At 38.6% G+C, this 144179-nt stretch overlaps 3 protein-coding genes across 6 annotated transcripts; 2 read left to right on the forward strand and 1 right to left on the reverse strand.

Moving 5' to 3' along the window:
• The first annotated feature begins 27870 nt into the window (after positions 1 to 27870).
• On the forward strand, positions 27871 to 50158 carry LOC5574902 (ras-like GTP-binding protein RhoL). 3 transcript variants are annotated; one of them, XM_021841339.1, is made up of 5 exons: positions 27871 to 28153; positions 28425 to 28574; positions 28902 to 29016; positions 47922 to 48036; positions 49587 to 50158. In XM_021841339.1, exons 2-5 carry the CDS (start codon positions 28462 to 28464, stop codon positions 49805 to 49807), a joined length of 564 nt encoding a protein of 187 aa, XP_021697031.1. In that variant the 5' UTR covers positions 27871 to 28153; positions 28425 to 28461; the 3' UTR covers positions 49808 to 50158. The 3 variants fall into 3 exon arrangements, with proteins under 3 accessions (XP_021697031.1, XP_001655406.1, XP_001655408.1); XM_001655356.2 differs by lacking the exon at positions 49587 to 50158 and adding an exon at positions 48110 to 48522 and having other exon boundaries at positions 27878 to 28153; XM_001655358.2 differs by lacking the exons at positions 27871 to 28153; positions 49587 to 50158 and adding exons at positions 28170 to 28350; positions 48110 to 48522.
• A 501-nt stretch (positions 50159 to 50659) lies between these two features.
• LOC5574897 (nuclear pore membrane glycoprotein 210) lies at positions 50660 to 115746 on the reverse strand. Its single transcript, XM_021841337.1, has 9 exons — positions 115439 to 115746; positions 98638 to 99751; positions 88501 to 90392; positions 88342 to 88438; positions 75302 to 77350; positions 75095 to 75233; positions 74969 to 75022; positions 74743 to 74895; positions 50660 to 51146 (listed from the first exon to the last, which is right to left on the reverse strand). The coding sequence occupies exons 1-9, from the start codon at positions 115588 to 115590 to the stop codon at positions 51007 to 51009; spliced, it is 5790 nt and encodes a 1929-aa protein (XP_021697029.1). The 5' UTR covers positions 115591 to 115746; the 3' UTR covers positions 50660 to 51006.
• Positions 115747 to 122946: 7200 nt separating this feature from the next.
• Positions 122947 to 139355, forward strand: LOC5574900 (angiogenic factor with G patch and FHA domains 1). 2 transcript variants are annotated; one of them, XM_021841341.1, is made up of 7 exons: positions 122947 to 123245; positions 123300 to 123572; positions 123631 to 123765; positions 123827 to 123920; positions 124536 to 124696; positions 138212 to 138551; positions 138608 to 139355. In XM_021841341.1, the coding sequence occupies exons 1-7, from the start codon at positions 123090 to 123092 to the stop codon at positions 139264 to 139266; spliced, it is 1818 nt and encodes a 605-aa protein (XP_021697033.1). In that variant the 5' UTR covers positions 122947 to 123089; the 3' UTR covers positions 139267 to 139355. The 2 variants fall into 2 exon arrangements, with proteins under 2 accessions (XP_021697033.1, XP_021697032.1); XM_021841340.1 differs by lacking the exon at positions 123827 to 123920 and adding an exon at positions 123992 to 124421 and having other exon boundaries at positions 122948 to 123245.
• The last annotated feature ends 4824 nt before the right edge of the window (positions 139356 to 144179 follow it).

Below are 144179 nucleotides of genomic sequence, written 5' to 3' on the forward strand. Positions count from 1 at the left end.
ATGCCATTTCCCCGAAGCCCATCACCCCGAATTCCATTACCCCGAATGCACCATAACCCCAAATTCCATCACCCCGAATGCTATTTCCCCGAATTCACAATTATCTTCACATGATGATATTGATGACATTTCCCAATGATTTTGAAATTCGGGGTAATGTCATTCGGGGTGATGGGTCGTTCGGGGTTTTGGAATTCGGGGTAATGGCGTTCGGGTTAATGGCATTCGGGGTAATGGGATTCGGGGTAATGGGGTAGAATCATGCTATCGATTTTATGTTGCAATTGTACCTAAACATTACCAGAAAAGTTTTGCGCTAATTGGCTAATTGCCCAAGAGCAGTCGCGCTCCAAGCCAGCAGCACCCAGCCACGCTCGTGCTGTGCACTTCAAGCGTGCTTTTGTTGGGCTGCCTATACTCAGTACACCATGCAACCAGCAGAGTGTTAGCTTGACTTTGCAAGAAGAAGTAACCTTGCAATGAATCACGAGAATGAACAGCGCGTGGATAAATGAATCCTACGAGTGGAAAGGCTTCGCGAGCCACTTATCGGTGTGTTCATTTTGCTTCTTCGGCGATGCATACGTTCGCTTTTTGCGATGCTCTTCGTGACGCAAAAATGAAAAATGAATTATGGCGAATGTTGGATCGCGAAGATGCGTCGATCATCATTCATGAAGAAGATCCATCGCAACACTGCCATGAATATATTTTTGTAATGAAAAGCATCCACATAAGAAGTTCTAGAATCTAGACTTATCGTCTTCAAGATTTACTTGAAGAACCCAAAGAAAAAGAATCATTGGAATCTTTCTTTAGAGATTCGTGATGGAATCAATGAAAGATTTCATTTCACATAGAATCCTTGAAGAACCTAAAGTAGTACATAGAATAATTTCTGCATAAATTTTTGTAGAAAAGTTCTGCAAAAAATCATAATAAAATTGCTGGAGAAACGGCAAAAAAATTGTTTTTCAGGTTTTGGGACGAATACCTGTACGGTTTTTTGAAATAATTTATAGAGCATTCCAAGAATTATAACTGGATTGTTCTCTAAAAGGGCCACTGGAAAAATTCATGAAAAAATGCTGAAATGATTTATAAATTTCTAGACTCCGGAAAAATATAAGGTATCATATGCGGAATTGTTTGAAGAATTCATAGTTCAATTCATTTTGTATCCTGGAGAAATTACTTGGTAAAATGTTTGCATATTCACAGTAGAATTCATAGATATATAAAAAAAACTTTTGGAGAAATTCAAAATAGTTGAGTTTAAAATTTCTAGAATACAAAATTCCTTAGAAACAGTTCTTGGAGATATTCTGGAGAAATTCCTGAAGGAATATTTGAACCATTTCTTGGTGGAATTGAATGCGAACTTTCTGATGAAATTCCTCAAGGAATTCATAAGACGGAATTAACGGATTCCCGGAATATGATGAAATGTTCCTAGAAACTCTCAGAGAAATCTCTGAAATTGCTTAAAAAAATCTGGTGGAATCCCAGGCAGCATTTCTGAAGAACATCTTAGAAGTTTTAAACATGAGTATCAGGAGGGTTAGCTAGTAGAATTTCTGGAATATCCATGTCGGAATTATTTTAAGAATATGTTTTAAGTTTTATAGTAGTGATAGTAAACGCTTGAATTGCTTTAATTTAGTATACATTGGTGTTTGAATCTTGAAAAATGTTTATAGCAGTTCATAAACCATGTTTTAATAATAATTGGAAGAATAAATGGGAGCCAAAAAAAAAATTAAGTTATATCGAGGTAAAAATGACTTTACATCGAGTTACGTTATAAAGAGCTTACGTTATATCGAGGTATGACTGTATAATCAAAATTCCCCAATTAATTAATTTGATTAACATTTGGAGGACATTTCAAAAATTTTAGGAAAATATCTAGTTAGAGAGGTATACTTGCATAGGAATCTGAATCAGATTCAATCGAGTTAGGGAACATCGAATTAGCGAGGTATCAACTTATGGAGGGATCAAAGTATGCTAGATTGAATGGACCGCGCGTTCCATCGAGTTAGGGGAAATCGAGATACAGAATATCGAGTAAGGGAGCTTAAAGTCATGACATGATGTGTTGAGTTCACAATTTCGTCCTGAATCAATAAGTCAAAGTATCATTCTCATATTCATTCCGTTACATAATATTTTTCTTATATTTATTCCGTTACATAATAAACATCAACTGATTAATAAGTTGATCATTTATTGGGCCGCACTTTTAAAGTGTATGATTCATCAGCGTTGTAGTCATTTGATTATGTTTTGTTTGAAATTCAGGCAAACGACCCGTTCGGCCAGATGGCATTCGGCCTAATGGCCGGACACCAAATTAAGGCTGGTATCCAGGTTACAAGTGTCCCACAGTGCGTTGAATGTATGGAGATGCTGGACAAAACTCAAAACTGTAAGATAAAGCCGCAAACAGACGTTCAAGTTGGACTCATTTGACTTGTGTAAAAACATGGTCGCCATAAATTGCTCAGTAGCAATAAGCTAACAGGCTAATCTGTAATCGAATACGACATTTCAAAGAAAAAAAATAAGCTAACAGATGGCGTTAGTGGCGTCTGCGACCCGCCATCACCCCGAACACACTTCGTTGACAGCATGACATGCAACCGCTCCCACAGCCGAGGTGCTCAACGCTAAAAACGATGCACATTTTTTGCGCTGGATAAGTGATATTCCCTTTTGGATCTAATTTCTCATGTAAAAAGTTAATAAAATCCATTGTAATGTTAACAACATGCCATTTAATTTACTCACAGATTCATGCTAGTACAAACGCCCTTGAGTAATCGTTACTCATTTAACTAAGATTGTTTTGATATTTTTGTTTAGTGGGTGGTGGACTGGGTGGTAAGCGAGCAGTCGAAGCCACGTGGTTTTATGAACTGTGGCCATTTGTTCCATAGATGGCACCACGGTATAATTTACTCAAGAAGTTTTAATAAATTTGTTCTTGCTTAAACGTCTGTCTGTGATAAAGCCATTTCAGCACCTTGGAATGGAAGGGAAAGTTGTTCTTGGTCAGAAGAGCTGTAATTTTTATAAACCTTTATGCATAAAAATCGCATTTAAATTAAATTTTAAGAACTGCATTTCAAATTGTTTTTTTTTATACATATACTTGTTCTGGTCGTTACAAGATTTTCTGATATTTTATCATAAACAACTAATTTTCATACATTTTCTGATTAAGGAGTGTACTCTGAGATAATCAACAATCTCGAAGATTTGCAGGTAGTTGCAGCTTCATTTTTCAGACCACTTAGATGACACTCCAGAGAACAAGTCTGTGCAAGATTTAGAGTGGAACTCAGTGGAACTTTTTTGGATCGATTGTCAAAGTAAAATGTTAGTACATATTTCATAAGATTAACCTCCCTCAAAGTGGGGGCTGGTTGGTTTTCATCTCTCGCAGTACTGACGAATGAATCTCCTCAGTTGTCTCGACCTTCTTTGCCTGCAGTCTCAGCGCCATTCAGGTGTTCGTCGAAGTGCTGCTTCCACCTTTCTTTCACCTCACGCTCGTCCGTCAAAATGCTCCCATCCTTATCCCTGCACATCTCGGCTCGCGGCACGAAGCCGTTGCGGGATGCGTTTAGCTTCTGATAGAACTTATGTACTAATTGAAACCAAATTCAATTTTAAGATATTTCGACACTGTCACTTTCGTGGCTTGTTGTAATAGTTGTGATGCTTTGTATACAGTGAGAGGCAAAATAAAGTGCCCACCTTACCAGTTTTCGAATTTCTCTCATTGATTTGGTTCAAATTAAAGTTAACACACCTAAATCTTTTGTGATATTTTATTTTTGATGTTCTTTTAAAGTTGCACTTACGAAATTTTGATAAAAAAAAGAATTTTACTTAAAGAAAAAGAAAATCAATTTGTATTGAAAAAAAAGTAGTGACAAAAATAAGTGCCCACTTCCTTCTTGGCCCCAGAAAAGATGATTTAAGAAAAATAAAAAGCAATTTAATAGTTAATGTGTCCTCCTTTGGCCTTAAGGACTTGCTGGAGGCTCTTCGGCATGCTTTTCACCAGGTTTTGTAGGTGTTGTGGATCTAGTTCTTCCCAGGCGCGCTCCAAGGCTTCAAAATAATTATTTTTGTTGGTAACACCAGTTTTTTCAACCCTGGCATCGAGAATCGCCCACAAATTCTCGATGGGGTTGAGGTCTGGGCTTTGTAGAGGCCATTCCAGCGGTTTAATCCGACAAGACCGGAAAAAAGACTTGGTCTTCTTTCCAGTATGCTTCGGGTCGTTGTTCTAGAGAAATATGAATTTCTCTTCAAGGCCCGTCTGGATCAGCGAAACCTCCAGATTTTCCAGCAAGATGTTAATGTAGGAATCTGCCATCATTATTCCGTCGATTTTCACGAGGTTTTCTACTCCACTCCATGAAAAACACCCCCAGACCATCACATTTCCTCCTCCATGCTTCACCGTTCCTTGGATGTGGTGCTCTGCATCACACACGAGCCCGCCGCTCTCGGTTAGACAGCTCGAGCTTCAGGAGCGCCACATCCAAGGAACGGTGACGCATGGAAGTGTGATGTGATGAAATGTGATGGTCTGGGGGTGTTTTTCATGGAGTGGAGTAGGAAGTGTCGTGAAAATCGACGGAATAATGACGGCAGATTCCTACATTAACATCTTGCTGGAAAATCTGGAGGTTTCGCTGATCCAGACGGGCCTTGAAGAGAAATTCATATTTCTCTAGAACAACGACCCGAAGCATACTGGAAAGAAGACCAAGTCTTTCTTCCGGTCTTGTCGGATTAAACCGCTGGAATGGCCTCCACAAAGCCCAGACCTCAACCCCATCGAGAATTTGTGGGCGATTCTCGATGCTAGGGTTGAAAAAACTGGTGTTACCAACAAAAATAATTATTTTGAAGCCTTGGAGCGCGCCTGGGAAGAACTAGATCCACAACACCTACAAAACCTGGTGAAAAGCATGCCGAAGAGCCTCCAGCAAGTCCTTAAGGCCAAAGGAGGACACATTAACTATTAAATTGCTTTTTATTTTTCTTAAATCATCTTTTCTGGGGCCAAGAAGGAAGTGGGCACTTATTTTTGTCACTACTTTTTTTTTCAATACAAATTGATTTTCTTTTTCTTTAAGTAAAATTCTTTTTTTAATCAAAATTTCGTAAGTGCAACTTTAAAAGAACATCAAAAATAAAATATCACAAAAGATTTAGGTGTGTTAACTTTAATTTGAACCAAATCAATGAGAGAAATTCGAAAACTGGTAAGGTGGGCACTTTATTTTGCCTCTCACTGTAGCTTACCAATACTTGTAGATGATATTTATGAAAACTTATGGATACTTATTATCGCCGAACAAAATAACTTGAAATTTGATGTTTGTCTATGGAGCAACGCACTGTGCCTCCAGCCAATTCGAATGAACACGATATATGCGTTCTTTCAGGGATTCTTCCAAGTATTTTTCTATGATTATCCAATAAATTCCTCTAAGGAATGATCCTAGAAATCATCCGACGATTCCTTCAGTAATACCTCAAGTGACGCTCGCAAAAGTTTTCCTATGGGATTTCCAACAGTTTCTCTAGTGAGTTTTCTAGAAACTTGTGTGGGTATTCTTCAATTTAAATGGTTAATGTTGGTTGATGGTTAATGTTGAAGAATAATTTTCGACCGTTTTTGGCAACATGAAATTTTTGGACATGCTACCAAAATCTAACGGATACTGTAAACCATTCTTGTTAAGTTCCATTACAGTGCTGAACACATGATTCACTGCATAGTTTAAATGCCATTATAAATATACAACAGAAAACCTAAGAATTTTCCTTTCTTTTTGTATGAGTAGGGTGCAGAACCACTTGCAATTAGAAGCTCATCAATACGACGCACATTGTGCTCAAATATAAGCTCTCAAAAACCCCACTGCCGAAGTGAATCAAAAGTGACAAGAATAGGATCCAGGGAATATAGGGTCCCTAACTTCGAAAGTTGTTAGATAATTTTCAAATTATATCAACAGCATATTCACTTGATTGTGTCTATTATGATACATTAAACAAATGTTATCGTTTCCACACGCTTCATTTGAAATTGAATGAACGAAGAACTACAAAATGCCATAATATTGATAATTACTTTCCCAACTCAATATAATTAGGAACACTGAAGTTTAATATTGAAACTTTTTAATTAAAATGCTACTCATTAAGCAGGAATCAATTTGTGTAGCCATTTCTATTCTCGCAGACCGCTGTTTAATAAAGCAGTTTCACCAACTTGCCAACCAGTGGACACCATTTACCAACCAAAAATCAATAACTAGTTCAAAAAAAAAAACTTTTCCATTTGCACACCAACCGAACCCTATTCGAATGAAGCCGGTTATTCGGTGATGCCGGTGCCATCGAACCAAACTCCACATTCAATGGCGTCCTAGAACTGCATTTATAGCGAAACTTTCGGACCGTTTCGTTATTCATTTCGGAGCTCAATTTATGCAATTTAATGATGCAACACAGCATTCCTGACCGTATCGCGCTACCGCGAGCGAAAAAAAATCGAATCAAGAAGAATATAATCACGATAGCGGACCCACTTTATGGAACGAATCGGCAAAGTGCCCTCCTAACTGCTTCCGAAAGGAAATTGACTGTTTGCTAAATACGATTGCGATTCGGAGATGCTGCAATGCGGAGGAGCACAGCCCTGGGAAACGATGCACAGTGGTTCCATTTGTTCTACGAAGCGGTCATGAATCATTTTACAAAATGTCCGATGAAAATTACCATCAAATATTATCAAATCGATTACCAGGAAAAGGAAAAAGAGTGAAATCGAAAAAAATCTTAATATTTAATTTTTGACTTATGGGTGGTAGCACCGTGCGTTGGGTGATAGAGCGTTAAACTTTGCATCAAGTAGGTACCGCCACCCGAATAGTTGTTTATTTTGAATAGCAGCCAACCGACAACAAGTAAGACTCCAATGGCACCATCCAGTTCAGAAAGCGGGCCTTCCACCGCCACGTCCTTAACCCAGCCACGGAAGAGAATAAGTAGTTTTTTCATATTTGCGCGTCCCATTTGTTGTTTTCGAAAGTTTCTTCAACGAGGTGCAACGTTCTTTCGGCGTAAACGAGTGGAGTGCGCTCACTGACGTGTTACTGTTCCCAGAACATTACCAGGTTCCATGCTTTTGTTGGAAAGGGTACTTTTTTCCTTACATTTAGCACAAAAAAAAACAATGTCTTGTTTGAACTTTTAGCACTTGTTTTCAACCATGAGCCCAGCCATCTATGCTCGAGGATGGTTAAATGATGGAAGTTAAATAATTGTCTCAGCGATACATTTTCAACTCTGAGGTAGGGAACCGAAATTTAGGTCGATGTTAACGGATAAATTATAGAATGTGATATTATAATCAGATGGATTTGGATTGGATTGTGGATTGGATTTTGGATTGGATTGATGGATTTGGATTTTGGAATTGGATTTGATTGGGATTGGATTGGATTTGGATTGGATTTGGATTGGATTTGGATTGGATTTGATTGATTTGGATTGGATTTGGATTGGATTTGGATTGGATTGGATGGATTGGATTTGGATTTGGATTTGGATTGGATTTGGATTGGATTTTGGATTGGATTTGGATTGGATTTGGATTGGATTTGGATTGGATTTGGATTGGATTTGGATTGGATTTGGATTGGATTTGGATTGGATTTGGATTGGATTTGGATTGGATTGATTGGATTGGATTTGGATTGGATTTGGATTGGATTTGGATTGGATTTGGATTGGATTTGGATTGGATTTGGATTGGATTTGGATTGGATTTGGATTGGATTTGGATTGATTTGGATTGGATTTGGATTGGATTTGGATTGGATTTGGATTGGATTTGGATTGGATTTGGATTGGATTTGGATTGGATTTGGATTGGATTTGGATTGGATTTGGATTGGATTTGGATTGGATTTTGGATTGGATTTGGATTGGATTTGGATTGGATTTGATTGGATTGGGATTTGGATTGGATTGGATTGGATTTGGATTGGATTGGATTTGGATTGGATTTGGATTGGATTTGGATTGGATTTGGATTGGATTGGATGATTTGGATTTGGATTGGATTGGATGGATTGGATTGGATTTGGATTGGATTTGGATTGGATTTGGATTTGGATTGGATTTGGATTGGATTTGGATTGGATTTGGATTGGATTTGGATTGGATTTGGATTGGATTTGGATTGGATTGGATTGGATTTGGATTGGATTTGGATTGGATTTGGATTGGATTTGGATTGGATTTGGATTGGATTTGGATTGGATTGATGGATTGATTGGATTTGGATTGGATTTGGATTGGATTTGGATTGGATTTGGATTGGATTTGGATTGGATTTGGATTGGATTGGATTGGGATTTGGATTGGATTTGGATTGGATTTGGATTGGATTTGGATTGGATTTGGATTGGATTTGGATTGGATTTGGATTGGATTTGGATTGGATTTGGATTGGATTTGGATTGGATTTGGATTGGATTTGGATTGGATTTGGATTGGATTTGGATTGGATTGGATTGGATTGGATTTGGATTGGATTTGGATTGGATTTGGATTGGATTTGATTGGATTGGATGATTTGGATTGGATTTGGATTTGGATGGATTTGGATTGGTTGGATTTGGATTGGATTGGATTGGATTGTTGGATTGGATTTTGGATTGGATTTGGATTGGATTTGGATTGGATTTGGATTGGATTTGGATTGGATTTGGATTGGATTTGGATTGGATTTGGATTGGATTTGGATTGGATTTTGGATTGGATTTGGATTGGATTTGGATTGGATTTGGATTGGATTGGATTTGGATTGGATTGGATTGGATTTGGATTGGATTTGGATTGGATTTGGATTGGATTGGATTGGATTTGGATTGGATTTGGATTGGATTTGGATTGGATTTGGATTGGATTTGGATTGGATTTGGATTGGATTTGGATTGGATTTGGATTGGATTTGGATTGGATTTGGATTGGATTTGGATGGATTTGATTGGATTGATTGGATTTGGATTGGATTTGATGGATTTGGATTGGATTGGATTGGATTTGGATTGGATTTGGATTGGATTTGGATTGGATTTGGATTGGATTTGGATTGGATTTGATTGGATTTGGATTGGATTTGGATTGGATTTGGATTGGATTTGGATTGGATTTGGATTGGATTTGGATTGGATTTGGATTGGATTGGATTTGGATTGGATTTGGATTGGATTTGGATTGGATTTGGATTGGATTGGATTGGATGTGGATTGGATTTGGATTGGATTTGGATTGGATTTGGATTGGATTGATTGGATTGGATTTGGATTGGATTTGGATTGGATTTGGATTGGATTTGTGATTTGGATTTGGATTGGATTTGGATTGGATTTGGATTGGATTTGGATTTGGATTGGATTGGATTGGATTTGGATTGGATTTGGATTGGATTTGGCATTGGATTTGGATTGGATTTGGAATTGGATTTTGGATTGGATTGGATTGGATTTGGATTGGATTTGGATTGGATTTGGATTGGATTTGGATTGGATTTGGATTGGATTTGGATTGGATTTGGATTGGATTTGGATTGGATTTGGATTGGATTTGGATTGGATTTGGATTGGATTTGGATTGGATTTGGATTGGATTTGGATTGGATTTGGATTCGGATTTGGATTGGATTTGGATTGGATTTGGATTGGATTTGGATTGGATTTGGATTGGATTTGATTGGATTGGATTGGATTTGGATTGGATTTGGATTGGATTTGGATTGGATTTGGATTGGATTTGATGGATTTGGATTGGGATTTGGATTGGATTTGGATGGATTTGATTGGATTTGGATTGGATTTGGATTGGATTTGGATTGGATTTGGATTGATTGGATTGGATTTGGGATTGGATTTGGATTGGATTTGGATTGGATTTGGATGGATTGGATTGGATTGATTGGATTTGGATTGGATTTGGATTGGATTTGGATTGGATTTGGATTTGGATTGGATTTGGATTGGATTTGGATTGGATTTGGATTGGATTTGGATTGGATTTGGATTGGATTTGGATTGGATTTGGATTGGATTTGGATGGATTTGGATTGGATTTGGATTGGATTTGGATTGGCATTTGGATTTGGATTTGGATTGGATTTGGATTGGATTTGGATTGGATTTGGATTGGATTTGGATTGGATTTGGATTGGATTTGGATTGGATTTGGATTGGATTTGGATTGGATTTGGATTGGATTTGGATTGGATTGGATTGGATTTGGATTGGATTTGGATTGGATTTGGATTGGATTTGGATTGGATTTGGATTGGATTGGATTGGATTGGATTGGATTTGGATTGGATTTGGATTGGATTGGATTGGATTTGGATTGGATTTGGATTGGATTTGGATTGGATTTGGATTGGATTTGGATTGGATTTGGATTGGATTTGGATTGGATTGGATTGGATTTGGATTGGATTGTTGGATTGGGATTTGGATTGGATTTGGATTGGATTTGGATTGGATTTGGATTGGATTTTGGATTGGATTTGGATTGGATTTGGATTGGATTTGGATTGGATTTGGATTGGATTTGGATTTGGATTGGATTTGGATTGGATTTGGATTGGATTTGGATTGGATTTGGATTGGATTTGGATTGGATTTGGATTGGATTGGATTTGGATTGGATTTGGATTGGATTTGGATTGGATTTGGTTGGATTGGATTTGGATTGGATTTGGATTGGATTTGGATTGGATTTGGATTGGATTTGGATTGGATTTGGATTGGATTTGGATTGGATTTGGATTGGATTTGGATTGGATTTGGATTGGATTTGGATTGGATTTTGGATTGGATTTGGATTGGATTTGGATTGGATTTGGATTGGATTTGGATTGGATTTGGATTGGATTTGGATTGGATTTGGATTGGATTTGGATTGGATTTGGATTGGATTTGGATTGGATTTGGATGGATTGGATTTGGATTGGATTTGGATTGGATTTGGATTGGATTGGATTGGATTTGGATTGGATTTGGATTGGATTTGGATTGGATTTGGATTGGATTTGGATGATTGGATTGGATTGGATTGGATTGGATTTGGATTGGATTTGGATTGGATTTGGATTGGATTTGGATTGGATTTGGATTGGATTTGGATTTGGATTGGATTTGGATTGGATTTGGATTGGATTTGGATTGGATTTGGATTGGATTTGGATTGGATTTGGATTGGATTTGGATTGGATTTGGATTGGATTTGGATTGGATTTGGATTGGATTGGATTGGATTGGATTGGATTGGATTGGATTTGGATTGGATTTGGATTGGATTTGGATTTGGATTGGATTTGGATTGGATTTGGATTGGATTTGGATTGGATTTGGATTGGATTTGGATTGGATTTGGATTGGATTTGGATTGGATTTGGATTGGATTTGGATTGGATTTGGATTGGATTTGGATTGGATTTGGATTGGATTTGGATTGGATTTGGATTGGATTTGGATTGGATTTGGATTGGATTTGGATTGGATTTGGATTGGATTGGATTGGATTTGGATTGGATTTGGATTGGATTTGGATTGGATTTGGATTGGATTTGGATTGGATTTGGATTGGATTTGGATTGGATTGGATTTGGATTGGATTTGGATTGGATTTGGATTGGATTTGGATTGGATTTGGATTGGATTTGGATTGGATTTGGATTGGATTTGGGATTGGATTTGGATTGGATTTGGATTGGATTTGGATTGGATTTGGATTGGATTTTGGATTGGATTGGATTTGGATTGGATTTGGATTGGATTTGGATTGGATTTGGATTGGATTTGGATTGGATTTGGATTGGATTTGGATTGGATTTGGATTGGATTTGGATTGGATTTGGATTGGATTTGGATTGGATTTGGATTGGATTTGGATTGGATTTGGATTGGATTTGGATTGGATTTGGATTGGATTTGGATTGGATTTGGATTGGATTTGGATTGGATTTGGATTGGATTTGGATTGGATTTGGATTGGATTTGGATTGGATTTGGATTGGATTTGGATTGGATTTGGATTGGATTTGGATTGGATTTGGATTGGATTGGATTTGGATTGGATTTGGATTGGATTTGGATTGGATTTGGATTGGATTGGATTGGATTGGATTTGGATTGGATTTTGGATTGGATTGGATTGGATTTGGATTGGATTTGGATGGATTTGGATGATTTGGATTGGATTGTGGATTTGATTTGGATTGGATTTGGATTGGATTTTGGATTGGATTTGGATTGGATTTGGATTGGATTTGGATTGGATTTGGATTTGGATTTGGATTGGATTTGGATTGGATTTGGATTGGATTTGGATTGGATTTGGATTGGATTTGGATTGGATTTGGATTGGATTTGGATTGGAATTTGGATTGGATTGGATTGGATTTGGATTGGATTTGGATTGGATTTGGATTGGATTTGGATTGGATTTTGATTGGATTTGGATTGGATTTGGATTGGGATTGATTGGATTTGGATTGGATTTGGATTGGATTTGGATTGGATTTGGATTGGGATTTGGATTGATTTGGATTGGATTTGGATTGGATTGGATTGGATTTGGATTTGGATTTGGATTTGGATTGGATTTGGATTGGATTTGGATTGGATTTGGATTGGATTTGGATTGGATTTGGATTGGATTTGGATTGGATTTGGATTGGATTTGGATTGGATTTGGATTGGGATTTGGATTGGATTTGGATTGGATTTGGATTGGATTTGGATTGGATTTGGATTGGATTTGGATTGGATTTGGATTGGATTTTGGATTGGATTGGATTTGGATTGGATTGATTGGATTGGATTGGATTTGGATTGGATTTGGATTGGATTTGGATTGGATTTGGATTGGATTTGGATTGGATTGGATTTGGATTGGATTTGGATTGGATTTGGATTGGATTGGATTTGGATTGGATTTGGATTGGATTTGGATTGGATTTGGATTGGATTTGGATTGGATTTGGATTGGATTTGGATTGGATTTGGATTGGATTTGGATTGGATTTGGATTGGATTTGGATTGGATTTGGATTGGATTTGGATTGGATTTGGATTGGATTTGGATTGGATTTGGATTGGATTTGGATTGGATTGGATTGGATTGGATTTGGATTGGATTTGGATTGGAATTTGGAATTGGATTGGATTGGATTTGGATGGATTTGGATTGATTTGGATTGGATTTGGATTGGATTGGATTGGATTGGATTGGATTTGGATTGGATTTGGATTGGATTTGGATTGGATTTGGATGGATTTGGATTGGATTTTGGATTGGTTTATTGGATTTGGATTGGATTGGATTGGATTTGGATTGGATTTGATTGGATTTGGATTGGATTTGGATTGGATTTGGATTGGATTTGGATTGGATTTGGATTGGATTTGGATTGGATTTGGATTGGATTTGGATGGATTTGGATTGGATTTGGATTGGATTTGGATTGGATTTTGGATTGGATGGTTGGATTGGATTTGGATTGGATTTGGATTGGATTTGGATTGGATTGGATTGGATTTGGATTGGATTTGGATTGGATTGGATTGGATTGGGATTTGGATTTGGATTTGGATTTGGATTGGATTTGGATTGGATTTGGATTGGATTGATTGGATTTGGATTGGATTTGGATTGGATTTGGATTGGATTTGGATTGGATTTGGATTGGATTTGGATTGGATTTGGATTGGATTGGATTTGGATTGGATTTGGATTGGATTTGGATTGGATTTGGATTGGATTTGGATTGGATTTGGATTGGATTTGGATTGGATTTGGATTGGATTTGGATTGGATTTGGATTGGATTTGGATTGGATTTGGATTGGATTTGGATTGGATTTGGATTGGATTTGGATTGGATTTGGATTGGATTGGATTGGATTTGGATTGGATTTGGATTGGATTTGGATTGGATTTGGATTGGATTTGGATTGGATTTGGATTGGATTTGGATTGATGATTTGGATTGGATTTGGATTGGATTTGGATTGGATTTGGATTGGATTTGGATTGGATTTGGATTGGATTTGGATTGGATTTGGATTGGATTTGGATTGGATTTGGATTGGATTTGGATTGGATTTGGATTGGATTTGGATGGATTTGGATTGGATTTGGATTGGATTTGGATTGGATTTGGATTGGATTTGGATTGGATTTGGATTGGATTTGGATTGGATTTGGATTGGATTTGGATTGGATTTGGATTGGATTGGATTTGGATTGGATTTGGATTGGATTTGGGATTGGATTGGATTGGATTTGGATTGGATTTGGATTGGATTTGGATTGGATTGGATTGGATTTGGATTGGATTTGGATTGGATTTGGATTGGATTTGGATTGGATTTGGATTGGATTTGGATTGGATTTGGATTGGATTTGGATTGGATTTGGATTGGATTTGGATTGGATTTGGATTGGATTTGGATTGATTTGGATTGGATTGGATTGGATTGGATTTGGATTGGATTTGGATTGGATTGGATTGGATTTGGATTGGATTTTGGATTGGATTTGGATTGGATTTGGATTGGATTTGGATTTGGATTGGATTTTTGGATTTGGATTGGATTTTGGATTTGGATTTGGATTGGATTTGGATTGGATTTGGATTGGATTTGGATTGGATTTGGATTGGGATTTGGATTGGATTTGGATTGGATTTGGATGGATTTGGATTGATTTGGATTGGATTTGGATTGGATTTGGATTGGATTTGGATTGGATTTGGATTGGATTGGTTGGATTGGATTTGGATTGGATTTGGATTGGATTTGGATTGGATTTGGATTGGATTTGGATTGATTTGATTGGATTTGGATTTGGATTTGGATTGGTTTGGATTTTTGGATTGGATTTGGATTGGATTTGGATTGGATTTGGATTGGATTTGGATTGGATTTGGATTGGATTTGGATTGGATTTGGATTGGATTTGGATTGGATTTGGATTGGATTTGGATTGGATTTGGATTGGATTTGGATTGGATTTGGATTGGATTTGGATTGGATTTGGATTGGATTTGGATTGGATTTGGATTGGATTTGGATTGGATTTGGATTTGGATTGGATTTGGATTGGATTTGGATTGGATGTGGATTGGATTTGGATTGGATTTGGATTGGATGTGGATTGGATTTGGATTGGGATTTGGATTGGATTTGGATTGGATTTGGATTTGGATTTGTATTGGATTTGGATTGGATTTGGATTGGATTGGATTGGATTGGATTGGATTTGGATTGGATTTGGAATGGATTTGGATTGGATTTGGATTGGATTTGGATTGGATGATGGATTGGATTTGGATTGGATTGGATTTGGATTGGATTGGATTTGGATTGGATTTTGGATTGATTTGGATTGGATTTGGATTGGATTTGGATTGGATTTGGATTTGGATTGGATTTGGATTGGATTTGGATTGGATTTGGATTGGATTTGGATTGGATTTGGATGGATTTGGATTGGATTTGGATTGGATTTTGGATTGGATTTGGATTGGATTTGATTGGATTGGATTGGATTTGGATTGGATTTGGATTGGATTTGGATTGGATTTGGATTGGATTTGGATTGGATTTGGATTGGATTTGGGATTGGATTTGGATTGGATTTGGATTGGATTTGGATTGGATTTGGATTGGATTTGGATTGGATTTGGATTGGATTTTGGATTGGATTTGGATTGGATTTGGATTGGATTTGGATTGGATTGGATTGGATTTGGATTGGATTTTGGATTGGATTTGGTTTGGATTTGGATTGGATTTTGGATTGGATTTGGATTGGATTTGGATTGGATTTGGATTGGATTTGGATTGGATTTGGATTGGATTTGGATTGATTGGATTTGGATTGGATTTGGATTGGATTTGGATTGGTTTGGATTGGATTGGATTGGATTTGGATGGATTGGATTGGATTGGGATTTGGATTTGGATGATTTGGATTTGGATTTGGATTGGATTTGGATTGGATTTGGATTGGATTTGGATTGGGATTTGGATTGGATTTGGATTGGATTTGGATTGGATTGGATTGGATTGGATTGGATTTGGATTGGATTTGGATTGGATTTGGATTGGATTGGATTGGATTGGATTGGATTTGGATTGGATTTGGAATGGATTTGGATTGGATTTGGATTGGATTTGGATTGGATTTGGATTGGATTTGGATTGGATTTGGATTGGATTTGGATTGGATTTGGATTGGATTTGGATTGGATTTGGATTGGATTTGGATGGATTTGGATTGGATTTGGATTGGATTTGGATTGGATTTGGATTGGATTTGGATTGGATTTGGATTGGATTTGGATTTTGGATTGGATTTGGATTGGATTTGGATTGGATTTGGATTGGATTTGGATTGGATTTGGATTTGGATTGGATTTGATTTGGATTGGATTTGGATTGGATTTGGATTGGATTTGGATTGGATTTGATTTGGATTGGATTTGGATTTTCTTGAAATAACTACTTTAGCAATATTTGTAGGATCTGTTAGAGTAACTAGAGAAATTGGTATGAGAAATGAAAAATCTTCAAAAGAAATCCTAGGCTAGTCTCTGGAATTTTTTTCATGGTTATCTATGAGAAAATTACTAAAGGTAGTTGGTAGGATTTCCTGGAGCAAATTCTGTATAAGTTACTCTAAAATTACTCAAAAGTTACTCTAAAACTTCGCTTGAAAAATCTCAGTAGGAATTTCTGAACAAATTTTTGACAGCATTGATAGGTAATCTCGAGAGAACTATCTGAAGGGATGCCAGGAAGAGTCCCCTAAAGTATTGCAGAAGAATTTTCGAGACAAATTCCAGAAGGTTTTCCTCAAGAATTCTGAGAATAAATTTCTGAAGAAGTTGTAAAATAAATGCGTGAGAGTCACTCAAAGTTCCTCTTAAACTGTTTCAATTGGATTCGATTTGGATTTGCACAATCTAACAAGAGTAAGCTTATTTAGCACTTAAGACTTTTAACCATTAGCTTAGCTTAGCTTAGACTGACTACACATATCAATGGTTGCTATTCCGTGATTGACCGAAGTCAGTGAAAATGCACAAAGAATCAACTAGAAGTTCGGCTGGGATTGGCCATAATCTTCTTCAGTGTGCATAATTCAGTGCCTCTATTTATACAGGATCAATAACGGCGCCGGCCACGTCCTTGCAGTCAGGTGGGATTGGGAGAAGGAATGTTAGTGTGTAACCTTTGCTTTTTGGAGACCGTGTTTGCCTCTGCATCTCCACAAAGGTTACTGGGAGGGATGTTTTTTAATGGGGAGGATCGTTGGGTCATAGGATTCACTTTGATAAGCGATTAGACCATGATAAACAATGATTTGTGAGATATATACATGCTTATACGTAAATATAATATTTTCATTTGATATGAACAATTTCTATGTAGAGGAAAATTATGCCGACACTGGTGACGAACCATTCAAAGTTTGTTGAACAAATACCTAAATGTAACATTCCTACAGCTGTCAGGACGAAAGCATGTGTTATTATATTTTACTCATTTGAAAAGAAACAAAAACTCGATTGGTAGGGACATCATAGAACACTCTTATTCTTATGCCGACACTTACAGTGGCGAACCATCCAAAGTTTGTTGAATAAAGTGAACCTTTCGCAAGTCTACACTTGTAGTGTCGAACCATTCAAAGTTTTTTTAATTACAAAAATAAAGGTATATAAGAGGTGTTCTGAAAAAAAAAATGTTAAACATAAATAAATCATGAATCAGAGTTTGTGTCGACACTCACAGTGACGAACCATCCATAGTTTGTTGAAAAATCATATTTACATCCCACCATTGTAACGATTGAATGTGCAGTCATACATATTTTATAGATTAGAAATAGTAGCATGAAACGAGCTCACCAATTGATCCGTTATCCTTGACTGAGCAGCCACAATCGATTGTGCGATATTTGCCAGAAAACCATTCGCCAGAAAACTATTCGCCAGAATGACATTCGCCAGAAAGTACCATTCGCCAGAAAACCATTCGCCAGAATGTACCATTCCCCAGAATTGACCATCCCCTAGATTTTTTTTTTAGGTGAATCAAGTTTGCAATTGTAGAGCATTAAAAAAATGTGTGAGATTATTTTGGTAAATATACTCAAAAAAGTACAGGGTCTCTTGGACACAACCTACCGTTGACTTAGTGAGCCAGCTTCGAATATCCATATTCTAATTGTTGGACTAGGAACATATAATACAAATATCGATTTCTCGAGCATTCAACGATCAACAGCAATATTTGAAGTTTTATGAATGTGAATTGAAAAAGTAACACTTAATACTGGGGGACCGTGGAACTAGAAAGAAAAAAATATCAGTAGAATAACGATTGCATTCATTAAAAGCTGCTTCACTATGTATGAAAGATACTGCTTACTGATGTAAAGAATGGATATTTAGCATGACGGATAGTAAAGTAAGTTTTTTTTAATACATGTTGTCCCAGTAAAATGGTATTATGGTTTGAAAGGCTTCACAAGCGGTTCGCCCTTCCTTTTAGCATAAGCTGTTCTTCAAAGTTTTGTTGCTTCTTTTCAATATACGTTGCAATTATCATTCTACAGATGTTATAGTATGAGATTATGCTATTTTATAATTATTAAATTCTATCTTTCTATTTTTTCAGTTTCAATTAAATTATTTTTTTAGATTATTAAGTTTTACAGGGAATTATGTTTAGGAATATTTCAAATGTGGTGCTCCCTTCTTTTCATCATAAGCTGTTCTTAAAAGTTTTGTTGCTTCTTAAGAGCTAGTTTATTTGATATTTACAAGATTTCGATATACGTTGCAACTATTTGTGCCGTCCATTCGATGAAGTAATGAATGCCTCCATTCGCAAACCAAAGTTACATTTACTATAACAACTTTCAGGAGCTTTTAGACAAATAAGACAGTTGTAAATTCAAGAAGAACATCCTATATATGGGGAATGAAGAATTCTTGTTTGCCAAAAAACATGTCAAGCAAATACTCTTTTTTGAATAATTTTTCATGTACTGATATTTAGGTGACCATTTAATAAAAACCTGTTGGTCTATTTTTACCCTAATGTTGTTCCCACGAATATCATTTCCCCGAACGCCAGATACCCGAATGACAATTTTTCCTGCAATCCATTCTCCCGAATGACCCAAAATTTGTATGGATCGTGGTATTATGATAGAACCACCCACTTCTACTCCCTCTTGAACGACCACGTGGTTCATGGACGGCCCCAAAATAGATGCAGTTCAAAATGGATAAGAAACAATCTTCAGAGACAGAATGGTGAACTAGAAGAACGATAAAGAAAACAAGAAAAAATGCTGAGTTCGGAGAAACTTTAAAGAACCGCTTATCAAGAAAGAAGGGTGCATTTCATATGAACCGTTCATCAGCCTGAAATAATCAATAAGTTCTGATAATTATGAGTGCCAAAACATTTTCGAGGAACCTATTTCCTTGAGAAAACGGGGTATTCAGGGAAGTGGTTTTCAAGGAAACGACATTCGAGGTATCGATAATCGGGACAAACCCAACCGCAATAAACTGTCCATTGAAAAGCAAAAACTATCTGGTAGTTGTACGAGAAATTCCTTACAATACAATATTCTGATAAAGAACAGCTCGCGGAGACAGGAAAATAAATTTTCTTAAAACTAGGTAAAACAGCTTAGAATATTGTATCAAAACCTCATAGTTAAAAAATCTCGCAAGAGATGTAGAATAACAGTGTTATATTGTCTTCGCTCTATGCACTAGCAGAAATTTTAAAATGAGAAGAACGAGATAGTTACCGTACTATTTGTTCAATTTAGTGCTTTTGAACATGTGAAAAGTGGCACAAGTCGAATATTGTGACGGCAATCCTTGGATTCCGAGATATTTCATGATCAAAATCGACAAGAAAAATAATTCTGGGGAATGGTACTTTCTGGCGAATGGTACATTCTGGCAAATGGTTTTCTGGTAAATGGTACATTCTGGCGAATGGTTTTCTGGCAGATATCATTCTGGCGAATAGTTTTCTGGCGAATGGTTTTCTGGCAAATATCGCACAATCGCCACAATCCACTTTCGGCTTCACTCGTTTGCTCGGCTATAAAAAAGCACTCAGGAAAAAAAAAAATAAGCGCGCGACCCAAAAAGAATAAAAAAAACTGTTCGGGCTTTCTTGACGCACTGCCCAGGAGCAAGCGTCGAAGGATCAAACAGAACTAACCGATAGCGGCACTTTTTCAGTTACTCCAACCGAACTCACCGATCACGCCACTTTTTCACTTACTAGACCAACGCGCGACATGTTTGATCCTATAGCACTTAAGACTTTTAACCATTAACAAACAAACTTGTTTCACACAGATTTTCCGCTCTTAACAATGAAAAGTTATATAATGAGGTCACATCTGGTGAACCACAGACCATTTGAGTAGCACAAAAATAAAATTTCGTGTTTATTCACACAATTCCAGTTGCTGGGTTTCGTCCTAAAACCCGCAACTAACATTATGCGATCTACAGTCTATGTTAAAGCGCAATCTTTTATGCACTGCAAAAAATAAGTCCCAACTGCATCATCATAGTGTAGGTCATAATCAGCGACAAAATGTGCACAAAGAATTTCGCCAACGTACGCTGGAACGCTTTCTTTCCAGTGTTTAGCATCAAGACCCGGTCAGCATTCAGTCTGGAGTGCAGTATACAACACACAGTATATATTCTTATTTGCATTTTTCCTCATCGTTAGAGAAACAATGCATTTTTCATACTCACAGGAAGGACTTTCTTGCAGTGCACTCCCCGGCTGTACCGTAAAACGGGGTAGCATTGCTCAACTGAGTACCACTGATCAAAATTACCCTTTCAAAAAAAGTTCGTATCAATTTTTTTCGTTGAAATATTTATTTTTTATAGTTGTGCTTCTCTTCATACTCATGAACTTGAAAAAAAAAGTTTTTGCGACAACTGAGTTGTCGAAACTTTTCGAAACAATAATTCCCATGTTTTTGGATGACCCTACAAATACTCATGCTTCACATGAGTTCTGCAAATGATGTAAGCAAGTAAAATGTTATTTTAGCTAAAAATGACATCGCTGAGAAAAATTCCGCTGTCAAACTTTTAATAAGTATGCTCAATTTAGCAAAATCAACGAATTGCAATAAATTAAACATAATCTATGTCATAATAAATGCACAGTTTTCTTATGAAACTGCCTAGTTGTTTTTAATTTTAAAATAACTCAAAAAGCAAGCATTTTCAATTTCAAATGAAATTTTAAAGAAATATAAAAAAACTGATCAATGTCACCTCGGATTACGGTACTTGCTATTTGTTGCACCAAGTCTCTTTGTACTGAGAGTAGTACACTTTATTTGTCTTAACACTCGCTGTACTCCGAGTTTGCAAGGAAAAGCATTACAGAAAATAAAAAAACACATAATGATGGAGTTTTGTTTTTGCAACGCGGTTTAGTCAGAATATATGGACACGCCGAACAACAGTCATGCTACACATATTATGTGCCACACAAAATGGAGCGCTTCAAACTGTGAAATCACAGCTTCACATCATGATTAGGCGACTTTTGCCAAGCGAAACCACGTGTTCATATAATTTAACCATCTGTAGCATCTAGTGGTTCAAACTTGTATGAAAATAACCTGCACATTGAAATGCGAGGTTAATAACGAATGAGTATCTTAAAAAAAGAACTTTAGATACATTATGCTTGAAAAAAAAACAACCTAAAAGAAAAACAAAAGTAATCCATAAGAGACCAGTTGAGAGGCAGGAAATACTCCTAAAGTGTAACAAATTTCCAATGGCCCCACTAAATACTTTGCATTTGACTAGAAATATAATACTCAAATTCGGTTTGATTGAGATCATTTAACCAAAGCATAAGAGAAGTTGCATTTACCCAAATTTGGCTTATTGAGCCCAAATACCCCTTTTGGGTAGATACAGCTCTCTATACTTTTGAAAACATCCGTGATGAAGCAAGAGAATACCGAGAGATTTTGGGTCCAGTAAACTCAAAATTTAGATAAAGTTTCAATTGAACATGAAAATAAAGACTTCTTAGAGACTTGCATGCAAATAGAGACCAAGTATCCAAAAAGAGACCTGCTACCAGCCTTGTTATCGTCATGAATGAATGCAGCTCGTAGTACTTCGGAGAAACTTATTGAGGGTAGATAAAAAGTATTGCCATTTAATGATCATAAAAAAAAACATTCGCTTAATTCGTCGCTTATCTCCCAGAATGCACGTAAATCTGGTTCACCATTAGTTCAAGTTTAACGTTTCCCTGAAGTCTATCGATTGATATCACCAATTCAAACACACTAGAGCGGCCCACTTTAGAAGTTTACAGTAGTTTCTCGAATTTATCACTGCTCGTTTTCGAACCGCTTCATTACATCACTCCCGATTTTAGCACGGTTTTCTGTTCGATTTCATCACGCCACAATTATTGTACGAAGTTTATACATTTTGCATTGAAAAATAACCCTATACAATTTCCATACATCAATTACGTGCTTTTCATTTCATTAGCTCCATGTCTGCAACATCAATCTCAAATTTTGATAAAATAACAGAAAAATAAATTTTCAATTTATCACGCTTCGGTATATCACGCCAACAAATTTTGGATCCGTGATTTAATCGATAAAATTCTGTATTTTGCTTTTCATATAAAAATGGGCCACCTCAATACATAACTTTCGGTTGCGGTCACATGAACCTACAATGGAAATACTCTCTACTACGACCATGGGTATAGCCAGGGAGCGAGCTTCCTTCCCCCTACTGGCTGACGAAAAAAAAATACTTTGCTACAAAGGTGAACATAGTATTTAAATTTTCAAAAGATGGTCTTCAGCCTTTATGTTTATGTTGAACTGCATCATGATAAATTTTGGAGTCCAGCTAAAAATCAAACTTCTGCTAAAGATTTACAACAAAGGTTTAATCAACAATCCGCAATGAATCTCCCGAGGAATCTACCAAAGGCTGCTCGCCAGGAATTCCTTCTGGGATTTCTCTTTATTTCCCATTATATGTTTTTTTAATATTCTTCAAGAAATATCTCCAGCTTCTAATATCTTCAGTAGTCGCTCAAGATATTATTTTGAAAATTAATACCGATAATTGATGTTTCCTTCAAAAATCCTTTTTCTTAAATTTTTTTTCGTAAAATGCAACTTACGACTAATCAAAAACTTTGTCCATATAAACCTCTAACAACTCCTGTTATAACGATTTCTGCAAGAATCTCTCCAGACATTTCTCTAGGATTGATAGTGTGGGACGAAATCATATAATATCATTAAATAAGTTAAGCAAAAATAATCCAAAACTAAAGAATACTAGTATGACACTTCATGTCAGAGCTATTTTCATTAAAATCGAAAACATTTGAGCGATTATTGAAATTTGATCCAATTTTAGCATCCGTGAAACGTTTACAAACAATCTGTTCTTCGATCTCTATTTGATGAAGTATTACACGGTAAAAAATAAGCACCATGCTATCAATAGTTCTGCACTTGGTTTCGCACTACTGTTGAATCTTGACAAAATCAAGGTAACAGCACTTGAATTAAACGTTGCATGTTTTGATTTGAAATAAAAAAAAAAGGTTAAATTAACATTTCCGCCTGACTAAGATTTGAACCACTAATATTCGGAGTGCAATTCTAGTGTCTTACCTCGACACCAACTCGCATCTGTTGAAAGGGGTTGAGTTGATCTCAATCAGTTTCTACAACGAGCTGTCAATAATTGCTTTCATACAAAAGACATGATGTTCAAAATCAACGACTTTTCACTTCAGAGTCTAGTTTTAGAGACAGTAGAGCAAATCCAAAGTTAGAACCCTTCAAATCATGGTGATTGGTGTTTTGAATTGAGTCAAGTGATCAATCTATTCAATCGAACGTGCTGATTTTTTACCGTGTAAACAGTTCGTCACTTATCCCTGATATCCTAGTTATCTTAGAACTCAAATTTGGTTCCACATCTATTAATTAAAAGCAGTTTTTCGAATTGGGGGCATTTTTGTAATCAAAGTCAGACATTTCCATATAACATTAAACGCTTAAATGTATGCAACGCCCTGTATACGCCATGTAACACATATGATTTTGTTCAAAATATATTTATTTATATTCCTAAAACGAATAATTCGGAAATATAATCATATATAGTGAGGAAACAAAAAAAAATATCGATTTCCATACAAAACGGTTATGAAATTTTACCAGAAAAAAAGAATTTTTAATTTCATATGGCATTATGAACAAATGGCCTTGTGGTGTAGTATAAGTTTTGCAGTATAGTCGTATAGATTTTATAAATGTGTCGTATGAAATTTATGAATATTTGTTACGAACTTCAAATTGTACTTGTATGAGTCTCAGTATATTTGAGTATGTACGAAAATGAATGTAATTTATTCTATATTATTATGCCTTTTGCTGAAATACTGCAAAAGGTAACAAGACGTTTCTCGTAGTTTTCTTAATATGTCGAGTAGAATATCACTTTTCTCACTTCAACATTATACAACTATACTCTATTAATGAAAATAAAAATCAATAAGATAACAGTATTCACTGAAAAGTATACATTTTGCTTTTTTGTTTTTGTTTTTGAGTTTGTTGCTAATTGTTTTCGGAAGCTTCTTATTTTAATAAACGATGTAAAATGTTATAGGGCCTCGTATGAATCTTGAATTTGATTCGTATGCTCTTCATAAGCGAATTATGGGCATCATACGAATCGTATGAAATGTTTTTCAGCTAGCAAAATACTGTTTCATACTAAAGGTGCTATGAATAACATAACATCAGTTTCCTCAGTGTACCAATTCTTATTGACTTATAATGACATTCACCTTGTTTGTTTCAACTTCAAACACTTATGTAGGTGATTTTTCGATAAATTGAATGAAAAATATCTAATCTACATTTTGTTCAAGCATTCCCCATTCCATTTCCAACAACAATAACTTGAAACAGTAGATTGGTTGTGTATTTCAGTGATTACATACCTACTATCAAAGTTTCCCCAAAGCTAAAATTCAACATTTGATTGTATGAAAATTTACAGGTGAATTTGAAATGAATCGTTTCGTTATGCAATCTTTCAACTACAATCGATAACTGAAATACCAGCACTTGTTTTAAAAATATAAGATAAGAATCATTCAAACATAATGCAGATATAATCAAATTTTCTTAGCTTTGCTTAGCTTATAATGACTACACATATCAATGGTTGCTATTCCGTGATTGAACGAAGTCAGTCAACATGTACAAAGAATCAACTAGAAGTTCAGCTGGGTTTGTCCATAATCTTCTTCAGTGTGCATAATTCAGAGCCTCTATTTATACAGGGTCAATAACGGCGCCGGCCACGTCCTTGCAGTCAGGTGGGATTGGGAATCTACACTCATAGCGTTATTCAAAGTATTTCCTCAATTACAAAAACAAAGGAAAAAATATGTAAAACATAAACAATTTATAAATAAGATTTTTTATCGATACTCACAGTGACGAACCATTCAAAATCATATTTACGTCTCACCGCTGAACGATTAATTGTGCAGTCATATAAATTTTAAGGATTCTAATGCATCTTAACCTTCAAATATCCCTTTTTCTGAAGAAAAACAACGAAACATTTATATAATTGATTTGTTATATTCTTTTAAAACTAATATGACACTTCCAGAAGCTCCACAAGGATTTATTCAAGAACAGCAACTAGTGATACCTCAGGAAATTCTCCAATCAGATTCAAAGACAATTGCTCAAACAACACTTTGAATTCTTGAAAGCTTTCTAGAAACATTCATCCATGTATCCCTTATTGGTTATTGGATCTCCAGGAAGCCCTCTAAGCATTTTTCAAACATTTTCCTTCAAATTCTGTCAAAAACTCGTCTTGTGGGTTTCTTGGAAGAATTAAACATGTTTTTATCTGAAGTGATAAATGTATTGTAAATTCTTGTAGGATTCCTGATAGAATGACTTAAGATTTTTTCAGATCATCTTCACGAAGTTCTTCGAAAGGTTAATGACTAAATCCCCAAGAAATTTTCCTTTAATACAGCTTGAGTTTCATTTTGACATGCCTCCATAATTTTTAGCCACGAATAATACGATAATATAAGAATCAATCAATTGCTCTAGGTAGTATTCCGAGCAAGAACAAGTTTTTTTTGTCCAAATATGTATTCCTTTAGGTACGATTCCGAGGCTTATTTTACTTGTTTTTTAATTTCTCAACACTCAGATGTTGGTTATTTATTGGAATGTAACTGAGTTTAGTGATTCGTTTACAGGAATCTGACTAATTGTACTTTGTGAATTTCTTCAGTTTTCGGGAAATTCATCAGAATCTGTAAAAAATGAGTTTAGGGTGCATATTAAAGACATCTTTTCCATCATTATCCATCATGAAATTTGCTCAGGTTCACTTGAATGATTTGTCAAAGTATGTTTAAATTGCTCCTTTTTGATATAATTACTCATTTTTGAATAGCTCCTCATGAAATTCTTTCACAGTTTACTGCACGGATCTTTTAAGTTATTTTGGCAGATACTCTTACAAGAATCAATCCTTGGATTTATTTAGAAATTTCTTCAAATACTCGTCCCGGATGTTCCGAGTTGATTATGGAACCATGTTCGGCTACATAATTTAAACATATTAATCTGACGATTCGTAACACAAAAATGATTCATATTTCCGCAAGTCATACATCATATGAAACTCAGATTGATTTCCTGAAGTCCTAAAAAATATGCCAGAATAAAATCCTGAATAACATAAAACATATTTTTTTAATATATCTGGAAGAACTTTGGAGCAATCCTTAGATGTATTTGATTAAGAATCACTAAAGAAAGTCTTCCAAAGAGATGGATGGAAGAATTCTTTTTAAAAACATATATGGCAGAGTCACAGATAAATATAACAGGAGTATCAGAAACAGAAAGAGATGAAATTTAGAAAAAAAAAATCTTGAAATAAGTTTAAAATTGATTCTTGAACTAAACATTAACAGTATCCCGAAACAAGAAAAATCCGTGGAAAATTTTACAAAAGAATTTTTGCAACAAATATTACTATAAAATTCATGAACTTTCGTGTTGTGTTAAGTCTTACATTTGATAGAATACATAACAGGAAGAAAAACTAAAACAAATCCTGGAGAAATCTCTAGTGGAATACACAGACATTTTCTGGTGGAACTTTGAAATACTATTTTAGGCATGCCTACAGAAAATCTGGAAATACATATTCGTGGAAGACATGAAAGTGAAATGAGTTACTTGTGGAAGAAAAATGTTGGTGAAATCTAACTAAGAAATCAATGAATGAACTGCATGAACTTGTTATGTCCAGTATCAATAACTGGCCAGGGCTGGTCATTAGGTTCTTTACCAATCGAATTTTCGAACTTTTTTCCAATATGAAAATTTTCCAAAGCGTTAATTGACCTGTTACTCAGAAAACAATTTGAACCAAGACACGTCTGGACTTCACTTTGGTCAGTTTTACTTGAAATTCGTGAATGAACTTTATATTCGGTTAACCCCCCTGACGGTAATCCTGCCTACGCCCATGATCACGACAATAAATAACGATTAGATAAGATAGGCTAAAATCACACTTGCCTTCCATTCAGCAGCAGTGGTTGCAAGATACGTATGAACAGAAACGCATTTCGATACAGAACACAGTGCACTAAGTTGCTATTCCCGGTTGCTGAACCCTGAACCTGGTGCAAGCCATTTTCCGAGCATCATTGTAGGTCAGCCACGATAGAGATCCAGCGGATGTGGAGGTTCTGCTCCATCCCCCGTGTGTGTGCCTACGTAGGGCAAAAGTGGTGATTAAGTGCCTACCGCAGCGCAACTGTAGGTGTTTCGGTTAACTAGCGTTTGTTATCAAGGTAAGTGAATAGTTTCGGTTTCATACGGGTGGTCACCGCTTCTGTGAGGCCAGTGTTAGCGTCCTGGTCAGATTGATTGACTCAGCACTATGCGGTTAGGAAGTGATTTGATGTGTGTTGAGTGTCAATATTAGGAAACCACGTGCATGCATATGCATACTAGTCAGCGTTCAGTTCAGTGAACTTATACTTTCTCTGTAAGGCGAATCCCAATCCTAAGCTTACTGAAGTCACAAGTTTCACCTAGCTAAATTCTATCATACAATTCCAGATTCTCTGTGCACCAACTGTGAGAAAAGGTACACACAATGTATCACGATATGCTCAACATCGTTGTGGTAGGAGATGGCACAGTCGGAAAGACTTGTCTGCTGCATGCCTACACAGATGAATCGTTCAAGGACTTTTATCAACCGACCATGTAAGTAAAGAGTATCCGGATTCTCGTTTTACAGCGAGTTGAAGTGCGAATTGATTGATTCAATTCGTTTCGTTTGAAACCGGACACCGTGGTGTAGGTGTGAAGTTCCCATAAGCTTTGGATGCAAGTATGCGTCATATAACGTCTTATCAGGCGATTAAATTTCTCAGCGCAAACTTATTGGAGATTGCAGATTGTGCTCATAAACTGCCCCTACTCCCATAACAGTCTCATATTCTATGGGATTTGCTATATAAATGGGACTGTTATGCGAGTATGGGCAGAAAACTAAGTTTACTAACGACTGTTTTCTATTATCAACCTCAGATATGACAAAGCGTCGATAGATATGACCTTGGATGGGCATCGGCATACAATTCAGCTACACGACACTGCGGGCCAGGAAGATTATGATCGTATACGAAAACAATTCTACAAGAAGGTAAGCATAAAGGCTGTCTGACATCTGTCGCATATCACAGGCCTGATAGATGGTTTCTATTTAGAGATTTGGTTCCTATTTCAATGTTATCAGATGCTGACCATTTCTTCTCAGATTCCTCGAGACTAGCTTCAGGCATTCTGTTGGTGATTTCTTCTGCCATACTTTCAGGGACTAATTCAGAAATCTCTCCTGAAATTCATCAAGTGATTCCTCCATCGATTAATCCAGCGGTGTTTCAAGGGACATTCAAAGGAAATTCTTTAGAATTTGCTCCAAATAGTTTTCAAGCAGTAATTTTCCAGGAACTATATCAAGATTTCCTCCTACTTACCTTACCAGTCAGGCTAAGGCCTGGGTGGCCTCTACTGTACGTAGGAGATGGCTCGATTCGACTCGGTCCATGACTGCCCGTCGCCAGCCACGCATTCTGCGAAGAATCCGCAGAACGTCCTCAACTTGATCGACCCATCTTGCACGTAGGGTCCATGGTTCGTGCCCACAAAGGAGTACCGGTCTAATCAGCGTCTTGTAGATGGTTAACTTCGTGCGATGGCGAACTTTGCAACGATGCGTCTCTTGATTTCTCTGCTGGTGTCGTTATCGGCGGTCACTAGTGAGCCTAAGTACACTACTTCTTCGACAACCTCGATTTCATCACTGTCAATATGAACTAGAGGAGGGAAGGGGCGTGCCGTGTCCTCTCTTGAGCCTCTCGCTAATATGTACTTTGTCTTCAGCACATTGATGTTCAGTCCGATTCGCCTAGCTGCAGCCCTTAGTCGGATGAACGTATCCGCCATCGCATCTAAGTTGCGTTAACTCACTCAGTTAATGCGTTTCCCTCACTCGCTTCCACGCACAGTCGGGAGCGAGAAAGTTGTTTCTTTAATCGAGTCGAACGTTTCAATTTGCAATGCCCATTCTGCCTCTTCGGCGAACACTAAACAAAACAAAAAACGGCAACTGATTGAGTCGCTACCGATTCTGAAAGCCGAATGCAATACCGAATGATTGTTTACATTTTGATTCCGTTCGAGTGGCATTCGGGTTTGAGTGCCGATGAGCGATCACTGACTGGCAATCCACATCGCGGAATGTAAGTGGGAATCCACTCAGTCAGTACAATGTATTCTGCAAATGGATGCTAACTGCGTTCACTAGTGCCGCAGATACAAATGTATTGTGGTATTCACTTCTGTTCATGTTCCTTCCGATTCTCGCTTTTACACAATTGGTTTCGACGCTTTCAAGCTACACTCCACCCAGTACGGTTCAGCTATCACTGAATATTCGGTAGCAGCAGATTTTTTGCTGTTCTTCTTGGCATTAACGTCCCCACTGGGACAGAGCCGTCTACTCAGCGTAGTGTTCTAAGAGCACTTCCACAGTTATTAACTGAGAGCTTTCTTTGCCTAAATTGCCTTTTTCCATTCGTATATCGTGTGGCAGGTACGATGATACTCTATGCCCAGGGAAGTCAAGGAAAATTCCATTACGAAAAGATCCTGGACCGACCGGGAATCGAACCCAGACACCTTCAGCATGGCTTTGCTTTGTAGCCGCGGACGCTAACCACTCGGCTAAGGAAGGCCCCTTTTTTTTTGCTGTTATTTTATACTTGTTTTAATTATGAATCGTGGTTTACGGCCAACCAGCCGAGTGGAAGTTTAACAACTACCGAAAAGCTAAACATTACATATAATTTGCAATTGGATTAGATGGACAAATTGATGTGAAGATTTGCGAAAAAGTTACACGTCTTCTCAGTGAGAATCGAACTCACGACTCCCCGATCTCTAGTTGGGGCGCGTTAACCACTACGCCATGAGAGGACTCATGAACGCAGAAGTTAACCTGAATTCGATTTCAGCTCAATAATCACGTGGTCCTCTTTCGCAAAGTGCACCTCTTTCGGAAGAATTAGATGCCCATCCAAACACAACGCTTTCTATATATATCCAATGCCTAGCCCGAGAGCGCATTGTTTTTTAGGTATAGGAATAGCACACTACACTAGCCAGCAACTGCGCTGGCTGAGGTTTCTATTGTGTGGGCTTCCAATGGGTCGCGACGTTCTCAAACGACCGGTTACGGAACATGAGTCCGTTGCTCGATAAATACTTGTTTTAATTATGAATCGTGGTTTACGGCCAACCAGCCGAGTGGAAGTTTAACAACTACCGAAAAGCTAAACATTACATATAATTTGCAATTGGATTAGATGGACAAATTGATGTGAAGATTTGCGAAAAAGTTACACGTCTTCTCAGTGAGAATCGAACTCACGACTCCCCGATCTCTAGTTGGGGCGCGTTAACCACTACGCCATGAGAGGACTCATGAACGCAGAAGTTAACCTGAATTCGATTTCAGCTCAATAATCACGTGGTCCTCTTTCGCAAAGTGCACCTCTTTCGGAAGAATTAGATGCCCATCCAAACACAACGCTTTCTATATATATCCAATGCCTAGCCCGAGAGCGCATTGTTTTTTAGGTATAGGAATAGCACACTACACTAGCCAGCAACTGCGCTGGCTGAGGTTTCTATTGTGTGGGCTTCCAATGGGTCGCGACGTTCTCAAACGACCGGTTAGGCATTGGATATATATAGAAAGCGTTGTGTTTGGATGGGCATCTAATTCTTCCGAAAGAGGTGCACTTTGCGAAAGAGGACCACGTGATTATTGAGCTGAAATCGAATTCAGGTTAACTTCTGCGTTCATGAGTCCTCTCATGGCGTAGTGGTTAACGCGCCCCAACTAGAGATCGGGGAGTCGTGAGTTCGATTCTCACTGAGAAGACGTGTAACTTTTTCGCAAATCTTCACATCAATTTGTCCATCTAATCCAATTGCAAATTATATGTAATGTTTAGCTTTTCGGTAGTTGTTAAACTTCCACTCGGCTGGTTGGCCGTAAACCACGATTCATAATTAAAACAAGTATTTATCGAGCAACGGACTCATGTTCCGTAACCGGTCGTTTGAGAACGTCGCGACCCATTGGAAGCCCACACAATAGAAACCTCAGCCAGCGCAGTTGCTGGCTAGTGTAGTGTGCTATTCCTATACCTAAAAAACAATGCGCTCTCGGGCTAGGCATTGGATATATATAGAAAGCGTTGTGTTTGGATGGGCATCTAATTCTTCCGAAAGAGGTGCACTTTGCGAAAGAGGACCACGTGATTATTGAGCTGAAATCGAATTCAGGTTAACTTCTGCGTTCATGAGTCCTCTCATGGCGTAGTGGTTAACGCGCCCCAACTAGAGATCGGGGAGTCGTGAGTTCGATTCTCACTGAGAAGACGTGTAACTTTTTCGCAAATCTTCACATCAATTTGTCCATCTAATCCAATTGCAAATTATATGTAATGTTTAGCTTTTCGGTAGTTGTTAAACTTCCACTCGGCTGGTTGGCCGTAAACCACGATTCATAATTAAAACAAGTATTTATCGAGCAACGGACTCATGTTCCGTAACCGGTCGTTTGAGAACGTCGCGACCCATTGGAAGCCCACACAATAGAAACCTCAGCCAGCGCAGTTGCTGGCTAGTGTAGTGTGCTATTCCTATACCTAAAAAACAATGCGCTCTCGGGCTAGGCATTGGATATATATAGAAAGCGTTGTGTTTGGATGGGCATCTAATTCTTCCGAAAGAGGTGCACTTTGCGAAAGAGGACCACGTGATTATTGAGCTGAAATCGAATTCAGGTTAACTTCTGCGTTCATGAGTCCTCTCATGGCGTAGTGGTTAACGCGCCCCAACTAGAGATCGGGGAGTCGTGAGTTCGATTCTCACTGAGAAGACGTGTAACTTTTTCGCAAATCTTCACATCAATTTGTCCATCTAATCCAATTGCAAATTATATGTAATGTTTAGCTTTTCGGTAGTTGTTAAACTTCCACTCGGCTGGTTGGCCGTAAACCACGATTCATAATTAAAACAAGTATTTATCGAGCAACGGACTCATGTTCCGTAACCGGTCGTTTGAGAACGTCGCGACCCATTGGAAGCCCACACAATAGAAACCTCAGCCAGCGCAGTTGCTGGCTAGTGTAGTGTGCTATTCCTATACCTAAAAAACAATGCGCTCTCGGGCTAGGCATTGGATATATATAGAAAGCGTTGTGTTTGGATGGGCATCTAATTCTTCCGAAAGAGGTGCACTTTGCGAAAGAGGACCACGTGATTATTGAGCTGAAATCGAATTCAGGTTAACTTCTGCGTTCATGAGTCCTCTCATGGCGTAGTGGTTAACGCGCCCCAACTAGAGATCGGGGAGTCGTGAGTTCGATTCTCACTGAGAAGACGTGTAACTTTTTCGCAAATCTTCACATCAATTTGTCCATCTAATCCAATTGCAAATTATATGTAATGTTTAGCTTTTCGGTAGTTGTTAAACTTCCACTCGGCTGGTTGGCCGTAAACCACGATTCATAATTAAAACAAGTATTTATCGAGCAACGGACTCATGTTCCGTAACCGGTCGTTTGAGAACGTCGCGACCCATTGGAAGCCCACACAATAGAAACCTCAGCCAGCGCAGTTGCTGGCTAGTGTAGTGTGCTATTCCTATACCTAAAAAACAATGCGCTCTCGGGCTAGGCATTGGATATATATAGAAAGCGTTGTGTTTGGATGGGCATCTAATTCTTCCGAAAGAGGTGCACTTTGCGAAAGAGGACCACGTGATTATTGAGCTGAAATCGAATTCAGGTTAACTTCTGCGTTCATGAGTCCTCTCATGGCGTAGTGGTTAACGCGCCCCAACTAGAGATCGGGGAGTCGTGAGTTCGATTCTCACTGAGAAGACGTGTAACTTTTTCGCAAATCTTCACATCAATTTGTCCATCTAATCCAATTGCAAATTATATGTAATGTTTAGCTTTTCGGTAGTTGTTATTTTATGTTTTTAACAGTAAACACGAAAGGCCATCACCTTGTCGTAACCCTCTGCGAGATTGGAAGGGACTCGAAAGTGTCCATGATACTCAAGAGTGTCCCTTATACTCAAAATCCTATCGTTCTTTTTAAAGTTTTTTTCCCTTCATGTACCTTGATGGCTACAGCGTTGGCCGGGCGTATTTTAGAACTCCATCTTCGTCGGTCTTGAGCGAGTCTTCTCCAGTTGCCCCGAACGTTTAGGGTCGCCAATTCCTCTTCCACTGCGTAGCGTACAGCCAGCGTATTCGTGGTCTCCTACACTCAGAAATAAAAATAGTCACAGAATTACTATAGTTTATGCATTAATGACTATTTTCTATTTATCTCTCTTTTATTCTGCTGTGAATTTCTACACTAAATGTTATTTCGCCTGGGTTGAAGCTTAGCGATGCTTCAACCCAGGCGAATTGACAAACAGGAATAAAATTCCCTGCAGAATGAAAGAGAGGCAGATAGAAAATAGTCATAAATTACTAAAATTTAGTCATTCTGTGACTACCCGTGTTTCTAAGTGTACGGAATGCCTTCTTCTTTTTTTTTAGCCGGAAAAAGTGTATTCTCTGTTCTCGTCGATTTTAGACTTTCGATGTCTTCAGAGAAGTTATTCGTAATTGAGTTTCGCATCTTTTAAGAAAAAAGTTGAATAGGATAGCCCTTATATAAGTTAAACTTTTGACTCAAACTTTTTTGTTTGATGACATTTGTGGCTGCGCTCTTCTGTAAACTTTTAGAAAATGTTATTTTGAACAACTTTTGATCTAACTCTTCATTTGAGCTAAGTAAATTGAGTTTGAAAGTTTTAACTTTAGGTGGACCCAAGAAATCAATTATTTTGATCTAACTTTTTTATTTTCAGTTTTTCGTGAATGTGGTCTTTAAAAGAGTTTCTTTCTAATGTATGTATGTATGTATGTAGGTAGCCACCATCCTTGCTTGAGTCTTGCTCTGCTTGCGGTTCCACTCAACAGTAAGGTCAAATTTCACTACCAACCTGATTTCAACATACTGCTGTATGAAGGGCCAAAAGGGGGGTGGCGGACCCGTAAGCAGAGACACTTACGCGAAACCCGCGGGAAGTAGAGAATCTCCTTCCAACAGTATGATCCAGCAGATTGTGTATTGGAATTTGCAGTACTTGTCGAGCTTTCCACGGGATGGTTTGTTAGAAGAAGGGCGCGTCAAATCGATTACAACTGTTGGAGAGAAAAGTATTCGTCGCGAGCGATTAACATTTTTCCTCCTGACTCCGATTGGCACTCCACTTCATTGTCCAGTTGTAACTTCAATGATGCCCTGATGCTCCCTCCCTTCCCAGTATATTGCCAATGGTATATAGTTTAATATGTAATATAATATGTAGCATAAAATGTAATATAATATAATGTTATGTAATTTAATGAAACATAATATAATGTAATATAATATAGTGTTTATAATCTCCCGACTTAGTATCTTGAAAACGGTGAGTACCGTAACATTGTACAGCGCAAATAGTGATAATTCCATATAACAATCCTGTATAAACAAAATTTGTGTCACGTACAGTACATCATTGTCCAGTTATAACTTCAATGATGCTTTGATGTTCCTTCCGCTTTCCAGTATATTGTCAATATAGTACATATGTAAATGACATAAAATATTAAAATACTAAATAAGTTAATAAAATTGTTGTGATGTAATGTGATATAGAAAATATAATATATTATAATAAAACATAATATAATGTTATACAATACGCCAACCCAGTTTCCTGAAAATGACTAAAGCTAGATGTGTACGCTGGACAGGGCTGATAGTATTAATTCTAAATAACAATCTTGTAAAAACGAAGTTCGCGTCTCGTTCAGGTATTCCAATTCATTGTAAATTTGCAACTTTAATCTTCCCCTGATGCTCCTTCTTTTCCTAGACTCCGGCTGGCAGTCCACTCCATTGTCCAGCTGCAACTTCAATGATGCCTTGATGTACCCTCCCAATACCCAAATATAAAAATGGGAATGATAGCTATATATGAAATAGATGAAGATGTTCAATTTAAGGGGACACGGGAGACCGTGTTATTTGCCCTATCTTTTGTCTCACTCTAACAATTATCATCAAAACTTTGCAAAAGCAAATCTCGAGTTTTAGTGAACCGATGAAGCTGAAAATGTATTAGGTTGTGCACTACATATATAGAATCATAGTGATACATTTTTCGCATCGATATATGGAGTGGTTCTTGAGATTTGCTTCTTCAAATGGATAGGGTGATTATGATGACGTCCCGTGCGGCCTTAATTTGAATCTTTAGATGTAATGAATCCAACCTCAGTAAGTAATCTCCAAACTAAGGATAAATTATAATTTATATAGTAGAATGACATGCTTAAATATAAAGAGCAGTTAAAGTTAGTATCTCAGATATGCAGACTCCATGATGCTTCTGGAAGTTAAACCAATTAATTAGGATAATAAACCAAATATATGTGCGCCACAGGTGGTCTGGTAGCTATAAGGAATAAAAATTTTCAAGTAAATTTATTGGAGAAGGGTATTATCTGGATACCTTTGTATTACATATAAAAGCTAAATTACAACGCATTAAAATACCTGAATGAAAAACATGAAAACACAATACCTGCAAAAAAGCAAAACCTAAGCCACAAAAAACTTTTATCTTTTCCATTCAGTAAACAATGTATGCTGAAAAAGATTCATATAAGGTTACGAACCATTATGGTATTTTCAACACGCTGAAGTAGGACATAGCAAACCAGAATAGAAACTGTACTGAAATCGAAAGTGATTTAATTGAGCTGTGCATCCATAAATTACATCACGCGAGATTTGGCCCTTTTTAGCTCTTCCCCATATGTTACATTTTATGCATGAAGATTTTTAAAACATTGTAGGAATCCTCTTCCTGAAAATATTCTTAAAATATATATAGCAACTAGTTACTTAAGCTGAAATAGTCAAAAGTCTCAATAACACAATCATTTAACGAGGGGGAAATGCCGCTCCCCTGTTGCAAACCATGCTCGATAGCAACACATCCATGTGCGACTCAGATTGCAGCTTCAAATAGAGCACACAACGATGTACGTTCTTTCGCTAAGGGGTCGTTCAAATATTACGTAACGCAAAATTTGCCCATTTAAGACCCCCTCCCTCCCCCACGTAACAGCTTTTGTATGGACAGTTTTAAGTTTTTGTATAGACCGTAACACTGTGTAAGACCCCCTCCCGCCCCCTGTTGCGTTACGTAATATTTGGACAATCCCTAACACTACAAAATAGGTACCACTCTGCACATTGCCATACATCAGTAAATCGCTCTCGTTCTCTCCTTTTCGAATGCTGAAAACAAGGGTGTCAGTACCTATCAATGAGAATATATGGAATATATACCGGAAGACATTAAGTGTGCGTGACATCCGTGTACAGTGCATGCAAATGTTTTTAAAAGAGTTTCTTTCAAATGCCACTAAAATAAAAAAAAAAATCGAACCAACTCCATGAGTTAAGGGCATCATAAGATTTCAAAGTTTTCACTTAAATTTTCTTATAACTTCAAAATCACAAGAATTACAAACTTGCAATGTTCAGCAAAAATGTGTATCTTTACTTCCTCTGCAACTCTTCTGAAGACCATATGCACATAAAACTGAAAATAAAAGAGTTTGATCAAAATAACTGATTTTTGGGTCCAACCTAAGTTAAAACTTTCAACATCAATTTACTTAGCTAAAATGAGGAGTTCGATCAAAAGTGTCTCCGACAAAGTTTTTCCAGATAACATTTTCTAAAAGTTTGCAGAAGAGTACAGCCACAAATTTCATCAAATAAAAAAGTTTGAGTCAAAATTTTAATTTAAATAAGGGCCACCCCATTCAACTTTTTTCTTAAAAGATGCAAAACTCAATTACAAATAACTTCTCTGAAGACATCGAACGTCTAAAGTCGACGAGAACAGAGAAAACACCTTTTTCCGGCTCAATTGTCGATTCGGACCATTGTGCAATGTTGCCATTTTCGCCTTTTCTACTTGGTTTAGAAAATGTTATTTTGAACAACTTTTGATCTAACTCTTCATTTGAGCTAAGTCAATTGATTTTGAAAGTTTTAACTTTAGGTGGACCCAAGAATAACTGATTTCTTGATCTAACTTTTTTGATTTCAGTTTTTCGTGAATGTGGTCTTCAAAAGAGTTGCTTTCTAATGCCACTAAAATAAAAAAAAATATCGAACCAACTCCATGAGTTAAGGGCATCATAAGATTTAAAAGTTTTCACTTAAATTTTCTTATAACTTCAAAATCACAAGAATTACAAACTTGCAATGTTCAGCAAAAATGTGTATCTTTACTTCCTCTGCAACTCTTCTGAAGACCATATGCACATAAAACTGAAAATAAAAGAGTTTGATCAAAATAACTGATTTTTGGGTCCAACCTATGTTAAAACTTTCAACATCAATTTACTTAGCTAAAATGAAGAGTTAGATCAAAAGTGTCTCCGACATAGTTTTTTCAGATAACATTTTCTAAAAGTTTGCAGAAGAGTACAGCCACAAATTTCATCAAACAAAAAAGTTTGAGTCAAAATTTTAATTTAAATAAGGGCCACCCTATTCAACTGTTTTCTTGTGAGATGCAAAACTCAATTACAAATAACTTCTCTGAAGACATCGAACGTCTAAAGTCGACGAGAACAGAGAAAACACCTTTTTCCGGCTAAATTGTCGATTCGGACCATTGTGCAATGTTGCCATTTTTGCATTCGTATATCGTGTGGCAGGTACGATGATACTCTATTCCCAGGGAAGTCAAGGAAATTTCCATTACGAAAAGAAACTGGACTGATCGGGAATCGAACCCGGACACCTTCAGCATGGCTTTGCTTTGTAGCCGCGGACTCTAACCACTCGCCTAAGGAAGGCTCCTACCTTTGTCGAATGTTATAAATATGCAGTATAACACAAATATTTGAGTCTAATGTTCTACTTGATATTTTAAGAAGTAGCTATGAAATTTAAGAAAAAATAAGGCACTAAGTAACGGCGCGAGAAGTGTTTAGAACTGGTCAGCGGCGAAAACGAAACGACTGGTTCGATGAAGAGTGCCAGACGATGACAGACATGAAAAATGTCACAGGAAGCCGATTGTGGCCGGTACCCGACAGAAAAGAGAGCGGTACAGAGCAGCGAGAGCCGAAGAAAAGCGAATCTACCGCAAAAGAAAAGGCAGCACGAAGAAAGTCTGGTAGCTGAAGCTCAATATAGCATGAACTGGAACGATATGCGGAGATTTTATGCAACGATCAACGGCGCGCGGCACAATACTGTATCAGTGTCTGCCATGTGCAATGATCGAGAAGGGATTTTGCTGCCAACTACAGAGGGATTATCTTACTTAAAGCATTCATGACAACAAAATACTTTCATTATTTATAAACATCTGTATCAAATTGGGCTGCAAAATGGACGGAGTCCTCACAAGTTCCTACCTCATGCTTCCACGGGTCGACGGATGACAAATGACCGCCAGCTAAGAGTTGCGTGCTTAGCTGGTAGTGCAGCCTGGGTACTGTAGTCCTTCTGACTTCAGCTAGATTGAGGAGGTAGGTCCACCGAGCACCGAGTCTGTCTGGCATCCAGCGGCTGAATAAGAAATGCTCTTCCCCAGAAGCTACACCTAAAATGGCAGCCCCATCACGGCGGATAGGGAACCTTAGGCTAACAACCTACTGTCCCTGAAACATCAAAAAATGTTCGAGAAACCGATAGAGAAAGACTACGAACTGATTTAACGGCAACGACCTTTAGCGCGAAACAACGGACACGAATTGGAACATGGAACGTGGTAACCTTAGCCCAGCAGGGTAAACTGGCACTACTCGCCAATGAGGCGTGTCGCATGAAGCTGGAGATTCTAGGACTGAGCGAAGTCCGTTGGCCAAACTTTGGAGAACACAGAATACCATCGGGACAGATTCTGCTATATTCTGGCCTGCGAGGTTAACACGCTCCTTTGCACCGAGGAGTTGGCTTTCTGCTCAGCGCCCAAGCTTACGCCGCGCCTATGAAGTGGGAGCCTATAAATGAGAGAATAATCGTCGCCAGATTTCAGGGCTGGTAGCAAGTCACTTTTTAGTGACTTGGTCACTTTTTTCGACCTGGTCACATAAAAATCACTATTCCCAACAAAAAGTCACTAAAGTCACTTTTTTCAGAAAAAATGGTCACTAAAGTCACTATTTTCGTGATCTGCTGAAAACTAAATTTAAGGCTGGTTGAGCTTTTCAAACTCCATCAAAAAGAAATTGATATTTGTAATATATAAAGACAAATATAGTGTGATTGGGAAACGAAAGTGTCAAGAAAATAGGGAATCCTGGCTAGCTTTATGGAAGAATTCAGGTGATTATTTCGTAAACATTTCCCATAAAAAATGGCAATTTTTTTCTGAGAAAATTTTTTGTAGGAGATTCTGGCAAAACTTAGGGCAACTTCACCGGTGGACCAAATCACAGGTTTGGTTCAAATTTTTGGACCATAGTAAAGAATTGAGCTTGAACCGATGTTGCAAATGAAGTTCCAATTTTATTTTATACCAGTTTTCAGGTCTATTTTATGGAACAGACTAGCAGCCTGGTATATTTTTGGTCGGATTTGAACCAAGATTTGAGCTGTTTGATTTAAAAAGGAAAGCAAACATCAGGCTATTTTTCCGGGGAATCAAAGAATTTCTACGACAATACATCTAAAGATTCTTCAACGAAGTTCTCCAACAGAGTACTCCAGGAGCTCTTCCAGAAATTCTATCGAAGTTGTTCCGATGCGTCTAACACAACTTCCACCAGGAACTAATCCATGGATTCCCACCAGTAGTTTTTTCTTGGATTTATTACGGGCACTTCTTTCAAGAATTCATCCGCGGATTTGCTACAGCAAAACCTCCGGAGGTTTCCTCCAGGAATCTTTTTTTTTGGAAATACATCAAAAATTTCTTCGTAGATTTCGTCCAGAAATTCTTCCAGGAATTTCCTTGAGAAAATCTTTTAAGGATTTCCGCCAGGAATTCTAAGAAATCCTTCGGGAATTTTCTCCAAAAGTTTCTCAGAGGCATTCCAATAGCAATTCAACCGGAGATTTCGTCCAGGAATTCTTCTACAAATTGCTTCGGGGATTTATTCAGTTAATTTATCCGAGGATTTTCCCAGGAGGAGGATTTTGTCCAGAAATTTCTCTGGAGATTTCCTCCAGAAGAAAGCAAATTTAAACCGTTTATAGTGATATCAGTGGCGATTCCCAAGCGTCAAATATACTGTTAACAAATTTTAGCAACACATATGCGGTTTCAATCGTTTACTGTTTGTTTACAATGTAAGTACTAGATACCCCCATTGATTTGACCGCTTTCATTCTAAATTAATGATTAAACAGTCATTTAGCTCAAGGAATGCAATAAAGTCAAATGGAACGTTGTGAAACGAAACGCTGAATCAAAACAAAACAGCCAGAAGACTAAACAGAAACACGGTTTTAAGTATTCAATTTCACATGGTTTGCATGAGGTACCGTCCAAATTAGTGGGGGTGCACGGTATGCAAAATTAGTCATTTTTAGGGTCGTAGAACATATAAATCCTGTAATCTCTCGAGTTTTACGATATGATTGTTTTCAGAAATTATTTTATTGGAACGTTCATTTTAATTGTAGGTATTAGTGTTAGAAGTGTTAACTTAGAAGAAAGGGTTTTAATTTTACAGAAATTCTGCCACAAATTTTACCATTGTTTCAGTTTTTCTGCTTGTTTTAAATATTTGATAGGCAAGGATTTTTTTTCAGAATGTTCTGAAATTCATCCACTTTTTATGAATCTTAAATGTACCATCTTTCAGAGCAATCAAGGCTTATCCTGGACAGACAAATTTTAAGAAATATTCCAGCCATTGCTGCTGTTCTTTACATTCTAAAATTACCCAATATGTGCATTCGTAAATATAGAACGTATTTTCGTTTCTGGCTTATTTTATGACTAATACTTTTGGTTTTGAAGTCACTTTAAGGTCACTTTTTGGTCACTATTTTGATCATTTTGGTCACTAAAGTCACTATTATTTTGGTCTTTGATTGCTACCAGCCCTGAGATTTGGAACACGGGTCCGAAACCTTACCATAGTCCAATGTTATGCGCCAACCGATGCTGCCGAATTGCAGGACAAAATTTTAAAAAATGCCTGGAAATCTACCGGTCAAGCAATATTCGGAATTCTCATGCCAACAACAATGTCTGGTTAAATCAGCTCATTTGATAAAGATTTCAGTATGCTTCAAGTTAAAAATGTGTTTTTTGGCTTATTTCAAGGTTTGAAAAATCATAACTAGCATGTGGAAAATCAAAACCACTTGCTATTGCCACTATTTGAAAGCTAATTCTATTTTGATAAAGTTTCTCGAACACGCTAATAAGATTAAATTGAGTTTTAACATTGTTTGATCCAAATTTGTACTTCGCAGTACACAGAAATTACAGTTTTCTCAATATACATGGTAGATAAAACACCCATTGGCATTATTTTTTCAGGCCCTAGTCAACGGGAATCAAACAAAATACATTTAAGAATTCATTGACCATCAAAAGACTACATGTTGTTTAAGGCGAAGTAGGCCGTCATTGAAATTTGTACGCGTCGTTGATGATTGTTGCAAATTCATCTCACGATTTAGAATCAAAGAAAATCAGTTGGTTTTGCACTGACACAGCTGAAAAAGTATCAGCATACTTTATGCATGTTAGCGCGTACAGTGATACTTTTTAAAGTCAATATAAACTATTGTGAAAAGTGCTGAAAAGTCATCGTTGTTGTCAAAACGAATGACGGGCTACTTAGCCTTAAGGCAATAAATTACAATAAATGCCCAAAGATCGAGCACCGCGTCGCAACCTGATGATAGTTAAATCATTCATGACACATGTACCGAAAACGAATGAATTGAACAAGTTAGCATTGCTTTTTCTTTCCGTGTGATGATTGTTTTGATCGCATTTCACTGATCATTTAGAACGATTTGAAAACAATCATCATCATCGACTGAGCAAAGGCAGTGCTAACGTGTTCATTTTTTGTATTGCTTGAAGCTCACGGTGGTGCTCTTGGCTCACTCACAGTGGATTTACAAATGCGCTTTATAATTACAGTGACCCCACGCAGTTGAATCACCCACAATTTATGAATCAGCTGATTTCAAAAGACAAAATTATAATCAAACTTGTCATAAAACATCACAGAATTATTTTCACACATAGTTTCTTATCAGTAAAAATAATTCTGTGATGTTTTGTGACAAGTTTGATAATAATTTTGTCTTTTGAAGTCAGCTGATTCATAAATTGTGGGTGATTCAACTGCGTGGGGTGACTATACCTATTTTTTACAATTTATTTTCGTAAGATAAATGGTAACTTTGAACGGGATTGACTTTAAGATATGCATTGTCATCATGTCTGGAAATAAAAAATACGAAATTTTCATGCAGGTATGTTTTTTAGGGAGAAAACCCCCCAAAAATAGTGATTTTCAAGAACCTCGAGATACAAACCTCAACCAAACTATGTTAAAACTTGCTCCAATCATAAAATCGTGTTCGGCAAAAGTTCGTAGAATTGGATAAACTACTATGCAGAGGTATTTCCGATAAATTTTGATGTTTCGTTCGGTAGTTATGATTTTTTAAAGCTTGAAAATAGCTCAAAAACACATAATTGATTTGAAGCACAACTAAATATACTCAAAATTGAATGAAATGTTGGCCAGAAGTTCATTTCGCAATGAAAAATCAAAGTATTGATTGACTGGGGAGTTTCCAGACATTTTTGAAAATATGATTAGGTCTAGTGGATAAGATTCCGAAGGGTGATATCAAGATCTACATGGGCGACTTCAATGCGAAGATCGGATCCGACAACTCGAGCTATGAGCCCGTCATGGGACGCCATGGTCTTGGAGAAACGAGCGAAAACGGAGAGCTGTTGGCAGAGTATTGTGGCAATAACGACATGGTGATCGAGGGATCGCTCTTCCCCCATCGTCCGGTTCACAAGGTCACGTGGGTGTCCCGTGACGGCTTTACCGAAAATCAAATTGCCCACATCTGTATCAGCCGAAAGTGGAAACGGAGCCTTCTTGAAGTGCGGAATAAACGTAGCGCTGACATCGCATCCGACCATCACCTTCTCATCGGCGAGGTGCGTCTGCGCATTGCGCGGATTCGTCGACAGGAGGAAAGAGTCGGACGTCGATTTAACACACGCCGACTGGAAGATGCCACAGTGAAAAGGTCCTTCGTCGAAGAACTGGAGACTCGTGCTGCTAATATTTCGGAAGCTGGCAGCGTAGAAGAGCAATGGATCGCCATCAAGAATGCCTTCATCACTACCAGCGAAAATAATCTGGGTGAGCTACGCACTCGGAGAAAACAGTGGATTACCGATGAAACCTGGAGGAAGATAGAGGAGCGGTGAGAAGCCAAAGCCGCGATAGAGCGGGCGAAAACCAGAGGAGCCAAGGCACTTTCCCGTCAACGATACTCGGCTCTAGGAAGGGAAGTTAAGCGCTCATGTAGGCGGGACAAACGAGCGTGGGCGGACTCCCTTGCTGATGAAGGTGAGAAAGCCGCAGCAATCGGCGACATTCGTCTTCTCTACGGTATCTCACGACGCCTTAGCGGGGCAAAGATGAATACGATGATGCCCGTGAAAGACACGACTGGACAACTGTTAACCGACCCCACTGACCAGCTAAAACGCTGGTTTGAGCACTTCGAACAACTTTTCAAAGTTTCAACCCGGCCGCCAACTCCTCAGCATGATCCGCCTAGGGTTCGGCGTATTAGTCGCGTTAACACCGAAGCTCCATCACTGCATGAGATAGAAACAGCCATCCAAAGTATGAAATCCAACAAAGCCCCTGGGGTCGATCGCATATCAGCCAAGATGCTCAAAGCAGACCCCGCAATATCCGCTCAACTGTTGCATCAACTATTCCGCAATATCTGGAACACCGCGACTTTTCCGGCCGACTGGATGCAAGGCGTGTTGGTGAAGGTACCCAAAAAGGGTGACCTCATTGTATGCGATAATTGGCGGGGCATCATGTTGCTATGTATTGTTCTCAAAGTTCTATACAAAGTGATCCTAAACCGGATCCAGGAGAAGATCGATGCGACTCTCCGTCGGCAGCAAGCGGGATTCCGTGCCGGACGATCCTGTGCGGACCATATTGTCACGCTCCGTATCATCTTGGAACAAGTCAATGAATTCCAAGAATCCCTGTATACGGTATTCATTGACTACGAAAAAGCTTTCGACCGACTCACGAAAATATGTGGGGTGCCCTGAGACGCAAGGGTGTTCCTGAGAAAATCATCGGCCTCATCGAAGCGCAGTACGAGGCCTTTACGTGCAGAGTATTGCACAACGGGGTCTTGTCCGAACCCATCCGGGTTGTAGCTGGAGTGAGGCAAGGATGTATACTATCACCACTACTGTTCCTCATCGTAATTGAAGAGATCCTGATAGGCGCCATTGACCAAAACCGTGGGCAGCCTATTACTATGAAGCACTTAAATGATCTCGATTTGGCTGATGATATTGCTATATTAGCTCAACGGCGCTCTGATATGCAGAGTAAGATAGACGATCTTGCCGAACGATCCTCAGCGGCAGGTCTCAACATCAATGTCAACAAGACCAAATCGTTGGATGTAAACACGGCCGGCCCTTCCAGCTTTACAGTAGCCGGGCAAACAGTGGAGAACGTCGAAAACTTCCAATATCTTGGTAGCCAACTGGCGTCTGACGGCGGTACCAAGATCGACATAGGTGCACGGATTAAGAAGGCGAGGGCTGCTTTTGCGAGCTTAAGAAATATTTGGAAGAACAGTCAGATTAGTCAACGCACCAAAATTCGAATATTCAATTCCAATGTCAAATCTGTGCTGTTATACGCCAGTGAAACATGGTGTGTATCAGCGGAAAACACTCAACGGCTGCAAGTGTTCATCAACAGATACCTGCGGTATATGATTCGGGCATGGTGGCTACACAACTGGATTTCTAATGCTGACCTCCATAGTCGGTGCCACCAGCAACCGAAACAAACCGAAATTCGACAACGAAAGAGGGGGTGAGAGGATCATGGCGGCGCAGCCTCAACAAAGAAATAAAAAAAAGTCGACGGCAATTTGACCTGGCCGCAGGTCAAGGCGATAGTTGGTAATCGCCTAGGATGGAAATCTTTCACGTCGGCCCTATGCACCACAATGGGTGCCCAGGACCCATAAGTAAAAAGTGTATCAAATTAGCATCGACATGATCATAGTTGATGGAGTCTTTGACTTACCTGTGCAAAGCTCAAACAACTCTAGTCTGTCTGAACACTGGCTATATAGGGTGCAGAGCTACTTGGGCACTTCCGTGAATCACTTTGGCCCCGATAGCCGTAGCGGTAAACGCGCAGCTATTCAGCAGGACCAAGCTCAGGGTCGTGGGTTCGAATCCCACCGGTCGAGGATCTTTTCGGGTTGGAAATTTTCTCGACTTCCCAGGGCATAAAGTATCATCGTACCTGCCTAACGAAATACGCATGCAAAAATGGTCATTGGCATAGTAAGCTCTCAGTTAATAACTGTGGAAGTGCTCATAAGAACACTAAGCTGAGAAGCAGGATCTGTCCCGGTGAGGACTAGTGATCCTTAGAGAGATAAGCGGAAGTAAAATGGAATGATTTGGCAACAGACCAGCCGTGCTGATTTTGCTCGGCATCGAGAATAATATTGTAACACGGACATGACTTCCTCATTGCTAAAAAGTGTATTTTGTTTCGTTATAGATCTTAAAGCTACAAATCCAAATTAATAAACAGTCAAAAAAATCAACAACTAAAAATCGCATTGACAAAAATTTAAAAAAGAAAAATATTTCATTTTTTTGCTTCATGCAAAATTACTTTTACCGAAATAATTTCAAGCGCATTACATTACTCTTCAAGAAAAGTTCAAAACAAACATAACGCATGTTTGTTTGGCTCACACTTTGACAGTTCTCGCTACTCGATTGGCTTACACTTTGACAGGAATGTCAGCTTCCGCGAATCTCTCTTATAAAGGATTACTAGTGAGGACGTAACGCCAGAAAGAAGAAGTTGAATCACTTTGGCATTGAATTTTTTCTCGGCCGAATTGTTTGAAACTTTGCAACAAGAAGCACTGTAATACAATGCATGTTGTGGCCAAATATGAAGTCTGTAGCTTTCAAAAAACCTCACTGCCGAAGTGAATGAAAATTGCCAAGAATAGGATCCGGCTCTCTATGCTTCAAAATAAAAAAAAATGATTAACATTTTCTTCACTAATTAGGTACTCGACTAGTAAACTTGATAGTTTGATCAATTTTTGGTACACTCATGATAAGATGTTGATCAGAATCTCAAGCTCAATATAGAAGAGTGGCTAAATAAACCATAAATATTAATTACATATCAGGGGGCGATTCTAAAATACAGTCATCCCTCCATGAGTCGATGTTCCATGACTCGATATCGACTCATGGAACCATACTAAAAACATAAAATCATGGTTACTATGATGGTCCCATCAAACAGCTTTCCAAAGAACAGCTGTTCCATGACTCGATATTTCCATGAATCGATGGTCCCTTCAATATCGACTCATGGAGGTTTGACTGTATATCGACCTCAAGGGGGCGAAAGTCAAAAAAGTTTGGAAAACAGTGTTCTATAGCAATATCACAGATTTTATTAAGTTGATCGAAAGTATTTATGATTTAACGACGTTTAACGGTGTTAACTCGAAATTGTCAAACAGATCGATGGGCAGCATAGAGACCAATGAATCTAATTTATTATAACATATTACAACATTAAATAAATTTTGTTACAATTTCAGGCCGACTGCTTTCTTCTTTGCTACAGTATCGAAAATCCGGTTTCATTTAGCAATATCACTGATAAATGGATTTCAGAACTAACTGAAGAAAGACGCATTCCCATCGTTCTAATCGGTAGTATTCCATAACCTGCCATTAATGCGCCTTTGAAGCCGAGGAGGTAAAACAACGTTCTCTTTTTTTGCAGCCACTAAATTGGATCTTCGCATGAAAGTCAACACCGTGGTCAGCACGGAGGAAGGAGAGAAATTGAAGCGTAAGATCAACGCCAACTCGTTCGTGGAATGTTCGGCAAAAGATAATATAAATGTGCAGCTTGCCGTGGAGGAAGCAGTCCGAGCGTGCTTGAGAGGAGTTCCAGAACCGGAACCGGAGCCTGGTTGCTGCGGTATTTGTTCCATATCTTAGGATCCGGAGTTCTTTTTTTTGTTCTAAGAATGACCTGAGAAGCGATCGTGATTTTTGTTTTCATGTTTTATAGTTATTGTTTTATTTACAAACATTTTTTTGCTTGTTCAGCTATCTTACCCGATTTCATAGTTTATAAGGACAGAAAACTAAGAACACATTCGATAGAAAATAAAAATAAACTAAGACGAACGCACAAAAGAAAAACTTAATTACCACTGTCATGCAGCTCCAGCTGAGTACACCATAAAAAAAATGTCAATTGTCGTCAAGTCTTAACAAAATTAGGCTGTTTAGTAGTAGTTCTAGTTAATTTCATTTTTTGTTGTTAAAAGTATTTATTGGTCATTACGTTCATGTCTGTTCACTTTCCTTGTCTGTTCAACAATTTCTCGAAACTAGCATGTGTTCCCTAATGATCGATCTCAGCGTCTCACGTTCCATAGTCATTTTTATAGTGAATATTTAAGAGTAAAGTTACCTTAGGCTTCTATTACAGTCTCCTACAAGATTCACTTTTCGGTGGCAAATGCAATGCTTCACAACGCCTACTTTCTACTTGTAAATTTTGCAAAAATGAAGCTGGAATTAGATTATTTTGTTACAAAAGAGGTATTTCTTATTATGGCAATGTAAAAACCGTATTAAAATAAGATTGTCGCCACTTATTTCTACTCAGTGAATCTACTAGTCATTTTCCTCAGAGCAATAGTCCCTACGTCGTACATGATAACGGTGTGTCTAGCTAATAGTAAGAGTGGCTACGGATCATTCTGGTTAGCAAAAGGCTAACTGATCGTCACCAATAGTATTAATGTCCACTTCGAACAGATTAATTATTTGAAATGGGCACCAATTCCATCCGAGATATTATTGCGTCTATGCCATATGAATTATGACGCGGCTTTAAGCAAAAAGTGCCAAAATGTGATACCACCACAGGTTACGCCTTTGGTTTCCATCATATGGGCTAATGGCCCTCCCATCGCGGCAAGGTCGCATAACCAAGGGGAGGGAATTTATTTTTATAACATATTATAACAATAAATAAACTTTGTTCCCATTCCAGGCCGATTGCTTCCTTCTTTGCTATAGTATCGCTAATCCGAGTTCATTTGAAAGTATCACTAAGAATTGGATTCCAGAAATAACTGGAAAGAAACGAATCCCAATCGATCTACTCGGTAGTATTCAATAATCTACAACCAATGCGCCTTTAGAGCCAATGAGGTAAAACAACGTTCTCATTCTTGCAGCCACTAAATTGGATCTTCGCATGAAAGCCAGAACCGCGGTCAGCACGGAAGAAGTAGAGGAATTGAAGCGTAAGATCAACGCCACCTCGTTCGTGGAGTGTTCGGTAGAAGATAATATTAATGTGCAGCTTGCATTCGAGGAAGCAGTTCGAGCGTGCTTGAGGGGAGTCCCAGAACCGGAACCAGAGAAAGGTTGCTGCGGTATTTGTTCCATATCTTAGGATCCGGAGTTCTTTTCTTGTTCCAATGAATGACCTGAGAAGCGATCCTGATTTTTTTGTTCATGTTTTATAGTTATTGTTTTATTTACAAACCTTTTTAGTCTTGTTCAGCTACCTCACCCGATTTCATAGTTTATACAGAACAGAAAACTAAGAACACATTCGATGGAAAAGAAAAATAAACTAAGACAAACGCACACAAGAAAAACTTAATTAGTAAGAAAAACATCTACGCCTCGTTGCAACTTAATCTCCATTAAATTCACCCTAAAACTTCCTCCGAGTGCTATCTTTCTCATCGGAGTGGCCGACCCGACCACTGATCACAACTGAGAGAGCCAAGATGGGAACTAACAAACTAAAATAATAAAAGATTGACAGAGCGATCCAATTTGCCTGCGGTTGTGAAATCTAAAACTTGCATCTCGGCGGCCTTTGCACAAGCATCATAGCGACAGAAAAAAAATGAAAGGGCAAAAAACGACTAAGAGAAAACCACTTCGTAGCCATTTCCTGCGCTGGTTGATTTGATGGAGGCAGTGGCAGAAAATGGACACGCGAATTCAACACTGAAAAGGCATACTAGTTCTCCGGAAGAAAATATGAATTAAGTAAAGAGTGTAATTTACATACAGCACTCGAACCGCCCTTTTAGTATGCAGTTTGCGTTCCTGAGTAAACGGAGGACGGACGATGGCAAATGAAATGAAAGTAATTTGAATGCAAAATGGAGCCACGTGGTGGCTTACACATTGTGCGCATTTCAACATTCAGCGCCTTTGTTTTGGGTACAATAATCCGATTTGAAATGCTTATGATAATTGCTGGGAAGGCTAATATAAGTACTTGATAGTAGCTGGGCGTAGAGTTATTTCTATTTCGACCGCTTTTCTTGCTTCTCCCTAACTCAGAACTATCAATAATGACAATGGAAGTTAATTATCTATTCTTGGTAATGAACTTAAAAACTATACGACTATATGCATTCACTCATACTTTTCGTCTCGTCTTCGATTATTTCGATCATAAGAATAGGCAATATCAGTAGTGTTCATTTAGCATAAAAAGGCAAATCAATCGCGCATATCCTTACACACACTCGTCAAGAAAATCATACAACGTCGAACTCAGAACGCACGGCCGCAATCAATTTCCCTGGAACTTACCCGAATAAATGTAAATCACTTCCGCCCGATGACTTACAACTGTCGCCGATGGATCCGTTTCTGCGGGGACATTAGCGTACTGTCACCGTAGATAGGCGATCCTGGCGAGCTACCGCTGGCACTGTTGTTGAAATCCGATGACGATAGAGGAGTTGTACTGTGACTTAGATTGCCTGTGAAGAAACAAAACAAGAAAACATATTTTAGTCATGATCATGCCTGTATTCTGGAGTCAATATTCGCCATATTACTTTGAAGAGCTTTAACTTTGTTGTTAATAAACCGATTTGCAAAAAAGTGAGTTTTTTTTTGTTTTGTGCGTGTTTTTATGTTCCCTTTACCGAAAAAATATTATCTTATATAGGGTCGATGTACCAATAGCCGCATAGCTAAGAACGAAAATTCGTATAAAATTTAAAAATAACGCTAGCGTCATTATTTTGACATCATCTGAAAGCTTTTTATCTTGGTTTCGTGAGAAAAATATAAAACTACCAAAACTCAAATGTTTGTATTTATTATCGCGTGTGCCACTATAGGAATACATGGGCCTATAGTAGCACAATTTCAAAACCAAAACCGTAATCAAATTACCAAACCGTAACCAAATCAAAACCGTATTTTTACAAAACTTTTATATTTTTCCTACAAAGTGTGGATCAAAAGCTTTCGTTTGTTGTAATAAAGTTCTGAATTCATCAATTATTTCGTATAATAAATAATAGTTTCTCCCAGTAGTGCTACTATAGGAACAATAGGTTTAGTATAGGCGCAAGGGAGCTCAAATTTTAAGCAAAACTTATTATTTCGATCATATTTTGAACAAAATCAAGCTGTGTATCAATGGTACTTAGATAAATAGCTCCTGACCATCATGTCAAAAAATGTTTTGAAAAGATCTATAGCAAAACGGCCGTAGTAGCTAGTGGCTTTTACTAGTGCCACTATAGGGGACTGTCCACTAAGGGAACACCGACCATACCTAAAACTGTTTCAGAGATAAAGTTTCTAAATTTCGCTTCTTTTGAACCTTTTATCATAATAAATGTTCCCCTCATTGAGCCTTAATCGTTTTAAATTTTCTTATATTTTAAGTCGAGCTTTATTGAATTATCTTAACAAAAAAGGTGTGGGCTTCGTGGCCGTGCGGTTAGTGTTACCAAGCATTTAGCCGCATCGAGACAAGGGGTGTGGGTTCGATTCCCGCTTCAGTTGCATACTAGTCCGTTGTCTAGTGTGGTGCTTACTTCAAAGAGCAAATCGTCCACTGGAAGCATCAACGTGTCGGTGTCTTTTAAAAATTCACGTTATCACGATTTGAATTGGGGATCAATATAACCCCAAGGCACAGACGAAGTAACTTTTTTGGCACAAACAGAATTTGGCTGCTGTAATTGCAAAGCAACGGAGACGCATGGTTAACCATATGCTTTTTATTTCTATAAAACATAGACCTCGACAACTCGCTTCAATAACAAAAATTCGATGGTTACAAATTGCCTACGTTCCCATGAGACACTGATTGACTTCCCCCCTGAGAATAAAGCCGGTGAAAAATAATAGGCTCTCCAACCCACACTGGAGGGACCCCAATTTCCAATCATTTTTCACTAATCACAAAGGTTGAAACATCGTAGCTCCTGCCCCTGATGCACCCATCAATAAACTTCATTGGAATAAATTTCGATGGTTGAACTCGAGGGAGAACAATACCGCCCCCCAGAAAGCAGTTTAAATGGAAAACAGTGAAACACGTCGAGAGGGCGGGTACATTCTGTAAATGCCCCTTTTGATGGGATGCAAATTTGTTACCCATCCGTAAATCATCAATCACCGTGAGACGAATTCGTAATGAACTGCACAGATGGGAGTTGCTGCTGGTTGAACGGATGACACGAAGGGTAGTGAAAGGAAACAAGAAATATTGTAATCAACCGTGACGGATGATGACGGTGGAGTGCATTGCGGCGGAATCACCGTCAATTCAATGCACTAGTTGATGTACAGTTAGGTCGAGGTATTCAGAAAACCTAATGTGCATTAGAAATATACAATTCTTTTAGACCCTCGCTTCTGATAGATTTTTCCCACATACAAATCTTGACTCATAATCGCATTTATTGCATGGTGCAAGTAGAAGCATGAAGTGGTAATTTTTACTTGAAAAATAACTCCTGGGAGTCAATATTTTAGTACACCACACGGAACTACAACTATTTCTTTCTCTCAATTTTCCTCTGTTTAATATGATATTGCATTTATATTATTAGTGAATTATATTGTTCGTTTGTGGGCTTTATGGCCGAGTGGTTAGTGTCGCCAGGCAGTAATCGCTTCGTGTCATGGGGTGTGGGTTCGATTCCCGCTTCAGCCGTCGAAACTTTTCATCAGGAATGTTTCTCAGCTGTGCCACTGGAGCATGCTTGTCCGTTGTCTAGTGTTAAGTTACAGTCTGTGCAGCTAAATGTCTGAAGACGGTGTCCGTGTCTTTTTTTGTTTTTTTAGTAACCCAGTGTTTTGTTAAAGCAGCAATAACAAATTAGATTCCTATGAGCAGATTCAATGGATTTCACTGCCGCTGGATTTTGAACTCTTAATCGGCACTCTGTTAGACATACGAACCCGCTGAGCAGAATCTCTAATAAAAAGAATTGAAAACGAAGATTTTAATATAGTACACTTTAATTCCATCCTAATTGCTAATCTTCTGAAATATATGTGTATTCAGACTGAAGAAGACTGACAGTGGTTAATCCACAATTGGTTTTGTTAAAAAGTAACGAAATTCGATTGATACATATATCGAGCTTACTTACTTTACTTTTGCTGACTCTACGTCCTTCAAGACATGACCTGCGCCACAGTGTTACGCCAACTAACTCGGTCCATGGTTGCTAACCTTCAGTTTCTCGATCGCCCCACACTTCCAAGATCCTGCTCCACTTGGTCATACCTCCTAGCTCGTTGCGCTCCCATTCATCTTGTACCGGCCGGATTTGAGATGAAAACCATTTTTGCGGGATTGTTGTCCGGCATTCTCACAACGTGTCCCGCCCATCATACCCTTCCAGCTTTGGCGACTTTCTGAATACTAGGTTCAGCCTAGAGTTGCGCAAGCTCGTGGTTCATTCTTCTCCTCCATACGCCGTTCTCACATACTCCGCCGAAGATCGTCCTAAGTACACGTCTCCTAGCGCTTGAAGGTCGTCTTCGAGCATTGTCCACGTCTCATGCCCGTAGAGGACTACCGGTCTTATCAGCGTCTTGTACATGGTACACTTAGTACGGAAGTGAAGTTTACCAGACCGCAAGGTCTTGTGGAGTCCGTAGTAAGCACGACTTCCGGCAATGATACGTCTTCGAATTTCTCTGCTGCAGTTGTTATCCGACGTTATCAATGATCCGAGGTATACAAACAACCTCGAACTCATCCCCGTCGATCATCACGCGTCTGCCAATGCGAGCTCTATCGCGCTCGGTTCCTCCAGACAGCAGATATTTCGCTTTCGACGTATTTACCTTCAATCCAATACGATCTGGTTCACGTTTCAGTCTGGTATACTGTTCAGAAACTACCTGGAACTTTCCACGTAGTCAATAAAGCAGATGAACTGGCTGGATTTATTGAAGATCGTGCCCCGCATGTTGAAGCCCACCCGTTACATAACACCTTCTAGCGCAATATTGAACAGGAGGCAATGCGTGTTTCGAACGGGTCCGATAATGCACCCGATATCTTCACACAGCACTGTACACTATCCATCGTTGCTTTGATCAGTCTAGTCAGTTTCCCGGGAAAACCATTCTCGTCCATAATCTTCCATAACTCTTCGCGGTCGATGGTATCATATGCCGCTTTGAAATCGATGAATAGGTGGTGCGTAGGGAGTTGATATTCGCGACCCTTTTGGAGGATCTGCCGCAACATTAAGATTTGGACTGTCGTCGATCGCCCGTCCACAAAACCGGCTTGATAACTTCCCACAAATCTGCTTGCCAGTGGCGATAGACGGCGGAAGATAATCTTGAGCTGTTTGATAGCATCCTAACTTCACCTATTGTGGGAGTTGGCACGTCTCCCTCATCCGCCGTACTGATGAAGCCATTCCTCCTGCTGTCTTGATCTTCCTCCTCTGCGCCGTTTAGATGTTCATCGTAGTACTGCTTCCACTTTTCAATCATCTCACGTTCGTCCGTCAAGATACCTCCATCCTTATCCCGGCACATTTCGGCTCGCGGCACAAAGCCTTTGCGGGATGCATCGACTTTCTTGTAGAACTTACGTGTTTCTTGAGAACGATACAGCTGCTCCATCTCTTCGCACTCCAACTCTTCCAGGCGGCGCTTTTTATCCCGGGTTGATGGGTTAGCTGTCTGTTTGTATCGTTCCACGTTTTGACGGGTGCCTTGCTGCAGCATCATCGCCCGCGTTGCATTCTTCTCGTCCAAAACCGTCTGACACTCCTCGTCGAACCAACCGTTCCGTCGATTTCCTTCCACGAACCCAATGGCACCTTCCGCTGCGTTGGTAATGGCTGCTTTGACACTACTCCAGCAGTCCTCAAGAGGAGCTTCGGTGAGCTCTCCCTCTTCCGGCAACGCTGTTTCAAGGCTTTGCGCGTAATCAGTTGAGACTTCGGGTAGCTTGAGTCGTTCCAGATTGTACCGTGGCGGGCGTCGGTACCGAATGATGTTCACAACGGAGAGTCGTTGGCGCACTTTAACCGCCACTAGGTAGTGGTCCGAATCGATGTTGACGCCGCGGTAGATTCTGACGTCTATAATGTCCGAGAAGTGTCTTCCGTCAATCAAAACGTGGTCGATTTGCGATTCAGCCTGTTGGGGTGATCTCCAGGTGTACCGATACAGAAGGCTGTGCTGGAAGTAGATACTACGTATGGCCATGTTTTTGGAGGCGGCGAAATCAATTAGTCTAAGGCCGTTTTCGTTCGTAAGCTGGTGAGCGCTGAACTTCCCTATAATCGGTTTAAATTCCTCCTCCTGGCCAACCTGAGCATTGAGATCTCCGATAACGATTTTGACATCATGGCTTGGGCAGCTGTCTTATTCACGTTCCAGCTGCGCGGGGAAAGCGTCCTTATCGTCATCGTCACTTGCTAGGTGAGGGCTGTGCACGTTGATTATGCTGATATTGAAGAAACGGCCTTTGATCCTCAACTTGTACATTATGTTGCCGATTGGCCACCACCCAATCACGCGCCTCTGCATTTTGCCCATCACGATAAAAGCTGTGCCCAGCTCATGTCTGTTACCGCAGCTCTGGTAGATGGTATAACCATCCCTATACGTATGTACCGTCGACCCTTTCCAGCAAACCTCCTGCAGCGCTACGATGTCGAACTTGTGGACTATTGGACTATATATCTATTGAGAATCGAGTTGCGACGAAACGACGTTGGTCAAAAATCAAGCTTTGCACCTTGGTTAACCCATTTTCTAACACGAAGCAGTATACAACATTTTGCACTTTGAACGCAATTTTCTCGAATGCAAGTTTTGTAACGTTCATCGGCAGTGTGGTAAGAAAAAGTTAGGAAAATCATGCTCAACTAAAACCAAGCTTAACCATAAAAAAAACCCTGGAAGTTAGGAATCCAAAATTCCCAAAATAATTCTAAATCCCATGTGGTAAACATTTTACTGGGATAATAATCCTGGGCGAGAATGAGATACATATTATAACTAAAATAGTGACTAACTCGCCAAGGACGAAAAGCCACTCTAATAAAGATAAACTAACTCATAATCATAATTCTGACAACGTGCAACTTGAGTTTTCTAGTAAGATAATTTTATGTTGAAGAATGTAAAAAAATAACATTTTTGCGTATCTCAACATTTATCTCACATTATTCATATCAAGGTATCTCGTAATTTATCAAACTTTTTAGTGATCAACCATGCAAAATAGGACTCCAACTTTTATTTCACATAGGATTTGGTTAAAATTGCACGATTGAATTTAAACTAATTCGACTTTCATTGACCTTGTAAAAAGTTTAAAAACTAATAGGTTATCGTCACAAATAAATAAACATACATACATACTTTTTCAACATGCTTGCAATCTCCATACACAATTCTTAGTTTCTCGTATATGGCAGAATGCAATTTTACATGTAATTTACAAATCATCAAAAAATAACTTTTGAGCATCAACATTATTATGAACTTCGTTGATAAGCATTGTTTAACACATGAAGTTTGGATTCTGAAGCAAAATTAGTGAATTATTTGCCATACAAGCTGCTAAACTTGCATGCAAGTTGGCTTAAATCGTCAATTTCTGCATTTTCAACAGCCAATATCTCAAAAAGTAGACATGCTGTGATATTTTTGATAACGAAAATGAATTCAGCAATCCTAAATTGAGTAAATAGTGTCATTTTGGAGCTTGAGACAAAAATGTGTTTCGCAGTGTTACTAATCCATTCTTAAATTAGGGCAGTTTTTCGAAAATTTTCTCAACGCCTGCGATTTTTATGTGGAAGCATTTCACTTTTTGGGTTTTGTATGTTGCTTCTGGAATATTTGCAAGAATATCTCCAATTAATCGTCCAAAAATCCCACCAGATGCTTTTTTTTAACAAATTCTTCCAGGAGTTTCAACAAAACTGGAAAGAGGGATTTCCTTCCAAGGGCTTTTTTTTTCAAAGTTTCCTAGAGCAATTTTCTCAGAAAGTACTCTGCAGATTTCGCAAGAATAAAAAAAAAAAATTTAAGAGTGTTTCTCCAGGGATTTCTACAATAAATTTTTCATGGATTGCTCCCAAAAAGTTGTCAACCATTCGTCTAGGTCTAGGGCTTCCTACAGGTGTTCAGAATTTCAGGAACTGATTCAATGCACTAGATTCTGAATTTTTTTTTTTTTTTTTTGGATTTCTCCAGCCATTTGCAATTTAATTCTTTTCAAGATACTACTTGTAAATTCTCTGAGATTCTGTCAGAAAATTTGTCAAACGATTTTTTCGGAATTATTCTTATGATTCTTCATCAAATTATTCCTAGGACATCTAGAGTAAGGTGGGGCAAAAATTCGACCTTAGTGGTACAATGAAAGTTTCCAGAAAAACAATACCAGTTGAAACAAAACAAATACCATACAGTGAACCTTCGACATATTGGCTATAATTTTGCTGAACAAACTTGTGTCAAAATATTTACCCATTTTTAGTTATAACAGTTGCAAAATTGATTGTCTTAAACGAACTTTTGCCCCACCGGTGGGGCAAGAGTTCGAATCAAGTGTGGGGCAAAAGTTCGCTGGCTAAAACACAAAATATCGATATTTTCATGACAGACATACTTTACACCAGCCGTCAATTTAAGTTTGACGAAAAATACACACTAAATTTTCATCAAAAAATTGCCCAAAACAGGGTTAATTGAAATCTACTCGAAAATAGCAGTTTTTCGCAAAACTAAGTGGAAATGTAGAATTTTGGTGACATTTTTCGCATTTTAGGCAATTTTCACATTTTTCCGTGAGTTTATACATGGGTCGAACTTTTGTCCCGCTGATTCGAACTTTTGCCCCACTATGGGCCAAAAATTGTTTCCAAGCATTTATGCAAAAACTAATACACCTCAAAGCATCCTTATGATAGGCCTAGAAACGCCCTTACATAAAATATTGAAAAACATTTTATCTTTAATTGGTTCCATGTAACGAAAGTTTGTCCAAAAATAGGGTCCTAAAGCCCTGTCCCAATTTTAGTGCCAAACGCTCAAGTTTAGGCCAAAAACACATGTTTACTCAATTTTCTAATGTTTTCCGTTGGTTTAAAAACATTTTTTTTAGATTTTGTCACATCCTTTGGCTTAAACTCAAATTTTGGGTGTATTTTGTTTTCCGTGTCCCTTACGAAATGACCCCAGTGGTCAAACTAAAACCCCTGTGGTGTTTTTGTCGACTAAGCGAACGTCAAACATGATCAAAAGTGTCAAGGTTCATTTATGAACCAAATTTTTAAATTAAAGTTTAAACATGTTATAGCCATTATTTGAGCGGGAAAAATTACTAAAGTAGTTACAATAACATGCTTTTTCGTGTTATTAAATAAAAACAAGATTTCATTAAAAATTTTAGGACCCAATTACAATATTCACGTCGAAAAACAACAAATATTTTTTCCAAATCTCAATCGAATTTTATGATATTTGGAATGAAAGTCTCTTACTTGAATAGCATTTGAACCACCACGACATTTATAAATTTTGTTTTGAATTGAGCTAGAAATCTTAAAAAGAAACTCTTGCCCCACTCGAACTTTTGCCCCACTTTACTCTATGTAAAGAGCTAAACTTAAGTGTAAAAAAAAGCGTCAAAAAAGTCGTTTGACATCTTTAGTTTCGGCATTGATTTCGCCAGATATCGATTATATATTTTTTCAAAGCATTCCTTCAGGAATTGTTGAAGGAATTCCTTTGAAGATTCATGCAGAAATGTCTAACAAATCTTTCTTTAAGATTCGTCAAGAATTTATATGAATACTCTCAGATTATACTCCAAGTATTCTTCAGGGTACTCTTTAAGAATTTATCCAAGAATAACTACAGAATTTGCTTTGGATTCCGTCACAATTCTTTTGAAGGTTAATCCAGGATTTTTTTCAGAGACAGTTTCATGCATTCCTCTTGGGATTCCACCAGTAATTTCTACGTGGAATTTTTCTTGTATCGATCCTAAAACTTCTTCATGAAAATGAAATTCTTCCCATTTTAAATGATTTCTTCTTTAATTCTTACAAGTTTTTTCAGATTTGTACAGGACATCGTGTGAATTTTTCCAAGTTTCATTTCTAAACTATTCTAAACTATTTCCATGGGGTCACGTCCTAACCTTTATCAGAGATTCTTTCAAAAATTCTTTAAAGTCTTCTGTACAGGGTTAACTACGAATTCATTGCTTCCTAGCCGAGAGCGCATTATTTAGTAGTCGTGACCCATTAGGAACTCGTACTATACAAATCTCGTCCGCTCGTTGTGTAGGGATAACACGCCCTATCTAGTAAACAGGAAGTCGTGAGTTCGAGTCTCACCGAGAAGTCGTGTAACTTTGTATATTTAATCCAATTGCAAAGTAAATGTAATGTTTCGCAGTGTTGATAGACTCACACTCAAAATCTCAATCAATACGCTCTCCCGTGAGAGCAAACTCATTAGAGATCCGCTTCGCAAATCTCACGCTCGAAATTTTGATGCAAAATCAACTCAATCAACTCAAACCGTAAAAAAAAATTCAGTCGCAAAACCCGGCAAAAACTCGTGAAATCCGAATGTTGTTGTTTACGTTAGAAAGGATTACTATAATTTAACCAGACTAACAAGAAATTATTGTCGTGTGTGAGTAAACTGTGGAAATACGAGACAATGAGTCAAAAAGGTGAGCCAACTCATCCATGATTTTTTGACTGCTGAGTTGCATGATTGACAACTCACGCCTGAAAAATATCAAGCGTGAGTTGTGAGAAATTGAGTTTTTCACAACACTGATGTTTCGTTTTACTATAGTTGTTCAAACTTCCACTAGGCTGGTAAGCGTAAGCCGTAGAACGTTGAAATCATAATTAAAAAGTATTTCCTGTTGGCTAAAAAATCTGTTGGAACACTTGTTGAGCTTTGCTTGTGTATCCTTCAGTTGTACCTCCATTCGTCGTCCTTTTGAACTAATTACATCGTAGAAATGATGGTCAAAGCATTATTACATTTGAAAACTGAATTGGAATTTTCTTCAGATAAACAATTCACACAGTGAGTAATTAGGCAATGTAGAATCAAGAAAAATAAAACATCCACCATCTCCTTGCATCAAATCAGATCTCTTTCATGAGTTATCAATTTTTCTCCCATACACGCAAATCAATGCCAAGCTTCAAAAATAAATATCAACGATGAACATGTGAACTAGTATATTGGATTCCACTATCAATCACGCAATCAACTCCAATAACCAAAAAAGATTTGTCATCAATATCATTCTCATACGAACAGTAAAGGGATCAGCTTAAAACATATTGAGTTGATCAAATATTTCTTGACATATACTTCTAGAATCTAGATATATTTTATAAAATTAAAATATGTTTGTCCTTCCCTAACTTAATGAATTTCAATGTTTCATGAAAACGAACATTACAGAGACGAACAGATGAACGTTACTGTAAAAACGAGATTCATTGTGCCTACCTAGAGGACGAATCCCTCCAAACAGCTTGATGTATGAAGGCAATAGACATGCAAAGTGGCATCGACCATCAATTGTTGGTGGAAGTAATAGCTTTCTGCTTTCTGCCAGTGCGCTATGCTTACCAGGCTACAGCACGATGGGAAGTGATCTCGCGCGTTACAAAACGTGACTTCCATCATATATCGCTTTCCAGAACTAGTTCGCATGTTTGCGTCGCCAGACGAGGCGAGACGATAGCTTGCTGAAGCTTTCAGTTGTAGGACCATTGGAGGAATGCCCAGGAGGCGTCACTCGTCCAATTTCTTCCAACGTGCCAACAGACGTCATCGGTGGTTTTGAAAGCGTCGATGTGTGTAGGCACCCTGCTTAGACCTGTGCGCCGCCGACGCCGAGCTATAAGTGGATGAAGACTTGCAAAACGTTCACTTTATTCAACAAACTCGAAGGCTTTTTCAGCTATTACTTACAGAATTTATCACAAAATACTCCTCTACTTGCCAAGTTTTTTTTTTCACTCATTCATTTTTTTTACGAATTTCTTTGAGAACTTCTATAAATTCATACCTATATTGAAACCAATCAAGAAATTACTCCAAGATTGTTTATCAGAGTGATGCAGTTATTCGTTAAAGTTTGTTTTCAATGATCCCATATTTTGTTGAGGAATTCTTACACGCAGATTCAAACAACGCTTCGAACGATTGAACATATTTCGGCACCTGGTGCAGTGGTTAGAACACTCGCCTCTCACGCCGAGGACCTGGGATCGAATCCCATCCCCGACATAGTCACTTATGACGTAAAAAGTTATAGTGACGACTTCCTTCGGAAGGGAAGTAAAGCCGTTGGTCCCGAGATGAACTAGCCCAGGGCTAAAAATCTCGTTAATAAAGCCAAATCAATCAATCAATATTTCGGCACACTGCTCTAATCCAGTTCCCACATCCGGACGGGATATGATGGAAAATCGCTGTTTCTGGACTGTTGGGAAATTCCGATGCGAAGAATAAGCCGAGAAAAATTTTCGTTCTCCTTGGAGGAGCGCGCGTTCCTAGCCAAAAGGCACTTCGTGGATAGCCTTAATTTACAAATCCGTTCAGCATCGAAGATGATGACGACCACGAGGCTCGTTGGGATTTGATTGATTGAATTCTGATGAGGACCATCGGTTTTCGGTTGTACGCTAGGGTTACCAGCAGCATACCGACATTGGCCTATCTTGTGCTTAAATACCATTAGCGCGAGTAGTAAATGATATCCCTCGCAATAAAAAAATCGCACCCCGTCAGATTTATCTCCCAGCAAAAGACATAAAATTCCACTTCCCTTCTGGCCGCACCAAGTTCGGGCAAGGATGAGAAAATGCAAATAAATCACCGGCCTTTGTCGTCGTCGTCGTCATCCCTGTTGAAACAATCAATTCAACGCTTTTTCAGGATAATTTCTCAAAGCGCTGTGGTTGGATTGTTTCATCGCCACTTTGCTCTCTCCTTCTATTGTGTCTTCTCCCGGCATTTAGATTTGGTCCCTGTTTATGGTTGGATTTGGCCGCTGTTGGGTATTTTCCCGCTTTTTCGATTCATCCGCTTTCGGCTCTTAGGGGACGACTCCTTTCCGTTTCAAGTGCTCAGCCAGGGCACTTTCCGGTCGGTCCCAAGACCGATTTAATGAAACCCTTCTCGATAAGCGGAATTTATGCGAATGCAAGCAGAAAAGGGTTGCCACCAGGGTTTTGCTAGTTTTTTTTTTTTGTGAATCCTTGTGGTTTATCCGTGTTTTTTTTTGTTTCTTTTGAGAATTATTTACTCACCTGTAGGGATTTGAAACGGCGAAAATGAATATTCCAGCGAATTTTTATCTCCAATTTTTTTTCCATTGTTGCACATAGCAATAAATTGAATGTATTTTATCGCCTCATTGTGCATCATTCTATTAAATAGTTAGCTACGATAAAGAAACCTACGACATAGTCCGTCGAATATATAGATGAGTTCGAAAAGTCATGGTGCTCAACCCTTGAATGGAATATATGCTTATTTGAAGCATTTTTGAAGAACAAATCAACTTTCTAAAGAAAGTTTAGAGGTTCCTTAAAATGTATTTGAGTGTCCTAAATGCAGTGTATGTGACATTTTGGTCGATTTTAAGTTAAGCATACCAGAAAATTCTACTATTATCAAGCTTTCCAACGTTGTGTTTAGTTGGTTTTTCCGACAAACTGAAAAAATAACATAATTCGAATTGGCATGTATTTTGGCTCCATAACTTTTTCCATAGGATTTGGCAGTTCTTGACTACCACTATTCCACGGGACAGCCTTCAAAAAATCCCCTTCCAAGAGCTGCTGAGATTTAAAATCACCAGAGCAAGATTTGTTTCGCGCGCATTTTTGGTTCAAATCTAGGCATGCAATGAATCATGCCACGTGTATGGGAGGATTGAATCCTAGGATTCAATCCTTGATCACTTGTTTGATACTAAACTAAATCGAGTCAGCATTGATACTTCTGGCAATGGTAGCTGAGAACTACATACATATTAAATTTCATTATTTAAAAAAATACACTACCGGTTAAAAAGTTAAGGTGAAGCCAAACCACAAATTTCAATCAAGGGCACAAATCTGGAAAACCGAACACTTGTTTGAGTTGAAAATTTAATCGAAAGCAAAATGGTCGGACTCCATATGAATGGGCGGCCAAAACTACCAAAAACTTTCTTGAGATTTTTATGTTTTATATCATTTTAAAATATATCTCATGTATTATAGTATTATGATCCTTGATTGAAATTGTAATTGTAATTGCTCAATCCACACCCTGGCAGACAATTATCCGCCCATCTAGACACGGGCTGGGTGAGGACCTACCAAGCCTCCCCCGTTAACATGTCCTATACCGTTTAGCACACCGGGATCTTCCACAAGCAGGCGCCGGAATTAAAGCGGTCCCACAAGCTTCAGATACATTAAATAGATTTAGTCCCTCTGGCACTAAACCGAATGGCGCCCTCCGCTTCACCACTAGTACTGCTTCCCCACACGCCAAGCACAATATCGAAAGTAGTGCGTTGTATAGCAAATACAGTACACCACCTCCGACACTATGCCAAATGTACAGGAAAAACAGCACCAGTAAGAAAGCGGAAGGCGCACCACTCGGTTCAGTGCCAGAAGGACTATAAGTATAACGAAGAAGAAACGAAAAGATAGTAGAGTTGGTTCGGTTATTTGATTGCTGAAACGAAAAAAAACAGAAAAAACAGAAACAAAGTGTTAACATTAAAACGGGGTTTTATAATTGATAAATGTATCGATAGTTTCTCATCTGTTACGTTTCCTTATCGTAGCGCTGTCGATTTTTCCATCTCCAGGGTGTTCGTCTCCGCTCGAGCAATGAGGACCATGATGAAATGAGAATATAAAAATGTGAGCATTAGTGTTGATCTAGTAATAGATTAATTTAAACTGCTTTTCATGTGCTAAGTAACTTGTAAACTCCTACTCAATTATGTTTTGTTGGCCTACACGTTTTATTTAGATACAATTTTTATTTAGAAAACTATTTGGATCCGAGATTTTAGGTGCAGATTGAGCATGTTTGATAAAACAAGCATCCTGTTTTCAGTTGAAGAATGTTCAAGAAGTTGATGATTCTGTTATTTATACTGGCTACATACAAGAATTCACTATTGATGTAATATATGGATATTGAAAGTTCCAACGCGCGATTATAATACTTCAGTTTTCGTGCTGTTGTATTGGTGTAAGTAGTGGGAAACCAATCAGTTTGGTGATTCTAACGGTAACAAATAGCAAGACGAAAGGAAAGTTGATAATCTATCATCATTATGATTTCAGTCCTAATTTCATGATCCGTTTAATAAATTCCGCGTATGATTCGGCAATTTTAACAATTTATACATGTGTATTCGAATAAAACAGACTACGGGCATTTATTACCTGTTGCAAGGTTCCTAAGTGATCAGATATTTATCATTTTCTACAGCCTAATTTAATAATACCTACATTGGGTTGTAACAAAAATTTGATCTTGGGATGTTGATTTGCCTCCTAATCATAGTTTCGACAATAGTCACATGCTTACTATCCCTTATGGCAGTGTTGTTGATTCTATTGTCTATCGCTCATCAGTTTCGCGCCACCCGGCAGGGACTTGGTCCTATGTACCCAATACTCTGCTGTGTCTTAACTTCACGCAATACATTCTGTAGATGTGTGATACAGTTTGCGGAATATTATGATTTATCACTTCGTTCAGATGGAAAATTCTGTTATGGTACCATATTCACATATCAGATAACTCCCACCTGGAACGATGTAATACATCGGAGACATGTAGATTCAGATGTATGTAGACGATCTATGCCTAGTTCGGCTCTGATCGACAGGCAATCAGTGTATTCAGTTTTTCAACTAGCTTGAAGCGATGAACGTATCAAGACAAGCTCTCCACTATATCTGCTAGCAATCACCGGTCGTCGATAGACATTTCGGTTCTTTTCTGCTAAAGAAAGACCCGATTGTATGCCAAAGACTATGGCTCATGCTTTTCAATACAGCTGGAAAAACAAGAACTACACCCAGCACCAAATAGTACGTAACTATGAGGCGGACCGGAAGGTTTGATAAGCAATCCCCACCATTATGATCCTTGATTGAAATTAAACAAAAATTTAAATTTGGATGGATTTTATGACGGCAAATTGGCCAAAGTCAAAAAATTGAAAAATGTAACAATAAAATAAAGTACAAAATTTATAATTTAGGAATGCAATATGTCTCCAAAGTTACGCACTATCTGAAAGCTTATTGTTCAACACTTTTATCGAGCATGAGGATGTAACAAAATATTTGGTTGAAGTTTTGATACTGTTCAATATTTCACTTTAGTAATTTTGATGATTTTGAACATGAAAAGCAACTCTTGTCGCGTCATGTCGCCTCCATTTCGAATATTGCACATTAAAAAGCATCCTTAGATCTTACAAAAAACGTTTAATTTATTTGCAGAAATTTGCTGATTTGCAAGTTAAAGCTTTTTGAATAATTCAATATTTTACATATATTTTGACGATATTTTTCATACAAAGTTTATTTAAAACATATTTAACCACTATTCATACACATTTTGAACAAACTTGATCAAATATAACCAAATTTTGTGCTTTCAATAAAGTTTGATAGCATTGCTTATAAAAAAAAACTTTTTTTAAAAAAGAGGTTACGTAATATGTGAATACCCTTTCTGAAACAATAAAAACGCCAAATAACATATTCATATTACATATATTTCATCGATTAAGCTAAGCTTAGCTTAGACTGACTACACATATCAATGGTTGCTATTCCGTGATTGACCAAAGTCAGTGAAGATGCACAAAGAATCAACTAGAAGTTCGGCTGTGATTGGCCATAATCTTCTTCAGTGTGCATAATTCAGTGCCTCTATTTATACATGGTCAATAACGGCGCCGGCCACGTCCTTGCAGTCAGGTGGGTTTGAGGGAAGGAATGTTAGTGTGTAACCTTTGCTATTTGGAGACCGTGTTTTCCTCTGCATCTCCACAAAGACTACTGGGAGGGATGGTTGTTAATGGGGAGGATCGTTGGGTCACAGGATTCACTTTGATAAGCGATTAGACCATGATAAACGATTATTTGTGAGATATAAACATGCTTAGGAATATAATATTTTCAATTGACATGGAAAATTTCCAAATAGGAGTAAATAATGTCGTTACTTGAAGTGACGAACCATTCAAAGTTTGTTGAACAAATAGTTAAAAGCGACATTCCTACAGCTGTTAGGACGAAAGCATGTGTAACAATATTTTACTCAAATTGAAAAAATAATCGATTGGCTGGACCATCACATAATATTCTTATGCCGACACTTACAGTGGCGAACCATTCAGTGTTTTGAATAAAAATAACGTTTTGCAAGTCTATACTTCTAGCACAGACAAACAGACCGAACCGTTCAAAGCTTTTTTTTATAAAAATAAAGGTAAAAGACAAGCGATTTTATATGACAATATAAAACAAAAAAAATGAATAAGAGTTCATGCCGACACTTATTTATTTATTTATTTATTTATTATGTAGATTCGTATAACATAAGGCTGAAAGCCTTTTTTTACCGCTATACAAGGTTTATTATGATGATATATATATATTGATTTCATGTTCTTTTGCATTTCCTAATCTTTTTGCATCCTACTCTGCCAAATGCTGTTTAAGGTCCCTTTTAAAGTTAAACAATGAAACATTAGTTTTAATACTGAGTGGTAACTGGTTCCAGTACACAACGCCTCGTGCGAACAGTGATTGGCTGTAATAAGCAGATTGATGCTGTGGGATAAGATAGTTACGATTTCTATCGCTTCGCATTGGGTTCAATTTAGTAAACAAATATTCAGGCTTTCTAGACCGTATTAGTTTGAATAAGGTGACACAAGCTCTAAACTTGTAGAAATTTGAAAAGTTACAGCCTATTAGATCTTTGTGTAGATGAGACACTCTGGAAAACCTAGGTAATTTATACACATATCTTATACAAGCATTCAAAGCTAACCTCATTTTATCGATTGAAGAAGCTAACGCATTCGAAAAAATGAAATCACCGTAAAGAAAATGTGGTAAAATGAGAGATTTAAAAAGTTTTATTTTGGTGTCAATACTGAAATGTCGTGTTGTCAAATTTAATCTCTTTAAGGAGCCATAAATCTTACCGCATTGTGCATTAATATGGACGTCCCAATTCAAATTGGACGTAAAAGTTACTCCTAAATTATCAACTTGACTAACGAATTCAATTCTTTCACCATCCATGAACAAATCGGGACATGTAATTGGGTTTCTATTCTTGCATATCAACATTGCCTTTGTTTTAGTTGGGTTTATAGATAATAAATTATTTTGCGACCACAAAAGAAGATTTCGAAGATCATGATTGATTTTAAGGCCAATGTCATTATAGTTATTTCTATTTTTTTCACACAAATAAATCTGAACATCATCAGCAAAGAGGTGAACCGAACAGTATCTCAAACACGATGGCAGGTCATTGATGAATAAAGAAAATAATAAGGGACCCAAAACTGACCCTTGCGGAACACCAGATTCAATATTCTTAAAACTCGATAATTTATTGTTGCAGCACACGGCTTGAGAACGACCAGTTAAATAGGAGTGAATTAAACGGTTGGCACTGGTTGAAAACTGAAAAATATCGCTTAACTTCATTAGCAACTTTTTATGGGATACACGATCAAAAGCTTTCGCAAAGTCGATTAACAGTAAAATTGCAACTCCTTTTCTGTCAATTACACTTGAAATATCATCATGAACTTTTAAGAGAGCTGTGTTTGTCCCATGATGTTGACGAAATCCCGATTGCAGAGGAAGCAAAAAATTCATTTCGGTAACGAATTCTGATATTTGGATTTTAAGAAGTTTCTCCCAAACCTTCGAAAGGGCACACAGAATGCTTATTGGACGAAGATTATGTATATCATCTTTACTCTTCTTTTTCTTAATCGGTATTATTTTAACAACTTTCCAAGCACGTGGGAACTTGGAATTTGATATGATAATGTTGAACAAATGTTTAACAAATGGTAAAATTAGAGGTAACATAATTTTAATGAATACTATCGAAATGTCGTCTAATCCAGTAGCATTGGATTTTATCTCATGGACAGCATTTATTATTTCAATATCTTCAACGAAACGGAAATTGAACCCATCTATGCTGCTGAAGTTAGCAGAACTAGTAGTATCATCGACGGTAAAGTTATCAGTGAAATAATTGTTTATTTCATCAACACTAAAACTTGAATTACCATCCGTGGACCGAGGCTTGGAAATACCTAATTTCTTAATGTTCGCCCACAATTGTTTTGCAGGCAAGTTAACTTTAAATCTTTCACGATCATAAAAACGCTTAGAATCTCTTATAAGTAAATTCACTCTATTCCTAAGTCGTTTAAAGTGTGCCATATCCAATTCATTACGGCTTTGTTTCCAATTGGAATATGCAATATCGCGATCAACAATCGCCTTTTCAATGTCTTGGTTGAACCATGGGTTAACCTTTGGCTTACTTTTTCTAATAGGTATACATTCATCGTGCAAAAACTTCAAACGGCTGTTAAAAATTTCTAGAAACATATCAGGATCAGTTATACTTATCATTGAATTCCAATCCATACTATGGAAAGCATTATTCAATCGATTAGCATCAAAATTTTTGTAGTCTCTATAGCTAACTGATTCAGTTCTTGTTTTCATGATGTTTATAGAGGCAAATAACAAATCATGTTTTGATGCAAATGGCATAGAAACTTGGTTTAAATTATAAATCATATCAGGAGAATCAGTAATCAGGAGGTCTAGTATTGAACAACCGTTTGCATAAAAGTAGGTTGGTTCATTATTAACGCATGTATAAGACAATGCAGATAGAGTTTCTTTAAATTTCAGTGATTTTGAATTTGACTTCATGAGGTCCGTATTGAAGTCACCAATAAAGAAAGTGTGATTGTATTTAACAGTAAACTCTTCTAAATGCTCTTTTAAACTATCCGAACAGTCAATCTCTGGGGGATTGTAATATACGGCCAATAAAAATGGTTCACCGCCACCACGAACTTCAACTAGTAAAAACTCGGTCATACTCAGTTGATCAATAGCTGTAGACATTTTCACAATTCTACAAGTAAGATAAGATTTAAAATAAATACAAATTCCACCTCCATGCCTATTACGGTCATTTCGAAGCAAGCTGAAACCGTCAATACCAATCATAGGGTCAGTAATAACATCACTGAGCCAAGTTTCAGTCATACAAACAATATCCATTTTGCTATTGATAAAATTGTTTTTCAATTCATTGAATTTTGTAAAATTACGTGCGCAAATACTTTGAACATTAAATATGACAAACGTTTATTTTATCTTCAGGCAAAACAGCATGAAAAACTGCTCACTTACACTTACAGTGACGAACCATTCATAGTTTGTTGAATAATCATATTTATGTCCCACCATTGTAACGATTAAATGTGCGGTCATATATATTTTATAGATTTAAAAAAAAAGCATGAAACGAGCTCCCCAATTGATCCTTCATCCTTGATTGAGCAGCCACAATTTTCAGTTTTATTTGAAGCATACATACTAACTGAAAAACGCGAATATTTTTTCGCACTCGCGCCACGCGGACCGAAAACAATTGGTCTTGATTCCGTCGCTCGCCCTGCAAGAGCATGCCATGGAATCAGAAGACCACACACTACTCCATATATCGGTTAAGGCGATAAAACTAGTTTTGGCCGAACTTCTTTTTTTTCGACCATTGTGGATTGTGCATTGTGTGCGAGTGACCAATCGATTAAGTTTTCAGCTTCAGCTCTAGATTTGTGATCTTGAAAATTTGAAGTTTGGTTTCGATTCATCTTCACCTTAAGCACCAGGTGAAATCGCTCAAAATAATAGAAGTTTTTCTTCTGTAAATTATTGTTCAGCAACAATTTTGTAAAAAAAAATTGGCTTATTTATACATTTATAGCTTGGGTGGAAATGGTTGAAACTACTATTACTTTGAGCGATTTCACCTGGTGTTTAACTTTTTAACCGACAGTGTGAACATTTTCAAATTTTGTGATCATGAAGTTAAGTATATTTGCAGTTCACTGCCAAAATTTCATGCCGATTGTTCATGTGGAAACAAAGTTACAGCATGCCAAAGTCGGGCATTTTGTGTAAAAATTGACAACTCTTATTCTGAACACAACTGGTCTTTAGTAGCCATGAGTTAGCTAGGTTCGCAATTATCGTAGAAAACATAATGCACTGAACCTTCAAGAACACTTTACGCAAATCTCGTGGGATGTCGAAGTAAAGCTAGTTTTGAACATACAAATAGATGTTTGGTCTACCCATACGAGAAAGGTTCCAAACACTTTATTGCAGGATACCGAAAAATGATTTCTCCCGAGAGTTTGTTCGACGTCACATCAACTTCCTTAAAAACAACTTACGAGCGGGATAAATTCTACTAAACTGAAATGCAATTGTTATCCCATGATGTAGAAAGTACCATTGAACATATTGTTATTATTATGACTGAACCGTAGAAAAATGAATTGACACAAATAAAATATTCATCGTTTTCATTAATTTATGTTATTGTTTATTGGAATTCTCAATCTTTATCCAGCCGAAATACTTTTCACATGCTCAAAAACACATTGAACAAATGTGCATAACTTTTTTGTTTCTAGATGGATTTTGTTGAAATTTTCAGAACTTTCCGAAACACTCTCCAAGTTTATGTTCCGGACTCCGGAAAATTTGGGAATATGAGTTATTCCGGATAGTCTCGGGGTACCATAATTGACCAAATCCTCCATTCAACGCATATCTCCAGACTTATCATCACATATTGAAAACTCATTCTTCAAACCTTAATGAAGGATGTTGCTGAAGAAACAAATCCCTAGATTGCGTCACATTTTTAGGGCGAGGAGGGGTTCAAGGAAACGCAAAGATTCATACAAAATATTCGCACTTTCCATACAAAATGTGATTTAATGTGATCTAAAAGGGAATCGAACCGACAATTGACCAGTGTCATTAAAGTTCTTTCTAAAAGATCACTGAAATGATTGTTATTAGATTGCTAATGAGGTTTTAGTAGATTCTAGAAAAGATCCTAGACTGATTTTGTTTGAAGTTCTTAGGAGATTCGTAGAGGGAGGCTAAACACTAAACCAAAAATAGGTATTATTTTTGGAGAGATCGACTGGAGAGTTTGAGTGGAGACTAAAGATTGCTTGGAAGATGCAAACTTTTATTTACGTCAAAAGTTTTAGTCAGCTTCATAAAAGAACAATAAACTGTATTTGGTGCTATCGTTTCTTCTATAACGTCAACGTGCACAATGTGGCACATCAGTCTAACGCATAATTCTAAAGGCATTCTTAGAAGGTAGGTAATGAGCTGGATTTTCCGCTGGTAGTAGAAAATAATTGGAATTTGCCGTTTTGTGGATGTTCAGATACACAGATCAAAAATGTGTTTATATAATTCCAAAACTTTCTATAAATTCTAGGGGGTGGACGGTTTTTTGAATATTTCACCTTTGTCCATTCCATATTTTATTTAAAAGAAACACTAGCCGCATTTTGTCATCCGAGGAAAATCCGGGAATTGAAAACCGATTTTGAATGGACACCCTGTAAGTGTCACAAATACATACCATTTTCTACAACATCCACCCATCCGCCTTACGTCACACTTTTTTATGAAACCTTAAAAAAACAGCACTCTCTGACGGAACTCACTGGAGCTCTCGTCGGGGATACATCACTCATAGGGAACTCACGGCACTTGGGTTCCTATTGGTCACTCACATGGTACTCACGCTCTCTGTTGATACTCATGCACTCAGTGCCGTAGTCAGGGTGGGTCGAGAAGGGGCCACATTCGGATACACTTTAAGTCGCACATGTTTACGGCTCGTTTCGTACGAAACAGGTCCTTTGGTATGGCTGCATAAGGGTGGTTCAAAATTTCAAAATGTTTAAGAATCCAATCTCCCATATGTTCCTTACCATCCTTACCATAAAAATAGTGTTCTGTGAAATTTTAAGCTTCCTAGGTGGTGATTTGAAGGTGGCCCAAAGACAATGTAGGTTTATATGGAAATTACTATGGGGAATTTTTGAGATATGTTCTAAACACGCTAGTACTATAATGTAAGTACAAACTTATTATCCCATAGTAAAAACTCATTCTTCAAACCATAATAAAGAAATTTTCTGAAGAGAGAAATTCAATCCGACGGATAGCAGAAGAGATATTACTGAGTTTGTTTGCTATTTTTTAGCTTAATATTGGATTAAAGCCCTGCAAACATGTACAAAAATCCCAAACAAAATTACCTATTGTGGACTAGCAGAATCAGTGGTGTTGATTCCTTTCATCCAAAAATACAGTCCACTACGACCCGACCGGAGTTGGCCACGGTTAACGCGCCATCAGGACCGTTGTGCCAAATGACATTATGAGGGCTATTATGTAGAAGAAAAATATCCTAGCTGTATCGGCCCATGATCAGCAATGTTTCGCAAGTTGCAACAAGCTCGATAAATACCAGCAGATGTTTTATTTTACTGGTATTAAGGGTCGTCCATAAACCACGTGGTCGTTTATGGGGGGAAGGAAAGTCTGGCCAATGACAACGGTCCATACAAATTTTTAAAATATTGTGTGGACAAATGACCACGAGGTTGAAGAGGGGTGTTTAAAATATAAAAAATGACCACGTAGGTCATGGACAGCCCCTTATGAACAATCTCCGAATATCTAATATTAATAGCGTCTCCCAGCCCGAGCAAAGTCCAACATCAAAATGAAAGCAAGTTGAAAACATATATTGTTTTCAGCATCAAGTTGATATCATAATTTGATATCAATTTATCAATGAAATATTCGATATCATATTTTGTTTTCGTTTAGCTATCATTTTAAATTTTTGTTTATTTTTTTTTCATTTAATTATTAATTTATTCGTGCTACATGTTTAAATACTATGAGAATATAGAAATAAAGCATTTATCTAGTCGCAGTCACATTTCAATATCAATCAAAAATATGTATATCTCAATGAGTTCTCAATTTGCTCTCGATGATAGCAGAAACTGTTTTCAATTTGCTTTCACTGACAGCAAAAAGAGTTTTCAATTTGATATCATGGGAACATTTTTCTGCTCTCAGTTTTGATATTTTAACCGTTAAAACGACCAAAATGACAACAAACTGAGTTATCAAAATCCGCGACATCACAACATCAAAATTAGTTTTCAATATGATCTCAAGCTTTGCTCGGGAGGTGTGAAGCTTGATATTTTTTTTTTGTCATGCACTGGTATCCCCCGATATAACTAGAATTGTAGCAGTAGATGATAAGCAGCTATAAGCAGGCTCTCATGACACGCTGCGGATCATGATTGTTACCGATAAGTAAGAGGTACTCTCCACTATTTCAAAATTCAAACCCTGATTGTGACAATTGTGAGTAGGTACCGTGAAGCATAGAATCATTTCCTAAGCAAGCAAGTCAGAGGAAAATTTTCGTCAAACAAAATTTTTTCACTGGACTAGGTACTGAGTGTTTCATATGATCTGTTGCCTAATATTAGTGATCATTCAATCTGTGCAGCATTTAGCTAAAGACGGTGTAAATTGTCTTCTAATAAAATTGTCTTCCATATATCCTCTTAAGATTATTAAATATTCTACTGTTCCTGAAAGATTCCAATATTTAGATTCAAGTTCCTCTGAAAATCAACAAAACATTGGTGAACGATCGCTAAAAATTTGACCAGCCAAAACCGATTCGATCAAACATTCAACGCGATCAACAGTTGGGTTCATTAATCTGTAGGTACCTACTCTAGATAATTTCCGATGTGTCTTCGAATCATCTTCACCAATCCCCACAATAAAATGTAGTAATAAATTCACCTACCTGGACCGACATACGGTGACGCCGGCGAGGCTACGTGTGCCTGACTGCCCGCACCACGCTGCGCAGGACTGGCAAACGGATTGGCACTCAGCCGCGCTCCCCCACTGTTATATCCGGACAGATTGTTATCACTTTTGAACGGCGAAAATAGGACTGTAGGATACAGGAATAGAACAGAATACTTTGAGATTTAATGTGCCTGAAGGGAATTTGGCGGAATACTTACGCGTTGCATTCGGATCGACCGTTTTCTGACGCTGCGGGAAGCAGAACACGAACACTGAGAAAGTAAAAAGACAAAACCACGGAATAAGAATTGTATCTGATGGCTAGACTCATACGCAAATCTTACCCCAAACGGTGCCCGCCAATACGATGAGGGCCGAAATTACCAGCCCAAAATTGCTGACATAGTTGAGGAACATATTTGGCACGTTGTACAACGGTTGACTAGCACATTTGCGCATCACCAGCGGTGACTGGATAGGAATCTGGAAAATGAGGAAATGGCGACATTTAAATCAAAATTGATCGATTTTTCTACTGAATGGTATTTTACCTTAACTTTCTGGAGGGTGAGTGGTGAAATGATACTGACAAAAAGGTCCTCAGAGGAGTCCAGCGAATACGACCCAAGCAGACGTAGCTTGTATTGAATGGAGCCCGGTCCTTTCTGTACCATGGAAACCTCCAGCAGCGAAGGATTCGATGAGGCTACCTCGATCTTCTGCAGAACCTTGTCCATGCCGCTCACGGTGACGATCTGGGTTCCAACCTGTTCAATGGAGATGACGTCCGGTTCGACGATGACCGCTGGAACTATTTTCAGGGTGGACGTATCGGACAACCCACTGCCGAGGAGACGAGCTTCCAGTTCAACGTTGAGTTCATTGGTTTTGACTAGATTGGTGACCTCCTCGATGGATGTGATCAGATCGATGTCACAGGTGTACGCTCCGATGGAGGTATCGAAACTCGCGGTAGTCTTGAAGTGCTTCAGAACACCGGATGACGGATTTTGCTTTGAGGTCAACTTACAGCTGAAGAGATTGGAGAAAGATCTTTCGATGTTTTCGGCGCAAGTGGAAACATTTGTTGCGATCATGTTGACAAATTTGTCCACCTGCTGATGGTTCTTGATGACCAAGTGACCACGGTATTTCTGTCCATTAAAAACGTCGTAGGATTTGAAGAACTCGATGTGGTCTGCTTCGAGGACGTCAACGCCGAATCGCAATCCTCCGGAGCGAAGATCGCCATGGGTGATGTAGACCTTCTCTTCGCCTCCAGCGATTGAACGACGCGAGGATAGGATCTTGGCAACTCCAGTAGCCGCGTCAATTCGTACCAAGCCTTCGTCGGAGCTGGACCAGTCCGCAAACGATCCCAGCAGCGGGGATTCAAAGCAAACGATGTCACCCACCGAGAACACTGTCTTTTCCGGGAAGATCGTCGTCGTTTCACCTACCACTAACTTGAGGTAGTCCTCTCCATGTTTGACACCGACCTTATCTTTGAGCGAGATCAGGAGCATGTCGGACGTTTCGCGAATCAGCTGCAGCACCACGGAGTAGTTTGTTCCCGTAGTGATCAGAACATTGCCTCGTTTCGAGAGCTTCTGCTTCAGAGCCGACACTTCTTCGATTCCATGGGAGAATTCATTTCCGAGATTGTCGTGCAGAGATACCTTAAGTCTCAGATTCAAACCTTGCGGGATAACACTCTCAGGTTGGCGCAATTTGACGTTGGATGTTTCCAGCGAGGTCATAATGTAGTGGACGTTCTTAACTTCCACCGGGATCGTCAGGGATTGATCGAACGAGGATGCAACGATTTGTACCCGTCCCACTGCATCGCCACTTTTGACTAATCCTTCCTTGGATACCTTGACTACAGCGTTGCTGCCTTCTTCCAGTTGATAAACGGCATCGTCCAAATTGGCTTTCAATTGCACTGTGGTCCGTGGAGGCACCAGGATCGAGTCGTAACGGATGACCTTCGGGGATTCGAGTTCCAAAACGCGGAAGACTGTCACTTCAGTCTTGGCGGTGAGTTTTACGCCACCGGTCGTCACGACCGTGACATATAATCCGGCCTTACCCGGTGCCAGCGCTCTAATCCTAACTCCAATAGCATCCTTTTCCTTGTACTCCACTCCAATTTCCTGGAACACTCCGCGGACGTCCAGAACATCTTCATGGTCCGTTGACCAGTAGATTTTCACCGATTCGAGCGTTCCCAGTACCAGAGGGGAAATGCCCGGAACACCCCATACATGTGCCGGCATTACAGCTCCGGTACGAATGCGACTCAACGGAGTCCTGATCTCGATCGCATCCAGGGGAATCACGTGAATGTGGACCGTATCTTCGGAGAACACGATCTGCGCTCCGGTGCTGGGATTCACGCCTACGCATCGCCCGGTGACCTTGGAGTGGCCGATCTTCAAACCGGACACCAGACCCGAATCGATCGAAATGATGTCCTCGTACTGTACGCTGTAGACGATGTTGGTGTCCGGAGTGGGGCCTCCCTTGGAGTAAACCTGCAGGGTGCTGCCGACTACGATGGTGGCGTTCCGCGGGAACAGCGTCAACGGCGGGAAGACCTAACGAAATGGAGGAACTGATTAATTAGGTATCTTGGCGTAGCATAGCAGAGTATATCCTGTTTGGCCTAATGCCATTTGGCATAATGTCGTTTGGCATAAAGTATCGCGTGGCAAGTTGGTAAACAAGGTAAGGGAAAAAACATGATGTTATAGTGAATATTGTGAGCTTTGTGTAAACCTTTGAGGTCTAAGAACATTACGATAAATGACAAATTTATGCAATGTTGCAAGAATTAGTACAAAATAGAACCAATTATCACTCAGTAACACGTTGAAGAAGCTCAAGTTTTTTTTGTCATTTTTGGTGTAAAAAAGTTGCGGAAACACTTTTTTTACACTTATAAGTTGTTCTCCCTTATAAATAATTTCAAACTGAAATACCTAATTGTAAAATTTATTCGATTTGAGCTTAAAAAAGGCAATTAAATTACCATCAATTTTTTAACCGCATGGGGTAAGTGAAAATTTTCTTATTAGAGAATGAATTACCTAGAGTTTGCTAGTAGTCATTAGTAAACAAGGTCCGAAATTATCAAAGAAAACAAAACGTGCTGAATATTCTTGAAAAACTGTTTAGGGTTTTGTTCTACTTCGTCGTAAGCGCTACTATTCGTCGTATCAAATTTTAAATGTTCCACTACGGCGGATATTCAAACTTACCTGCAACATACACTCAAAAAAATCCAAACGTCATTGCTACGTGAAAAATCACGTAAATCATTAAAATTCATTTTGCCTCCACTTTACCTGACTAAGATAAAGATCACTAAGCCATTCATAGCCATCAAATAGTGAATCGGTAATTGTTACTGAGGTTACCTATCGCACTTACGTGAAATTCACTTATGTGCCTAAGTTCATTTTGACATCTGCATCGGTGTTGAGCGCAAATCCTAAGATGGCGCCCGCTTGATTTTTGATGAACTTCAGAAGCTGCTGAACTTTAAACCCTGTGTTAGATTGATTTCAAGGTAAATATGATTTGAATATTGAAGAATCCCGGCATTACTTCATATTTTATACCTGATTTATAACCTCTATCAATTATAGCACGCGAAGGCGAAAGCTACAACAAGACAGAACAAACTCACAACATTTGGGAAACAGGATTCACAGTGCTCAGATTGAATATAAAAATATCACAATCTTTTAGGTCTTTTACATTTTCCAATTGGGAATCAGTTTTCTTCCAAAGCCTATTAGAGATAAGGTTGGTCTTTATTCCAGTTAAATTTAATGCAAAACCATCTAGGTCCTATTGAAACGCTTCGTAAAGGCTACCGGAAAATCCACGTTGCTCTTACGTGTAGTGCCGGTGGAATGGACGAAGTTCAAAAGTTCATGTGTTCATTCTGGGCTACCTATGATTAAGGTGAATATAGAACGAAGCCACACCTCAAATTTTCAAGAGCACAAGACTTGAGAACCAAACAGCGCTTCGCGTTGAAAATGTATCCCATTGATAACCACCAGCAAGCAAGTAGTTTGATTGATTTTCAACGCGAACTGTTGTCAGATTCTCCAGTCTTGTGTACTTGAAAAATTAAAGTTTGGCTTCGTTTTATAATCACCTTAACGTAAGAGCTACGTGGAAAGTGCGATGGAAAAAAACCACGTATGTTTTCACGTAACAATGACGTTTGGATTATTTTGAGTGTAGATTCATTATCATTAAGGTGCAAGAAAAAATGGCTCAAAAGTCAGAACTGAAAAAGCAGTTTTCTCCTATTAAAACAATAAATTGATAAAAATAAAAACACACAGCCTTTTTATTTGGCAAATAAAAGAGCCGTGTGTTTTTATTTTCTTCGAATTGTCTATTTAAAGAGAGAAAACTGCTTTTTAAGTTTTGAATTTTGCACCATTTTTACTTGGGCCTTAAGTGTAATTTTGTGAAAGCTGTTATGGTTTGTACATTTGTACACCAAAAATGCAATAAAACTACTGTATTTCGGTAAATAACTTCAGTTCAATTATCCACTTTGCACTTTTTCACCGAAATAGCATATGGACGAACACGATTTGAGAGAAATGCTTAGCGATCGACTGAGCCACACCACTTTCTTCCCGCCCCCCGTGGGTGACTTACTTCGCCGGGCACTTATTTTCACTATGGAAAACCTTCGTACTTCTTCACTGAAGGATTTCATTCCAATCACAGGCCGTAAAACTTCAATAAATCATCAAATTTTACGAAATTTCCTCAACCACCGCGTATAATTGAGAATGTAAACGAAGTTCAATCCGTCGCACTGAAAAAAAAAGCTTGTGCGCATCAATGTGTGCGCGACGCTCGACGTAAAAATACACTTCTTTTGATTGTGTTGTTTTCGCTGTACTGTGAGCAAATGCCATAATTGTACAGTCAAAAGGAATTGTGTTCATATGTTCGGGCTGAATTTTGATAACGAACAATAAATTTTAAAGGAAATTAGTATATTCCATCATGCTGAAGGAATGAAGGGAAATGTCCGTAGATCTATATAGGTATTCTAGTAAAACATTTTATTATAGCGTTGATATGTTGCGTTTTAACCACTCAATACACACAGTGAGCCGTAAGTTGTGAGACGAATATGGAAACTGATTGCGACGGAGTTGAAAACGATACGACGGATTGAGAATACGGTAAGATGCATTTTCTTTGCATGATTTCCAAAACGAGATCAAGATTTATCAAAATGTTATTGTACAATACTAAAGCCGTTTTGCGAAAAAACTGTTTGGCATCGGTTTGTATCAGCATAATTCACTGCAATACTGGGAAAATTGCAGTTCTCACTGATCAATGCTTAATACGATGGATACTAGCACATCACCCTACCTAAAGTATTGAAGACTAAAGTAAATCATAAAGCTTATCAAAAGGGAGTTCATCTAAAATTTCGATGTTATGGAATCTATTTCGAACAAAAAGTGTTTTCTCCCAAAGATTTCTCCGACGTCGCATCCGCGTTTAATAACTAAAATTATCGAAATAAATCGGTAACACTGCGGAACACGTTTTTGTCTCCAGCACCAAAATACCGCTATTCACTTAATTAAGGGTTGCTGAATCCATTGCCGTTTTCAGAAATATCAGAGCACGTCTAGTTTTTGAGATATTGACTGTTGAAAATGCAAAAAATCACTATTTCAGCCAACTTGCATGCAAGTTTGCCAACTTGTAAGGAAATATATTGGCTTAATTTGCCACAGAATTCAAACTTTATGTGTATAACAATACTTATCATCAAAGTTTGTATTACTTTCGATACGGAAAAGTTATTTTTTGATGGTTTAGAGAATTGTTGTATTTTGCCATATAGAAGCAACGAAGAATTTTGTACGGAACTTGCAAGCATGTTGAAAAAATCGGTTTAATCGAAATTTAATCGCGCAATTTCATTCAAATTATGTCTGAAATGAAAGTTCAAATTCTATTTTGCATGTTTGGTGGATTAGATTACAAAAAAGTATGATAAATTGTACTTTAAATTTCATGTAAACATTAATAAGACCAGTGTTTTATACAACTTTGGCGACCTGTAGCTAAAAATTGTGACGTGCTGGAACATTTCTGAGAATGGCACCAGATTCAGCAACCCCAAATCTACTAGAGACACATCATTTGATCCTTGAGACACGCAAAAATGTCATTTTTGTTACGCTGTGTAATTCACACAAATACCGATGATTCCGCAATTTAACAGTTTTAGACAGCTCATCATGATCAAAATTACTGAACTACGGTGAATTTTCGACGACCTGTCAAAAATATTACCGAATAATCTGTAAATCGTTTGTGTTACCGATAATGGTAAAATATTTAACGACTGTGCCACGGGGCGTTGCATGCTAGTCCGTTGTCTTGTGAGTGTGGTGCTTCCTTCAAAGGACAAATCAAGACTAACAATTCAAAAGGCCTCATCTCCAAAAAGTAAACAATGAGAAAAATGCAATCTCGTTTTGTCAAACAATAAATCAAATTTATATTATGAATTTAAGCTTTTTATGTTATTTTATCGTCCAGAAAGTCGATGGATAAACTGATTTATAGCTATGAATATTCATTACTATCATTTTAGCAAAAAATCCTGCTAAAAAAACGAGTCAAAGGAAATGAGGCTTTTATTTCACCAAAAGCTGTGCAGCCCTTTTCATTTGTGGCCATAGACGCCGGCCGACGCTGATGAGGCCTGTGAGTTGACGCCTTTGTTTACTCTAAAATGTGTTGAGGCCTTCTAGTTGTGGCTTGTTTTTTCATCATCTTCTGATGTGGCCTTTTGAAAATCATTCAAAATTGAAGATGAAATAAGAAATTTGAAGTGTAGAAGAGTGTTAAGTGGTGAAGTAAAGTACATGGAGATCCCTACAGCACGAGAAGATTCGTGCGGTCGATTAAATATGTGATTGATTGAACCCTTCGTCATCCATGAACATTATGTATGTGCTACGCGAGTTTGTCGTCGAGAAAATGTATGGAAAATTGGTTCAATTGATATAATATTGCAATTAAACGTTATTTTTCATGAAATTGAAACCAAATCGTGTTTTTGTTGATAATTTGTGAAGTACAGACAGGCTGACACAGGTATTATTAGGTAGTATGATACAAAATACATCACTTCACAGGAACCCGACAGAAAATTTGATTATGTTCGCTGTTGAAACTATCGCTGTGTAAAATAATACAGGGAGCGGAGCGGCTGAAGTATAACTTGTATCTGCTAAGTAAATTTGAAACATTTTTTCGTAATTTTAGTTGCAATTTTGATGTTTGTTTAATAGGCCTCAACTCGGTTTCAAGTAAATATAGAAATGGGGCCTTTTTGGGAAAAGGCCGCATTTACGATTAATATCCTAATTATCGGGAAATGAGATGGGGCCTTTTAGAAAAATGATAATTTTTCAACTTTCATGCATATCTTTGCATGACTATTGTATGTTACAGTAAGAATAGGCTCTTATACACTTAAATCAGCAGAAACCCGATTTGTTTACATTTTGGACTTGAGGCCTTTTCAATTGTTGGTCTTGAAATCGTCCACTGGAAGCATTAACGTGTCGGTGTCTTTAAAAAAAAAAAGTTTCGGTAAGCGGCCTGGTAGATTGGAATTAAAATAATTTGAACGAATGATAGCGTCACTTCATTGTCGATTTTTATCTTTCGGGCGTTGTAGTGAAGCTATTCGGGGAATATCTCCAACCGAAAATGTTACAGTAATCCTGCAATTTTTTTTTTTTTTTAAATTCTTTTATTAGTTTTATTCCAAACATTACATTCATTCTATCTAGGTGTTCTGTGTTATTTGACAACACTATCATCCTAATTTGGTAAAACAAATTTAAGATTTTATTAACATTTTGTTAACAACATATTACATTTCATTTGCCGTAGCAGTTCAGTTTTTTTACAGGTGAGTTGATTTCACTTGCTTATAAGAGAAAAAAAAACGTTTTTAATATACTTAACCTAACATATAACGCATTAATCGTGGCAATAGAAGATTGTAACGATTTTTGCCTGAAATTATTAATGATTGTATTTGACATTTGTTCCAATGTTTCAACATTGGATATTCTATGTAACTCATTGGTACTATACCAGGGAGGAAGCCTCAGAATCACTTTCAAAATTTTATTTTGAATTCTCTGCAGAGCTTTCTTCCTGGTATTACAACAGCTAGTCCATATTGGTACAGCATATAACATGGCTGGCCTGAAAATTTGTTTGTATATCAAAAGCTTGTTCTTAAGACAAAGTTTTGATTTTCTATTAATAAGGGGATAGAGACATTTTACATATTTATTACATTTGGCTTGAATGCCCTCAATGTGATTTTTGAAAGTTAAATTCTTATCTAGCATGAGCCCTAGATACTTAACTTCATCTGACCAATTTATTGGAACCCCTCTCATCGTGACAACATGTCTACTTGAAGGTTTCAAATAAAGAGCTTTTGGTTTATGTGGGAATATTATTAGTTGAGTTTTGGAAGCATTAGGAGAAATCTTCCATTTTTGTAAGTATGAAGAAAAAATAACCAAACTTTTTTGCAATCGACTACAGATGACACGCAGGCTTCGTCCTTTGGCGGAGAGGCCTGTGTCATCCGCAAACAAAGATTTTTGACATCCCTGAGGTAGCTCAGGTAAGTCAGATGTGAAAATATTGTATAATATTGGTCCCAAAATGCTGCCTTGAGGAACACCAGCTCTTACAGGAAGTCTTTCAGATCTGGAGTTCTGATAATTAACCTGAAATGTACGATTTGACAGATAACTTTGAATTATTCTAACAATGTATGTTGGAAAATTAAAGTTTTTTAATTTTACAATCAAACCTTCAAGCCAAACACTGTCGAATGCTTTTTCTATGTCTAGAAGAGCAAGACCAGTAGAATAGCCTTCAGATTTGTTGGAACGGATCAAATTTGTTCTGCAATTTTCTTGAAACAGGTAAGTTTACGGTAATGCAAGTACGTTTCATCCATAAGCCATAAGCCTACTCGTTGACCGAAATAAAATTCCTTGATATTTACAGGTTTCACAAAATAATTCCAGGTTCAAGAAATACTCTAAATTTATATGGCTGAAATAAAATAGTGGCTAATTTTAAAGTGGTTTTGATTTAATAGACTTCTAGACATTTTTTAAGCATGCAGAAGCTATTCCAATATCCAATATTCCAATATGAAGGTGCAAACAATACAAATGTTTAAGTTTCAATCAAATGAATTTTCTTGCCAATGACGAAGTCTTTTATTTTGTGTGTAAGAGCTTTGTTGATCATCGTGATACGAACGAAACTTTCAAGTGCATCAATATGCTTTTTTGAAAGTTTTTTAGTACAGCGTTCTCGTGCAATAAAAAAAAAAGATTATGCACCATGCTTTTCCATGGATTATTTGGATACCTGAGCCAGCTTCATGGGCGCAAAAGTGAAATTTTATTTAAATTTACATATTTTAAAATAAGAATTAGGTTTACCAAGGTTTTCCCAAGTAATCATACAGTTCTGACCTGCAAAATAAAGCCAAATTCTTTAAAATATCTCAAATTGATTGCATCATGTTAATGGTTGCTACACAAGTCATCTGCTGCATATTTGATAAGGTATGGGATTTAATACAAATAATCCGTACAGCTTTTGGATTCCCTGGATCCATTTTTTCGGATAGTAGAAACACGAATCATCAAACCCCTAGTTAATTGATCGATTTTCGACAAACTGAATCAGATAAATACGATGCAGTAGTTACATAAATATGATTCTAAATTTGATTATCTAATAATGATAAATTTAAACACATCAAATTAGTCCAACACTCAATCAACTGTTTTAGTAATTTTTTTGTACTGGTTTCGAATAATTTAACCTATTTGTTCAAGCATTATTTTTTTCAAGATAGCCCAGTCATTCAGCATTTTATGCGGTGATTCTTCCTCGTTTTTTTTTCTAGAACATCCTCCAAGATTCCAGTTTAGCACATGTTGGAATATTCAACCAGAAACTACTCCAAATTTCTCCAATGATTTCTCAGGGTTTTCTACAAAATTGTACTTCAGAACGTCTTTAAATTTTTAAATTAAAAAATCTCTAAGGATACCTTTAGGAATTACTCCAAAGATTGCTGCTCATATTTCTTTGAGGTGTCATCCAATAATTCTAAGAGATTTCTCATGGAAGTTTACTAAAAAATATCAAGCGTTCTTCCCAGGAGTTTTCCATGTATTTTGCCAAAAAAATGGTCAGTGTTCAGACAGACTGAACCAAATGCTATTTCACAGTTTTAGAAAAATGTACGCCAGTCATTCGGAGTATCTATTTTCTTGCATAATTTACTGCAATAATGGAACTAATTTATTTGATGATACATCTGTATCAGAATAGCATGCATAAAATCAGAATCGATGGAGTCCTCAACGTATCTTTAGAACGCCAAAATATCATCTAGTCCGGTCTGTCTGAACTCCGACCAAATGAAATTTTCCAGAAAGCTGAGAAATTCTTGGAAAAAAAAGTGAGGTATTCAAATCGTAAAGCAAATTTTAGTGTAATTTATGTCAAAACTTAAGTAAGTTCTTAAGTCATGGGTGAATAAGGATTTCTAGAAGAACTCACTCTTGAGGAAGTTTTATAAGATTTTCTAGATTATTGCCAAGAAAATTGAAAAAAAAAACAATTGTATCTCTGAATAAAATCCCGCAGGATACTCCTGGAAAAAACATTGGACGAAATCCATAAAAAAATGTGTACGAATGATCGGAGAATTTCTTGAAAAAAATTACTATAGTGTTAACTGGTGAGGAATCTTAAACGAACTTTTAAAAATTCCATGGATATTTTTTGAGTAATTCATTGACAAATGTTTGGAAAAACATCAGTACTCCTTGGATGAAATGCTGGAGAAATTCCTAGATAAAAATCTAGGGAAACTCAATGATGAAACACAGGTCTAATTTAAGGTATTATGTGAAATGATTTTTATAGATTCACTCGAATAATCCCTCGAGGAATTGTTGGAGCAAGTATTTGAAATAACCGTAAATAAAATGGCGCAGGAATTCTTGTCGGGTTCCTTGGACAAAAAATCCTTAAACGAATTTTATCAAAACTCTGAAAATCCCTGTTCTTGAGAAACATGAGACAAACATTTGCATCATAATTATAGGGTAATTTGCCCATTATTGCAGTAAAAGAATTAAACCCGCATTATTATTCAAAAGCTCTGATTTCTGTGGATATTATTGATGATGATGAAAGCTTATAGTATTCCCAAGCTGTACAGGGTGATTACTAATTCCTGTCAGTAAAGTAACTGATCGCAGATAAAAGATGTATGTATGAATTTTAATTTCCAGTGTACATCCTGTTTTGTATATCTATAAAGTTTGTTTTGACAAAGTAAAGATTAAATCTTTTTTTCATTTACCTTAGTTTTTAGTCATATGTGTTGTTTTAAAGGCATTACACCTGGCACGCTCGTTTTCCACAGATATGTATTTTTGATTAAACTTCGCTGAAAAAATTGCCTGATTAAAACAGTGTGTTACCACAATCTTTCAAACTTACTAGGGAATGGCAAAAGACTGATTATGGAAAATTTTAGCGAAAAAAATAAGTCTTTTTTAATTAAAACATATGCTTCTGAATAACGTGCGTGTTAACTGTAATGCTTCTGAAACAACGCATGTGGCTGGAAATTAAGGTAAAAAAATAAATATGTTATCTATGTACAGCGAAAACAAATGTTATAGATGTACAAAAATGGATCTGCACTGGTAATTAAAATTCATACAACCATCTTTTTTCTATGATTACTTATTTTACTGACAGGAAATAGTAATCACCCTGTACCAGATAAATGCTTTGAAAATTAAACGATTTTGATCGTTGAAATAACAGTTTTAAATGATGTATCAAGAAAAGCCTATATTTTAAACCAGCCCCTCTATCTACGGACGGGGTTTTATAAGCGTGAATTTTTAAGTTTAGAACCTAAACAATTATATGCAGCGGGTATATCAGTTCAGTATGGATGTAGTTACATGATAGATATTGAATTTTGAATAAAAGATCCATATTTTTAAAACACATTCAAAAATTCAATATTTCAATAGTAATTTTAAATGTAATTGCTGGAAACATCAATTATATTATTAGGATACTATTTGGTGACCTAATTTTGTGTCATTGATACATTTATTTAGTCAAACAGAAGATTTATGTTTATCTTTACCCTGTAGTTGCTCTTATTTACAAATATATTGCAAACAAACACAATGTTGTAATTGTAATTGTAATTGCTCAATCCACACCCTGGCAGACAATTATCCGCCCATCTAGACACGGGCTGGGTGAGGACCTACCAAGCCTCCCCCGTTAACATGTCCTATACCGTTTAGCACACCGTGATCTTCCACAAGCAGGCGCCGGAATTAAAGCGGTCCCACAAGCTTCAGATACATTAAATAGATATAGTCCCTCTGGCACTAAACCGAATGGCGCCCTCCGCTTCACCACTAGTACTGCCTCCCCACACGCCAAGCACAATATCGAAAGTAGCGCGTTGTATAGCAAATACAGTACACCACCTCCGACAATGTACAGGAAAGACAGCACCAGTAAGAAAGCGGAAGGCCACCACTCGGTTCAGTGCCAGAGGGACTATAAGTATAAAGAAGAAGAAATGAAAATAATCATTCAGTTGTTGAGATTTTGGTTCGATAATCTAACTCGGTAATTTGGTCTGAGCCGCCGAAAAACTTAAAAATTGCTGTTGATATTGTTGTATTTTGTGAAATATGCCCGATCGTGCAGATACCACATTTAATCTTAGTTTTGCTCTTGGTTATACTCAGTGGCGACTCGTAACCTCACTTTCTACCTGTTCTACGACTCCAAAAATGACTATTTCGGCAAATTTAGGATTTAAATCAGACAGATAATGATTGAAATCATCCTTTCTAACAAATCTCTACTCATTAGATGCAAATTTGTTGCTGAAAATAAAGAATTTCTATTCGTGGAACAGGTAGATTGGAGGTTAGGGAATCGCCACTGGTTATACTACAATTATCTTATTGTTGGATAATTCGTAACCTCACTTCTACTGTTCTATCTCTACTAACTGATTGTAAACATATTGCTGAAATTTAAGAATTTCTATTCGTAGAGCGAGTAGATTTGAGGTTAGGGAATCGCCACTGAGCTGGTATAGTCTATTCCTGTCATAAAAGTAGCAACATTTCAATCAACGAAATTTGGCTGCAAACATGTTTCGAACTTTTGCCCCATCGGTGGGGGAAAAGTTCGTTTTAGAGAATCGATTTTGAAAGTGTTCTAATTAAAAATGAATAAATATTTCGACATAAGTTTGTACAGCAAAATATCACTTAGATAAAACGAGCTCACCAAACACGACAGCTTGGGGTTTCGCAAAGCACTCAGAGGAACCTTTTGTAGGTTTCGGTTACATAGACCATCTCCGATAATATCTTACCTGCACAGGAACCGGAGTGCTCGAAATCTGTTTCTCCCCCGTTCCAGCGCTGACCGCAATCTTGGTCTCCCCCAGCTCCATTCCGGTTACGATGTACCTGAAGCGACAAATCATAAATCATTGCAAAAAACTTCAAATTATCTTATCCACAAAACCTACCTAATCTCCCCTGATCCCAGCTGCGTCTGGCTGCCCAGGGCCATGCTCAGCACGTTCGGATTATAGACCTCCTGACTCAATTCGTACATCTCCAGACTTCCCCGGGCCAGCTCCAGCAGCCGATCGTTGCTATCGTAAATCCGCGCAATCGCCTCGATCGTCTTGGTCTTCTCCACCCGATCCGGAGCGTGCAGCGTTATCTTTCCAATGGTAACCACCGAAACGTACAGGAAACTGGATTCCGTGTTCAAGCACTGGTCGGCCACTTCCAGCTTAACCTCTCCGACGCGCTTCGGTGTAATCACCAGCTGCCGGGTGGCTTCATCGTAATCCACGGCGACTATGCCACTGTCAGACGCTTTGATGTCGTAGAATCCACTGCCCTGGGCGATTCGTATGCGCTCCACGTTGCTACGGGACAGGAACAGCGTCAGGTGCTCGTAAGGCAGCAGCGTTTTGTTCACGGCCAGGAAGTTGAGCTCGTTTTCGATGACCGGTTTGACGAGGGGTCCTCCGGTGGTTTTCTGGATGCCAAATTGGGGAGATTCCGGTTTGACGGAGTGCTTGCGCAGAACTTCCGTTCGGTACTCGGTGACGGTGGCCTTTATCTTGAAATTGGCTTCCAGCTCTGGGAGGGTTGTTTGAAGGAAGTCTCGTTTGGGGATCTCAACTCCTTCGAAGAAATCAGTTTCGGTCTTCTGTTCGTAGGTTATTTGATCGAGGGCCTGTTCCCGATCGGCCAAGCTGAATTGCCACTCGAGAAGGAGCGACGAGATGTTGGCAAGCTTTCGGTTATGAACGTCGAGTACTTCAATATCTACGAGCAGTTGGTCGTTGTCGTTTTTGACGTGCATCATCGAGTGACGGCGTTCCAGAGGGCAGCTGGTTTTCACTTTGTCCGTAGTGAACAGGTTCACGAAGCGAGGTTTCACGCAATAGACTTTGGTTATGAACTCCGTCACGTATGGAACCACGTTGACCGCATTCAAGGAGTTGTAAACCTCCAGTTTCAGTTCAAAATCGCCAATCTTTTTGCACAGAACCCTCAGTATATGCTTGTCCTTGGAGAAACCACTTCCCACTTGATCAACTTCCAAACTCTTCTGATCGCTAACTACGACCCGTTTCTGTAGTTCTGCTTCCGAGTTGTAAATCCGCTCTGGTCCATTGTGGTAGATCAAGTTTCGCGACGCTCCAATCGGAAGAACTACTTCGTTCTCAATCGGATTCAGGATGGCCAGCCGTTCAAACACGTTTAATCCGACTTGATCATTGAGCACTTTGTCGAAGTACCGGTAGGTGATCTTGAGGTTTGTCTGACCCACGGCAGTGGCTTTGAGATACAAAATCCGACAGGCGTTGTCCGCCAGAATATCCTTTGCGTTGTTCTTCGCCGTGTCCAGAAGGAAAATCTGATTGCTGAACTCTAGTTCAAAGTTCAAATTTTCGCATGAGGTGAAAGCCTTCATGGTTCCGTTGTGCTTAGCCCAGAGAGCAACGTGCACTTCAACGTAGTCCTTGAGAACGGTTTCGAAGTTGTAGCGTACGACTTCCAGTTTGATCGGGGGCAGGAATACGACTTGAGCTGCTACCGATATTTTGGGATTCCTTGCTAGAGCCACGCGGACATGCGTAAGTTTTGGACTGGTTTCGGTATCCCCGGTCGATACGATCGCAGCGCTTTTGATGCTGTCCAGACGTGTTTCTGCGAGTCCGGATTGAGTTACGGAAAGCAGGGAACTGTCCATACTGGACCAGACGTAGGATCCATCGCCACCCGATGCGGTGAACTGAAGCTTCTGTCGGCGAAGGGCCGGGTCGTACGGAATGATCACCTCCGGCGGGTAGATCGCCAGTCGTTTGTAAACGATCAAATCTGCTTTGGCGGTAAGCTATAATATTAAGAATACATCATTTAGTATCTGTTTTCATTACAGCATGCAAAAGTACAGTAGCGTTTTTCGATTTGTACAACCAATATAACTTCTTCTTCTTCCTAGTGTAAGGTCCCAACTGGGACAGAACCCGCTTCTTAGCTGTTATCTGAGAGCTTCCTTTACCAATTGACCTCTTTTGCATTTATGTGGCAAGCACGAATATACTATATATACTGCTTCGCGTTAGAAAATGGGTTAACCAACGTGCGAAGTTTGATTTTTGACCAACTTCGCCGTGTCGCAACTCGATTCTCAATAGTGCGCATAATGCACACGGCGGAGGGCACGCGACTCGCGAAGTGAAGTTGGTCAAAAATCGAACTTCGCACGTTGGTTTATCCATTTTTAGTCGCGAAGCAGTATACTATAATATAAGTCAAGGAAATTTCCTTTACAAACCCACGACTCTCTGCATGGTCTAGCTGTTTTTGTTTGTGGTGTCACTTGGACGGCTAAGACCGCTCACGGTGCATCTTGCCACATGGTCTAGCTTAATAGCTATGCGTTAACCGCTGCGCTTACCTGGGCCCTTGTCAATGTCAATGAAGGAACGTTTTCCCATGATTTTTACTCAACAGTAAATTATTCCATTCAATTCCGCAATCTCAAAGCATGTGTAGCAACCTTTGAAGCTAACTTCCAGTACCTTTGTAGTAAATGCTACCTTTATTCACAGCAATGCGTTGTTTGTAGTAAGTTCGAAAGGTGTACAGGGTGATTACTATTTCCGGTCAGTAAAAAAAGTAATCATAGAAAAAAGATGGTTCCATGAATTTTAATGACCAGTGCATATCCAGTTTTGGACATCTATAATATTTGTCTTCATTATACACATATAAGATATTTATTTTTTTACCTTAATTTCCAGCCACATGCGTTATTTCAGAAGTATTACAATTAAAGCGCACGTTATTAAAATGCATATATTTTAACCAAAAAAGACATTTTTTTTCTAAAGTTTTCCATTATCGGTCTTATGTTATTCCGTAGTAAGTCTAAAAGATTAAGGTAACATGCTGTTTCAATCAGACAATTTTTTCAGCGGATTTAAGTGAAAAATACATATCTGTGGAAAACGTGCGTGCCAGATGTAATACCTTTAAAACAGCACATATGACTAAGAACTAAGGTAAATGAAAAAAGATTTAATCTTTACTTTGTCAAAACAAACGTTACAGATGTACTAAACAGGATGTGCACTGGAAATTAAAATTCATACATACATCTTTTATCTACAATCATTTACTTTACTGACAGGAATTAGTAATCACCCTGTACACTCTCAAGAATTACAAAACAAAATTAGTTTACCATTTAATATTTTTTCTTATTTGCAAAGTTTACACATGGTCAAGTTTAAAACCTAAACCAACGTAATTTAAAAAGTTAAACTATGTCAGAATTAGCCCTCCCAATTTGTTCCAGTGTATTCTATTCGGCAATGTTTACATTTCTGCGCGGTCTGTTCCAATCACCAGAAAAAAAAGTGTACCAAAGATGTGTTCTCGGATGTGAATTCAAAATGGCTTAGACTCCTAAATTGAAGATGAAACACCCACTGCAAGAATGGTGAGTAGTTATCCAGTTCAATTCAGTTTGTTCGAACTTTGCAAAATGAATATTTTTCTCCTTATTCTCACAGCCAGCACTTCATACCTTTTTGGCAGGTGCGGAAGATTTGTGAGTCACATCCGGCAACCGGAAAGCCAAACCGATCTCCCCAGAATATGAGCTTCTTGACTACGGTAAGCATTATATCTATAAGATGGTGGTAGATGTTGCAATTTAATCTGATATTCGTTGCAGGTCAAAGCCCACATTCCCAGACGTGACCTCAACAATCGTTGTCCTCAGAAGGCCTACGTTTACAATGGACATTCTCCCGGCATACAGTTTTCCCAATCTTTCCAGCAAGAGCGAGAGATTTTGAACAATATTTTCATTAAAATTGTAATGTAGATTATTAGGCCGATAAAAATATTTTTCTCCGTTTTTTTTTATTTATTCAAATTATTGAAAATTAAAAACAAAGTTATTTACAAACAAACCCAGAATTACATGCAAGCTAAACTAAGTGATCATACTGCTTTCTTAAACAAGAACTCGGTAGCTTTGAGTTATACTAGGCTCGTTTAGTCGGATACTACCCAGGTAACAATTTGAAGCTGCTCAAACGCTTTTATAGCTAATTCAATTCAGCCTTTGTTTGAACAAAAGCTGTTCATAGCCTGCATTCACTGTTGTTCAGCTGTTAAACATCTAATTCTGGCGATTTTATTCAGCCTTAAGCTTAATTGAAGCTATATAGAAGGCTGAATAAAGGTCTAGCATGCGCTTATTCAGGCCTCTTTCAATAACCATAATTCTATTTTTAGAACAGATGGCAACCTTCGAAAGCTTAACGATCGCTTATTCATCCATTATTCAACAATTAACCAAAAAAAATTAAAAAGTATTTACAGGTTTATGATTTTGGGTTTTATCAACGCAACTAACAATTTCAAACACATAGTGTAGAAAAGTGCTGGAATTTAAAGATGAAGATTAGTAAATATGTGCCATTGAGATTTGAACTTGGATTCGCTGATTTAGAACCACTTACCTTGACATCTGCTCCACATGAGACTGTGTGAACATCATCAACAGCAAGGGACTAACATATTGTTTTGTCTGAATAAGGGCTATTTTAAAGGCTGCATTGAGGCTGAAGAAGTGATAATAGCGCTATGCAAAAACACTTGAGTTAGCTGTCAAAGTGTGTTGCGATTTTTGTTTCAAAATAGAATCTTCGGTAATTTTTTTATTTTTGTTATTCAATTGTTGTCAACGCAAGTTGGTAATGATTTCGATTTCGTACAGTTAATTTAAAATATTACGCAGAAATCTGCGTCATCGAGTGTAGTGTTCTATCTTGTTGTTACACAAGGTCATCGATGCCGGATTCGACCCAATGTAGGTATATATTTCGGTATGTATATTTTTTATCAACATACAGCTGAACAATCTTTCGACAATGGCTGTTGATTTGATTAAAGCTTCAAATAACCTTTAATCAATATCATTCAGGTTGGCTGAACAAAAGTTAAAACTGTAGATGAAAAATAGTTTGTTCAACTCAATATTCAACTTTGAGTATACTGCTGAATAAGAGTATTTAATAAGCTTTTCTTCAAATTATTGTTCAGCTGTCACGGTGTTCAGCCTTGTACACCATTGATCAGCCAATATTCAGCAAATACTCTTGCTGTTCAGCTTTCATTGTTACTTGGGTAAACGAGGCCTAGACACAACCATGTGGATCGTGATTTAGTGTGGCATTTAAACTGTTTAGTTTAAAATATTTTCAGAGTGATAGAAAGGAAAATGACACAAACATGTTCCACTCGTGTTCCACATATAGCGTTTACTACCAAGAATGTAGAAAACTCAACTTTACTACATTTTATTTATACGGCCCAGTCAAAAAAAGCTTCTTAGGCCTAGGCATGGGCGCTCAAGGAGAAAAAGATTGAACAGTTATTTCAAAACTACAAAAACATTGGTTTAAAAAAATTCAAAAACGAAGATAAATATTGAAATGTGAGGTATTATAATTTAAAATATTTCGTAACACTTAACGGTCCGTGATAAGACTTGTTGTTTACTTATGTTTATTTGAAAGGCACTCTGTGCTCGTGGCCGCTACTGTGCCGGAATCAAAGTTCATCTGTAGCTTTTTTACCGCTACAGATCTAGTTTTAGCTAATCTATATTCAGGGTGTCCATTCAACATAAGTTTTCCAATTCCCGGATTTTTCCCGGATGCCCAAATATTAGAACAAAAGTGATCCCGACAAGCTTTGTCTTGCTATCAAGTAGACTGTTGAAAGACGCTGCTATTAGATTTTCCAGCTATTCCGGAGAATTTTCCAAAACTTTTCAATGACACAAACACGTCGTAATAAGGGTTATATCGATGTGCTTTTTTTTCTTTATTCAGCCATTCCATGAAAAACCGATCTAGTGGGCCTCCGAATTCCGTGAAAATTTGCTATTTTGTTCCTTATCCGAAATAAGGATACACGTATTTTTGGAGTTTTTGATCAGGGTGACCAAAAAAATCGCGATTTTGCAAAATTTTTAAGTTTTTAAAAAAATTATAACTTTTGAACCGTTTGACCGATTTTCAATCTTTTTGGACGAAATGAAGGCTAAAGATTTTGACTTTTCAGAAAAAATATAAAATTTCACAAAAATTGTGTTTTTTACATGAAAAAACTCAATAGTTTCTGTTTTTTCGTGTTTTGAAGGCCTCGGGACCAAAGGGGCTATCGCTGTTCTCATTTTTTCTTGAAAGTTCAGAAAATTTAACGTATACTGTCAAATTTTCAGCGATGTATGTTTTTTAGTTTTTGAGATATATTTTTTTGAAAATAAAAAATCAGTTAGTTTTTATCGGCACACACTGTAGGTCTCAGCGCATTAGATTTGTAATGTTTAAAAAAAATTATAACTTTTGAACAGCTTAACCGATTTCCAATCTTTTTGTATGGAATGAAAGCTTAAAATTTCAACTATTCAGACAAAATTAAAAAATCTGATAAAAATATGTTTAAACGTGAAAAAATATAAAAATTTCTAGTTTTTTAGAAATGTTCATATTTTTAATGTAAAATTTTTTTTTAAGTTTTCTATTATTTTCTATTTTTTCTGAAAAGTTGAGACCTTAAGCTTTCATGCCACAAAAAAAAGATTGGAAATCGGTTGAGCTGTTCAGAAGTTATGATTTTTTTTAAACATTACAAATAGAGATGTACCGAATACCACTATTCGGCCTTCGGCCGAATACCGGATAGTTGGAAAATTATTATTCGGCCAAACGAATATTCGGCCGAACATTCGGCCGAATAATGACCTAATATTCGGCCAAAAAAATCCTAATATTCGGCCGAATAACACCGTCTAATTTCTCTAAAACTATATTTTTAATCCTGGATAAAGAAAAAAACGAGTTTGCTTAAGTAGAGAAAGCTTCTACGGTGAAAATTTGAACGGATTATGAATGAAAATGAATGATCGTCCTCTTGAGCTTTTGAAACCAATTTGTAGAAATCACAAAAACAAAATTTCAAAGATCTTTCGTATTTCTAAAGTAAGGGATTTATATTCTATTGCTAGCACTTTTTATCCATCTCACGTTTTGTTAAAATATAACCCAATATACGTTACTAGATTTCTCATCCGACTTTTGGAAGTGTTTCAAAGAAATTGGAACAAACAGACTGCAGACCACTTTATTATGCTAAAAGGAAGAACTTGAGCAGGTGTCTCAAACCAAACAATATCGAAAGAATGAAAAGTGCTAATATATGTTAACGGTTAAAATTAAAAGCATTGAGTCCATACGCGTCAAACTATTTAGTCTAGTGGTTCCTTACAGCCCCAGAAAAATGATTATAAAGCTATCAGTACACTATGGCAAATATTTGGCATAGGGGCCCATTCACAAATTTCATAACGCTGGAGGGGGTGGGTGGGTGTCCAAACGGTGTTACGGCCCATACAAAAACTGAATAATATTCAAACAAAAAGCGTTACAAGGGGGTGGGTGGGTGTCCAAAAAGGCCAATTTCAGCGTTATGAAATAAATGAATGAGCCCTAGATTGATACAGTGCCAAATAAATGTTTGTCGTCGCATAGATTTGGTTGGTGTTGAAACCTATGTTTGTCTGTTGATTTATGCCTAGCGAAATATTTGCACAATTAGCAAAGCTTATAATGTTAGCTTAAGGCTCATTTGCAGAGAATGCCTTATGTATTGAGCAGCACCGTAGTCACCTAAATGCCATAGATCGGAGAAATTCTCACATTTTTTTAATATTTGGCATCAAACTCCTTTCATAGAATGCATGAAACGAAAATTTTAATGTATCATCATTTGAATAAATTCTTTGATTTTTTAACTTTTCTTAATTATTTAATTTTGTTACTATTCGGTCACTATTCGGCCTATTCGGCCGAATAACAGAATTTATTATTCGGCAGAACGAATATTCGGCAAAATCAAAATAATCGAGATATTCGGCCCGAATATTCGGCCGGCCGAATATTCGGTACATCTCTAATTACAAATCTAATGTGCTGAGATCTACAGTGTGTGCCGATGAAAAATGACTGATTTTTTATTTTCAAAAAAATATATCTCAAAAACTAAAAACATACATCGCTGAAAATTTGACAGTTTACGTAAAATTTTCTGAACTTTTAAGGAAAAATGAGAGCAGCAATAGCCCCTTTGGTCCCGAGGCCTTTAAAACACGAAAAAACGGAAACTATTGAGTTTTTTCATGTAAAAACACATTTTTTGTGAAATTTTATATTTTTCCCGAAAAGTCAAAATCTTTAGCCTTCATTTTGTCCAAAAAGATTGAAAATCGGTCAAACGGTTCAAAAGTTATAATGTTTTTAAAAATAAAAATTTTGCAAAATCGCGATTTTTCTGGTCACCCTATTTCGGAAATGGTCACCCTAATCAAAAAATCCAAAAAAAAGTGTATCCTTATTTCGGATAAGGAACAAAATAGCAAATTTGCACGGAATTCGGAGACCCACTAGATCGGTTTTTCATGGAATGGTTGTATTAACAAGATTTTTAGCCCTGGGCTAGTTCGCCTCGGGACCAACAGCTTGACTTGATGGGATCAAAGCGCTTCTTTTTGCTAAGTTCAAGACAATTCGGCCGAGAAAAAAACTCATGTCAAATTGAAAGCAAGTGCCCAAGCATAATTTTACAAGAAATGTGTTGAGATTCCAAAATGTGGAATGATTGGAATAATTTACTGTAAATCAGTAGAAATCCATAGAAATCAGGGACCTCATAAGAACTTTGTCATAGATCTAGGACTAGTCAAACCGTAAGCCTGACAAAGCTTCATCATGAACCCTCATCAGTAACTCCATAAATCCTGTCAAATAGAATTCTCAATTAATTTGTCCACAATTTCAGTAGATCTCCCAAGAAATTTACCTAACATTTTTTGTCTCAGCTTTTCGCCAACCTCTACGAATCTACTAAGAGTTTCAAGAAATATCAGCCAAGGGTCTTTTCTTGAATCAACCAGAAACATTATTAGCAATCTTGTTATAACATTATAGTTATCTCTCGCAGAAATTTCAAGAAATTGATCAATTATCGCCTCGATTCCCGTAAGAATTCCTGTAAGCACAAGCTTCTCACAAAGAATCTTGACAGAAATCCCTATGTACTTCTTCTAGAGATGTTTTAAGGATCTTATTAGTGTTCCATGAAATCTCCTCTGAATTTGTTTAACATTTTTCTACTAAAAATCTTCAAAACATTTCACAAGAATTGGTAAGAATTGTCAGAAACAACTCCCCAGGAAATCAACGAATATTTTAAAGGATTTTGATAAAAAAGCAAATAATAAAAAAAATTTTCTAGTATTATTTGGAATTGAAGCAAACCGGTCTTCATATGTTCGAAACACATATTTTTCCGGTGTGTACTCCAAATTCCCGGGTGTTTCCCGTATTTTCCCGGCCATTTGTAATTCCCGGGGTTTTTCCGCTTTTCCCGGATCGATAGACAACCTGTATATTTATCATCTACTTTCACTCTCTTCTACTCTTTTACTCTCACACCGAGCAGGTAGGGGTGTGCTCTGCTGTTAGTCCAATCAATTTCCATATAAGCCATAGTCCATTGCTTTTGCGGTGGTTCATTTTGCCGTGTTCCTGAGTCGTTTTCGAGGCTAGCCGCCTTCGAAGAGGGTCAGTTTGTCTCAGTCACCATCTGGTACTTAAGGAGAATGGATGTGCTTCCCAAAGCTGGCCGGATTTTTTGAGGAGGGCGAGAATCGAACCCATGACCATCCGTTTATGAAGCGAATGCGTAACCTCAAGGCTACGGACCCCCCCTCCGTGATAAGACTTGATTGCCATGAACAGCCAACGAACCGTATATTTTTTGTATCGTGCTTAAGTGATCTTGGTTGTATAAACCGAAAAGCACTACGATAACAATGGTGCTTATTCTGCGCGGCGTATGAGGTGAGACGTGTCGAATGAGGTGACAATTGTCGACTCGCTCCCAATTGATAAACATTAGTCGTCTCACGTCACCCGAGGTGAGAGCGACTCGTCTCAATTCACACGCCGCGCAGAATAAGCACAAATATCCCTTCCATTCTCTACAATTACCTTATCAAATTGTCCAGTGACGGGACTCGTTCCGGTGGCCACGGTTTCTCCAGCAATGCGACTTCCATTGGTCGTTCTGCGAATCGGATAGAACAAAGCCTCATCAAAGGTCGACTGAATCTGATACTTTGATCCCAGCGTAATTTGATGGTCGTCCGCCGTGAACAGATCCAAAGCGATTTCGTGATTCTCACCCTCCACAGTTACCCAATTGTAATGGGGCAGGAGATTTAGGGTCAATTTCTTGGGGTCTGCGACCGTAATCGATGCCTTTGGAAGCAGGGCCTTCGCAGATTGATCGTCACTCGTCATATCGTGCGGTACATTTCGGTCTCTCAGCAGCACAAACGTCCTGCCCAACTTGAGACCTTTCGCCTCGTTTCCCTTGATGCTAGCCAGGGCCGTGTTTTCAATCTCCAGATAATACTGATTGTTCAACGATATCTCGTGCAGTTTTCCCTGCTTCAACTGCAACACCTTGAAGTTAACGGTGTCTCCAGTCATAATATAAACGTCGCTCGGATCCAGAATCAAGTTGGCCAACACCATGATGTTCACCTCGACCGGTGGCACGTGACTGTACTCTGAATGAGGCAGCTTTGCCGTCACTCTGGCCGAACCGGTATTGATTCCCTCCAGCAGAACCATATAGCCCTGAACCTGCGACTGCTCCAACTTCTCGATCGCTTTCGGCACCACATGGAACTTGCTCTCGGAAAAGGTCAGAAACCGCAGCACCTGACTCCAAGCACTGTCCGTTTCCCCGTGACGAAAATCAACTGCTCGATGCGAAGCCACCTGCCAGTTGAATTCAATACCTTCCAAAGTCGTGAAGGCATTGCCTTGGGCATCCTGAGCCCACAGTTCGAACGTTTCCGGTGCTTCCTCCAGATAGAGCTCCCGTGTCGTTGTCAACACTCCGAGCTGGTCAATCACGTCCAAGATAACGTCGCATCGCAACACTTCTCCGGTTGTCAAATCCTCCGCTAACACAATCGCTGTGTTCCTTCGTTTCTCCTTGTTAATCACGGTTACCGTCACCCGGTAGGAACAGTCGTCATTCGAATCGTCATATTCCGGCTTGATCTGAATAAGATCCAGTCGGGAAGAAGTCCTGCAAAAGACAGAAAAAAACGATCAATTTTTTTCCCAGCAGGGATTTTATAATAGGAACCGTAGAGACCTCATGCCTAAAAGAGTGACCAAAAATTAAGTAAAACAGGAATCAAAAATATACCTTAAAGAGGCCAATTAAGGACTAAGAAAACACAAAAAAAACGAATGGAAACTGAAGATGAGAGTTTTAATGAGGATACTTTCAAAAGTACAGCCTAGTATTTTTGCTAACGATACCCTCAGAAATTAGTCCAGATATTCCACCAGGAATTTCCCTGCAGATTTTTTTCAGAAACTGCTCAAGAACTTCGTAAGGCAGCGTCCATTTATTACGTAACGCTAAAATTGGACATTTTTGACCCTCCTCCCCTCCGTAACGCTCTTTGTATAATTTTTTTTAAATTTTTGTATGAGTCGTAACGCTTGAGCCTGATTCTATAACATTCCCCAGAAAACCATTCCCCCGAAACCCATTCCCCAGAATTCCATTCCCCAGAACCTCATTCCCCAGAATGTACCATTCCCCAGAATTTCACTCCCCAGAATGAACCATTCCCCAGAAAACCAATCCCCAGAATAGACCATTCCCCAGAAAATTATATACCTACTTTAAAGTTTTGAAATAATCTATTTAAAAAACTTGAAAATTAAACTGCATACAAAGTTGTTTACAAGAACATGAGAAGATTAGCATTGGTGCTGCTAATTATGAACACTTTACGCATAATTCAAATTTCATTTGCAAATGAACTATCACAGTAGTTTCACTTTTATTGGCACTTATGAAGACTGATAGATCAGTCTATGGGGAAACACAATATCCAATATTTATTTAAAAAAATATACAACTCATCACTACTCTGCACAAAATAGAGCTACACCCTTCTTTCGGTATAGTAGTTTTCAAACGTATAATTTCACATGTATGTCCAATTTTAATCAAATGTAGTGATGTATGCAGCTTTTCATCAATGTTTTAAGAAGGTGCATCATCTCTTACTTTTTAGGGCTACACCGATTAGAATAAAGACGTTCGTAGTATCATATTATACGTTTCCGATGTAATGATTACGTAAACTCGGCAGAATAAAAACTTACTATTCTGCACATTAAAATGATACGCCCTTCTTTGCGTCAAGTCTAAATTACAAATGACTTGTTTAATTTTGCACAAAATAGTGATACATCCTTCTTTCAGTCTTATCCTAAGGATACCAAATGGCAAGAAGGCATTTGGCATGATTGATTAAATGATCAAGGACCATTTGATATAATGGTCATTTGGCCAATGACCATTTGGCATGACATGAAGAACATCCTTTTTCAAAAGAAGGAGCATAAGTATGGCTGGATGGCAAATGGCTTTATACCAAATCATTTTATGCCAAGTGACCTTATGCTATATGGGCTCTCCATCAATATATTTTGCCCTGGGAGGGAGAAACCGATACAAAATTTATGAACGTCATAGTGAGCCGAGATTCTGCTGTCACGAACTGTCACTGCGAGCCCAGATCTTGAAGAATGGACAAACTTGATAAAAGCGCGTAATTGATCAAAACAAATTTTTGCATTCCAACAAAGTTGACAACAGTCGGTTGAAAATCAATTCCTGCAACACCCAAAAGCAATGCCACGATAGTACCTTTCAATTTGATCGAATATAAAGTAATGAAACACGCATCTTTTTACTGTTTTCCAATCATCATTAAAATTTAATGCACATAAAACTATGGCCCTTTTTCCAAGTTTGTCCAGAAAGATCGAAGGTACACAATAAAAGAAAACTAGCGATTTTCCCCAAGCCTGCCTTGATTGTCGTTGGTGAGCGGGAGTTATCTTGCAAATTGGAAAAGTGTTGTGTCATATTTCGTGTGTACTATCGGTGCCTCCCTCCCAGATTTTGCCTATATCATTAATGAGATAATACTGAAAGAAGGGTGCATCACTATATATGCAAAAATAAACATATAGTCTGTATATTTTATGGGAATGTATTAAAAGAAGGGTGTATTATTATAATATGCAAAATACTCATGAATAGGGGGATTAGGGGCATATTGGACACATTAGGTAAATGCTTATTTTACATAGAATGGAAATATGTTTCTTTGCTCTAAAATTAAATCCACCGCTTCCTCCGCTTTGCTTATAAACTAATTTGAAGCTGAGAAAAAATATAGTAGAATTTCAGAGGACAAATGAAGCAAAGCGTAAACTTTTATACCGTCAAAACGTGCATATACAATACAGATTTCGTACAGTTTATAAAGTTTTGCTGAAATAGGTATGCATATTCCCAGAGAGTAAATGGGTGTCCATTTCGCCCCGTGTGTTCATCATGTCCTTAACCCTCCTACCTACATATTTGTTTTGTCACATCAGACCTTAGCCTGTCACATAAGTGACTCTTCTTCCTCTTTTCTGGCGTTACGTCCCTACTGGGACAGAGCCTGCTTCTCAGCAGTGTTCTCAGTGTTCTTATGAGCACTTCCACAGTTATTAACTGAGAGCTTACTATGCCCATGACCATTTTTGCATGCGTATATCGTGTGGCAGGTACGAAGATACTCTATGCCCTGGGAAGTCGAGAAAAGTTCCTTTACGAAAAGATCCTCGACCGGTGGGATTCGAACCCACGACCCTCATCTTGTTCTTGCTGAATAGCTGCGCGTTTACTGCTACGGCTATCTGGTCCCCCACATAAGTGACTCACGCAAAGCAATAATTAAAAAAAAAAAGAAAAAAAATGGATATTCATATAGCTTTCTGGGGAATGGTGCATTCTGGGGAATGGAATTCTGGGGAATGTTACATTCTGGGGAACGATTTTCTGGGGAATGGTTCATTCTGGGGAACGGAATTCTGGGGAATGGTTTTCGGGGGAATGGTTTTCTGGGGAATGTTATAGAATCCTTGAGCCTACTCCCTAGTTTTGTTTATAAACTTATAAAATTGAAAATAAGCTTTATTTTTCATTTCATTTCATTTTATTGATTATTTCTTTAGATAGTTTCATACATTATTCATACACTGAGATTTGGAGACCCTTTCAACAGTAAAGTAGTTCATGTATAGTTAATTTAGTTTAGGGTCTATAAATATGGATTCAACTTTAAAGGAAAACTATAACAAAAAAAAAAACCTTTGTAATTGCTTAAAGAAAATGGGATAGTTAAAGGAAATTTTTTCTTAATGTACTAATATCACAGAGGGCGCCGAATAGTTTGTAGCAATGGATTTGCGGAAATATTGCAGCTATTCCAGAATTTGGGTAGCAGGCCGTTGATCCAGTCATCGATTGTGTTGATTCCGGCTAGCCTATGCAAGGCTTCTGTGTGGTAGTATGGGTCCAGATCTAGTATCATTTTCAGCAGTCGATTTTGTTTGGTTTGTAGTTTCCTGCGATGGGTTCTCGCACAATTGCACCAAGCTGGAAAACCGTAGGTAATCGTTGGACGGATGATGGCTTTGTAGAGCAGCAGTTTGTAGGATGTATTCAGGCGAGAGCGACGACAGATTAGCGAGTATAAACATTTAACAAGTTTGTCGCACTTTTGGAGCGACTTCTGGGTATGAATACCAAATTTCATAAGCTTTATAAACTTATAAATGTATAAATTTGTAAACAGCTCATCTTGGCAATATTTGATCATGTTTTAGGAACGAAAAATGAGCGTATTTAAAAAATGTTTAGGATTGGATCTTATTGATCGCTCTTTTCAAATAAACTTTATTTGTAAGCTGGAATAGCTAATCGGGTTATCATTATTTATTTTCCTTAACGGTGAAAAATGTCCTGGGAAACTTATTCCATTTCAAAAAATCTCAAAGTTTTGAGAAATTTGATTCCGATTTGACAAAAAAAATGTTTCTGTGACGCTTTTATCTTCAGTTATGATTTTCGAACTTGTACGAGAAATCTGGGCATTTTTCACAAAACTAGGGTAAAAGCACCGGTTTTGGCCAGCCTAAGAGAAAATGTCAATAAAAATTAAATGAGGAGCCGTATTTATACTACAAATATGTCTAATGCAAGCTTTCAATCCATATTATGTGTGTAAAATATCAAAACTGAGCTATTAAAACCATTTTTTCGCTTTGAAAATCCCGTTGGTCAATATAGGCCAACGGAACCAGTTTCGGCCATAAATTTAACTTCGGTTCCTAAATTGGCCAATTGCATTGATTTCTCATGAGAGTGGTCAAATTAGGAGTGCCCTGGCCAAATTAGGTGTATGGGAGTTAAAATTGTAAGGAAAATGAATTGTTTTTCTTATGTTTTGAAGCAATTTGAACGAGTAAATGAATGTTGCTCTATAATATGAATGTGATCTATTGAACACAAAAGGTTTCATGTCGATTGGATATGTAAAACGGTGTATTATCCACTATGGCTACAACTGGCGTATGGCCAAAACCGGTGCTTCTACCCTACATCTTAAAAATTTCAGTGATTGAAATTTATAAAATTCTGTTCTCAAAAATATTTCTATGAAAATTTTCCACGAGTTGGAGCATAATTTTTCTGGCTTTTCCTTACGCATTTTCTCAACGGTGAAAAATTTTGTGGAAAACTTTTTCCATTTAATTTTTTTTTATTCCTGAGAAAATTTGCTTCCATTTTCATAAAAAAAAACTTTGTTTCTATGATGCTTCGTTCTTAAGTTATGATTTTTCAAAGTAAGTAGTGTCAGGGGAAAACAAAAAATTTCCAACTGAGTTTTCCGGGAAAATAGGCGACCCTGAATTTTTCTCAATTATTTTTATTCATATATTGATGAATCCTGCCTGTGGAAAAAGTTTCATGAAAATCTGAGACCTTTCGGCCCAAACCCATACGGAAATAAAAACAAATCCCCAAAAGTTAAAACAAAATTGCAGTATAAAAAAAGTGTTATTAAGTTTTTGAGTTTTAGGGGTCATTTTTTCAGTTTGTTTTTTAAGGTGAAGATGAATCGAAGCCAAACCTCAAATTTTCAAGAGCACAAATCTGGAGAATCGAACCCGTTCGAGCTGAAAACTTAATCGATTGGTCACCACCAGCTAATGGCCAATGAGGTTTGGCTTCGATTCTTCTTCGGTTACTTTTTTGTGTTTTATGTTTATTCCAATTTTTGGCCGATTTTAAAAACATAATTGAATCTCATTTCGTTAGTTTTTGTTTATGTAAGAACATAAGTGTAAAGAATCCAGCTTCAATGATATATATTTTGTATATTTTAAGGATTTCATAAAACAGCAAAATTTTCCAAAGTTTTAGGCTGGAAACTAGGGCTAAAGGCTGAACTTGGGAAGACTTATTTTGGTGAAATCGAATCGAAACGCCCAAAATTCGAGACCATTCATCGATATCATGTATTTCACAAATCTTTTTAATAAACCTAAAACCTAAAAGATTAAATATTGAAAAAAAAAAGAAGTTATTGGTATTCAATACATATTTCAAATCAATCTTGTAAGCCCCACACTATATCTTCTTCTTCTTTCTGGCGTTACGTCCCCACTGGGACAGAGCCTGCTTCTCAGCTTAGTGTTCTTATGAGCACTTCCACAGTTGTTAACTGAGAGCTTACTTTGCCAATGACCATTTTTGCATGCGTATATCGTGTGGCAGGTACGAAGATACTCTATGCCCTGGGAAGTCGAGAAAATTTCCAACCCGAAAAGATCCTCGACCGGTGGGATTCGAACCCACGACCCTCAGCTTGGTCTTGCTGAATAGCTGCGCGTTTACCGCTACGGCTATCTGGGCCCCCCCCACACTATATAACAAACATTTTAAATTAAATTTAACGACATTTCTACTAAATCATAAAGTTTTTCGTCTTACTCTTCCTAAGGACAAATTCTACTGACCCAGAATTATTTTTTTACCGTGTAAATTGTAGCCAACTAATAAGATAATAAATCTCAGTGAGCTGTTTAGTGGAATACCTTTAAGTAAATTAAAAGTGAATTTAGTAATGAACCGTATGAACTTTCAAGTATTTTTTTAGAGTTTGTCATTTCTCAGAAATCTATCTATCTATCTAAATAAATAAATAAACATGGAATGGTGTTTGTATGTCACGAAATGGCTTAAGGAAAGGCTATTGGATTTTCGAAATTCTTCCATAATTATGTTCATGAAAAAATCCTGACTTGTTTGTGTATATCAAAATCGCAGGATGTTGAGCGGGGAAGTCGAGAATTCTGTGAACGGAACTGTAATTTTGTACGGGACGTTTCATGGCGTTTTTCAACAACCTACTTGATGGCAAGACAAAGTCATAAGTCAGCCAAGACTACTAGTCATTAGTCAGTTTGCAAGTTTTTTTTTCAATGAATAATGTTGAGATACTTTTACTATTGATACACATTTGATTGGAATAGAGTGTATTTTTTCAATCAAATCATTAATTATTAGAACAATTTTTGTATATGATTTGATCTGCCTAACGAAAACATTTTCGTCTAACTTTTCTTTAGGGCAAATTCTACTAATCCAGAATCAAATTTTTAGTATTCAAATTTGTAACGATTTTTAAAGGCAAACATTTAAATATAGATATGTCCTAGATATCATGTAATACATTTCTAGGCAGTTTCCAAAGTACTTTTTATAAAAATCACGTAGATATTTCTCTAGGAGAGCATTAACTTCATTTTTCAAAATTGTCCCATTTTCATTCATCATTTGTCCCGTTTTTATCCGATTAGCTTATGGTCAGCCTAGCACACGGTAATAACCGTGAAATGGTAATGACCGCGAATTGACATGCCGCCAAATGGTACTAACCACGAAATGTCGTACCGCGAAATGACCAACCACGAAATGGTACACCGCGAAGTAGATTTCCGCAAAATGTTATACAATCGCCCTAAAGAGCTATTATTTCGTTACATTATCGTATTACACCGCAACCTAACCGTATCATTAAAAAAAACCGTCACGATAACAATACTCCTCTCGCACGGGTTTGTTAATTTTGCTCGATAGGTAGACGATTTGGCAGTTTAATAGGTAGACTTGGTTTTAGTCTTCGCGCAACTCTCCATTCATAGACTCTGCTATCGAAGTCTATGGAGAAAATGTTAGATCCCTGAAAAACTCTTGGAAGATTCTCCAGATATATTGTTAAATTTATTATTGCAAAAATAATTAAGCTTAATCCTCGATAATATTGGAAGTATTCCTGGAAAACCTTGGGCATAATCTCTGGAGGAAAACGTGAAGAAAAAATCGGAGGGATTACTGACATTAGTTATGAAACATTTCCTTATAAAAATATTCAATTTGAGAAATTACTCAATATCTTCGAAAGAGGCTACACGAGTAATATCTCGATGAAATACTGGAGAAATCTCTGGAAGAACTTCATGAGAAATATCTAGATCAATTTAGAAAGGAATCGGAAAAAGTATCTCGATAGATTTCCAGGAGGAATTTCTCGAGCAATTCCGAAGAGAATTCGTACAACATTTTAGAAGGAATTTCTATGAAAATAGTTGAAAAATTTGGTGAAAAAATCCACAAGGGAACTCCTGGAGATTTTTAGAAAAATTCATGAACAAATTATTTCAAAAACCCTGGAATGTGGAATTGTGAATTGTGTCACAATTCACAGAATAATTCAGAAATTCCCTGGAATTCAGAAAAACACCTGTAAAAATTACTGGAGGCATTAGAATCTGCTGAAGAATTCATTTAAGCATACCTTACTTAAATTATTAGAGACGTTTTTGGAAGGATACATGCAAAAATTTGTAGTGAAGTATATAAGGAATTTTTGGAGGAATCCTGGAGGAACTCGAGGAGGATACGTGAAATTTCTATAGAAACCTCTTGACATTCAAGCATTTACACCAGCAATCGTTGCAAAAATTATAACACGATTTTTTACAGACTCCAAGTGCTGCAGGTCCTCCTCGAGCATCGTCCACGTTTCATGCCCGTAGAGGACTACCGGCCTTATGAACGTTTTTTACATGGCACATTTGGTGCGGACGTGAATCTTTTTTGACCGCAGCTTCTTGTGTAGGCCATAGTAGGCCCGACTTCCACTGATGATGTGCCTCCGTATTTCACGGCTAACGTTATTGTCAGCCGTCAGCAAGGATCCAAGGTAGACGAACTCGTCGACCACCTCGAACGTATCCCCGTCTATCGTAACACTGCTACCTAGACGAGCCCTGTCGCACTCGGCCCCACCAGCTAGCTTGTACTTTGTCTTGGTCGCATTCACCACCAATCCAACTTTTGCTGCCTCGCGTTTCAGGCGGGTTTACAGGTCTGCCACCTTTTCAATTGATCGGCCAACGATGTCCATATCATCCGCAGAGCAAAAAAAAATGACTGGATCTCGTAAAAATCGTACCCCGGCTGTTGATCCCGGCTCTCCGCATAACATCTTCTAGCGCAATATTGAACAACAGCCACGAAAGTCCATCACCTCGTCGTAGTCCCCGGTGGGATCCAAACGAACTGGAGTGTTCGCCTGAAACCTTCACACAATTTTGCACACCTTCCATCGTCGCTCTTATCAGTCTCGTGAGCATCCGGGTGAGCTGTTCTCGTCCATGGTTTTCCATAGCTCTACGCGGTCGATATTGTCGTATGCCGCCTTGAAATCAATGAAAAGGTGATGCGTTGGGACCTGGTACTCACGACATTTTTGGAGGATTTGCCGTACATTAAAGATCTGGTCCGTTGTCGATCGGCCGTCAACGAAGCCGGCTTGATAAATTCCCACGAACTCGCTTACTATAGGTGATAGACGACGGAAGATGATCTGGGATAATACTTTGTAGGCCGCATTTAGAATAGTGATCGCTCAAAATTTCTCACAATCTATACTTGTCGCCTTTCTTGTAGATGGGGCATATTACCCCTTCCTTCCACTTCTCCGGTAGCTGTTCTGTTTCCCAGATTGTGCCTATCATCCGGTGCAGACAAATGGCCAGCCTTTCCGGACCCATCTTGATGAGTTCAGCTCCGATATCATCTTTACCAGCAGCTTTGTTGTTCTTGAGCTGGTGAATGGCATCCTAAACCTCTCTCAAAGTGGGGGCTGGTTGATTTCCATCCTCCGCAGTACTGACGAAGGCATTTCCTCCGTTGTCCCGTCCTGTCCTGTGCTCTCAGCGCCATTCAGGTGCTCGTCGAAGTGCTGCTTCCACCTTTCGATTACCTCACGCTCGTCCGTCAAAATGCTCCCATCCTTATCTCTGCACATCTCGGCTCGCGGCACGAAGCCGTTGCGGGATGCGTTGAGCTTCTGATAGAACTTACGCGTTTCTTGAGACCGGCACAGCTCTTCCATCTCCTCGCACTCCGTCTCCTCCAGGCGGCGTTTTTGCTCCCGAAAGAGGCGGATCTTTCCGGGCCGTTTCCGTCTATAGCGTTCTACGTTCTGCCGGGTCCCTTGCTGCAGCATGACCGCCCGCGCTGCATTCTTCTCCTTCAAAACCTCCTGGCACTCCTCGTCGAACCAATCGTTTCGTCGACTCCGTCCCACGTACCCGACGTTGCTCTCAGCTGCATCGTTGATGGCTGCTTTTACTGTTCTCCAGCAGTCCATAAGAGGAGCTTCGTCCAGCTCACCCTCTTCCGGTAATGCAGCCTCGAGGTGCTGCGCGTATGCCACTGCGACATCTGGTTGCTTAACCCTCTAATACCCAAATTTTTATTTTCGATTTAAGTATTATTTTTCGTTATCTAAAATCGTTCTAAACACGTTCTGGGCATTTATTTATTTTTATTCACAAATTTTTAAATTTTGGTATTTGATTTTTATAATTTTTATTTTTGAACATCCCTAGCTTTTTTCATTTTTTCTTGAAGCCTTTTCTAGTTGTTGATTTTTGGCAATAATAAAAATTTAAATTGTTACGGTATTTTTAAAAATATTAAATTTTTAATTCTTTTTTGGAGCGTATTTTATTTTCCGTTTAACTAACGGAAAAACAGGTTTGAAATGATTTTGATACCACCAGGCTCTTCGTTTGTGATAGGTTAATCGTAGAAAAATATAAAAGGTACGATTTTTTATATTACACGTTAAATGAAGCCCAGGCATTTGTAGGTTATATAAAAATGCAATTTTTCAAACAATTTCTAAAAATACAAAAAAGTTTCAAAAGTCATAAAAAACTTTTCTTATATGCGTGTTATGAGTTAAGGAATAAGCCAAAAATAAAATCATTTTGATTTCCGAGCTACGAAAAAATACACAGAATTCCAAAGTGTACCCCGTCTAAAGGCGGGGTTGGGTATTAGAGGGTTAAGCCGCTCTAGGTCATACCGGGGCGGCCGTCGGTACCGTACGTTGTTAACGACGGAGAGTTTTGGGCGCAGTTAGACCATCACCAGATAGTGGTCAAGAGTCGATGTTAGAGCCACGATAGGTGCTGACGTCGATAATGTCGGAGAAGTGTCGTCCATCAATAGGCCTATTCATATGACGTTCCAAAACAGCTGATCGGGAAGCTCTTTGACAGTTCTTCTATGAAAATGACAGCCTCGTGTATGCACCGGTCCTCCACCGATGTAAACAAATGCATAGACGGACCTGTCACATGAAAAGGCCTATCAGACGGCAATATGCAGGCGTATGCATATGTGTGGAGCATTTTCACCAGCTGTCAGTCGTTCCAACTAACGGATCGGATTCGCTAGATGGAAAGCAGTCGTGTTCCAACCAGCGAATCCCCGCTGTATTCCATAAGAAATCTATGGAGAAAACACTCGAAAAAATACTGAAACTTTCCTCTTGTAACCTGACAAAAAAACGATAAGGGTACATCCCTATGGGGTTGTACGAACTGGTGACGTAGGACCACGATGGTTAATTTAACTGAATTTGATGTCGTTCTTGTTGCTCGTTTTGACTTCATATTGTTTTCAGTGCTCGAAACTTTCGTGAATATTTATGCATATAACGATTTGCAGCCAAGTGTACGTTTAATCATGTCCCAAATATACATTATCTTTATACGATGAATTCGTCATATTTATCTATGAAAATGTGAAATTTCACTTCAGGTTGTATGATCATTTTGAAATTATATTAGTAACCTCCTATGAAATATATGATAGCATTGGAAAGAAGTTATTCGAGGATTATAATGAAAGCTTCAGTCATCGCTTTGTTGATCTTATGGTTTGAGAGAAATATTATTAATTGCTTGGCAATGTGATAAATAAAGTCGGAAGTCTGTTAACTCTCTTACACACATTTGGTGGCACTGAAAAGAGCCAAAGGCTTTGTTAGCTCGGATGCTGTCATAGATGAATCGCACTACAGGATGTTATCAGTTGATTGCCATGGCTAAACGAAGAATCCCCAACGCAAGTGTAGAAATTTGTATAAGTTCTCTGCTTATAAGACGAACCAGGTGAATGTTTCGTGGTGTGGATGGCACACATCAGCAACAGGTATTAGATCACACGGCTGAAGTCGAAATCTGAAAACGTAGCTTAAGTTTGAAATCTTGAGCGATACCACAAGCCGAAAGCTCGATTTGTCTTTTTTTTTTTTTTTTTTTTTTTTTCTTCTAAGCAATGGGGGGATAATCTGCTCAACAGACGCCGTGTGGGGTTAGGGACCATTTACTACATGCAAGCAGTAAACAGGACTACACCCCCGACCCACTAAACCATTTCCATTGCCGCCAAACCCTTCGTCTCTCCGGGACCACCAAGAAGGCATTGCTTCGGAGAGGGGCTATTGCACATCGCATCCTCCAGGTTAGCTGCGTAGCCATGCAGCAACGAACATCGATGACACGCTTAGGGGGGTCCACCAAGGTAGCATGCTGGCGCTTTGCCAGCTTCCCAGGTGGTCCTCACCTCCCGTTGTCCGCTGAAAGCGGGCAGGGTCGACCACTACGCCCGCGCCCAGCTGCACCGCAGGTATCAAGAACTGATACTGCGGGCTTCGCAATTTGACCTACTGAAGGCTCAGGCCCTATCAGCTAGCACCAGCTGGGATTGCTGACGAAGGGGCCTCCACCTGCCCCGAACAACCAGAGGCTCGTATCCACCCAGTAGGCCGGCGCCACGACAGCAGCGCTACCAGGATGTTCTCCCCGCGGCCGCTTAATCGCTGTAAGGGTCGATTTCGACCGTAGGGCACCGGTATGACCTACGTAGCCGACTGCGAACCCTTGGACCACCTGTTGTTTAGCGTCTGCACTAGCCACTCCTCGAGTCCACTCGCCACCTCCTTTGCAGTTCCGAGACGATGTGGGTGATAGCCGATGAAACGGCATTCCAGCCAAACTCGTCTTCACACATCCTCTGGACCAAATTGTCCGGAGTCGTGTCCCGACCGCATGTGGCTAACATGCGGTCACGCATTGTGCGGAAACGCGGGCACACGAACAAAACGTGTTCCGCCGTTTCCTCTAAACCTGCACAAACTGGACATTCGGGAGAACCCGCATGACCGAAACGGTGTAGATACTGTCTAAAGCAACCATGGCCCGAAAGGACCTGTGTCAGGTGGAATGTTAGTTCCCCATGGCGCCTATTGACCCAGATATCTAACCTCGGAATCAACCTGTGAGTCCACACTCCCTTGGTGGAACTATCCCACGCACGCTGCCATTTTCTTTTTCACCCCTTCGACCATTCATTCCTCAGCACGGTTTTTCGCATCACACCTTGAATTGGGGTTACCCCGTTTGGTGGACTCTTACCACCGGAACAGGTCGTCCGTAGTTCTATTCTATACGCCGGAACTACACGGCTAAAGCTCGATTTGTCTAATAATAGTAGAAATGATGCCTAACGGGCTTGATTCTTGACAGCACCACAGATGAGTTTATCACGAGCCGAAATCTCATAAACCAGATGCTGATCAACAGCTCAGTAGGCTTCTGGCTACGAGGTGCTCCTCGCTAAGCAGGTTCGGAGAAGCTCTTACCAGCTCGAAAGCAAAAATGGAATGAAACCGAATCCGGCGAAGGAAGCATGCTTTAAACCCTTAGATTAGCAGATGATGCTCCTCCCTTTCGTGCTCTTCTCTTTCTAGTCGACCAATCTGGAAAATGGGTATGTGCCAATAATGTTTTGGGCTTAGAATTACTTGAAAATTGCGAAAAATGATAATGCGTGAGAAATTGATCAAACATGAATAGTTGGAATGCTTGACATTTACTAAATATTCTCTAGTTAGCTATTAATAATCAATAGTTTTCTTTAGTATGAAAGTGAATTTCTGATTAATGGGTGCCAAAATGATGAAAATTGTTCAATCAGAATTTCTCTTGAAAACCATTCTAAATATGTCGCAATTTTGTTACATGTGATCATTTTCATAATCGAAATGCTCGGCAAATCAAAGACACTGTTGGAAATGCCACTCTAGTTTACAATAGTTGTGAAATGTTGAGCACTCACCCCGACGGCACAGCAGCAACGTCCAAGAATAGTCTCAAATTGTCGTGCCATCAATTATTCATGACAAATTAAATTTTGTACGAAATTGTGAGATTGATTGAGGAATATAAGATGTAACAAGGTCGGAAATATTATTCTTTCAACTCTTTTCCACAAATTTGATGGCCCTGACAAGGGCCGATGGCTTTCTTAGCCTCGATGCGGTCACAGATAAATAGCACTGCGGGATTGATCAGTTGATTGCCATGGTCCGTGGATGGCGCACAACAGCAACGGGTAGTGGATCACCGGGCACAAGGCGAAATCTGGAAACGATGCTCACTCTTGAAATCTTGAGCGATTTCCACCGATCACCAGACGCTGGATCGCTAGATTCAAATCAGCAGGTGCGGACGTCGCAGCGCAGGATCGCAGCAGCTCTTGCCAGCTCAGAAGTCGAAACGGAATGAAACCGAATCCAACAAAGGAAGCATGCTATATACCCTTAGATTAGCAGATTATGCTCCTCCCTTTCGTGCTCTTCTCTTTCAAATCGACCAATCTGGAAAATGGGTATGTGCCAATAATGTGTTGGGCTAAGAATTACTTGAAAATTGCGGAAAATGATAATGCGTGAGAAATTGATCAAACATGAATTGTTGAAAGGGTTGACATTTACTAAATATTCTATAGTTAGCTATTGATAATCAATAGTTTTCTTTAGTATGAAGGTGAATTTCTGATTAATGCGTGCCAAAATGATGAAAATTGTTCTGTCAAAATTTCTGTTCAAAACCATTCTAAACATGTCGCAATTTTGTTACATGTGATAATTTTCATAATCGAAGTGCTCCCATAAAATATGGCAAATCAAAGACACTGTTGGATGTGCCACTCTAGTTTAAATTCGTTGTGAAATGTTGAGCACTCACCCCGACGGCACTGCAGCAGCGTCCACGAATAGTCTCAAATTGTCGTGGCATCAATTATTCATGACAAATTAAATTTTGTACGAAGCTGCGAGATTGATTGATATCATATAAGATGTAATAAGGTTGGAAATATTATTCCTTCAACTCTTTTCCACAAATATTATGGCCCTGACAAGGGCCGATGGCTTTCTTAGCCTCGATACGGTTACAGATAAATAGCACTACGGGATGTTATCAGTTGATTGCCATGGTCAAACGGGGAATTTGCTTAAACGACGAACCATCTGAATGGTTCGTGACGTGGATGGCGCACAACAGCAACGGGTATTGGATCCCCGGGCACAAGTCGAAATCAGGAAACGATGCTCACTCTTGAAAGCTTGAGCAATTTCACCAGTCCGACGCTCGATTGCAGCAACTCCTCGGATCAGCAACTCTGGGGGCTTCTGGTTTCTGGTTCCTAACGGGCTTGCTTCTGGACCACCGATCACGAGTCGAAATCTGGGAGCGCGGATAAATTTGCGGCGGCGATGACGATGGCTTGGACGCTTCTCCGAGCGGCAGTAGTTTGCCGCTCGGAGAAGCGCCCAAGCCATCGTCATCGCCGCCGCAAATCAATCTTGCGTCTTCCTCTTCCGACGACACAAATTGGACTGTGACGCGGGTGCAAAAGCAAAGCGAGAATGACTCGCCCGGTCGTGTTCACAGTCCGACCGCAAAAAGAAGACTGAGGGAAGAAGCAGGGACCATTTGCTTTTATAGTGGGAAGCGACACCGTCGAAAAGTGCTCGAACGTGATTGGTTGGATAAGAAAGGGGTCAACATTTATCAAATTTTCAATAGTTTAACAACAAAATTAACTTATCGGATATATTACTAACGATGCGTAGATACATTTCTGATCGAATGATACTAAAATCGTAATAATTGGTTCATAAACAACTGAGTTATTAACGTTCAAAATCTCCCCTAATTTCGTTACATGTCTCATTTTCCGTACTTTTAAAGTGCACCCCAATATAGAAAACAAAGACGTAGTCCTACGTCAAAATCCAGAAGAACCTGTGGAACGTTTCTCTGGTACTTCTAGAGATTTATTAGTGACTGGCATCAAAACAGTTACCAATCTGAATGCTTAATCCTAATCAGTGACATCATCCGAACGAAAACAAATACAACAACAATCACGAGACCGGCGAAGAAGTAAATGACCTTGACGGAAGCGGTTTGTTGATCTATTCCCAGCCGATGATGTCACGACCCACAAACTGCGGTCCCCCAGAATTCCATTTACAAGCACTTCCGATTTCTAAACACCGAGCATCAAACGAAGAGGTTAGAAACAAATCCCGTACCAAGCAGGGCAAACAGCCGGCATCTCACTCACCATTTGAAGCACCCTTTCTCCACCACCTCGAGGGTAAAGTTGACCGAAATGTGGTCGAAGATTGGCAGCAGCACGCGGGGGTAATTCAGCTTTGTGGCCACTCCCGTACCGACCAGCACCACCAGCGCCAGCAGTAGCGAGGAAAACCGCATTTTCCTCGATTAAATCCACCAGAAAAGTTCGTAATTTTTACCAACAGTTTTCGGCAGCGTGATTTGCAGCAGCACAAGAAAAATAGCTTTACTTCACGTTCGTTCGGGAAGGTTTTTACTCGGCTCTTTTCCGCCCGTCGCGCTTCACGTTTCTGCAAAACTGAAGATGGGGGGATCGATGTAAACAACACGAAAAGCGCCGAAATTTGACGGTTTGGGAATCGATCATCGTAACTGCGCCGCATCGGCCAAAAACTCGACGAGGCATTTTAAGGGTATGCTACAAAAAGAAATATCAAAATGTATTTTTTTGCAATTCCGTTGCAAATAAATCAACTTTTCATTGAGAAGTTGATCAACATAACAGCCTACTTTTCCTATCAAAAGAAGCAGTGCTGAAAAGTGCTACTTTTCAGCACTCTTTTCGGTACTGAAAAGTAGCACTTTTCAGTACTGTTTTGATGGGCGTCAACCGAATAACCCTGTCTCTTCATGCCATTTGTGTTTATTCTGCGCGGTGTGCGAGTCGAGATGAGTCGTTCTCACCTCGGGTGGCATGAGGCGACTAATGTTAATCAAATGGGAGCGAGTCGACAATTGTCACTTCATTCGATTCGTCTCGCCTTATAAGCACAATTGCATCTTATTCTTGAGTTAATTTTACGTCTGGCATCAAATGCTGGACGATCCGTTCCCACATCAGATTCGCCAGCCTGTGTTGGAACCAGATCGCACAACGGATATAGATGGGTTTATTCTACGAACGGCTTGTGGTCAGAATTGTCGGTCTCGTATAGCGAAGTGACAATTCTCGACTCGAGTGACTTTCCATTTGGTTTACACGGCGAGCCACTTCACTCGAGTCGAGAATTGTCACTTCGCTATACGAGACCGACAATTCTGACCACAAGCCGTTCGTAGAATAAACCCATCTATATCCGTTGTGCGATCTGGTTCCAACACAGGCTGGCGAATCTGATGTGGGAACGGATCGTCCAGCATTTGTAGTCCGCTACTGATGAGAACGAGAAAATTTGTGACATTCATGGGTACTACTGTAATCACAGCCTACGTGATTGAAAAATACTGAATCGAAACTACGGATGACTGTATGGCCATGTGGGTTCTCTTGAAATGATTGTTTGTGCTTTTAAAGTTCATCCAGTTGAAACGGCATTTTTCGAAAAGGCAAAAAATGTTGTATGCAACTCGTTGCAAAACTCGATTTTTTCAGCACTCGTTGTATTTATCCAACTCGGCGAGCCTCGTTGGATAAATGTACAACTCGTGCTGAAAAAATCATCATTTTGCAACTTGTTGCATAAATAACTATTGTGCTGTTACTTCATTAGGGAGCCGGATCCAATTCTTGGCACTTTTGATTCACTTCGGCAGTGGGGTTTTTTGAAAGCTACTGAGCTCATATTTGGCCACAATATGCGTCGTACCGAAACGGTTCTTATTGCAAAGTTTCATACTATTTGGCCGAGAAAAACCCCCCATGCCAAAGTGAATCATCGAAGTGCCCAACATGAGCGATTTCTTTTCATCGATCCCCTCTTGCGCTAATAACTTCACTAAATTAGATAAATCTATATTTCTTCAATCTTGAACAGTGTCTGCATATTTCAATATACAATCAACAACGCCGATCCTCAGTAGGATCCGTCATCGTTGAATTCTTCTTTGTGTGAATGTTTTTTGACAATACATGCACGAATCTGGTAGAACGAGCATTCAGTTTTTGACGTTGGATAACGTCTTACGGCAACATATGGGGGTACAATTCAGAAAAACGAAAAATTGAGCATGTAACGAAAAATGGTCAGGTTTTGACCGCTAATAACTCAGTCATTTATCGATAGATTTTCAATATTTATCCATGAATCGATTGGAAATTTATCTACGCGTCGATCCAAATGGAGGACACTATTGATTATTAGCAACAAACTATTGAAATATCGTAAAACGAAGACCCCTTTCTTATCTAACCAATCACGTTCAAGCACATTTTTCGGTTCCGCTTCCCACTATGAAAGCGCACCGCACCCTGCTTCTTCCCTCATTCTTCTTTTTGCCGTCAGACTGTGAACACGGTCGGCGAGCAAATTTCGAGAGTCATTCGCGTCCTCAGTTCAGTTTTCAATAGGACGCGAATACAACACGCATTAGAACCGAAGAACCACTCATTTCGGAGCCGCAGCAACTGAAGCCGCTCATTTGAGTGCACCAGCCAGCATAATCGTTTTCGGCCAGAAATCGTCGCTACCAGCCAGTGCTCCGCTGTCATTGCCATGCGGGAGGCTAGCGCGGTCATTCTGGTTCATTAGATCGAGGCGCACAGCCGTCACCGTCCGTGTAATATTCCCTAATTTGAACGAGATGGCTGAAGCAAATCGACCAAAGCCGCTTGTTGAAGCACACATCGTCATCCGCACCGCAAATCTCATCGGGCGATGCAGATTGAAACCAGTGTGCCGTCAAAATGTGTCCGTGTTACGCAAATTCAACAACTCAATCGGCCCTTTTGAGAGCCAACAAATGTGTTTTAAAGAGTTATTTGTATAATATTCCATAATGTGTTTACCACATACTTGCTATAATCTCTTAATTCATCTCATAGCATCATACAATAATTGATTTATTACGAATAATTGACAATACGGCAATTTGAGGCTGTTTCCGAGGATGCTGCTGCAGTGCCGTCGAGTTGCAATAACAGCATAATGCTAATCTGTACATCCCTTACACAGACATCAGTTTCATATAGCCTATTTCCCAGATAAGAAAACGAAGAATATGAAAGGAGGAGCATCATCTGCTATTCTAAGGGTATAAAGCATCCCTTTTTCGTTGAATCTGGTTTCATTCTGTTTTCGCTTTCGAGCTGGTAAGAGCTCCTCCAAACCTGCTCAGCTCCTCGCCACCAGAGGCAAGCTGTTGTACGAGATGGCTGAAGAAAATCGACCAAAGCCGCTTGTTGAAGCGCACATCGTCATCCGCACCGCAAATCTCATCGGGCGAGGAGGATTGAAACCAGTGCGCCGTCAAAATGTGTCCGTGTTACGCAAATTCAACAATTTATCAATCGGCCATTTTCAGAGCCAATAAATGTGTTTTAAAGAGTTGATTGTGTAATATTCCCTAATTTCCCCTTTTCAGGGCCACAAAATCAATGAAAAAGAGTTATTTTGAATTAATACATTTGAAAAACAATTCTTCAATATAATCGCCTAAGCTTCTGGAATACATGTAAAGTGATTATTTTGTATTAACACAAAATAATAACACACAATGTCTATAATAAATCAGAATTGACATGCAACAAATAGTGTGAAAATTAATTGGATTTTTAGCAAAAGAAATGTTTCATTAGTTTGTGAAGGCCCAAACGCAATGACAGCGGAACGGCAACGGAAAGCGGAACCGGTTCGCCAGTATGAACTATAGTATGCTAGTCGACTCAGTGTTGGTTCACTTTAATTCATTGACAGCTCAGTCGAGATGGTGTGATTCATGCTGGCGAACCGGTTCCGCATTCCGTTGCCGTTCCGCTATCATTGCGTTTGGGCCTTGACTGTCTCAAGCCAGCAAATAGAAGAAGCTAACGTTATCCAACGTCAACTTGGCGGTTGTATCTCGGAAACAACCTCTTACTTTTCAATTACTTTTTCTTCACTGATTCTCATTCACCTACTGACATTCGGTGGCAGCAAATTCAATTTCGCTAAAGAAAAAAATCATTTCCGTCTGAATACCGTGCACCCCCGCTAATTTGAACGGTACCTCGTGCAAACCATCGGGGTTCATTTTTAATTTGAACATCTAGTCACCTTAGAAACGTGTTTCTGGTTACCTCTTTCACTGTTTTGTTTTGATTCTGCGTTCCGTTCCACAGCGTTCCATCTCACTTCACACCGTTCCATGAGCTATATGACGTTTGAACCTGGGAGGGAGAAACCAATACGAAATTTATGTACGTCAAGGTGAGCCAAGATTCTGCTGTCACGAACTGTCACTGTGAGCCCAGATCTAAAGCAATGGACAAACATGATAAAAGCGCGTAATTGACTAAAACGTATTTTTGCATTTTATCAAAGGTGACAAAAAATCGATTGAAAAGCTATTCATGCTTATTCAAAAGTAATGTCACAATAGCACCTTTTATCCTGATTGAATATAAAGTGTTCAAATACGCATTATTTTACTTTTTCCAATAAAAACGAAAATTAAATGCACAGAATACTTTGGTCCTTTTTCCATGTTTGTCCAGAACGATCGAAGGAACACAACAAAATAAAACTAGCGATTTTCATCAAGTCTGCCTTGAGTGTCGTTAACAAGCTGGAGTTTTCTTGCAATTCTAAATAACTTTGTGTCATATTTCGTGTGTAATATCGGTGCCTCCCTCCCAGGTTTAAACCATTGTAAATTGTAAATTGCTAAAGTTGTATTTTTTTGATTAACTCATTACGCGTGGTAAAGATGGACAAATTATGGGTGAAATTATGAAAAAAATCCACGTGCTCGGCTGGGATTTGAACCCAGGACTCTTGTATGCTAGACGAGCGCTTTACCAACTAAGCTACCGAGCCACTTGGTGACCCAATAACTGAGTTGGTTACAAATTTAGAATTCAAGTCCCTACAGACCACGCGGACCCCTTTCATAACCCATATCCATCCATCTCATGTTAAATACACACGCGAGAAGAGCGAGTGCGATTTATTTAGTGTTGAAACTGTTTGCCTATCGTACCTACATCGCTTCCACAACAACTGTATTGTGGAAGAGTAAAGATGTGGGAAGGCTATCAACGTGTCGTTCTCACTCAAGTGACGACATGACTACTATCCCGCATAAACAAAAACTATATCAGTACAGTTTCCCGAAAGATCCACAACCATTTGCAACAATATCTGAATGATTTTGATTACAATGAAAAATAACAGTATATCCACCATACCCGAAACGTTTTTAACAACTCGACAAACGGTAAATAGGAAAATCACAATGTGGGGAATAGGCGGTTAAGTTATGTAACCATTTGAAAACGTCGATTTTCTCGAACAAAATTTCTCATCAACAGTTTTTCAAAAGGTAGATATATTGTCCATTTTTCGACAAAATCAATGTAAGCCAAACAGTGTTGATACATTTGAACCATATGTTTCTAAGGGAAATAAATAACGTATGCATAATTATTGGATTACGGTTCTTTATTGTATTTTTACCCTATCCTATTCTGTTATGTAATATAATGTCTGGAGCAAGCACTAGGATAATTTCTGAGGCTTTTTCTCGAGGAACTTGAAAAGAAATTTTTGAAGAATCAGATGAATAGTTATGTAATTAATCTCTTAATTTTGCACATTTGAAAGACTCGAATTAAAATAGAAACCAGACCCGCTACTAGCCCTGCGATGATTCAATTGCAGTTAAATATCACCTCAAGGTTATTCTTTCATTCTTACTGAAACTCACAGAATATCGCCTTCCAATGCATCCATGTATTGATCGATTCCTTTAAAAGATAGCATCTAGCAACCGGAAGCAGCACTGCAATCACTCGCAATCTTCCACTTGTCGCCCTTGGCTGTAACCGTGAATGTCTCTGGAAATTGTTGGTAGAATTGTCCTGGAAGATGACCGTTCCCTAAGCCTTGATGATGAACGTCAGCTACGAGGGCACATCGTCGCCAATGATCGGCTGAGCGACCAGGGTGTTCATAATGTGTTCGAAGCGGGGCAGTTCCTGGAAGTACTTCTGGATGTTGTCCTTCCCATTGGCACCATTTCCGTTCCACACCAGCAAACCGTTGTCCATGTAGAGCCGGGTCATATGATGCCGCTTCTTGGCTACTTTTTCGTTGTACTATTTGGTGAATTCCTCCTCCATCCGGCAAGCGGTGCGCAGTTCCTACGGGGATTGGGTTTGAACCAAACATCCAACAGATTGGCGAAAGATATATACTTACTGGGTCGATCGCAGTTGTCATTTTTTATGTGAATTACTGTTTTGTAAACTTAATTTCAACTCGACTTTTATAAATTCATTGCAAGCCTTGAACAGTTTCAATATTAGAATAAAAAGTAAACAATACAGCTTGACAGTTTTCCTTCGACGGCAATCCGACGGCGATTTTTTTTCTGCACTCAACGCTAGATTAAATGTCGCCTACAAATACCAACAAAATGTAACTATTTGTCGAACTGTTAAAATGTAGTTCAATATTGTCAAATACAAATGTGTGAGTGTGTTGCACGAATTAAAACAAAAACAATTTGCCGAATGGTGGCGGTATATTTCGACCATATCTTGCTTGAATCCATTCCCATATAATTTAACAATATCAGAGCAGTATCATATATTGTTACTGATAAGTATGGGTTAATCTTACTGTTTGAAATGGTGAACAGCTTTGAAGTCCATATGGTTATACATAAAAGCAACTATTTCTGATACATTTACAGTAACCGTTACAAGATGTTTATAGTTCTTAAAGTAAGACAAACTGTATTTTGCTATGCGGGATGTGTTTCCGCCTTTCGTGTTTCTGCCTAACGTAGGACACCCCTCACAAAGTGTTACGGTCCATACAGAAATTTAAAATTTTCCATACAAAAGCTGTTACGTGGGGGAGGGAGAGTGTCTAAAACTGCCCAATTTTGCGTTACGTAATGGACCGATGCACGAGTTCATTATCTGACGTTTGAGTGGTGCCGTGTTATTTACGTGACCATAGCAACGAGTGAATTCGGCACCGCTCAAACGTCAAAATAGTAAACTCGTGCATTGGTCCATATTTAAATGAACCCTTAAGCTAAGTATGCAGTTCAGCTCAAGAAAAGTAAAAATTTCTGCTCAAGAAATGGTCAAGAAATTTTCTACAGTGAGCTCCATTTGAATGGATCATTAAAATAACCAAAACGGCCGCTATGGAAAGCATAGATAGCGCCACCGTAGTCTTGTGTGTTTGACAGAACAGCAATGCTGTCACAATGTTAAATCCCATATACAGTGGCGCCTTTGTTTTGATGCGGGGAGCACTTGCAAAAACTACATTCAATGATCCATTGACATTTCTTTTCAACAGCGTACTGCGATGAGAGAAAAATGCTTTTCTTGAGCATTTCTTGCAAGAAACTTCCCACGCATCGAGATAGGCGATTACTTTTCTGTTGAGGTGCATACTTCGCTTTAGCGTTCTAATATTTTATATTTCTATATTTTGGGCAATGCGCACGTTTCGTAAATTTTGTCCATAATGTGATATTTTCGAACCGTAGTGCGTTTCAAAAACTTGGTCGGTAAGGCACTACATCGATTATTTTTCTCTCTTTTTATGGCAACACTTCTTGTTGCAGAAACGTCAGATTGATTATAAAAAAACGCAAACAAATCGTGCGTAATTTTCACATTCCGTATAATTTTTCACGTTTCCTCGGTAGTTTTTCCTGTTTTAAAATGTGATAGCAAGTTAAACCAAAGCATAGAAATGACAAAACATCCTGCTACTATCAAACTGGTCCGTTTGACCAGTTTGTACAACGTTACGGCAAAGCAGTTTTACGCTTACGTCCGAAGTCTGCACTGCCACATCCGGAAGCAGAATGCCAAGATCCGGAGGCTCCGGCGCAAACTTTTCGAGCTGGTAGGTTTTTCGAAGGTAGATCCGTATGGAATATGAATTCTATTTTTGTTGTAGAACAAGTCCCGGAAGCAAAAGACAAAGAGCTCGATTGAAGAGGAGGTAGTGGAGGAGGAAGAGGATGGCCAGGAGGAAGATTTTATGAAAGCCCTGGAGAGAGCGGAGGAACAGCAAACTCAAGCTTCGTTGGCCAATAAACCGATGGATGTTAAAGCATTCGTCGCGGACATCAAAAAGACTGCCGAAGAGTTCAACTACCAGAATCGGTACATTTACGAACCGACAAGTGGGCTGTATTACGATCCGGAAACCGGATACTATTACAATGCTGTGAGATTAGTTTTTGCCTGTGTTCGATAAATGGTACTAATCCAAGAGTCTTTTTCAGATTTACGGACTCCATTACGATGGCAACAAAGGTTGCTACTTAAAGTACAATGAACAAACAGGGAAATACGATTTCTACTCTCAAGTGATTCCGGAGGAGAACCTTGAGAAGGAGAAGCCCAAAACGTCCCAAAAGGTTGGCAGTTGATTCATGACGACGATTCGCCTCACTTACGTTTATTTTCACCCCGCTCTAGGTTTTTGCACCTTACACTCAGACTCAATCAATAAATTCCCTAGTATCTGCCTTCTCTGGCCTGGAGATCGGACGAATGCGTTCGAACGCTCTAGGTAGGTTTCTGTACGGGACCGGCGATTGCTAAGAGCGGTCCTTCCGCTGTTCTTCTTTTCTTGATTTACAGAAACGGAAGCATGGCCAAACGGACCAGGAGAAACAACTGTCGGGTCGAGATCGTCGCGGCAGTCTAAGTCCAGTTCGTGAAAGGGATTCCAGACGACGCCGTCGTTATCGGAGTCGATCTCCGGGCAGACCGTATTCGGTTTCCAGTGGTTCCTCTTCCGGCTCTACGGACCGGGAGACAAGCCGCAGACGACGCAGAAATGGAAGGAAGGAAAAAGAGGAGAGGAAGAGAAACAGGCAAGATAAACGAAGCCACAAGGTGGGACATTCCGATGACGAAAATAAGGAGGAGGGAGAACTGGACGACAGCAGTAGCGGAGGGGATAGTGACAACAGTGAGAAGAAAGTTATTCTCATCGAATCGAGTGCTTCCGAGAGGGAAAACTCGGGCATAGACGTTGACTTGGACAGCTATGCGGGGAAACATTCAGGTATCGGCGTTGGATGCGATTGGGGCATTGAGGGTTGTCATCTTCGATCTATTCAAATCCTGTGTAAACCTTGATCCTGTATTAACAATACATTAATATGTTCTTCACTTTCAGATGTTTCGAGGAAGTACCCCCCTTCATTAAGGCTGATCGTCCAGGAAAGCAGTGTGGCATCACTGAAGCAAGGTTCCCTATTCATAATTACCTGCAAGGGTGGTTCACTGGGTCGGGAAGGCGACCATGACGTCATCATTCCGGATATCAATGTTTCCAAGGTAGGATATAATACTGTGTATTTATTGAGTGTATAAAAACTTCTGCCGGGTAGCTCTGATCTGTTCGGCCTACGGAATTAATTGCAAGTCTACAGGAAAAATGTCCCGACATAAATTTCTCTACAGATCCCCTCAGGAATTTCACTATGAATAATTCAAAGAATCCTTTCAGAAATGTTTTTTGTGCTTCCACCTGAAATTGTTCCATTAGCTCTTTCAGGAACTTCTTCATAGATATCTATGATTTTTACACGGATTTCTTCAGTTATTTCTTTATGAATTCCTAAATGATTCCTCAAGGAATTTCAAAAGAAACCTTGCCAGACATCCATCCCAGATTTTCTCCAGAAATTCCTCTGTAAAATTGTTCGAGTATTCGTTCAGAATTTCCACAAGAATTTTTAGGATCTCTTTAGCGATTCTTTCAGCGGTTACTTTACATCCATGGTTAAAAAACAGGGCTGATGATCACTGCTTTACATGGTGTTTATTCAGTATTGAACATCTTTAACATTCGTCTTAACCGCACACAGATATTTTTTTTTTTCACTTTATTTTCCGGTCAAGCGTTGTTTTAAGAGCATTAGAGTTGGCACGTATGTTATTATTCAACCAAAGGAGGCCCATTTTTCATTAGAATGTTCTATGATTATTGTCTAGCACTTCATATGCTTGTTTAATGATCGTAAACATTCCAAATTCATATATAAAATTAATGCCAATATTCTTCTTAAATAGTACACGTTTCCCTGAAGTGATCCAGTGCTAAAAAAATATTGATTTGACAAATTCAAATGTTGATTAATTGAATTTAAAAATATATTAATATTTTGCTTATTATACTTTTTGTGTTTAAAAATGCAATATTTTCAAACTTTGTCCAAAAATATTCCAGGGGTGCTGCAAATCATTTAAAAACGGCCTCTTTCTACCCTTTTCTTGCTCTTCAAGGCCCATATAGACGCGTCCCTGATCCATCCAAAAATTTTATTTTGTCGAACAGTGTTATTTTGGCTGCTGCTGCTGCAAAATGCTAACATTCAAAACTCCAACATCAACGTAACACCGTTAAGACGAAAGCGAAATGCAGCACGCGAGACATTGACAGCAAAAGTGATCGAGACATTCCTTACACGATGTCCTTACACTGATAAAAATTCACACGCTCGATCTGTGTGTTTAAGATTATGGATCGATTCATGAACGTCCATATCGATTTGCTATGATTTTCTTGCAAACTTCGTGTGTGTTACACATTAAATTCCTTTGTTTTGCTTCATGGATTGATTCATCAACCGACAACAGGGATTCCATATTTTTTCCACATAAGTTCCCGAAGCTTTCTCTTCAGATTCGTATGTGTCAACCTATGGACGCATAGATCATCACTCCAACACGGATTCAGTGTGTTTTGCTTATGGTTATCTTGTGTCATAATCATCATGTTCAAGTTGGTCGATTCATTGATATGCGCAATGAGATTGTTATGATGAAATCCATGAGCTATGCTATCGATTTCCATGTTCAAAGCTTCTAAATTGTTTGTGATCAACCCATGGGATGCATAGTGAACTGAATAGACCATTTCCGTGATTTATTTTTAATTGTTTATATGCTTTCTGGTAATTTACTGAACAAACTTTCCCAAGGAACCCATATGTTTTGAAGCCCCTAACTATTGAAAAACAATGAAAAACTGGCGGCACGACTTTACACCCCACGGTCCCATACACTTTATTTCTCTCCGATTTTTATTAGACCCCTTTTTCTCCTATGATTTTGTCTTCACGTTGTGGTGAATATTTGATCAGCTGATTCGGGTCAATCATGACAAATACCTTTATTTACGTTGTCATCCACCACTTCCACCGTGGCTGAAATCAACAAAATCATCCCGGAGCTGCTGCTGGTCGTAAATGTTTTAAGTTTCGGTTCCCCCTCCGCAATTTTAAGGGTGTAATCGTCGTGGTTCTACTAATTTGATGGTAAAAGAGAGCCAGCACGACGAAATTTTTCACGACAACGGTGGGTATCCTTTTCATCTCCATCGCTTGTGGTTGCTGTGGTGCTCCGCTTGCTCCTGTTCTTTTTCGGTTTTGTGGTTTGCTAAGGGTGGCGAAGAAGATTTTGCTATAATCCAGAAGATTAGAGATGTACCGAATAGCACTATTCGGCCTTTGGCCGAATACCGAATAATTGAAAAATTATTATTCGGCCAAACGAATATTCGGCCGAACATTCCGCCGAATAATGACTTAATATTCGGTCAAAAAAAAACTCAAATATTCGGCCGAATAACACACGTAGGTGCGTCCAATTTATTAAAAACTACATTCTTAATTCTATGTCAATATAAAAAGACAGTTTTTTAAGTAGGGAAAGCAGAAGAATTAAACGAAGTATAAATGGAAATGCATGATCGTCTTCTTGAGCTTTTGAAACCGTTTGCAGAAATCATGAGGATTTCTGTATTTCTGAAGCTAGAAAGTTGTATCCTATTGCTATTTTTTGTTTAAGAAATTTGTTTTTCTAGTCAAAGAATTGAGGCAAATAGACCGCAGACCCCTGATTCGCATGATAATAGAAGAACGTGATCAGTAGGTTTTGCAAAGAATGTAGAACGTATAGAAAGTCCTGATAATTGACGGACTTTAAGGTTAAGATGCATTGAAGCCAAACCTCGATTTTTCAAGAGCATAAGTCTAGAGAACCTGACAGCCGTTTGCGCTGAATATTTGAATGACTGGTCAATACCAGCGATTGACCAGAAAATTAAATTTTCAGCACAAACGGTTGTCTGGTTCTCTAGATTTGTGCTCTTGAAAATGCCGGGGTTTGCTTCGATGCATCTCTACCTTTAAACAAATTTTCAAACGCTTCTAACTAGCCAAGCGGTACGTTACAGCTCCTGCAAGATGAGATACAATTTGATTTGCAGAAAATGGTAACGCCATAGAACAGAGAAATTATCACTTTTTCAATATTTGGCATCAACATCTATTCAAGGTGTCCATAAAAAGAAAAAATCGGTCATCACTTGAATATATTATTGATTTTTTAAATTTTCGTAACATAAACATATTTTTTTTACAGTTTAGTTTATTTTGTTATTATTCGGTCACTATTCGGCCTATTCGGCCGAATAACGGATTTCATTATTCGGCAGAACGAATATTCGGCAAAATCAAAAAAATCGAGATATTCGGCCGGCCGAATATTCGGTACATCTCTACAGAAAATCACCTTCTTGGAGATCGCAAGAAATCTTTGATTGGCACATTATTCTGTTTGGATTCCTGCAACTTTCATTGGAATCGAGTAATCGAAACAGTATGCGTTGCACGGTGAAATCTTCGTCCCCAGTTTGGTGAAATCTTCGTCCCCAGTTTGCCGAAGGGCACAGAGCCGAAGAGGAGCAGAACCCTTTTCATGAACTATTCTGGAGTACGACAGAAACTTCCGCCGGGAAGACGAAGGGGATATTTGTTGTCGTCGTGGAGGATTTTTCGAGGAGACCTGAGAGTGGTAAAACGGGGAAGTATGTAAGCTCCATTGGTCATATGGTTCCGGACCAGTTTGCCGATATAAGCAGCAGATATCAAACGATAATTGCTACACGGAGAAATATTTTTACCTAATTTTTGAGTTTACTTTACCCAAAATTAAGTATATCAATTATAGTTTCAACCCAAAATCTCTCGGTTTTCTCTTTCTCCCACACGAATGTTGTCAAAAATAGAGAGAGCTGCATCTACCCAATGGGGGTACTTTGGCCCAATAAGCCAAATTTGGGTAAATGCAACTTTTCTTATGTTTGGGTGGAAAGAACTCAACTTTGCGTTAAATCAACCCAAAATTGAGTATATTTTTCCAAACTACCTAGTGGGGACCTTGGAAATTTAGCCAAAATTGAGTTATTGGGCTCAACTACGGAATTGCGTTGAAACAACCCAAAATTGAGTTGAATTCCGTCTCCGTGTAGGTATCCGCTGTGGGTCTCATATTTGTCCGTTTTGTCGTGTAGTCCGTGTGTATGATTCTTGAATTGACATTGACATTTCGTTATGTCTACAAACAATCACCCCTGCGAGAATGAAAGTTCTGGAAAAATCTCCACTTTGTTTACCCACAGGGTTGAAACAACTGTGCCGCACTACTCATAATGTGGTGAATTCTCAAGTTTTCAAAAATTTATATTAAAATCAGGAGTGCATATAAATAAGATCTGAAAGCGTCAATAATCATTAAAAATAATCGTCTTTCGAAGAAAAATATAAAAATAGGGGGTAAGGTCTGAAATGGTCTATTGCGGTTGGACCTCGTGTCGAACGACAGTCATCATCATGCTTCCAAAGAGAAGAAGCAAATTTTGAAGCTGAAAGTGTTAGATGAAAATTTGTGAATTCGATTTTTCTTTTATTAGTGAAGTTGACCCAAGGGGTGGATCACTTGTTTGATGCACATCAAATGTGCATTGAATGGCATCAAATGCATTTTTTCGTGATTCACATCAACTTAGCCCTGAGGTTGAAAACTTCATTTTGTTATCATAGTAACGCGTTGTTTGTTATGAAAGTAACTCAATACGAAAACCTGACGACCTGGCAAAAAGATGTCCTGGATGATCTGCAGAGCAGTTAGGAACGGGAACAATCAGTATTTCCTTCTCAGAAAGCATTTAGGTTGTTAAGTGACTCTCTGGTAGTTGACTGGGACAGCGTCTTTCCGCTGACAACGCGATTGAGTTTGCCATCCAAATTGATCGTAGTTTTACGGTTCAATTTCAGTATTAGTGTGGAATTACAACATAGTGATGAACGTCACCTGGTACACTTCAACGGTACATAGAGGCATAAGAGAGACGCTTTGGAACATAAAACGTGCAAGCTCATATGAAACCTTCCGCTGAGAGATTCTCCATTCTTCCAAAGTAGACCAAACTTACTTTAAGACTTCATTTGTAATATAAATCTATTGTTTAATGAAGTAGAAATCATCAAGAAAAGCTGGAAATAAATCAACCTCCTCCCTCTCCCATAAGCTTTACTTCATAAATACAAGATTGACAATGGTTATGTATATAAATTTAGTCTATTCCATATCCACGGCGAGAATTCCCCAACAGTCTCCTAAAGCTTTTTTTTATAACTATTTCCATCTATAACAACACCCTTCGCCAATGTTGATGTCGGTGCACTCATTCTGGTTTACAATTTGCAATCTTATCATGTCCTCATGACTATGGACATCTTCCTTACTGAGTTTGTCAATCATGCCCTCTATTTCCAGCTTTGGTTATATGAAACAGGTTTATCAGCAGTGTATTTCGAAGGAGAGCAATTTAGCCATTCCGGTACAAGGCAATTTTGGTCTATAGAATATTCTGAAACAAATCAATTAATAAATATTCAAATCAATTATCAGCTAACGACACAGCCATTTTTCTCTGATATGTCTTCAGTCTTACTAACCACATATCCTGAAAGGATAGATTTAGATTGAGAACTCTGGAAGTTCCTCTGAATGGCCAATGCTTTTGATGATTCATATAGCAGGTAGCTGCCACGATAGTAAATTGAGTATGGACAAAATTGACACTTACCAAACAACAATCGAACCTAGAGTTAAAAATCACAGCATACCATGAGTTTAGAAATTTTCAAAGAGAACGATTGCATTGAAATGCATTTCAATTTTCTCGATGCATCAAGAGTGATCCACCCCTTGAGTTGACCGATATACGGGCAGTGTTTTGGAAAGCCCAAGCAAGACGCTTCGTTTTCGGGACGCCGGGAGTTTGGATTTCAGTTCCTGGTTTTGCTGGGCAGTATTTTGGAAAGCCCAAGCAAGACGTTTCGTTTTCGAGACGCCGGGAGTTTGGTTTTTGGTTCGCGTGTTGTGCTGGGCAGTGTTTCGTAAAGCCCAAGCAAGACGGTTCGTTTTCGAGGCGCCGAGAAGTTTTACTGTTCGCGCTGTGTGAGTGCGAAAAGATATTCGTGTTCAGTCGAGGATGGATTACCAACTGGTGAGCTCGTTTCATGCTTATGATAACACATTTTTTCATGCAAACGTTACTTTTTTTGTAATATTCAATCAAACTTTGTATGGTTCGTCACTACAAGTGTCGGCATTATGCCTGTTTAATACAATTCTAATAAACATAGAAACTTTTTGACATTACTTAAAATATTTTTTGAATTGTTCGGTATTATGAATGTCGACGTTTTTTTTTGAAACTTCTACCAAAGACTTTTCTTCTTGAGGCATAAATGTTCAGTAATACTTTTATGTAATTTTCAAACAAACTGTATGGTTCTTCACTACAAGTGTCGGCATTATCCCTGTTTCATATAATTTAAAATATACGCATTAATAAAATCTTCGTTTGAATGGTTCGACATTACAGATGTTGACGTTTATTTCGAATCTTCTAAAAAAACTTTTTGAGACAAAACTAAAAACTAGCTTTAAGTATAAACCGTATTTTTCCTCCTTATCCATGGATCGCATCACCGACCAAAGGTGACTCCCAGATCTTTTCCTTCTCTACTAATAAACACCCTTCCCGTGGTGATTGTGGAGATGCAGAGGTATTCTCGGTCTCTAGAAGCAACAATCATTACACCCTAACATTCCTTCCCTATCCCAACTGACTGTAAGGACTTGGCCGGCGCCGTTATTGATCAATAATATAAGATCTGCTAAAATTGCACTCCGAGAGTAAGCGGAAACTCCCATCCTTTACTCATTTGGATCGCAGTGCAATTATTACCAGTTCCGATCAATCACGGAGTAGCAACCATTGACATGTACAGTCAGTCTATGCTATGCTATTAGTGAAGTTGACCGATATACGAGAATTCTACCTTTCTATAAGAAAACATTGATTATAATGTATAGTTTAGTAGAAAAATCGGATTCCACTAACAGATTTTCCTGGCTTTCAGTTTCGAAAAAATGGAATATGCTCATCCCTGGCTTCCCAAATTATGGATTTGCGGCGCCCCGCTTGTTGCTGGCTCACGGGTTTGAAAAAAAAATCAAGAGAGCTTGCGACAAGCAGAGGAGCCACGGATCCATATTTTGGGGAGCAAAAGTTCTTCTACCAAATTTCTTCTTTCAGTCCCATGACATTTATGTTCTATCACACATGACTATCTTAAGCTACTACATTTCGAATTCAATAAGCAAATCAGTTGGTTTTCATGATTTAATATTTGGAAATTCATGTTTGTTTCACATGACAACCTAATGTTGATACACATGTTATTATACCGTGAAATCAATGATGAAATCCATATGGCTACCACACTCAAATCATGTGGTTTTCCTCATTGCGCAAATCTATAAGTAAAACACACGACCTTGACGTGTAGATTTTTCTCAGTGTACCGTGCATTGGAATGAAAAAATCATGAAGACGCTCACGAGTAACGAAAAAGTAGATCGACAGGCAATAGTTATTACTGGTGTTACTACAAATCAGCTATTAGGAGATCCAGCTTTGGATCATCCTTTATTCCCTTTAATCCCTTATCCCCCACCCCCCCGTATTTACGCCAATAAATATAACCACCCTTGCAATTTAATTTCCCTCTCACTATTTTTTTCTCTCTTCCTCTTGTTTTTGTTCCTTTTATTTTTCTACTGGAATAGAAATCCTATCTATTTACTAATTTCAATACCTTGAAGACTATAACAGACATTCAACGGAACAAATACAAGGGCCAAAAATCGGATTCTTAGAAGATGCTTTGTCAAATATCTCATTATAGAGTGGAGATATCGCAATTTTGAGGTGATTTTTTGCTCTTAAGGGTTCTAAAACCACCAAGACAACGTGAAAAGTATACCAAAAATGTTGAAAACTCGAAAAATTACACTTACGCCCTTTGCGCCACCTCTAAACCTTTTCCAAAAATGCTCATTTTTTCACCGGATGTTATTTTGATGCCGATGATCATTTTCCACCTTGTAAATTATGACTAAATTATGTGGGCTATCCACCCTTCCGCGGTGATCCCGGAGGAGGGACTAGTTACATCGACGGAACGTACAGTGGATCAACATTGCCCAGTTATATGAACCCACAAGGAAACTGCGGTGAGCTGATAGTGCTGCGCATGGAACCAGTGAACGGCCAAATTCCAGACCCTCCGTTCACAACAACCAGAAAGATAGAAAAAGCAAGGCAACACCAGTCACCGTAGCGTAGAACCTATCGATAGTCCTCGCGACGCCGATGGATGTAGTCGCTTTTGCGACCAACACGGGAACGAAAGCGAAATAGAGGGAAAAAAAAAATGCAGAAAAAAAAACAGCGACGAACTCCATGCTAAACGAACCAAGGCTAACGAATCAGTAATGTACATCTCCGATACAGAAAATTTTCCAGCACCTGAAAACGATGTTTGCAATAGTGGTTACCACGCTCAATGGTATGGGTGCCCTAGTATAGATGTGGTTGTGAACCTTAGAGGAAAACAATAAGAACTCTGTCTCGGAAAACACCCAAAACCTGGGTGTAAATATTTCAAATTGTGTAATATTTCCATATTCATTTTGATGACTCTGGAAAGTGTGTGCAAGTTTCGTTGAGGAAAACAAAAACAAACTGTGTATCATGAGCATTAGTACGTAAGTATTCGTGTGTTCAAATGTCACTAAGCTCTATGAGTTAGAGGTAGAACACTGCATTTCGTCTTCTTCAGATGAAGCAATGGAAAAGAAGCTAGCATTTTTTTTTTAAATGGTTCAAACGTCATTCAGCTCATGGAACGGAGTGAAATGAAATGGAACACTGTGGAACGGAACGCAGAATCAAAACAAAACAGTGAAAGAGGTAATCAGAAACACGTTTCTAGGGTGACTATATGTTCAAATTAAAAATGAACCCCGATGGTTTGCATGGGACACCGTTCAAATTAGTGGGGGTGCACGGTACTAACTACAATGAGTTATACACATAAAAATCTTTCATGTCAAGATAAAAACAACATGCATTAAACCGAGAACGATACCCACAACGAACTTGCCTTCTCCGCTAACGTAGCGGCTCAAACATCACCTCTGGTCCTTGAGATTAGAAGCTTCTGAGTCGCGTGATAACTTCACTCTCCCCTCCTGAACTCCGAGGGATCCATAAACACATCAAGCAAACAAGATAAAGCCTCGGATAGCCGGGGCCCCATCAATGCGGAAGAATTGGGTGGACCGGAACTGGTGGCAAACTCCTCTGGAACGGTAGGCGAGGAAGGTAAGGTTTTGCCCTGTAAGGAAAACAACGAGTTGCATGAAAACTACGAAAAAACTAAGAAAACTACGACAAATAAGAAAAATACCTCGAGTAGCCGTAACACCACCTACGTGAAAGCCTTATATGAATCGGATCGTTTGGACAACCCAGACAGGAGAAAGTTCCACCAGCTCATTTACAATTTAAATAACCTTATCCCTCTGGATGCTTGGTCGGATGCGCAAAAATATGACCAATTGAAGTACACAACCGACAACGCCGTTATTCTAGTTGCTGGCCCTTCATCCTTATTGATCTTCATTCCAGCGAACTCAATGTCCTCAGCGCTAGAAAGACCTACTTTCTATCTATTGCGTTCTGCTTCCAGTCTTGAGTCTCCCTGCAAACCCGTAGAACTAGCACGCAGACAAAGTACGCGAACAGCTGGGGTAGGAACACCGATAAGGGCTTCCAAATTCTCCGGACCTCGGAAAAAGCAAACCTTCTCATACTGAACGACGGCTCTACCAGTTTCACGCGACCGCAAATTAGTTCCGCTATAGATATATTTTTCGCCTTCAGTGGTCAATTGCATCGATATCGATATCGATCTATTGCAACTTCCCCACATTAAAAACAACCAGACGTCCACGACGGAAATATGAACTTTTCCAAAATATGAAGATGATACCTCACTCGAAGGGTTGATTAGCATGATCCTTACTGCAGCTTCTGAAGCCAATCCGAAAACAAACCCAATCGCTGGGCGCCGTGCGCTAAGATGGTGGTCACCTGAAACCAAGACCGCTATTAAATTGAGGAGGAAAGCCCTAAAAAAATGAAACGAATTCCGAAAGACCACCCTAACGCCGAAGAAATAGCTGTGGACTACCGTTCAAAACGCAACGTATGCCGGGAAATAGTTCGTGCTGCAAAGTGCAAATCATGGGACGAATTCCTGAACGGTATAAGCAGTGACAGCTCAGCTTCCGATCTGTGGAAAAGTATAAACGTGTTACAAGGGAAACGCGGCATCAACAGTATCGCCATTAATACCGGCAACGGCATCTCCAGGAAGAAATTGCGAACATTCTTTGTGGTTTCTTCGCTAAATTGTGCTCTCGGAGCGGCTATAGCCCTGATTTTACTCAGCTTGACGATTTTTCGACTATTGAATCCAAAGCAATCCCGCGTAGCCGCAGGGTGTCCATCTATCCGGGAAATCCGGGAAAAGCGGGAAAAAACCAGGGAATTCAAAATGACCTGGAAAAATACGGGAAATACCCGGGAAATTGTAGAAGACGCCGGGAAAAGCACTCTGGACGAAACTAGAAAAATTTGTAAGGAAGGCACAAGGTTTACAATTCACACTTTTTATCGTGACTGACATCATGATTTTATGTGAGTTTTCTTTTTTTCTATCTTTATTAACGAGATTTTTCCTGGCCTACATCATTTCGGGATCAAAGGCTTTACCTCACTTCCAACGGAAGTCGTCATTATAAATTTTACGTTATTTTAAAGACACGGACACCGTCTTCAGCCATTTAGCTGCACAGACTGTAACTCAACTAGACAACGGACAAGCATGCTCGTGCCACTGGAGCTTAGAAACATTCCTGACGAAAAGTTTCAATGGCTGCAGCGGGAATCGAACCCACACCCCATGACACGATGCGCTTAAATGCCTGACGACACTAACCTCACGGGCACGAGGCCCACAATTAGTTACTACCTCGGGGATGGGATTTGATCCCAGGTCTTTGGCGTGAGAAGCATGTGTCCTAACCCCAGATCCGTCCCTAATTTTATCAGTTAGTAGTTATTTTTTTAGCAAAATCTCGTAAAAAATCTCTAGTTTTTACAATATTAACCGGTTTCTTGTTAGATCTTTGTAAATTTTTGGCTGAAAACATTAAGCATATTCATGCGAAGTCATAGATCTTTGATAAGATCTTTGAAAATGTTCTAGAAAGGTACTTCAAGATTTCTGGCAAGGTTCTTGGTAAGATGTTTGATAAGTTTTCATTAATGTTCATAGCAAATTCTTGATAACATTTTCGTAAGAATCCTAACGGAAATCAAAACGATAATTGATCAAATTTTTGAAAGTTTTTCGGAAAATGACCCAAAAATAAATTTTCATAAGAGATTTTTAGTGAATTCTCTAAAAGATTTTTTCATGGAGTTCTTAAAAGATTCTTAGCAGTTGGTAAAAAACTGAGTTTGATTTTTTTTTCGTAAAATTTCTTAGAGAGCTGAGTGGTTTCTTACTGAAATCCTGGACAGTTTTATCAATGATTCTTGATTGGTGGATTCCTAGAGAAGCTAATACTGATTTTTGTGAAATTACTAGCTTAATTAGTCCACAGTCCTTGAGATCCCTGACGAGATTTCTTATGGTTTCTGTAGATTTACCGAATTCTTACTGTTTTCCATAACGAATTGCTTGTGAGATCTATTATGAATTCAAGGTGGGGACATTCTTCGAAAAATATTTGATGGATTCCTGCTTAGATGCTTGTTTGGAATTATATATTTTTTTTAGCTAGCTAGCCATTGGCAAGTTTTACCAGGACTTAGAAACCAGTCATAGGCCATGTCACACTTTGTTGTTTTGTAGAAATATTTTTTTCCCATATTTTCAAAATGTTACCGGATTTCCTATGATTTCTAATATTTGCATGGCATCCTCCACTCTTTTGAATGAAAGTATTGAAGGTTATTCTTACTATGCCAAACATTTTCTTCAAAGGTTTCTTAATATACAAGTGATTTTTTTGGTAAGAAAAGTGAATTGATATTTCTACAACATCAAAGACCTAATCCAAAGGTATCTTCAGCAAACTTTCAGTTTTTAAAGTTTGGTAAAATATGTTGCTTGGTCTATATTTTTTTTCAATAAAGTGTCTATTTGTTTGTACAATAGTATTTCGAAATTGAAATCCGGGAATTCGAAAACTGATTTTGAATGGACACCCTGTACGTAGCACAAGCACGTACTTCGCAACACTCGGCCAAGTTCTAGACGACGCCCTCGAAAAAGGCCTCAACGTGGACTTGGCCACATTGGACCTTTCGAAGGCGTACAATCGTACTTAGACTCTAGGAGTGCTTTGAACACTGTTCAGCTGGGGCATCAGTTGCACATTTGCTTTTATCCGTAGTTTCCTGACGAACAAAACCTTTCAAGTACGCAAACACGAAATCGAACTCTTTTCCGGAGGAAACCGGCATTTCTAAAGGCTCCGTGCTGGCGGTAACCCTTATCGCCATCAACGGAGTTTTTGAAACGTTACCAAAAGGCGTTTTTATATTTGTGTTTGCAGATGACATTGTTATCCTCGTTGCAGGACACAATTTCTTCTTCTTCTTCTTCTTCTTGGCATTACGTCATCACTGGGAAAGAGCCTGCTTCTCAGCTTAGTGTTCTTATGAGCACTTCCACAGGGAGCTTTTTTTCCTTAGTTGCCATTTTCGCATTCGTATATCGTGTGGCAGGTACGATGATACTCTATGCCCAGGAAATTCAGAGAAATTTCCATTACGAAAAGATCCTGGACCGACCTGGATTCGAACCCAGACACCTTCAGCATGGCTTTGCTTTGTAGCCGCGAACTCTATCCATACGACTTAGGAAGGCCCCAAACAAGGACACAAACCAACTTTGAAAAAATATTGCACGACATAGGAATAGGAGTTTCCTGTGGTGGCAGGGAGTTTTCCATAAGATTGGAAAGAATTAGAACAGTTAATAAGGATAAGGCGGGTGCCTACATAGAAGTTTCCTTGGGAAAATCCATTCGAAATTAAAATATTTGATCCGATACTGATTGCTTATTTCGATGCAATTATCAGCATTAATCATTTCACCATTGGAAGAAAGCGCGAGAAACGTCCTTTCTTCCATTCTTGCCGGGTTAAGTGACAGTTATTCAGAGATTCACCCTTCCTTTTGCTTGTGATTGCAACCATTTTTAGTGAATAAACGAAAGAAGAAAAAACCTTTTAAGAGGTTTTTCCCAAGACGGTCTCCAAGATGGATTACCACCGCTAGCTTCCACTAACGGGTCCAACGAAAAATCGAATACACGGGTCCGAACAACGATCGTAAAGGGATCAATAGTAGAAAAACAATACTGAGAATTACTGTTTTATTGCTTTAGGTAGTTTTAAAAACTTCCAAGAGCAGAGAGAATTTTTGTCGCACAGCACGAAAGTACGATGCGCACTGTAGCTTACGTATTCATCTTGCACATCATTCTGTTTCTCCTTTCCAGTACCATCTCAAATTCAGCTACAACACCCGAACCGGTGCCTACCAGCTGGTGGATCTGGGTTCTCGCAATGGGACCTTCCTGAATGGAACCCGCATGGCGCCGACCATGCAAGAAAGTGACGAATTCGACATAATGCATGGAGACGTGATAGATCTGACCCGGACCAAGCTGTTGTGTCACATCCATGATGGGAACTTCACCTGCAGTAACTGCGAGCCGGGATTGCTCATGAAGACGTCCAAAAAGGGCAACGATTCGGATGATGAACGTATTACCAAACCCGTGAGCTACAAAGAGGGGAAGAAGCTGCTGCAGCGTCGCTTCGGCTTGGAGGAAGAGAGTAAGTGTTAAGGTAATAGTAGCGTTTTTCACCTAACTCATTTTTACTTTTCACAGAATACGTTAAAAAACCTGAAAAAGCTGAGGTGGAATACAATGATCGGGCAGCCCACCGCAGAAAGGTCAAAGGAAGCTCAAACGAGCATGCCAAGACTGAGATGGCTTCGTTAAACGAACAGATCAGCAGTAAGAACAAAGGCTTCAAGATGCTATCGAAGCTGGGTTGGAGTGAAGGTCGGTCCCTTGGCGTCAGGGATCATGGACCAACGGAACCAATTCGGCTGACCACGAACATCGGAACCAGCGGGCTGGGTAGTCAAGCCCTGGCCGATCCCACCGCTTTGCCCGACGAAGCAAAGGCGAACATTTGGAGAATGGCACAGGAGCGTTACAAGGCGTGTGCTGACGTTGAGGAAGACGGCGTCAGGCCACCAGGTGCTTCTTTGGAACATAAGATAAGTAGCGAAAACAGGGGTTTCCAAATGTTGTCCAAGTTGGGGTGGATTAGTGGGGAAACGTTGGGCAAAGAAAGCAACGATGGGTTAAAGGAACCCATCAAGTTGCTGACCAACGTGGGGACCAGTGGGCTCGGCAGTAAGCCCTTGGTTAAGCCAGGAGCGGATAAAACCGCAACCGCCAAGAATAAGACAATTTGGAAGAAAAAACAGAGGAAATGTCGTACTATGAATATGTTTGATGCTTCTGATTCTGAGTAGAACATTGATTGTGGTAAATGGTTTTTTGTTTTTGAACTAGAGGCTGTTGTAAGTTCCGTCGTAAATACATCCTAATTGAATTCTAAAAACTGCAGTTAGAAACCCTTTTTTTTCGATGACAATTCTCCTAGACAATTTTATTTATTTATTTACTTGGTATTACATCAATTAACCCTTAAAAGCCCTAGACGAACCTTGAATTTATTGAACCTTTTCTAGATGTAGCTACAGTGACATTTTCACAAAACTAATTTATTTCAAGATCCTGGATGTACGATTTTTGGGCTTTATGGTCGTGCGGTGAGTGTCGTCAGACACTAAAACACATCGTGTGAAATTGTTAGTGAGAAATGTTTCTCAGCTGTGCCATTGGAGCATGCTTAGCGATGGTTCAAATATTACGTAACGCAATATGAGGAGGGAGGGGGTCTTACATAATGTTTCGACCCATAAACATATTTAAAATTGTCGTGTTAGCTCGTGGTTCATTTCCGCCGCAACGCCTCATGGCCAACCTGAGCGTTTGAATCTCCTATGATGATTGTAACGTCATAGTTTGGGCAGCGGGCATACTCGCGTTCGAGCTGCGCATAAAATGCGTCCTGGTTGTTATCAGTGCTTCAGGAGCGAGGACTGTGCACGTGCACGTTTACGATGCTAAAATTAGAGAACTGGCCTTTGATCTTTACAACTTGCACATTTTTTCGTTAATTATTCACTGTTCGATTTTTAGCTACAGTGTAGAACCAAAACATGTTTATGATTTTTTCTCTGTGTCCTACCAGCGCTGACGATGGTGGTGTAGAAAGCGAGGGTTTGTGTAGATTTGGCGCGATGCGAACGGAAGTAGGAGAAAGAAAGGAAAGAAGGATATCAAAAAAGTAAAAAAGTCCGTCGTGTTTAGACGTGTTTCGTCTTGCTAAATAAAATTCTTAAAATACAGTCCACTTGCTTTTCGTCCCTGAACTATCCGAAGAACAGAAATTATTTTGAGACAGTAATTCATGGTAGAATATATTAACGATAAAGGATTTTTGCGTCAAAACCCATAAACGCTACTTGAGCTGTTCATTGAGGATCCTTTCGGGTATGAAATTTTATCGACTTATCAAAACATGGTTATTTTTTTTATTATCTCTATATTTGATCAGTAAAGGATGCACATAACTAGTGCTGGTAGCAGGTTTCATTAGAAGTCTATATTTTTGATGAAAGGTCACTGAAGTCTCTATTTTAACTAAAATGGTCTCTAAAGTCTCGTTCTTCCCTATCCTGCTTGCAGTGAAAACTTATGCAAAATTTTTTCTCATGTTTTCGAAAAAAGCTCCAAGAATTATGGTAGTGGTTCCTCCAGAGATTTGATCTGAAATACTTTCAGGAACTAACACATATTTCGCTCCGGAAATTTTTCAATAAATTCCTCTACCAATTCTTTCAGCTCTACCATTTTTTTTTTTCGAAGGATGCTAAAAGGAATTTCTCTAGAATTTGCTTCATGAAATCCTTGTGCACTTCAACGTTACTATCTCCAGTAATTTGTTCAGAGATTATTTTGAACAAATTTCCAAAGTTCATCCTAGGACTTCCTTCAATTATTTTCACTAACTTATCAACCGAATTCTCTAAGAGATCTTCCGAAGATTCCCAAATATGTAATTTCTTCTAAACAAAACCCGCAAAATTAATTCCAAAGTTTTTGGTAAAATTTGTCCAAAATTTATTTTTCTATAAACCCGGCAAGAATTTCTACTCCATTTCATCTACGGTATTCCAAAGAATTGGTCCAAAAATTCTTCAAGCGTTTAATCTACTAAGAACATTCCAGATAATATCTTAAATTCAACCTGTGTTGCATTCTTTCAAACATTTCACAAAAAAAATCCCCATTCAAAATTTTGTTCATGGTTGCACGCCAGTTACCACAACACTTCAAATTTTTTAGGGATTTTGTCTGATTTTTTCCAGGAGTTCCTTCAGAAAATCCTGTGGGACATTATCCAGAGATTCATTTGGTTATTTTTTCAATTATCTTAGCAATAATCTAGGGTAACTTCTTAAATTCTCTCATGAGCGAGTTTTTCTAGAAATCCTTATTCATTGAAGGGTGACTCAAGAAGATACACAAGTTTTAACAGAAGTGTCCCTAAAGATTTGCGTTAGAAATACGTCATGAATTTTCTTCATCAATTTCTCAGCTTTATGGAAAATTTCATTCTCATTTTAGAATTACTGAAGGATTTCACAATGAATTCTCAGGAGCAATCTTTGGAGTAATTCCTGAAGGTATCCTTAGAGAAATTACTAGTTAAAATCTCAAAGAAATTCTGAAGGATAATTTTGTAGGAACCCCTCTGAATTCCTTGGAGGCATCTGGAGTAGTTTCTGGTGGAATATTCCAATATGTTTTAAACGGGAGTCTTGGAAGATATCAATCACGAAAATATGTGGGGTGTCCTAAGACGCAAGTGTGTTTCTGCGAAAATCATCGGCCTCATCGAAGCGCAGTACGAGGCCTTTACGTGCAGAGTATTGCACAACGGGTCTTGTCTGAACCCATCCAGGTTGTAGCTGAAGTGAGGTAAGGATGTATACTATCACCGAGACTGTCCCTTATAGTAATTGACGAGATTCTGGTAGACGCCATTGACCGTGAACAAAACCGTGGGCTGCTGTGGCAGTCTATTACTATGGAGCACATAAAAGAACCCGGATTTGGTTGATGATATTGCTCATTTAGCTGAACGGCACTCTGATATGCAGACTAAGCTACAGTAAGAACAGTCAGATTAGTCAACGCACTAAAATTCGAATAATCAACTCCAATGTAAAATCTGTGCTGCTATACGCCAGTGAAACGTGGTGCGTATCAGCGCAGAACACTCAACGGCTACATGTGTACATCAACAGATGCCTACGGTATATAATTCGGGCATGGTGGCCACAAAGCTGGATCTGTAATACTGAGGTCATCGTCGGTGCCACCAGCAACCGATACAAACCGAAATTAGACAACGAAAGTGGGGTTGGATCGGTCACACTCTACGTCGGGGCGGAAACGAAATCTGCAAACAAGCGCTGGATTGGAATTCAGTAGGACATCGCAGCAGAGGCAGACCCAGAGGCTCATGGCAGCGCAGCCTCAACAAAGAAATAAAAGAAATCGACGACCTGGCTGCAGGTCAAAGCGATAGCGAAATCTTTCACCTCGGCCCTATGTACCAGAATGGGTGCCCGTATCCCATAAGTAGGTAAGTAAAACTAGAGATTGCTATTTCCTGCCAATTTGTTGGAATATTTCACTGAGTGTTCGAAATATGTGCCTGTTCGAATTTGAGATAAAACGGTATTGTCACAAATTCAAATAAAGTATTATTTATGCACCCATGAAACTGTCTACCCAGACAACCAGAAGTCGCATAGCAGTATACGAACAAAGTTGCTTATTTGTACAAACTACATCACTCCCGCACTACATGATGGATGAAATCGTTTGATCGATGCGTTTCCTCGCATAAAACGCTATTTTATGAGTCCATATGTACATTCGATTTCATCCCGTACACTTGTACAAAGTAAGTCGGATCAATCCGTAGCAGCTGTCAAATAAATTTTGTTATCATAAATTAAGTCGCATAAGAGTACAGACTGATTCGCAAGAAAATCTACACACTCGCATTGCATGTTATGTTTCATCATATAAAATATGCACGTATATCGCCTCCACTTTTGTACGTATAAGGCCTTTTCGCGACGTCTTATACGTGAAACTTTGCTCATGTAAGCATCGCATAACGCAAAAGGTGATTTGGTTATACGTACATTCTGGTTGTCTGGGTAGTTATTCCATGCAAATGAATAGTACCGTAGGGACGACATTCACCGCTCATTTGATAGCATTTCAACACGTTATTTTGTTTTTGATTTTAGCCTCGGAAGTGGATTTCAACACGTTAAATTCTGCCATAAATCGGTTGTTCGATATTTTCACAACATTTTTTTGTAGGAAAAAAGTTAAAATGTGAAAAAAATATAATGGTCCCGAATAAAATGTTTGCCAATGATACAGCTGTAAGGCTAGGGCGATTCAATTTTTTTTGTTGAGAATCCAATCTCCCAAATGCTCCTTACCATCCTTGCCATAAAAATAGTGTTCTGTGAAATTTTCAGCTTTCTAGGTTGTGATTTGAAGGTGGCCCAAATAGGTTTATATGGAAATTACTATGAGATATTTTGAGAAATGTTCCAAACACGCTAGTACTGTAATGTACGTGGAAACTCATCTTCCCATGTTGAAAACTCATTCTTCTAACCTTCATGAAGGATATTGCAGAAGAAACAAATCCCTTTTGAACTTATTTTGTTTGGGATTTTTGTACATGTTTGCAGGACTATAACTCACAAACTCATGAAGATCTTTTCTGCTAACGGTCGGATTGAATTTCTCTGTTCAGCAAATTTCTTTATTATGGTTTGAAGAATGAGTTTTTACCATGGGATAATAAGTTTGTACTTGCATTACAGTACTAGCGTGTTTGGAACATTCCTCAAAATTTCTTCATAATAATTTCCATATAAACCTACATTGTCTTTGGGCCACCTTTAAATGACCACCTAGAAAGCTGGAAATTTCACAGAACACTATTTTTGTGGTAAGGATGGGAAGGTGCATATGGGAGATTGGATTCTCAATTTTTTTTTAATTTTGAACCGCCCTACTGTAAGGCGCCATTTACCGCTATAATTTACTTTCATTAGCTGGTTGTTATCTTTATATCAGAGATAGTACAACATTTTAAATTGTGAAAGCTAAGAAGCATTTTTCGATCAGCTATAATAAAATCATTGTTAAACTCATGTTTAAGAGTCTAAAATTATTTTTCATATATAGCATACCATATAAAATCATATAAATT

The sequence above is a fragment of the Aedes aegypti genome, chromosome 2 (genome assembly GCF_002204515.2).
Source record: "Aedes aegypti strain LVP_AGWG chromosome 2, AaegL5.0 Primary Assembly, whole genome shotgun sequence".
In the NCBI taxonomy this organism is placed as follows: domain Eukaryota; kingdom Metazoa; phylum Arthropoda; class Insecta; order Diptera; family Culicidae; genus Aedes; species Aedes aegypti.

Bases quoted from the DNA above. Each gene is read 5' to 3' on its own strand.
- LOC5574902 (XM_021841339.1), top strand. From the start codon at position 28,462: ATGTATCACGATATGCTCAACATCGTTGTGGTAGGAGATGGCACAGTC. The intron at 28,575-28,901 runs GTAAGTAAAGAG...TATCAACCTCAG, and splicing joins GACTTTTATCAACCGACCAT to ATATGACAAAGCGTCGATAG. The intron at 48,037-49,586 runs GTAGTATTCCAT...TCATTCTTGCAG, and splicing joins CATTCCCATCGTTCTAATCG to CCACTAAATTGGATCTTCGC.
- LOC5574900 (XM_021841340.1), top strand. From the start codon at position 123,090: ATGACAAAACATCCTGCTACTATCAAACTGGTCCGTTTGACCAGTTTG. The intron at 123,573-123,630 runs GTGAGATTAGTT...AGTCTTTTTCAG, and splicing joins CCGGATACTATTACAATGCT to ATTTACGGACTCCATTACGA. The intron at 124,422-124,535 runs GTATCGGCGTTG...CTTCACTTTCAG, and splicing joins CTATGCGGGGAAACATTCAG to ATGTTTCGAGGAAGTACCCC.
- LOC5574897 (XM_021841337.1), bottom strand. From the start codon at position 115,590: ATGCGGTTTTCCTCGCTACTGCTGGCGCTGGTGGTGCTGGTCGGTACG. The intron at 88,439-88,500 runs GTAGGTTTTGTG...TTGTCGCTTCAG, and splicing joins CTGGGATCAGGGGAGATTAG to GTACATCGTAACCGGAATGG. The intron at 74,896-74,968 runs GTAAGTATTCCG...TGTATCCTACAG, and splicing joins GGTCGATCCGAATGCAACGC to TCCTATTTTCGCCGTTCAAA.